Source organism: Megascapheus bottae, chromosome 10, assembly GCF_031878675.1.
Source record: "Megascapheus bottae isolate mThoBot1 chromosome 10, mThoBot2.hap1, whole genome shotgun sequence".
NCBI classification, from domain to species: Eukaryota; Metazoa; Chordata; class Mammalia; order Rodentia; family Geomyidae; genus Megascapheus; species Megascapheus bottae.
This window is the reverse complement of record NC_143518.1, coordinates 65,002,153-65,145,338: the sequence shown is the minus strand read 5'-3', so window position 1 is coordinate 65,145,338 and position 143,186 is coordinate 65,002,153. Positions and strand designations below refer to the sequence as shown.

The following is a 143,186-nucleotide window of genomic DNA, read 5'->3' as shown; positions in this document are numbered from 1 at the left end:
ACTTTCAAAACTTCTTTTTCAAAAAACTAAGAGGCAAGTATCCCTTCAAATTGGAACATTGAGAATGTCCAATTATCTTCTTCCCTTCTAACAAAATGTGCTTTGAATAATTATGTTTAAGGCAAAGATAACAATTTTGCTGTATTCCAAGGATCTAATTTGAAGCTACATACTTGCCAGTTCATTATTTGTGTATATAATTAAACATTGGTGACAGTATTTCATACTAATATGTTAGTGATATAAGGACTTGAATTATTGCATCAAGGTGGGGCTAGACTGGGGTCAAGAAGCCTATGTTGAGTACCAAAATCTTATGCTCAAAGGGATACTTAACCATCCCATCAGTAGTTGCAAGAATATCATTCTTTTTCTATTGGAATTGCTTTGCAAGCAATTGTAATTGCTTTCCACAAGTATATAGTTGTAACAAAAACTAAATGTTGTAAATGTTTCTGTCTTCAGCTATAACTAAAAGCATTCCAGTAAACCTATTTTTAACTATATAAGGGAATATGTTAGTAATTCTTTTGATATTTGGATTATGGAAATGGGACATTTAAACAGTGTGAAAATAGTATGGTATCCTAAAACTGGAGCTAATAAAATTGCTGGAAAATGTCAAAAAAAAAAAAAAACAGCCAAAAATAAGCTGGAAGTGGAGCTGTAGCTCAAATGGTAGAGCAGCATCCTTGAGCAAAAACTCCACGCAAGGGCTTAAGGTCCTGAGTTCAAGCCCCAGTACTGGCACAAAACAAATAAAAATAAAAGTAGCAAGCACGAGTGAGGCTATGAAGAAACTGGAATAACTGCGGGGCTGCTGGTGGAAAGGTGAAACGGTGCAACTATGGGAAAAGTTTAGTAGTTCCTTAAAAAAAGATAAGTGAACTTATGACCAAGCAATGACCTGTGAGCACACACTTAAGGGGTTTAGAGCAAGGGTCTGAAGAGGTTTTGAGTACATTTGTGCATGGTCCACAATAACCAAACCCAGAAGTAATGCAGTTGTCTCAGATGAACGAAAACACAAAACGAGATGTAAAAACAAGTTCTGACCCTTGCTTCCATATGAACAAACCTTGGGGACACTACACTAATGAACTAAACTTCACTTATATGAGGAACCTAGAGTAATCTAATCACAACCACAGCCCAGGCAGTAAAGTCTGTGAGACTCTATCTCCAATTAACCAGCAAAAAGCCAGAAGCGGTGGCTCGTGTGTCTGTGCCAGAAATGGAGGAGTAAAAATAATGGAGATTTCTATGAAGTAAGAAGACGTTTTTGGAGTCAGGGCTAGCTCTAACCCTGCTGCTCCCTGTAGGCCACAGACCAGGCTCCCGGCCAAGAGATGCAGACCAAGACTCGCTTCCCAGGGAAGGGAGCTAAGTTATATAAAGTGCTTCAAAGAACATCTAAACCAAACAGGGCATGCCCCAGTAACTCTTACATGTTATATTGTCCCTGCATTAAATACAAATAAATAGTACTTTGGGGACATGGACATAAAAGAAAAGCTTACCTGTTTTTGTGTTGGACCTTGTTTTGAAAAATAACCAAAGGAGAACAGCCATGGGAACTAAAAGGAAGAAAAAAGCCCTCAGTGATATTTTTAAAACTCATGAGAAATACATTTAATGAGCCAATTTCAAACAATCTTACTTTTATGAGAAGTTGCCTTCCGATGCCAAACCTCACGAAGAATAAGAAGAAAAGTCCTGCAAACATCAGCTTAATAACCGAGGTGATGCCTCCCACAGACACATAGGCAGCATACTGGACCTAGGTGAGAGCGCACAGTCAGAGCACCACACCTCCTGAGATAGACGATGTGAGATCGGTAGCTCTGCTCCACGACATTAGGTTCTGAAAGCTTCTTCAGACACTAGACACGGGGGACTGTGCTTTAAAGAAATGGTAATTTGGGGCTGGGAGTGGTTGCCTAGCATGCATGAAGCGCTGGGCTAAATTCCTTGGTAGCACATGCACAGCAAAGGCTGGAAGTAGCCCTTTAGCTCAAATGGCAGAGTGCTAGCCTTGAGCAAGAAGTGTCCAAGAACAGCACCCAGGCTCTGAGTTCAAGCCCCAAGGACTAGCGGAAAAAAAAGGTAATTAGCATCCCCTACTGGAATCACAAAGTCTATCATCCACTCTACGTCTGTATTAAGGACTTCTCCTATGATAAAAACCGCCATCTCCTTTTAATCGGACATTAGGTTCCTCTTGCCTCAGCTGTGGGAGTGACCCCTTCCCTCACAAACGAAGACCATGCTGGTACCGCAGAGGTAGCATGGGGTACCACAGTGAATAGTATAACACATACACAGACAAATGATATAGTATGTGTTATTTAATGTGGGCTCTATTCCATGTTACATGTAATACATAGAATACTGTAATCTGTTAGAGGAGGAGTGAGGGGAATCTGCAAGCAGGTCAAATGGGAATCACAGAGCATGGCTCTACCATGCACATCAAATGGAAATCTTGCCACCTTGTGACTGTTATTTTCAGAGCTAAAATAGGGTTTTAGCTCTTTTTTTGTCAGTCCTGGGGCTTGAACTCTGGGTCTGGGCGCTGTCCCTGAGCTCTTCAGCTCAAGGCTACCACCCTGCCCCTGGAGCCGCAGCCCCACTTCTGGTTTACTAGTGGTTGACTGGAGAGAAGACTCCCATGGACTTCAGTGCCGGGGCTGGCTTTGAACCGTGATCCTCAGATCTCAGCCTCCTAAGTAGCTAGGATCGCAGGCATGAGCCACCCCGCCTGGCTTAGCTCTTTTTTTCCCTTGCTTCATAAACCTGAAAACTCCACATTAGACACACAGGGAAATTAATTCACAGAACATTCTCTATTAATAAATCGTATTCTTACTGGTGGTTCCTCCAAATATTCATGCAAGTAACGCTGAGTCCGCCTCACAACAGACGCATCAGATCCCCAGAAAGGAATGGTGTAGGTGTTGAGTTCTTTACAAAATGAAATTGGCCACCTACAAAACAGACCCATGAAAATGTGGTTTTCTTCCAGTCACAGTGATCACAACTTCAACTGGTACATTCCTCTTCTCCTCCGTCCAACTTCTCTTCCTTTCACCTTCCTCTCTCCCTCTCTCTTTTTCATTGCTACATAGCAAACTCAAGATAATCCTACCCCCACCCGGAGTGCTGTGATTACAGGTGTGTGCCACTATGGACTAGTTCCGTTGGTAAATTTCTAAATTAAAAAGTCAGTGCTAGCCGGGCACAGTGGCTCACACCTGTAACCCTAGCTACTCAGGAGGCTGAGATCTGAGGATCTCACTTCAAAGCCAGCCTGGGCACCAATTATTCACTAAAAAAGGGGAAGTAGGGCTGTGTCTCCATGAGTAGGGCAGTCGCCTTGAGCAGAAGAGCTCAGGGACAGCACCCAGGCCCAGAGTTCAAGCCCCAGGACCCACCAAAAAAAAAAAAAAAGTCAGTATTGGGGACCGAGAATGTATGCCTAGTGCTCAACCAGCATGCATGAAGCTCTGGTTCAGGGCCATACTCAGAAAAAGCCAGCAGTGGCGTGTGGTTCCTAGCTATTCAGGAGGCTGAGATCTGAGGACTGCGGCTCAAGCCAGCCTGGGCACAAAAGGCCATGAGCCTCTCCAACTGGCCATGAGCCTCTCCAACTGGCCACCAGAAAACCGGAAGTGGCAGTATGGCTCAAAGTGGTAGAGGGCAGCAGGGCGGTGGCTCACGCCTCTCATCCAAACTACTCAGGAGGCTGAGATCTGAGGATCAAGGTTCAAATCCAGCCCGGGCACAAAAAAACCCTGAGACTTTTATCTCCAATTAACCCTTAGAAAAGGGGAAGTGGGGTTTGGCTCCAGGGTAGGGCGGTAGTGTTGAGGTGAAGAGCTCAGGGACAGAGCCCAGGCCAAGTTAAAGTCCCGTGACCCACAAAAAAAAAAAAAAAAAAAAAAAAGTAGCAGAGAGCTAGCCTTGAGCAAAAGAGCTCAGCAACAAAACCCAGGCCCTAAGTTAAAGCCCAATACCTAATTAAAAAGTCAGTAACTTTCTTTGGAGCAATTAGCAATGAAGATAGAAATCACACTTTTAAACTGATTTTCATAGCTCTTCCTTTGCTTTCTCAAACAACTACACCCAACCAAGTAACAAGTGGAATAATATCATATTCTTCACATCATGCTTACAGATACTATAACTCTTCCACCCCATCAACTTTCTTCAGTATTGTTTAAAAAACATGCCTTAAGCTGGGTGCTGGTGGCTCATGTCTGTAATCATAGCTACTCAAGAGGCTGGGATCATGGTTCTAATCCAGCTGGGGCAGGAAAAGTCTGAGACCAAAAAGCTGAAAGTAGAGCTGTGGCTCAAATGGTAGAACACTAGCCTTGAGTTAACAAAAAAAAAAAAAAAAAAAAAAAAAAAAAAAGCTCAGAGACATTGCCTAGGACCTGCGTTAATGCTCCAAGACAGGCACAAAAATTTAAAAAACACTCTGGAGCCTGGGGTCTGGGGACATGCTGGAGGTGGAGCTGTGGCTCAAGCAGTAGAGAACTAGTCTTGATTGAAAACACACAGATGAAAAACAGCCCCAAAGTCCCCTATTTGCCAGTTGTCATATAAGAACTACCAATGAATTTAATGCATGCTATGGTCATGGTACTTTTTGCAGCATAAAATGAAATAGACACTTAATTTTGATACAGTGAGATATCATAGGAAATTCACTGTTGAAGGCATTATAAAGTAGTTAAGCGGCTATGTCAATGACATTTTATCTTTGAAAATAATGCTGGGCTTAATACAAAGCTCCCCAGGCTTTTCTTAGTAGCACACTTGATTAATAGCCACGAAACAACAATATACAAAATGCCCTCTACCCCTTGAAATCTCAGCATGGGGGCACGCACGCTCCTTACCGCAAGGCATACACTCGTATCCCATGGGTAGCTCTGCAGCATACAACTCAACTGACATTTATTCAGTAGGCAGATTCACATACTAAAGAACAGATTTCAAATCAACACACCTTTTTTTCAACTTCTGACCAGTGACTGGGACAGGTTTCAGACATGACGCATTTCGCAGTTTTTTCAAACTGTTCTTAGTTGCAAAACCATAAATTGCTGACTTCCAAGTGCCATCATGAATACACAGCCCCTGAAAAACATGGAGCATAAAGAGGCATGTCTTAAGATGAACTAACAAGCAGCATTTTACCTGTTTGTGCAACATACAGTTCCTTATTAAATAATCTTGAGGGTATAGGGAACACACACGTGCTTGGTCATGTTATATATTTACACTGCACAAGTCCATTCTTCTTGTGAGCACTTGTGTAACATGCACAACACACCCTCCTGTCTCCCGTTCCACATGATGGCTCCCCAGTTGGCCTCACATTTTATATCCATCTTGGCCACTTTAATTTTCTTTTTTTTTAATATATATATATATATATATATTTTTTTTTTTTTTTTTTGCCAGTCCTGGCCTGGGCTCAGGGCCTGAGCACTGTCCTTGGACTTTCTCAAGGCTAGAACTCTACCACTTGAGCCTCAGCACCACTTCTGGCTTTTTTCTATGTATGTGGTACCGAGGAATCGAACCCGGGTCTTTGTGCATGCTAGACAAGCACTTTAACCACTAGGCCAATCTCCCGGCCCTTTTAATATATTTTTTATTATAATTAATAAAAGGGTTACATGATATTTGCCAGATAGAAGGTGCATTAATTCACACACATTGATACCCTTTCACATGTCTTGGTACCCATTACCCTCCTCCCACCCCCCCCACCTCCCCTACTTTAATTTTCTTAATATATATATATTTTTTTGGTCAGTCATGGAGTTTGAACTCTGGGCCTGGGCACTGTCCCTGAGCTCTTCAGATCAAGGCTCTACCAGGTTGAGTCACAGCACCACTTCCAGTTTTCTAGAGGTTAATTGGAGATAAGAGTCTCATGCTCTTTAGTGCCCAGGCTGGCTTTGAACTGTGATCCTCAGATCTCAGCCTCCTGAGTAGCTAGGATTACAGGCGTGAGTTCCTGGCACCCAACTAACAAGAAGATATTTGGTTCATTAGTGTACCTTATAATTTAACTTGTAACTGTTTTCTTAGCCACGAGGAATTGTTGGTCTCACCCATGCACCCCACACGCTGACCTTTTACCGCTTTCACAACTCTTCCTGGCTCTCAATGCCTTGATTTTCAGCCTCGCCTATGACCCCAGGGAGACATGGGCAGAAGGAGGGGCATGGAGATAGATTTCCTGAGTGTCTAGACCTACGGCAGACCTTCACTACCTATCTTCTAAGTGCCTTTTAATTTTAGGTTATATGAATCGTTTAAATACCTACCTTCTGAGTGTACATATGACAGCTTTTCTTCTATTCATTCACCTTGTTTGAATGAACACAGACATTTACAAAGCTTCAAAATTAATTTCACAGGCAGGTATAGTGGCACACGCCTGTAATCCTAGCACTGGGAGGCAGTGACAGGAGAGTCCAAACTCAAGGCCAATCTGGACTACATAGCCAAGACTGAGACCAGCCTGGCCCCACAGATTGTCTCAAACAAATAGAAACAAAAACAGGTAAACAGATACCAGTGGGGAAGACATGAAAACACATTTTACTATTAGAAAGCAGAACAAGGTGGTTAAATCCTGGAGTACCTGCCTTAGCAAGCACAAGATGCTGAGATCAGGCCCAGTACTGCTCCCACTCTTCCCCCCAAAAAGGAAAAGAAGCCAGGTATGTTGTATACACCTTTAATCCCAGCTATATCTGAGCTACATTTTTGCATCCTTAACCCTTAATTTATTTTCTCTTTTCCCTTTTTTGGGAAGTACTGGGAACTGGAGCCCAGGACCTCACAAATAAACGAGGCAAGTGCTCCAACCCCGAGCCACACTCTGAGCCGGGAGGTTCTCACACCTTAATGGTGATGACAATGAAAAGCAGACACTAAGACCAACTTTCACCATGTGCTAGACTGATTCCTTCTGCTTTATTAGAAGAGTAGCAAGGGATGGTGTGTGGTCAGCGTTAACAGGCCCTTAACTATCAAGGTCTAATTTATTCTGCTACTCAGCGTAGTCTTGTTTTGTTTTGTTTGTTTTTTGCCCGTCCTGGGCTTGAGCTCAGGGCCTGAGCACTGTCTTTGGGTTTTCTCAAGGCTAGAGCTCTACCACTTGAGCCTCAGCACCACTTCCGGCTTTTTTTCCATGTATATGGCACCAAGGAATTGAACCCGGGTCTTCGTGCACGCTAGGCAAGCACTTTACCTTTAGGCCAAACCCCCGGCCCCTCAGCGTAGCAGTTTTGGAGTGTTCACAAACATGCAGATTTGAACTACTGAGAAAACAACTTTTAGAGGTTATCTTCTGCAAGACACTGGTGGCTCACGCTGTAATCCTCGCTACTTCAGAGGCTGAGATTTGAGAATCATGTTTCTTAGCTAAGCCCAAGCAGGAAAGTCCATGAGATTCCTAATTCCAATTTATCACCAAAAGCTGGGAGTGGAGGATAAACCCAAGTGGCAAAGCACTAACTAGCCTTGAGCACATTGCTCACAGACAGTGCCAGACCCTGGGTTCAAACTCCAGAACCTAAGCACATGCACAATTGTCTCTCCCTTTACAAAGAGGAAAGGGAGACTGGTAGAGGGGGAGAGGGGGAGAGGTTGATTGGAATGTGTTATAAACACATAGAAATGTAACTAACTCTTCTAAAGTTCTTTTCAAAATTAAAAAAAAATTAGCTGTGCGCGGTGGCTCACACCTACAATCCTAGCTACTCAGGAAGCTGGGATCTGAGGCTCACGGTTCAAAGCCAGCCCTGGTACTAAAGACCATGAATATTTTATCTCCAATTAACCACCAAAAAACCAGAAGTGGTGCTGTTGCTCAAGGGATAGGGTGGGTGGAAGACTTGAGGTGAAGACTTCAGGGACAACATCCAGGCCCAGAGTTCAAGTTCCACAACTGACAAAAAAAAATTATTATAAAGATAATGTACAGAGGGGCCAGGAGTTTGGCCTAGTGGTAGAGCGCTTGCCTAGCATGCACGAAGGCCCGGGTTCAATTCCTTGGTACCACATACATAGAAAAAAGCCAAAAGTGGTGCTGAAACTCACGTGGTAGAGCTCTAGCCTTGAGAAAGTCCCTGAGCTCAAGCCTAGGACTGGCAGAAAAAAAAAGATAATGTACAGAGGGGTTATGGTTACATAAGTCAGGTAAAGACTGACTTCTCCCTTCTCTCCCTCCCTTCTCTCCCTCCCTTTTCTCCCTTCTCTCTCTCTCTCTCTCTCTCTCTCTCTCTCTCTCTCTCTCTCTCTCTCTCTCTCTCTCTCTCTCTCTCTCTCTCTCCTCCCCCACCCCCCATGGCCTGGCACTGGTGACTCACGCCTGTAATCCTAGCTACTCATGATGCTGAGATATAAGGATTGTGGTTCAAAGCCAGCCCGGGCACTAAAGTCTGTGAAACTCTTATGTCCAATTAACCACCAGAAAACTAGAAGTGGTGCTGTGGCTCACTTTAGCCTTGAGTTAAAGAGCTCAGGGATGGTGCCCTGGCCCTGAGTTCAACCCCATGACCTGCAAAAAAAAAAAAAAAAAGTCATGGATTTTCCTCCTGAGTAGCTAGCAGCTAAGATTACAGGTGTGAGCCACCAGAACCTACTGGCAGGTAGTCTTTTAACTCTGATTTTCTGCTTAGGAAGCAAGAAATATTTCTTTTTTTCCCTATTCCTTTCTACTTTACCTCTGTTATTAAAATAAATCTTTGCTGAAAGTTAAAAAATGGTTTTAAAATCTACTTAAAAACAATACATAAGAAAGAGAAAAACTAACCTCAGGTCCTGTGTTTATAGTCAGGAAACTTTCCACAGCAGTCAAAGTACCTAATAAATACAAAAGTGATACAGGATAAAATAAAATAAAACCACTTTTTTTTGACAGGACAAGTAAAACTACATTCCTATTCACTTAGAAACCATTTTTTTCTATGCCAGAAAATGAACAAATAAGTTATATTATGTTGTTACACATAGATTTACAAAAGTAAAACCAAGTGTGAGAGTTCAGCATAAGGTCTACTAATACTGACAAAATCTTTCTAGTATTTAAATTGACATACATAGACATACATGCATACATTTAAATTGACATACACAGAAAAAGTCAGAAGTTGGGCTGGGAGTTTGGCCTAGTGGTAGAGTGCTTGCCAAGCATGCATGAAGACCCAGGCTCAAATCCTCAGTACCACATACATAGAAAAGCCGGAAGTGATGTTGTAGCTCAAGTGGTAGAGCTCTAGCCTTGGGAAAGCCCAAGGACAGTGCTCAGGCCCTGAGTTCAGTCCCCAGGACTGGCAAGAAAAAAAAAAAAGTCTGTGAGACTCTTATCTCCAATTAATCACCAAAACACACTGGAAGTGGCACTGTGGCTCAAGGGGTAGGGTAGCAGTCTTGAGCTGAAGAGCTCAGGGACAGTGGCCAGGCCCAGATTTCAAGTCCCATGACCACCACCAACAACAAAAAAAGCAATAAAAAAAGAAAAAGCCAGAAGTGGTGCTGTGATTCAAGTGGAAGAGCTCTAGCTTTTGAGAAAGTCAGTGTTCAGGCCCTGAGCTCCAGCTAGGACTGGCAAAAACAAAACCCAAAACAAAACAAAAAAAAACGCTGAGCTAGTGCCTAGGCCCTGAATTCAAGCCCCAGTACCAGCGGGCACGTGCATACATACGCGCATACACACACACATACACACACACACACACACACACACACACACACTAATAATAAAATGGACTAACTCTATAAAAAAAATCACCTGGGTTATCAGTTAAATATCTTATTTATAGCTTTTAATATGAAAAGAAAATTTAACTTTAAAATTAGTATTTCTTCCTTCAGAAGAAAAACAAAAGGCCTCATTCAAAATAAAAATTGTCTGGACATGGTGGCTCACCCCTCCTCACCCCTCTAATCCCAGCTTCTTAGGAGTTATAAGCAGGATTGTGTTTCAAGTCCAGGATGGGGGAGGAGGGGAGAATGCCCCTACTTTCAATCAATAAGCCAAGCAAGGTGGCAACTGCCTGTCATCCCAGTGAAACTGAAGTCCACTGGTAGAATCCAAGTTCAAGGCAGGACTAGGAAAAAATGAGTCCCTATGTGCAAGACAACCCAAAGCACAAAGGGTTGGAGGTATGAGGCAAGTGGTAGAAAGCAAGCACTCTGAGATCAAAACCCATGTCATATTGTTTTGCCAGTTATGCGGCTTGAACTCTGGGCCTGGGTGCTCTCCCTAAGCTCTTCAGCTCAAGCGTAGGCGCTCTACCACTTGAGCCATAGCACCACTCTATATCATATTTCCTAGGAACAACCTGTAAGAAATACAGAGGGCCTGGAGTGTGGCCTAGTGGTAGAGTGCTTGCAATCATACATGAAGCCCTGGGTCTGATTCCTTGGTACTACACATACAGAAAAACCAGAAGTGGTGCCGTGGCTCATGTGGTAGAACACTAGCCTAGAGAAAGCCCAAGGATAGGCCGGGAGTTTGGCCAAGTGGTAGAGTGCTTGCCTAGCATGCACAAGACCCGGGTTCAATTCCTCTGTATCACAACATAGAAAAGCTGTGGACCAAGTGCACAAACCTTGAGAAAGCCCAAGGACAGTGCTCAGGCCCTGAGTTCAAGCCCCAGGAATGGCAAAAAAAAAAAAAAAAAAAAAAAGACAGCACTGGCAAAAAAGGAAGGAAGGAAGGAAAGATACAGAAATATCTAAGAAGAAAATATCTAAACCTTAGATTCTAATTAATTTTTTAAAGAAATGACACATAGTCTGGGCGGCAGTGGCTCACGCCTGTAATCCTAACTGCTCAGGTGCCTGAGATCTGAGGATTGCAGTTCAAAACCAGCCCAGGCAGGAAAATCCATGAGACTCTTATCTCCAATTAACCTCCAGAAAACTGGAAGGGTGCTATGGCTCAAGTGGTAGAGTACTAGCCTTGATCTGAAGAGCTCAGGGACAGCGCCCAGGCTCAGAGTTTAAGCCCCACAACTGACAAAAACAAAATATTCATATACATGTTTCACTATTAATGGTCTTTGCTGTTGCTTCAACACTTATTAGTGAGAATTCCTAAAAGTGTGAAATCAGCAAAGGTATGAATTCTAACTTTCAAATACTTTGTTTCTACTTTTCACCTCTGACTTTGACAGGATGATTGATGATGGCTGGCTTCCTTCCTTTCTCATGACATAGTCTCTTAAAACGACAATGATACTCACTTACATTTTCTGTATCATTTTGATTTTGCTTCTAATCTCTCAAGAAGACTGATTCAGCTTTGTTACACGTGTGCTAACTCCCTGGCCTCTGGCATCGCAGTTAACTATAATTGGAACACTTTTTTTTCCCACATGTAGAATATTTCTTAACGGAAACACTTTCTATAAGCTCTAAGGACAGTTTCTTTGGCACTGGAGTTGGGGCTCAGCTCTGTTTCTAAGTGGGCACTTTAAAAATATGCATGACAGGGCCAGGAGTTTGGCGTAGTGGTAGAGTGCTTGCCTAGCATGCACAAAGACTGGGGTTTGAAAATTCCTTGGTACCACGTACATAGGAAAAAGCCGGAAGTGGTGCTGAGGCTCAAGTGGTAGAGCTCTGGCCTTGAGAAAGCCCAAGGACAGTGCTTAGGCCCTGAGCTCAAGCCAGGACTGGCAAAAAAAAAAAAAAATGCATGACAGGCTGACAGTGACAGTGTAATCTAGTGGTAGTGTTCGCTTAGCATGCATGAAGCCCTGGGTTCAATTCTTTGGTACCACATAGATAGAAAAAAGCTGGAAATGGCGCTGGGGCTCAGGTGGCAGAGTGAATTCAAGCCCCAGGACTGGCAAAACTTAAAACAAAGCCAAGCTCTGGTGGCCATGAGTGTAAATCCTCAGAAGGCTGAGAACTGAGGATCACAGTTCAAAGCCAGACCGGGCAGAAAAGTCCCAATGACACTTTTATCTCCAAATAACCACCAGAAAACCAGAAAGTGGCACTGTGGCTCAAACTGGTAGAGGGCTATCCCTGAGCGAAACAAGCACAGGGACAGTGCCCAGGTCTCAAGCTTCAGGCCACATGACCAAAAAAAACCAAAAAACAACTTTGTAACACTTTTTCTTTTTTTATTGCTGAGGATGGAACTCAGAGCTTTGCACACAGTTGGCAAAGGCTCTCCAAATCAGCCCTTTCATTATAACTTGTGCTTTGTTGTCAGTCCTGGGACTTGAACTTGGTCTGGGCACTCTCCTTGGATACTTTTTGTTTAAGGCTAGTGCTCTGCCACTTGAGCCACAGCGCCTCTTCTGGCCTTTTCTGAGTGTGTGGTACCAAGGAATCCAGGGCTTCGTGCAGGCTAGTCAAGTACTCAACCACTAGGCCATGCTCCCGGTCCCAAATGATTTGTCTGACTTTTGTTTTTGTTTGTTTTTGTCATAGTTGAGGCTTGAACTCTGGGCCTGGGCACTGTCCCTAAGCTCTTCTGCTCAAGGCTAGGATTCTACCACTTGAGCCACAGTGCTGCTTTCATTATAACATATTCCTAACATGTACTTTAAAGTACGCTCATTCCTAAACAAAGTTTGCCTTTATAATAGTTTCTAAAGAGTGTTTATGGAAACATTTACAGCTGCAACTATAAATAAACTCAGACAAAGAACAATTCCTTAGTGTAGAACATTTAGGCTACTATCAATTTTATTAAATGTGTAGATATATGTGTGGGGCTTGGATTCTGGCCCTGGGCGTGTCCCTGAGCTCTTCAGCTCAAGGTTACCACCCTACCCCCTGAGCCACAGCACTTCAAGTTTTCTGGTGATTAATTAAGAGATAAGATTCTCTGGGCTTTAGTGCCGGGCTGGCTTTGAACCACATCGATCCTCAGAGCTCAGCCTCCTGAGTAGCTAGGATTAAAGGTGTGAGCCATTGCGCCCAAAGCATAGTTTTAATATTGACCATCTGTAGTTTTCTTTCTCAATTAATTTTAGTTCATCACAATTACAAACATAAGGGCATTCTGTTGTTAAATTCAAGTACTGCTTACTGAAAAATAATTACCGTTCATTTTATTTCTGGTATATATTACTCCCAGGTCTGCTGGAATGGAGTCAAAGCCAGAGCTTCCAATGATATAAACCCCTTTCTCTGCAGCTTTCTCATGATACTTCCAATACATTAGTTCCAGAAACTAAAAAATTCAGGACAAGAATCTAAATCAGAGTTTATAAAAACACCTAGATCAATGTTAAATGACTTATCTTTAAAAACAGGGCAATCAAACTGCAAGTGCTAGGACCTGCAGAGTCAAGCTGGAGGCTCTGAGTTCAATCACCAAACTGAAATCACTAACCAACATGGCTCTGCACAAAATGTTAATTTGACATATTACAATGTTTTCTTGCATATTCTTGAAGTACTAGCTGTATACAGCCACATGCCAGGTGTCATAGACCACATGCTCAGCTAACTTAACGATTTCATTAATGTTTCAGAATAAAAATACCTTAAAGGAAATAGTAAATATAGAAAACAGGGAAAACATGAAAAAAAATCACCACCCAGACTGCATTAACCCACATTAATATCACTAAGGCCACACAGACAGGATGACAGGCACAGGAATCATGCCTGTTTAAATTCTTTTTCTGTTTCTAAGATGATTTTTTCTTTTTTGGCCAATCCTGGGGCTTGAACTCAGGGCTTCGGCACTGTCCTTGAGCTTTCTCAAGGCTAGCACTCTACCACTTGAGCTATAGCACCACTTCTGGCTTTTTCTGTGTACGTGGTCCTGAGAAATCAAACCATGCTTCATGCATGCATGCTAAGCAAGCACTCTACCACTAGGCCATAATCCTGGGCCAGAAGATTGGTTTTATTTTGCAGTGCTAGGGATTGAAAGCTAGGGCCTCATGCTTGCTAGGAAAATTGTTCTACCCCTGAGCTATGTTCCCAGATAAAAGCGAATTTTTAGAACAGTTTTAGATTTACAGAAAAATGGAATGGTAAAATTACTCTGTACCTGAAATGCAGTGCTTCTGTTATTAGCATTGTTCACACGGATACATTAACGGGCTGGTACTAACACACCACTAGCAAAGCGATGTTTAGTTCAGGCTTTCTTCATTGTTAGCTAGTGTCCTGGTTCTGTTTCCAAGGTCCCATCCCACATGCCAAGTCTCATTTGGTCGCCATGACTCCTCAGGCACATCTTGGCTTTGGCACATCCTGTGCTTCCCTTTGTCTTGACCTAAATCATCTGCAGGGGCCCTGGTGAGCTATTCTGTAGAACAGACACTTACTGGAGCTTGTGTTGTATTAGGGTTCTGGGTCTCATGAGAATGATGCAGGGTGAGGGTGAGATGTCATTCTCAGCACACAGCAAGGTATAACATTGACCTTGGATACCGGACTCTGCCAGGTTTCTCCACTGTAAAGCTTTTTAGTCTTTCTCAAGACAACAGAACTACAAATCTGTCTTGTCATTACTCTGCTCATTTTTAAATTGGGTTGCATTTCCACTAATGACTTATTAAAATTCTCTATATTCTAGACCTTCATTAGGGCCTAAGGACTGTGGAATTTTGGCTTTTTTTTTCCTTGTAGGGTAGGGGAGATGGAAGCTAGGGCTTTATGTCTACCAGGCAAGTGCTTTGCCACTGAGTTACAACCTAAACATACTCAATTTTGATATTACTTTTGTGCTTGCTTATTAAGCTAATCTAGAAACTTTTTACCATTTTCTATGGTCTGGTATTTTAAGTAGTAGAGACAATTGTTTGGGTTTAAGTCACATTTTTTCCCCTCTTCTTGAGCCAGTTTTGGAAATAGATACTTTTCTGGTATATCGCAACATACATCAACACCTGATCACCGCTGCAGGGGCACTGCATTAAGTATTGATAACCATCTCAGTAGAGGCTACAGGCATAGGAACACTTTACAGGGATGGTGTAGCTTAGTATCTGCTAACACACAATTTCCTGAAGTTCAGCTATGTACTAGGTATGTGACCCTGAGCAATCTTTAATTTCCTTATATATGAAACAGAGAAGGAAGGAGAAGAAAACTACTTTTCAGTTAGAGTTTTAAATGTTAAGTAGTTAAATGCTTAGTGCAGTCTGGGGCACTTGACAGGCATGTAAATGCTCTATTACTTTTTTTTTCCTGGTTGGTTGTGGGGCTTGAACTCGGCCTGGTGCTGTCCTTAAGCAATTCAGCTCAGGGCTACCACTCTGCCCATGAAGACACAGCCCCACTTCCCTTTTCTACTGCTTAATTGGAGATTGGAGTCTCACGGTTGTTTGTTTGCCAGTCCTGGGCTTGAGCTCAGGGCCTGAGCACTGTCCTTGGACTTTCTCAAGGCTGGAGTTCTACCACTTGAGCCTCAGCACCACTTCCAGCTTTTTTTCTATGTATGTGGTACCGAGGAATGGAATCCGGGTCTTCTGCATGGTAGGCAAGCACTCAACCACTAGGCCAAATTCCCGGCCCCTCTCAGGGTCTTTAATGCCAGGCTACCGTGCCTGGCTCTTTATTACTTCATTTTATATTATTTTATTTTATTGGTGCTGGGATTGAACCCAGGGCTTTATGTATTCACAGCATACAAAGGATTCTGGACATGACCCATAGCACACTGTTTTAATTACTTCAGCTCACAGCATGCAGTAGCTATCAAACCCACATGTGCTCTTTAGAGGGAACAACTGGAGTCCAGGGGAGGAAGAAAGCAAGGCCAAGTGCTCACCCTCAGAGCAGACTAGAAACCATCTCAAGTGCTAGGCAGGAGTCTTCGATCCACTCCTAAACACTGCACTAAAAATGCCCACCTCATTAGGCAGCAATCTGCACAGGTGACTCTCTTTTTCTGCTTCACATACCTGAGGTTCCCCGGAGATGTCGATATAACTGGTTCTATTTTCAATACATGCTTTTACCACTGGTTCTCCAAAAAATCGATACTAGGGGAAACAAAACCAGCAGGTTACTCTTCCTTGAATCATCCCTTAATCTTGGAAGAATCCTCTTATCAAGAAACAGAATGTTACTAAAGTAGCCTAACAATAAGCAGGGCTGTGGCAGACATGCACGGTGCCGCCTCCTCACTGTAAATGAGTGTGCACGAGGGAATTTCAGAGGAATGCAGGCCTTCAGCTAATGGCAAACGAAACAGGAAGTTTGTACAAGTGAATCGCTTGGACTGAATTTTCAAAACTAAAGATTTTTCCAGGAAAATCAAATAAAGGGAACATCATACAACAAGGCACAGAAAAGACAAGGTGGCTGAGCAGAAATTACCAAGGAGATACGAAGGCCAGGCCCTAAAGGACCGGCCGGCCATGCTGCCACATCTGTTGACATATGCTTCAGGAGGCTGTTGGGACTTGGTTTAATAATTTAAAAGTGGGGCTGGGAGTTCGGCCCAGTGGTAGAGTGCTTGCCTAGCATGCATGAAGGCCCGGGTTCGATTCCTCGGTACCACATACATGGAAAAAAGCCGGAAGTGGTGCTGAGGCTCAAGTGGTAGAGCTCTTGCCTGGAGAAGGTCCAAGGACAGTGCTCAAGCCCCGAGCTCAATCCCAAGATTGGCCAAAAAAAAAAAAAATAATAATAATAATTTAAAAGTTGCCTTGAAGCCAGGTGCCAGTGGCAACTCAGGAGGCTGAGATCTGAGGACTGAGTTTCAAAGACCACCTGGGCAAGAAAGTCCATGAGACTCTTATCTTCACTTCACCACCAGAAAACCAAAAGTGTTGATATGGCTCAATGTGATAGAGCACTAGACTTGAAAGCTCAAGGACAGTACCCAGGCCCTGAGTTCAAACCTCAGGACTAGCAATAAATAAGTAAAAATAGCAGGTACAAAAAGGGTTGGCTCATCACCTGCCTAGCAAGTGCAAAATCTTAAGCTCAAATACTCGAATCTCCAAACAATGAAAACAAAGGCAAAACTGATCCGGTATGATGGCACATACCTGTAATGCCAGGTTCTCAGGAGGTGGAAAGAGGATCACAATTCAAATTCAAAGATAGTTTGGGCAAAAAGCAAGATATGCACTGCCCTCATCTCAATCAACAAGCCAGGTGTGGTGCTTTACATTTGTAATCTCAGCTGTGGACAGGTAGGAGTATCATAGTCTAAAGCTGACCTCAGACAAAAATATAAGAGCCTATCTCAAAAAGAAACTATGACACAAAGTGTGGGCCTGGCTCAAATGGTACCTGTTAGTAAACAGAAAGCCTTGAGTACTGCAAGTACTGCCAAAAAAAAAAAAAATGTAAAAAGCAGAAATTACATTTTCTGCTTATCAGTGCTGAACATGGAGACTAAAAGTTAGTAGTATTATTGACTTTTTTTTTTGCCAGTCCTTGGGCTTGAACTCAGGGCCTGGGCAGGTCCTTGGACACTTTTTGCTCAAGGCTAGTGCTCTGCCACAGCACCACTTCTGGCTTTTTCTGTGTACGTAGTACCGAGGAATTGAACCCAAGGCTTCACCACTAGGCCATGCTCCCAGCACCTCAGTTTTTCTTTTGCCATACCTATTTCCACTGAAAATGTTTCATGGAATCAAAAGAAAAAATTCGTGGTCTTTTTTTTTTTTTTTTTGGCCAGTCCCGGGGCTTGAACTCAGGGTTTGAGCCCTGTCCTTGAGCTTTCTCAAGGCTTGTGCTCTGCCATTTGAGCCACAACTCCACTTCTAGCTTTTTTTTTTTTGGTGGTTATTTCAAGATAATCTCACAGACTTTCTTGCCTGGGCTGGAGTCCAACAGCAATCCTCAGATCTCAGCCTCCTGAGTAATTAGGATTACAGGTATAAGCCACTGGCATCCAGTTCTCATATTTAGTGATAGAAATAGTCAAAGTGCTAGTGCCTTATGTCTGTAATCTTAGCTAGTCAAGAGGCTGAGACCTGAAGGATCACAGTTTGAAGCCAGCCAGGCAGAAAAGTCCTTGAGACTCCATCTTCAATTAACAAGAAAAACAGCAGGCTGGAGGAGTGGCTCAAGTGGTAGAGCTCCAGTCAGTAAAAAGCTGAGCAAAAGCTTGAGGCTCTGAGTTCAAGACCTGGTGCAGGCACACACACAAAAGGCATGGCTCAATGGTAAAAATAGTACCTGCCTAGTAAACATAAGGTCCTGAGTGAGGACAGGAAAACTACAAGACAGATCAATGGAGGGAAATGAGGACCTGCTGGGTACAGAGCCCCAAGATGTCAAACCTCTTATTTGAAGCAAGACCAGTCAGTAGAGGAAGCATTTCTGACCAGCTATGCCAGCTACATGAGTAGCTCATGTTCAGATGAAGAGTAGGGCTTTTGGTCTACTGAGGCACGTAGTGCCAGCCATTCACGACTGATGATATCACAGTGACTACAGCACATGACGTAAGAGATGGAACCTAAGCTGAGAATGATTAACTCTCGTTACACATTTTAAAGGCATGCTTATTAAAAAAAGCTTATACAAAAAGCTCTTCAGTTTTGAAAGCATTTAGTTTAGATGCGCAGGTAATTATTACCCGTCACAGATCAGAAGTACAGTAGTACAGGTCCTCCCTGATGTACCTGTCATAGCTGGCACGAGAGTAAAAGCTAACCTTTCAAAAACGACACTTCAACCACTTCTCTGTCACCCCCCGCCCCGCCCCGAGGAACAGCATCTTTCTATAGCTCAAGCTAATCCCTGTTTTGAGATAGGACTATCTTAGCCCCCACCTCACCCAGTTTACACTGCCACATCTTGCCACCTCTCCTGCTATTTTTGTGCTTGTTTTGCTTAGAACTTCCTGTTAGCCTTATTATCTATTCTCCTTAGAAGCCGAAGAATTTAAGATTATATCAGATCATGCCCTTGTTTTCAACTGCTCAGTGGTTCTCAATCACAATGTAAAAAAACCCAACCCTGAATATAGCCTGAAAGACTTCATACAGCCACTTCCTGGATGCCTCAATCGACCTTCTAGCTCTCTGCCCTGTTTCCAGGCCTGGCCACATGCCTTTGTTCCTCAGTCTTGCCATATCTTCCTCCCAGGACCTTTGTACTTACTCTACCAGGGACAGGTATCACCTCAGGTAATCATGGCTAGCTCTCATTCCATTCCCATCTCAGAGACTTTCTTCATTTCCAGCTAAGAGACTTATGGGCCCATCTGTCTCTCCTTGCTCTGCCTCACTTTTCCTCAAAGCACTGGTCATCTGATACTATTACAATCTTAATTTTTCACCTGCCTCCAAAAGAACATAAATCCCAACAAGATTTCCTGTTTTGCTCACCACAGTAAACACCAATTGCCTAGTATGGGTGCATTTTACACAAAGTAAGCATTCAGTAAGTATTTACTGAATATACAAAATCCTTTTTCAAGTTTCTACCTTTTGTATGTTATTTACATGTGTATGTGGGGGGAGAATGTGTGCCCTAGGTATTGTCTCTGAGCTTTTTTATACTCAAGGCTAGCACCCTACCACTGTGAGCCACAACCCCATTTCCAGCTTTCTTATGATTAACTGTAGATAGGGAGTCTCATAGACTTTCTCTACCCAGCTGTTACTTATATTTATATAATACAAGAATATAAATGGTTTACTTATATTTATATAATACAAGAATATAAATGGGCCAGACTCGGTGGCTCATGCCTCTAATCCTAGCTATTCAGGAGGCTGAGATCTGAGGATGGCCATTCAAAGCCAGCTGGTGCACAAAAGACTGTGAAACCCACATTTTCACCAGAAAATGGAAAGTGGGGTTGTGGCTCAATGGGGTAGGGTGGTAGCCTTGAGCTGAAGAGCTCAGGAACAGCACTCAGGCCGAGTTCAAACCCCATGATGTGCACATGCACACACACATGCACGTGCGCGCGCGCACACACACACACACACATACACACACACAAAAGAATATAAGCTGGGCACTGATGGCTCACGCCTGTAACCATAGCTACTCATGAAGCTGAGACCTGAGGATCAGGGTTCAAAGCCGGCCTGGGCAGAAAAGTCCCCACGAGACTCTTATCTTCAATAAACTACTCAGAAAACAGGGATAAATAAAGTGAAAATATAAGCTTTTCTTTTTACAGTCTATCTTCACAGTTCTTGATACCCTGAATGGTGGCACAGAGAGCTTGTTATTCTCTCTCAGGGAAGAACTATCCCAGATGAGATCAACCAATTCTTCTGCCCTCTGCCCTATGAGCCTTGGGAGATAAAATGTCAGCTTTGGCTATAAATGAATGGACTGCTTGTTCTAGCACAAAGAAGGGTTGATTACTTACAGGTCCTACGCAGTTGAGGACAAGTGTTGTCTGTTTAGCCATTTCATCAAGTGAGGCCGAATTATTGATGTCACAAACTATTATTCCAACTTCAGATGGTAGTGTCGGTCTTCCTAAGATAAAATACAAGTCACTTAAAGCAAACCCGAGTACAATATTACATTTTTCCAGATCTTTTTTCATATCAGTGATATCAAAATTACTGACTCTCCCATCAGCAAATAAAAATGGTACAGCTATGAGGAAAGTAGAGTTGACACTAAGGGGCACTGAAAAACAAACAAAAACAACCTTTAAAAAAAGCAAAACAGAGGGGCCAGGAGTTTTGCCTAGTGGTAGAGTGCTTGCCTAGCATACACGAAGACCCAGGTTCAATTCCTCGGTAGCACATACATAGAAAAAGCCGGAAGTGGTGCTGAGGCTCAAGTGGTAGAGCTCTGGCCTTGAGAAAACCCACGGACAGTGCTCAGGCCCTGAGTTGAAGGCCAGGACTGGCAAAAACAAAACAGAAAGCAACATAGAGGGCTAGGAATGTGGCCTAGTGGTAGAGTGCTTACCTACTATGCACAAAGCCCTGGGTTTGATATCTTGGTATCATATACACAGAAAAAGCTGGAAATGGTGCTGTGGCATTAGCCTTGAAGAAAAAGCCCAAGGAAAATGTTCAAAAGCCCCAGGACTGGCAAAAAAAAAAAAAAGCAACATAGAAATAAACCTGCCATAAGACAATCTTACAATCTAGTTTAGATATCAAGTAGGTGTTTTGTCCTTATGTCTTGTCCAATAAGAAATTTCTATTATAAAAGCAGCTTCTTACCAGCTAGTAAACAATTGCATATGGGGTGGGGTGGGAGGAAATTGTTAAATCCTTCATAAGAACACAAGAAGACTCTGAAGTGAGTCCACTTTTAAGTAGTAAGGACTTTATAAAAATCAGTCAGGCTCATAAGGAAATAACTAGAACTGGCAGTGTTCAGCAGTGAAGGTACATTTTGCACCATAATTGGGTTTGGGCAATATAAATGGCAGATAGCTGAGCCAAATCTGTATGAGCAGGAAAAGAAATGGAAACATTTTAACAATAATCTTGTCTTTTGCATAAATAAAAGCCACAGAGCTCAAGGTTTTATGCAATGGCAGAGGTAGGTAGCGCCCTTTATACTAACACAAACAAAAGACTCCACAGATCCTCTGTAAGTAGGGCCTTGTGTAGGACTTTAAACAGGAGTGTAGAATGTCCAAGATTCTAACAGAGTGATCTGTGTGTGGAGCAGGTCTATGGTGAAGTTCTAAGTTAGGTGTCTGTCCCAGCCTAGGAGGAAGGGTCTGTGTATGTCTCTTTTCCCTCCCTTTCTTTTGTCTATCCACAGCACTTAGGATGATGCTAGCATGGAAAAGACCACTGAAAGAATAAGGTCAATGTTCATGCCAAAAACATACAATGCAAAAAATTTTTTACAAGCAAAAACTAAATAAAGAGGGGCTGGGAGTTTGGCCTAGTGATAAAGTGCTTGCATAGCATGCATGAAGACCCCCCATTTGATTTCTCAGTACTACACACATAGAAAAAAGCCAGAAGTGGTGCTGTGGCTCAAGTGGTAGAGCTCTAGCCTTGAGGAATGCCCAAGGACAGTGCTCAGGCTCTGAGCCCAAGACCAGGACTGGCAAAAACAAAACAAACCCAAAGAACTTAAATAAATAAATATACAAACGAAGGATGGAATTGCGGCTAGTGGTTGTACGCTTAACCTTTGGAGGTCCAGCTGAATGGGCACCTGTAGCTTGTGCCTGCAATACTAGTTACTCACAGGAAGCTGAGATCTGAGGACTGGGTTCAAAGCTAGCCCAGGCAGGAAAGTTCATGAGACTCATATTTCCAAGTAAGCACAAAAAAAGCTGGAAGTGGAGACGTGGCTCAAGTAGTAGAGTGATAGCTTTGAGCAAAAGAGCCCTGGGTCAGTGCCCAGGCCCTGAGTTCAAGGCCTAGTACTTGTACAAAACTGAAGAAAAATATACAGACCCTGAGTTCTACCTCCAGTATCAAAATAACCAAAAATTAAGCACCTAAATCCTGTCCTTAAAGCTCTAGGGCTTTTTCTCTCTTCCTCAAACACAAGGGAAGGCAGTAAAGCACAAGTTGGGAGGATGGGGCAGGCCGTGAGGTCCCTGGAGACTAGGATGCAGGGATGAGGAAAGACCAAGTCCTGGCCTCCTTCTGGGAGGATTCTGCATTCTGAGGGGTGAAGGCATTTAAAAATGTTTTCTTTCTGAAATTTTGAGGTGGAACAAGGCCTGATGTGTGAGCTCTCATGTGAGTGTACTCTTTGGGTGCACAGGGACATGAACCTGGAGGGCTGGGGTTGGGGGTGGGGGCAGAGATCTCATGGACCAAGGCTGATGCGGGGGAGAAAGGCTAACATTGCTGAGGGGAGCAGAGCTGGGGTGCAGAACCAAGGCTGTAAGAGAGCTAGGGGCACAAAGAGTGGAGGGCTAGGGGAGCAGGGCTAAAGGTGTGTGGGGAAAAACGAAGACTGGAGGACTGAGGAGGACGGGTCTGGTGGGGTGTAGGGTCGGGGAGGACAGGGCTGGGGGAAGCAGGGCCGAGGAGGACGGGTCTGGGGGGGCGCAGGGCCGGGGAGGACAGGTCTGGGGGGGGCAGGGTCGGGGAGGACCGGTCGGGGGGCACAGGGCGGGGGGGGGGGGGAGGACGGGTCTGGGGAGCGCAGGGCTGTGGAGGACAGGTCTGGGGGGGCGCAGGGCCGTGGAGGACCGGTCGGGGGGCGCAGGGCCGGAGGGGGGGGGGAGGGGGAAGGGTCTGGGGGGGGCACAGGGCCGGGGAGGACGGGTCTGGGGGGGCGCAGGGCCGGGGAGGACGGGTCTGGGGGGGCGCAGGGTCGGGGAGGACGGGTCTGGGGGGCGCAGGGCCGGGGAGGACGGGTCTGGGGGGCGCAGGGCCGGGGAGGACGGGTCTGGGGGGCGCAGGGCCGGGGAGGACGGGTCTGGGGGGCGTAGGGCCGGGGAGGACGGGTCTGGGGGGGCGCAGGGCCGGGGAGGATGGGTCTGGGGGGGGCAGGGCCGGGGAGGACGGGTATGGGGGGGCGCAGGGCCGGGGGGGACGGGTCTGGGGGGGCGCAGGGCCGTGGAGGACGGGTCTGGTGGGGGCAGAGCTGGGGAGGACGGGTCTGGGGGGCGCAGGGCCGTGGAGGACGGGTCTGGGGGGGGCGCAGGGCCGTGGAGGACGGGTCTGGGGGGCGCAGGGCCGTGGAGGACGGGTCTGGGGCGCAGGGCCCGGGTGGCGGGGCTCGCGGGGCCGAGCGCGCCCGGGGCCGGCCGCCGCTCTGGCGGTTACCGAGCTTGAGCGCCGCCTTCTCCAGCACTCGCAGCAGCTTCTCCCGGGAGCGGCCCGCCACGGCCCAGGGCAGGCGGAAGCCCCGCTCCGGGGTCGACTGCTCCCGGGCCACCTCCTCGGTCACGAACTGGCCGGTGAAGCCAGAGGCGCCGAACACCACCAGCTGGAAAGGCCTCTTCTCCATCGCCATGACGAGTCCACAGCGAGCCGAGGCCCGGGGCGGGCTGAGTCCACCGCGCCTGCGCCTCAGGCGACCCGAGTACCGGGCGCAGCAACCGCCGCCGTCGTGGCCGCCGCCGTCGCCGCCGCCGCCGCCGTCGCCGCCGCCGCCGCCGCCGCCGCGCCCCGCTCCCCTCCCTCGGCGCGCGCCGCCGCGCAGAGGCCACGCCCACGGCCACGCCCACTCGGCCTCGCGCTCCGAACGCCGCTGCGCCTGCGCCGCCTCTGGCGCCGGCTTCGGCCCAGGTGCCCGGGACGGAGGCTCCCGCGGCCGGTCTCTCCCGAGCCCGCCGGCCGCGGCCGGCCGCCATCGCTGCGTGTGCTGAGGCGCCGGGGCGGCGCGAGGGCGGCAGCCGGTTCTTCTCGCCCCGCAGGGATTGCCAGAGATGAGCCGGAGAGGCGCCCACGCCCGCCCGGGGGCCCGGGGCCAGCGGAGGCTCGCCGGGGTGCGGCGCGTGGGCGCCCCGGCTTTGGTCCAGGCCGGGGATGAGGGAGTCCCGGGATGTCCTGGGGCCGGGGGACCCGGGAATGAGGGAGTCCGGGGTGTCCGGGGTGTCCGGGGCGTCCCGGGGATGAGGGAGTCCGGGGTGTCCGGGGCGTCCCGGGATGGCCCATGTCCCCGAGGGAAGCCCCGGGTCGCAGGGTCGCAGTGGAGCCGGGGCGCGGTGTTGAGCGCCAGCCCGGGGAAAGCTGCAGGGCCGGGCTGGAGAAGCGGGACAGCCGCAGCCTCCGCAAGAGGACGGCCTCAAGGATAAGCTGCTGCTCCGTGGCGGGATGCACGCTTACCTGGGAGTGACACCAAAGCCGGAGCACCTGTCTTTGCGTCCGTCTCTCCCCCTCTGCCTCCCGCCCCGCTCCTCTCCGCCTCCTCGCCTCCTCCTCTCTCTAGGAAAGCACCCACACAGTGGCCCCCTGCCCTTCTGTTTGGCTGTTTGTTGACTCAATAAAGCTCTGCCAGGTTTTCTTACCATTGTGACTTGTCCAGAATTTCTTATTCTGCCACTGAGGTCAAGGACCCTTATTTAAAGGGAAGCTTCACTAAACCTCACCTCTGTGTGGTGACACTGATACCACACCGTATCCTAGATACTGGACGTCCACCTACCTGGTTTACCCTGCTGGATTCCACTCTTTCTTTTGACCCATCCTCTCTTTCTGTGTCCCCCACTTGGAATGGGAACTTAGACTCTGTGCCCTCATATGTTGGAAATACGTAATTTTCTCTTTGATTTTACAGGAGCTAACAGCTTGTCTTGAATCCTAGAGAAAGTTTGAACATAACTGGCAATACAAAGACCATGGAGCTCCTTCCTGGAAGTGGCCTGAAGGCATTTTGTATTTTGAGGTGGGCACCTTTTGGACAGCAGGGGTGAAATGTAGTTTAAGTGCTGTGTCTGGGTATCAGGTTGATGAAGGCGGGCCTGTGATGACTAATGTCCTTGGCCAGCTTGATCGACTTGAGAAGCACACAGGAGGTTAGTAAAGGCCCGGCTGTGGGGAGTCGGAGCGGCCGCCACTAAACAACCTCTTAGTCTTCCTTATCTGGTATGTGAATGCAGAGCGTTTGCTCTTTCCTCTGAGTCTGCGCGTATGACGTCAGAGGCCTGACCAATCCCGAGTTTTAAAACGGCCCTGGCAATGGAGCGACCAATGGCAAAAAACCCCGGGTTCCTTGATTGTATGTAAGCAGCTGCATTTCCCTGCCCAAGCCTTTTTCGCTTCCTGCTCTCCCCTCAACCAAAAGGCTCTCCAATAAAGTATGATTTGAGAAGAATCCTCGAGTGGTGGTCGTTCTTCCTCGCTGGTCGAGGAGCTCACCGCAACTGGTGCCGGAAACCCGGGACCTTGGGAAGACAGGACAACAAGCGAGGGGCCGAGGAGGATTCAGAACTCGACATACGGAGAGGAGACGTCGGTAAGTATCAGCCTGATCAGCTGAGATCCCCAGGTATGCTGTTTTTTGGGGTACAATTCTGGGTGCTTGCTGTTGTCCTTCCTTTGTGGGTGCTGCTGGTGTGTTTTTGTTGCATTTGTCTGCGTTGCAACAAAAGGGGAGGAGAGTGCCAGTGTTTTTCTAGCCAGTTTTATGACTGCAACTCAGAGATTGTTAAGGAAGCCAGTAGGACATTGATGAAGCACCAGGATAGTCTCTCCGAGGCAGAATCAAATGGGGAGGAAAAGGGTAGGCCAAAAAGAAAAGGGAAAGAAAATAAAGAAAAGAGACGTTATGTCAAAGAACAGAGGGTGGACGCACCCTACCAAGATACCGGGCAGGAGGGTGATAAGGAGGACCAAGGCATAAGAACAATGGAGCCGCCCCCAGGGCAGTCTTACCCGGATCCAGACAGGTTTCAACATTTACAAATAAGGGAGTCTAGAGATGAGGAGCTAAACGATTCAAATGAGGAGTTAAGCAACTCAGATGAGGAAGTGACTAACAATTCAGATGAGGAACAGGACCCGAAAGAGGGAAAAGGCTTGGAGGAGGCGGCTGCTAGGTATGAGGAGGGAAGGTATGGAGTTCAGCGACCTCTTCTGGCCGGAGTGTCTAAAGGAAATGAGCAAGAGAGAGCCATGCCCTCTGCGCCCTCGCCTTATCCTGTGGCGGCGGGAAAATGTCATTTCATAAAAGAAAGCACGTGGTCCCGCCTGGCGGCTGCGTTCCCAGTTTTTGAGAACCCAGTTACCCAGGAGAGGACCTTTGAACCAGTCTCCTATAAACAGTTAAAGGATTTGATGGAGGCAGTACGTAATTATGGAGTTGCGGCCAATTATACCACTGCCTTGCTTAGAAGACTAACTGTTAATGCTATGACACCTAATGATTGGTATGAAGTCGCGCGGACATGCCTCGATTATGGACAGTTCCTTGACTTCAGGTCTATAGTTATGGACAGAGCTCAGGCTCAATATAGAGTAAATGTACAAGAAGGGCGGCCCGAGTGGACCGTGGACATGCTCCTAGGGCAAGGACAATGGGCTGCCGATCAGACAAATTTCCCCTGGGATGTTTATAAACAAATAAATGAGGTTTTTTACAAGTCCTGGAGGGCAATCCCAAACAAAGGCCAGGTCACTGGCAGCCTCACCAAAGTTACTCAAGCTGTCACGGAGCCATTCTCCGATTTTGTGGCCCGTGTGCTCGAAACGGCGGAGCGCGTTTTTGAAAATCTTGAAGCCTTTATGCCAGTTGTCCAACAAATTATTTTTGAGCAATGTACAAAGGAATGTCAGAGAGCTATTATGCCGGTCAAGGAAAAGGGCCTGGAAGCATGGATAAAAGCCGGCAGGGAAATAGGGGGGCCATTAACTAATGCAGGCCTGGCTGCAGCTGTACTGTCAGCCACCCGAGCAGCCAAGGACTCTAAAGGTAAAGGATGCTTCAAATGTGGCCAACTTGGACACTTTAAACGCCAGTGTCCCAGAACTGCTCCCCAGGGTCCTCAGGGAGTTCAAAAGATGCCAGGAACATGTCCTAGGTGCAAGAAGGGAAAACATTGGGCCAATGAATGCAGGTCAGTAAAAGATATTAATGGACAGCCCATTCCTCCTCTTAGTGCAGGCCAGGAGCCAAAAACAGGACAAGGGGCCCCCGTCCCCAGGGCCCACAAATTTATGGGGCACTTCAGACTCCGGCACCTGTTCCCAGCTTACAGCAGCCAGTCCGGCCAGAAGGGCAACCCCAGGCTCCGCAGGGCTGGACCTCTGTGCCTCCTCCGGATTGGTCTTAACTCCAGCCATGGGAGTACAAATATTGGATACTAATGTAACTGGACCATTAGAAAGAGGCACGGTGGGATTGGTGTTAGGGCGCTCCTCCTCCACCTTAAAAGGACTAATAATTTTCCCGGGCGTTATAGATTCTGACTATTCAGGAGGAATCAAGGTTTTGTGCCACTCCCCTTACGGAGTAATCTCTATAGCCCCGGGAGATAGGATTGCCCAGCTTTTAATTCTACCTTCAAAACATGAAAACCTTCCTTCACTACAAAAGGAAAGGGGAGCCACAGGCTTAGGCTCCACAGGGATTGATCTTGTGTGCCTGTCGATGGAACTGGACCAGAGACCCATGCTATCCCTACAAATAGAGGGAAAGTCCTTTCTTGGCCTGGTAGATACCGGAGCCGATCGGAGCATTATGCAATCAAAGGCCTGGCCCAAGCAGTGGCCATTACAAAAATCTTCTCAAACTTTACAAGGACTTGGATATGCTAATGCTCCCTGTGTCAGTGCTAAAGAGTTAGTGTGGAGAACTGAAGAAGGCCAACAGGGAACAATCCAACCGTTTGTAATCGACGTCCCTGTTAATCTTTGGGGACGGGATGTGCAACAACAATTAAAACTTAAACTGACTAATAATTATTCAGAAGTTAGTCAAAACATCATGAAACAGCAGGGATATGTTCCAACTCAAGGGCTTGGCAGATGTCTTCAGGGACGCCCAGAACCCGTTGAGCCTGCTCCAAAATTTAATAGGAAAGGATTGGGTTTTTCCTAGGGGCCACTGAAACAAAAGCTTCCATCAATAATGCGGTACCCATACCCTGGTTGACTCAGAAATCAGTGTGGGTCCCCCAGTGGCCCCTTTCACAAGAAAAATTGGAAGCTGCAAAAAATTTAGTTGAGGAACAGTTAAAATTGGGACACGTTGAGCCCTCTGTATCTCCCTGGAACACACCCATTTTTGTTATTAAAAAGGCTTCTGGCAACTGGAGATTGTTACATGACTTAAGGGCAGTAAACAGGCAAATGCAGGTCATGGGACCAGTCCAGAGAGGACTTCCTCTACTTTCAGCGCTGCCCCGAGATTGGCCTGTGTTGACCTTAGACATTAAAGATTGCTTCTTCTCAATACCCCTTTGCCCTGAGGATAGAGAACGTTTTGCCTTTACGTTGCCCTCTGTTAACCATGAACAGCCAGATGTCCGGTATCAGTGGAAGGTCTTGCCTCAAGGCATGGCTAATAGCCTGACTATTTGTCAACTGTTTGTGGATTCGGCCCTGCTGTCAGTTAGACAGGAGTTTCCCCTGGTAAAAATCATTCATTATATGGATGATATCCTGCTAGCTGCTTCCTCTCTTGAGGTACTTCATAGAGCCTATCAACAGGTGGTTTCCCTACTTGAACAGAGAGGGCTTATTATTGCCCCTGATAAAGTACAACAATCCAAGGCGGTAAAATTCTTAGGTGCCATTGTTACTCCTGCCTTTATTCGACCTCAAAAAATTTCTATTCGAACTGCCCACCTAAAGACACTCAATGATTTTCAACAACTGTTGGGAGACATCAACTGGATCCGGGGATATTTAAACATTCCTCGAGCAGAATTACTGCCTTTATTTTCCATTTTGGAAGGTAACCCGGATGTCACATCTACACGAAAACTTACCCCACAGGCTTTTGCGGCCCTAAAAAGGATTGAAGAGGCAATAATTAAGGCTCAAGTGTGTCGTTATAATCCAGGTCAATTACTTATGTTGTGTATTTTAAAGACAAAGAATTATCCTACAGGGGTCTTATGGCAGGACGGCCCTCTGTGGTGGCTTCATGGTAATTCTCTTGGAGCAAGAACTGTTCAATATTTTCCTGAGCTTGTTGCAACTCAAGCCCTATTGGGCCTAAAGTATTGTTTGATGCATTTTGCTAAAATACCCGATAAATTAATTATTCCCTATACCAGGAATCAGGTGGAAACTTTGGCTGCCACTGTGGATATATGGGCGATTTTATTATGTGCCTTTCCCAATATTATTGATAACCATTATCCCAAGCATCCCCTGCTTGCCTTTGTAGAGAGAAATTTGGTTTATTTTCCTATTGTTACCTCTAAGAAGCCTTTGGCTACAGCCTTGACTATTTATACTGATGGGTCAAAAACTGGCCAGGGTGCCTTTGTGGTGGAAGGTCAAAATCCAGTCGTGTTATATTTTCGACCGGATGTTCCCCAGGTCACGGAGTGCCTGGTGGTTCTAGAGGTGTTTAAAAGATTTGAAGAGCCCTTTAATCTTTTTTCTGATTCACAATATGTTGTTAATGCTGTTAATTCTCTTGAAGTCGCCGCCTCAATTAGGCAGGCCAGCACGGTTTCTAACATATTATTACAGATTCAATCCCTTATTTTGGCAAGAAAGAATCCCTTTTATATAGGGCACATGAGAGCTCATACCTTGTTGCCAGGTCCCATGGCTAAGGCTAATGCCCAGGTAGATCAGGCAACTAGGGCCATGGTTTTGACAGCTATTGATTCTGTAGAATCAGCAAAAACTTTTCATCAGTTATATCATGTACCTGCTAATACTCTTAGAATAAAATTTAATATAACCAGACATGAAGCACGAAATATTGTTAAAGCCTGTCAGTCTTGTGTGATTTTTCTCCCCTCTCCTAATGTGGGGATAAACCCTAGAGGCTTAAAACCAAATGCCCTATGGCAAATGGATGTTACTCATTTAGCGGAATTTGGAAAATTAAAATATTTACATGTCTCAGTGGATACCTATTCTGGCATAGTACATGCCACGCCCTTGGCAGGAGAAAAGGTTTCCCATGTAAAAGTACATTGTTTAGAAGCCTGGGCGGCCTGGGGAAAACCCCTTCACTTAAAAACTGATAATGGCCCTGCCTATACTTCTCATGGTTTCCGCGCCTTTTGTGCGCAAATGCAAGTAGCCCATACAACAGGGTTACCATACAATCCGCAAGGACAAGGAATTGTGGAAAGAACCAACAAAAAATTAAAAGAAATACTTCAAAAACAAAAGGGGGGAATTGCGGAAGGAGCATCTCCCAGGGAAAGACTTTCCCTTGCACTTTTTACTTTAAATTTTTTAATTTTAAATAGTGATGATAAGTCAGCAGCAGATAGACATGCTGCCCAAAACCCAAAAATTATAACTGAGATGGTTAAATGGAAGGATGTTATTACAAATAATTGGTGCAGACCGGATCCCGTAGTAAGGAGATCCAGGGGAGCTGTTTGTGTTTTTCCACAGGAGCAGGAAACACCGCTTTGGGTCCCATTGCGATTGACGCGAAAGGTGGAAGGAGAACCCGAGAAAGGCACTGACGATGAAGATTATTCTCATGTTGGTGGCAATACTAGCAGATCCAGTGATGGCCCAGGAGAGGATTTTGTGGGCGCGGATGAAGGCCTTTCCATTACCAATGCCTGTGACTAATGCTTCTAGGACAATGGACTGATCAGTTTGAAAATCTAACCACTCAATTAAGATCAGAAATTATGTTAGTTAATAGGACCAGGATCACAATAACAGCAGGACAAGTTTTAGATTGGGTAAAAAATTCCCTGTCGTTTGTTAAGGAGTGGGCTGGGCTGGGAGTGTTTGTTGCAGCCTGTTGTGGGCCCTGTATTTTTTGCCTCTGGTTGCTCTGTCGCATGAGATCTCGCAATAGAAGGGATAGAGTACTAATTGCTCATGCACTCACTGCCTTGGAGCAAGGACACTCTCCCCAAAATTTGGCTTGCAGCTTTAAAAACCAACTAAAAGTGCCCTGTACTGCCTTTGCACCCTCGAGACCTTAGTCTATTGCACGAGGAATAGGAGTACAGGCAGCCAAGAGTTGTGAAATGTTGGACAAAGTACCACTCCTGACCCTAACAGGTCAGGGAGAGCATGTGCGTCAGCATATGGGTTTGCGCCCCTAGCCCATCTCCACAAAGGGAAAAGAGGACCTGGAGGGGAGGGATCCAGGGTTGGCCGCCTGGGTCACTCCTCTAGAATGGGACCTCAAGTTTTACTTTGGAGGACAGCACCTCTACTCTCTTCACAACAGGTATGTTGACTTGCTGCAACAAAACAAGAAAGGGGGAGATGTGGGGAGCCGGAGCGGCCGCCACTAAACAACCTCTTAGTCCTCCTTATCTGGTATGTGAATGCAGAGCGTTTGCTCTTTCCTCTGAGTCTGCGCGTATGACGTCAGAGGCCTGACCAATCCCGAGTTTTAAAATGGCCCTGGCAATGGAGCGACCAATGGCAAAAAACCCCGGGTTCCTTGATTGTATGTAAGCAGCTGCATTTCCCTGCCCAAGCCTTTTTCGCTTCCTGCTCTCCCCTCAACCAAAAGGCTCTCCAATAAAGTATGATTTGAGAAGAATCCTCGAGTGGTGGTCGTTCTTCCTCGCTGGTCGAGGAGCTCACCGACCCGGCCCTGGAGCTGTGTGAGGGTACTTCCAGAGAGGACCAGCCAAGGGGAGCCCACCTTGAATGTGAGTGGACCATCCCATGGAAAAAGATGCCCTTCTTTCCTGACTCTCCCTTTCTTTTCCCAAGCCACCATGCTCAGCCCTCCATGATGGACTGGACCTCTAGTGTACCACACTGTAGTTTACTACTGGTGCACACTTATCATCCTAGTTCTTGAACCACATTCTCAGTCTTCCTGATTTCTACCTCCTCAGTAGCTGGGATTACAGGCATCTGCCACTCCACCCATTTATCCACCTTTTGTTTTTTTTCATTGCTGGGGTTTGAACTCAGGGTCTGGGCACTGTCCTTGGGCTTTCTCAAGGCTAACTCTACCACTTCCAGCTTTTTCTATATCTGTGGTACCAAGGAATGGAACCCAAGGCTTCATGCATGTAAGGCAAGCACTCTAGTGCTAAGCCACACCCCTGGCCCCTAAATATTCCTTTTGGTTGTGCAACTTTATTGCTACAATTATCTGCTGATCCCCAGCACAGAAGGCAGTAGATCATGTCAAAAATTGCATTATGCATGCACTATGGCATATCAGAACCCATCCAGCTCATTGAGAGTTGCAAAGTAGCACAACATATCACTACAGGTCTTCTTCCAACCTCTGCTCCTTACTACTAGAATCCTCAGTGGAAGAATTAAGTCCAGTTTTGGATGTGAGTTTTTTCTGTCAGTGAATCTATTGCCATCTCTCCCTTTTCTTCCAGATTCTCTTGCTCATTCTCTCTTTCCATATCTATATAATATATATCCTAGATATACATACATACATACATGCACATACATACATACAATTTGTGTGTGTGTGTGTGTGTGTGTGCGCACACGCGCATGCGTGTACCTATCCTGGGGCTTGAACTCGGGGCCTGGGTGATGTCTTTGGGTAGGCTAGCACTCATCACTTGAACCACAATTCCACTTTCAGCTTTTTTTAATTAACTGGTGGAGAGTCTTGCTTTGAACCGTGATCTTCAGCCACCTCATGGCTAGGGTTACAGGCATGAGCCACCAGTGTCTGGCTTACTGTTTGTAATTTTGGTAGAGGCCTCCAGTGGTGTAGTGGAGGCAGCTCATATTGGCTTGGCAGCAATAGTTATTACATTTTCAACAACTTGTGAGCCAGTTGAAGTCGCTTGGTAGTACATTGAGTCATGAAGAGACTATTACACTGTGGAAGCAAGCACTGCAAATGAGTTTTCTCCCAGTTTTAACGTGACACATTACTAGAGGTATATTAAAATGGGAGGATACTAGTGGCTCCTGGCTGTAATCCTAATTACTCAAATCTGTAGGACTGCAGCTTGAGGCCAACTTGAGCAGAAAAATATACACACACAAGCCTCCATCTGCAAAGAAGTCAGCAAAAAGCAAAACTGGAGCCAGGTCTCAAGTGGTAGACCTCCAGCCAAACAAGGAAACCCAACAGTTGGGGGACTCTGAATTCAAACTCTGGTACCAGCAGAGAAAGAGGAAGCCTGGGGGCGAGGGGCGGGGGTGGGGGAGGAAGAAGGAAAGAGGAAAAGCAAGAGGGAAAAGTCAAGAGTTTCACATTAAAAAAGGAGAATAAGTCCAGGAGTTTGGCCTAGTGGTAGAGTGCTTGATTAGCTTGCACAAGGACTGGGTGGGGTTCAATTCCTGGCTACCACATAATGTAGAAAAATCCAGAAGTGGTGCTATGGCTCAAGTACTAGGACTCTTGCCTTGAGAAAGCCCAAGAACAGTGCTCAGGCACTAAGTTCAAGCTCCGGAACTGCCAAAAAGAAAAAGAGTAAGCTTCTTGAAGCTCTTTAAAAGATGTGACTGAGAATGTGACTTAGTGGTAGAGCGCTTGCCTAGCATGCATGAAGCCCTGGCTTTGATTCCTCGGTACCACATAAACAAAAAGCCAGAACTGGCTCCTGTGCTATCCTTGAGCAAAAGAAGCTCAAGATTGGGGAAAAAAATTTAAGTTGGAGCTAAACATATGGTATAATTCAGTAGTAAAAGTGCTTGCCTAGTTAAAGAATTGCTCTCATAGAAAAAGCGTCTCTTCATCCTAGTGCTGTCAGACTCAGGTAGTACAGGTAAGTTAGTTAACTTGTAGTTTCTTGAGCTGGGTGTGGTGGCATGGTGGCTCACACCTGTAATCCTAGCTACTCTAGAGGCTGAGATCTTGAAGATCAAGGTTCAAATCTTCCCCAGGCACAAAAGGACCTGAGACTCTTATCTCCAGTTAGCCTCTAGAATACTGGAACTTGGGCTTGGCTCAAGGGTAGGGTGAGCTGAAGAGCTCAGGGACAGTGCCCAAGCCCCATGACCCACAAAAAAAAAAAAAAAAAAAAAAAAAAAAGGAATCCGGGTGCCCCTGGCTCACACCTGTAATCCTAGCTATTCAGGAGGCTGAGATCTGAGGATCACGGTTCAAAGCCAGCCTGGGCACAAAGTCTGTCAGACTCTTTTATCTCCAAATAACCACCAGAAAACTGGAAATGGGCTGTGGCTGAACATGTTAGAATGCTAGCCTTGAGCTGAAGAGCTCAGGGATAGTACCCAGGCCCAGAATTCAGAAGCCCCATGACCAACGGAAAAAGAAAAAGAAAAAAAGAATAGGATTCATGACAAAGCCCTATTTTATAAAACCTTAACAGAGTACACATATTCAAGCAGCAATAATATTGTGAAATTAATGTATGTCATCATACATTATGTGGTATCATTTGGTCAAGCAATGACATCCTTAAATAGTGCCCAAATAATTATCAATCATCTATGCCTATTATTTGTAAGCTTAAAAGTAAAGTTTATGGGAAGTGGCACTGTGGCTCAAGGGGTAGGGCAGTAGCCTTGAGCTGAAAAGCTCAGGGATGCCCAGGCCCAGAGTTCAAGCCCCAAGACCAAAAAAAAAAAAGTGAAGTCTATTATTTATTTTTTTGCCAGTCCTAGGGCTTAAACTCAGGGCCTGGGCACTGTCTCTGAACTTCTGAACTTTTTTTGCTCAAGACTATTACTCTATTACTTGAGCCACAAATCTACTTCTGGCTTTTTCTGATTATGTGGTACTGAGGAATCGAACCTGGGGTTTCATGTGTGCTAGGCAAGCACTCTACCACTAAGCCATATTCCCAGTCCCTCTTTTCTTTCTTTCATTTTTTGTTTTGTTTTGTTTTGGCTGATCATAGGGCTTGAACTCAGAGACTAGGCACTGTCCTTGAGCTTTTGTGCTGAAACCACAGCTCCACTTCCAGTTTTTTAGATAGTTAATTAGAAATAAGAATCTAACAGGGGCCGGGAATGTGGCTTAGAGGTAGAGTGCTTGCTTAGCATGCATGAAGCCCTGGGTTTAATTCCTCAGTAACATACAAACAGAAAAAGGCAGAAGAAGAATGACTGCTCAAGGGGTAGAGTCCTAGTGACAGTGCCCAGTTCCTTAGTTCAAGCTCCAGGATTGGCGGGGAAAAAAAAAAGAAAAAGATGTCACTGACTTTCCTTTCCTGCCAGGCTGGCTTTAAACCGCAACCCTCAAAATCTCAGCCACCTGAGTAGCTACAATTATAGGTCTCCGCCACTGGCTAATAGCTCCTAATGGAATGATCCTTCCGGAAGGTTTCACTCACTGATAGGTCGGCTGACAAGTACCCAGCTTCCCATGCTTCCCCAGTGTGTGCTGTCTGCTCCCGGCACACATAGCTCGAAGAGCCCGGCTTCACCCGGTCCCCTGGGATGTTCACTCTGCCCACAGCTGACTAGCTCTCATCCACTGGCACTGCTGTACTTTTTCTTCTTTTTTCTTTTTTCCCCCCAGTCCTGGGGCTTGAACACAGGGCCTGAACATCGCCCTTGGACACTTCTTTCTTTTTTTTTTAATTGGTCCTGAGGGTTGAACTCTGGGCCTGCACACTGTCCCTGAGCTCTTCGGCTCAAGGCTACCACCCTACCCCTTGAGTCACAGCCCCACTTCTCATTTTTTTAATGAATAATTTTGGAGATTAGAGTCCTATGTCCTTTAGTGCCCAAGCTGGCTTTGAACTGCAATCCTCAGATCTCAGCCTCCTGAGTAGCTACGATTACAGACATGAGCCACTGTGCCTGGCCTTTGACATTTTTTTCTCAAAGCTAGCACTCTGCCACTTGAGCCTCAGCATCACTTCCAGCTTTTTCTATGTATGTGGTACTGAGGAATGAAACCCTGGTCTTCATGCATGCTAGGCAAGCACTGTACCACTGGGCCATGCTCCTGGCCCTGTCTTTTGTTTGGATAGCTGTTCTTTTATTGGACGGTGGGGTGGAGTGGGGTACAGTTACATAAGGAAGGCAGTGTGGGACATTGTCACCCGCCCTCATTGTTCTTCCATTTTCCCTCCTGACTACTCTTATTTTCAGTGAGCAAGGCTTATTCCTGAATTACTGTGGTGAGATCTGAGGGTCTGCTGTGTGTTAGGAATTGGGGCTGGGGGCAGGGACAGAACAGAACTTCTTAGGCTATGATTAAAGCTTGTTTCCAGGTGACTTCGGAGCCTTGTGTTCAAAGACCACATTTTGAAATCCTTGCCTGTTAGAGAATGCTAAATCACATCCCTCTAGCAGTTTCCTGCAGAACAAGCTGGAACATGTTCATTCTGCATCTCCAATGCGCTCTCAGTCCTCGTGACTCTGAAGTGTTGGGTATAGGCCAGTCATTTTTACAGTTCTGAAAGTTCTACTTTTAATATCATGTTTAAAGGAAAGGCTAAAGTACATAAGTAACTTTTCAAACCCAAAAGCCGAAGGTTTTAAACTGAGTGAGGATGTGAAGCTTCAAAGGCTTGTTAGTTTTTACTATAGCAGTGTCTTTCTCCTAGTGGAATTTTGTTTTTCCAGTCCTGGGGCTTGAACTTGGGGCCTGAGCACTGTCCTTGGGCTTTCTCAAGGCTAGAGCTCTATCACTTGAGCCACAGAACCAGTTCTGGCTTTTTCTATGTATGTGGTACTGAGGAATCGAACCCGGGTCTTCGTGCATGCTAGGCAAGCACTGTACCTCTAGGCCACATTCTTGGCCCAGCAACAAAAATTTTGTCCCTCGGCTTTCAACCACCTCTTGGCTTTTGCTGAAAACACCGGGCACATGGGTCCCCCCTCCTTTAGGTGCAGCTGGTAAACCAACAAAAGAAGAGCTCGTTAGTGCACCCTACCATCACAGCCAGGCAGAAGGTAAGGCCCAGACTCTGAGGCAGGGGCCGTGGATGTGGTCTCTGTGGTCGGGTCATTTCTTTGCTTCCCAAGAGCCTTCACTGCATGTGTTCCTCAGAGCAGGGCTGGCTTCTGGCCAGAGCTTGTGTAAACTTCCCCTGCCCCCACCACCTGTGTCCTGGTGGGGCATACAGGAAGATGGCTCTTCTCCCCAGCCCCAGGGAATGCGGGAGAGGAGAGGAATGAGGGGGGCAGTAGGAAAGGGCAGCTGAGAGCCTTTGGCATGGATGCCCGGACCAGTGCCGAGAAGTTCTTTAGGGCAGGTGGAGCTCAGGTGAAGTCCAGCTTCCAAAGAAGCGGAGCTCTGCCCTGCCCCTCTGCCACCCAGCCAGGCTGCCTGCGGCGGCTGCTCCTCTTCAGCCCCCTCCACATCAACACAGCCTTGCCCCACCACACACGTGGCCCTAGTGCAGAATGTTTCTCAGGCCACACACTAGTTGGGGGTCCACAGCCCCTCAGCCTGGCTCTCACCATCTGCTGCAGGCCTCCTGGGCTGCCCTGGGAGCTTCTTTGTGATAGCCACACTAATGCACAGATACATTTTTTTTGGCCAGTTTGGGACTTGAACTGGGGCCTGGGCACTGTCCTTGGACACTGTTTGTTTAAGGCTAGCACTCTACCACTTGAGCCACAGTGCCACTTCCGGCTTTTGCTGTGTGTGCAGTACAGAGGAAGTGAACCCAGCGTTTCGCGCGTGCTAGGCAAGCACTCTACCGCTAGGCTACAATCCTGGCCCAAGATAGAAATTTTATCCTCTTGGGAAAAGCATTTGTTTTTCCAGAAAAGACTCCATTTCTGAAACTGGATTTCAGGTTCTGCATTCTCTGGATCCTCTGTGGAACCGTCTTTCAGGGCTAGAGTGAATCCATCCCAGGCCGGCTGGTGAGGAGACACCTCCCAGGGGCCAGTCCAGTTCCTGGCGAGGGCGGCCACAGACAGCATAGTTTGCTATGCATATTTAGCTCTTCACGAGACTTTTCTCACTATTAAACATGAGAATGGAGCTGGTGCTGTGGCTTACCCCTGGAATCCCAGCAACTCAGGAGGCAGGCACTGTGGATCCAGCGGCCATGCAGATGTTTCTGGACGAATTTTTCAGGTGAGATGAACATTCAAGTCACTGGACTGTGAGTTTCACAGAGGCTCTCCATAGCAGAAGATGGCTCCCTGGGCACAAGGCTGCAGCACCAGCTTTTTCCTGGCATTCCTTTCTGCTGGTCTGCCCTGCTGTCTCCATGTCCGTCTCTCTCCCTCTCCCTCTCCCTCTCCCTCTCTCTCTCTCTCTCTCTCTCTCTCTCTCTCTCTCTCTCTCTCTCTCTCTCTCTCTCTCTCTCTCTCTCTCCCTCCCTCCCTCTCTCTCTCTCTCTCTCTCTCTCTCTCACACACACACACACACACACACACACGCATGCACACATGTGCACACTGTTGGCTGTGTGTCTCAGTCTAATATAGCTGAAGTGCTTGAATCAAGCCAGTGAGAATTCCTAAGAGCGCCCCTGTACTTCTTAGTTCTCACCACGACTTGGTGCTGGGGTGTATAAAGTTCACTGTCTCTTAGGTCTGAGTGGTCAAAAGTCTTCTGACAGAGACGTGTGGATGGTTGAGGAAAGAGTAGCAAAGAGTTTTGCAAGAGTAAATATGACAACTGGGGATCAGCCTGCCAAATTGCCCCCTGTGTCCGTAGTTCAGGAAAGCACTCACGGGCTTAATAACTGAACAGATGCAGCCACGAAGCAATAAGCACCTTCTCAGATGTGCTTTTTATTTCTGGTTTTTCGGTTTTTGTCGGTCATGGGGCTTGAACTCTGGGCCTGGATGCTTTCCTTCAGCCGCTTGGCTCAAGACTACCACCCTACCCCTTGAGCCACAGTGCCACTTCCGGTTTTCTGGTGGGTTAACTGGAGATGTCTAAGATAGCTGAGTAGCTGCTAGCTAGTTTACAGGCATGAGCCGCCACGCCCAGCGTGTGCCAGCATCACTAGGGGGCTTTGGTGAAACACAGATGAGCCCTAGTCCCTGGATTTCTGGGTCAGTAGGGCTGGGTGGGGTCGGGGATGGGCATTTCTACCCAGGTCTGGCTAGGTCATGCTGATACTGGTCCGACATATGTCGTTTGGACACATGGTTCAGCCATAAAAGACTGCTGAAGATGGAGAGAGCATGTGCAGGGGCGATGGTCTTGCTGGAGGCTAGAGACAGCACCCGCAGACCCTCGTCTCGGTCTACGTCGTCGTCCTTGTCCTCTAGGGACCTGCGTGATGGGTGTGGACACTCCCCTGCCCCCTCTACACATCCCCCTCTGATCTCACAGAGGGCTACAAGACCACTATGGGGTGTGTCTGCCTTCATAAGCTGAGCTCTGCTATCCCCTCCTGCTTTGTGACTTAATAATAAAAGGCCCGCCCTTCCCTGTTCCTCTGTGGTGTGTCATACTTTTCTTTCTGGGCATAATCTCTCTATTTCTCCATGCCTGAGACTTGAACTCTGGACCTGGGCTCTGTCCTTGAACTCTTCAGCTCAAGGCTACCGCCCTACCCCTTGAGCCACAGCCCCACTTCGGGTTTTCTCGTGGTCAACTGGGGATAAGAGTCTCACAGGCTTTTTAGTGCCCAGGCTGGCTTTGAACCGTGTTCCTCAGATCTGAGCCTCCTGAGTAGCTAGGGTTACAGGGTGCGCCACCGCACCCGGTTTAGACGCCCGAGACTTTTGACTTCTCAGTTTAACCTAAACTTCTAGAGCCAGGATCCCGGAATGCCTGGCCTCAGAAGCACCACAATGCAGACCCTTTTTCCACGCACCCCTTTTCAGTATCCTGAAGATTCCATGAGGAAATCATGGCCTGGCAGGCTTTGAATCTTGGTCCTCAGATCTCAGCCTCCTGAGTAGCTAGGATTACAGGGGTGAGCCACCCCCTGCTGTCTATGAGATTCTTATCTCCAATTAACTACCAAAAAAGCCGGAAGTGGAGCTGTGGCTCAAGTGGTGGAGTGCTAGCAAGGGCACAAACAAAAGCCTGGAGACAGAGCCCGGGCACTCAGTTCAAGCCCTGGGACAGGCACAAAAAACCTTTTACAAATCAAAATTAGGACTATTCCAAACACTTTCAACGTGTCAATTGGGTGGATTCCTTGTTCTGAAATGCAGGAATGGCTGCCAGGCAGGGGCCTGGAGGATGAGGCTCCCTTCCCCGCATGGGATTGGCCTATGCCTCACCCCCCGACCTTGCCTGCTGCACACCTCACCTGTCCCCACACCTTACCTGCCACACACCTTACCTGTCCCCACACCTCACCTGCCACACACCTCACCTGCCACACACCCCACCTGCCACACACCTCTCCTGTCCCCACACCTCACCTGTCCCCACACCTCACCTGCCACACACCCCACCTGTCCCCACACCTCACCTGCCACACACCTCACCTGTCCCCACACCTCACCTGCTACACACCTCTCCTGTCCCCACACCTCCCCTGTCCCCACACCTCACCTGTCCCCACACCTCACCTGTCCCCACACCTCACCTGTCACACACCTCACCTGCCACACACCCCACCTGTCCCCACACCTCACCTGCCACACACCTCACCTGCCACACACCTCACCTGTCCCCACACCTCACCTGCTACACACCTCTCCTGTCCCCACACCTCACCTGTCACACACCTCACCTGCCACACACCTCACCTGCCACACACCTCACCTGCCACACACCCCACCTGCCACACACCTCTCCTGTCCCCACACCTCACCTGTCCCCACACCTCACCTGCCACACACCCCACCTGTCCCCACACCTCACCTGCCACACACCTCACCTGCCCCCACACCTCACCTGCCACGCACCTCACCTGTCACACACCTCACCTGTCCCCACACCTCACCTGCCACACACCTCACCTGTCCCCACACCTCTCCTGTCCCCACACCTCACCTGTCCCCACACCTCAACTGCCACACACCCCACCTGTCCCCACACCTCACCTGCCACACACCTCACCTGCCACACACCTCACCTGTCCCCACACCTCACCTGTCACACACCTCACCTGTCCCCACACCTCATCTGCCACACACCCCACCTGTCCCCACACCTCACCTGCCACACACCTCACCTGCCACACACCTCACCTGTCCCCACACCTCACCTGCCACACACCTCACCTGTCCCCACACCTCATCTGCCACACACCCCACCTGTCCCCACACCTCACCTGCCACACACCTCACCTGTCACACACCTCACCTGCCACACACCTCACCTGTCCCCACACCTCACCTGCCACACACCCCACCTGTCCCCACACCTCACCTGCCAAACACCTCACCTGTCACACACCTCACCTGCCACACACCTCACCTGTCCCCACACCTCATCTGCCACACACCCCACCTGTCCCCACACCTCACCTGCCACACACCTCACCTGTCACACACCTCACCTGCCACACACCTCACCTGTCCCCACACCTCACCTGCCACACACCCCACCTGTCCCCACACCTCACCTGCCAAACACCTCACCTGCCACACACCTCACCTGCCACGCACCTCACCTGCCACACACCTCACCTGCCACGCACCTCACCTGCCACACACCTCACCTGCCACACACCTCACCTGTCCCCACACCTCACCTGCCACACACCTCACCTGACACACACCTCACCTGACACACACCCCACCTGACACACACCCCACCTGTCCCCACAGCTCACCTGACACACACCTCACCTGCCACACACCTCACCTGCCACACACCTCACCTGTCCCCACACCTCACCTCTCCCCACACCTCACCTGTCCCCACACCTCACCTGCCACACACCTCACCTGCCACACACCCCACCTGTCCCCACACCTCACCTGACACACACCCCACCTGTCCCCACACCTCACCTGTCCCCACACCTCTCCTGTCCCCACACCTCACCTGCCACACACCTCACCTGCCACACACCTCACCTCTCCCCACACCTCACCTGTCCCCACACCTCACCTGCCACACACCTCACCTGTCCCCACACCTCACCTGCCACACACCTCACCTGTCACACACCTCACCTGCCACACACCTCACCTGTCCCCACACCTCACCTGCCACACACCTCACCTGTCACACACCTCACCTGCCACACACCTCACCTGTCCCCACACCTCACCTGTCCCCACACCTCACCTGCCACACACCCCACCTGTCCCCACACCTCACCTGCCACACACCTCACCTGTCCCCACACCTCACCTGTCCCCACACCTCACCTGCCACACACCTCACCTGTCCCCACACCTCACCTGTCCCCACACCTCACCTGCCACACACCCCACCTGTCACACACCTCACCTGTCCCCACACCTCACCTGCCACACACCTTACCTGTCCCCACACCTCACCGGCCACACACCCCACCTGTCCCCACACCTCACCTGCCACACACCTCACCTGCCACACACCTCACCTGTCCCCACACCTCACCTGCCACACACCTCACCTGTCCCCATACCCTCCAGGTTTGGGTTTGAGTTCAGCTTCATCCACTTAACAGTATTTAGGAAGGAAGCCACGCGTGTCATGGCCTGCTGTGGGGATAAACAACTTAGAGACCCTGTCTCATGCCAGGCTGGTGTTGCATTTCTTACTTTGGCTCACAGCCGACCACCAGGAACAGCCAGTGGCTTCTCCAAAGCAAGGCCTTGGTCTGTGCTGCCTGGGTGCTGCACCCAGCACCCAGTTAGCAGAGGGAGAAAACCTCTCTCACTCCCAGTCCCGTCTGTTTCAGGGTAGAGCTGAAGATGAAGCGCTGTCTGAGCCACGAGAAACCTTTCTCGTCACCGCTCTCTCCAGCTGGCATCTATAGGCAGGCGCCTGAGCCTGTGGTGGAATGCCTGGAGCTTCTGCCTTGGGTCTGAACACTGGCTTCATCCACGTAGGTGAGCAGACGGCCAGAAAACCTGTCTAGCCCTGAGGAAAGCCCCTGACGGGGGTTTTGCAGCTGCTGGAGGAGGACGTGGCAGTGAGCAGGATGAGTCCTCAGGGCTCCTGCCCCGGGGAGGAAGCAAGGATGCAGGAGAATGATGGGTGTGGGGACTGACTTGGTGTTCTTGAGAGACGCGAGGCCCCTGTCTCTCCCTCAGCCCAGAAGCCCGGCAGGAACAGGCTCTCCATCACTGCCTGGTCTTTGGAATCACCTGCCTGGGAGACATAATAAGCACAGGGCTATTTGGAGCCATTATCGTCAGGATTCCTTGAAGCCCCACTCTGTAACTGGAACTAGGTCACCAAGTCATCGCTTCTGAGTAAGAAGACATGCTTCTAGGAAGGATGCGATAGAGCCTTTTCCTCTTTATCCACCTCACACTAGGGAGACCCGAGACATAGACAGGTGAGTTACGCAGGCTACACCTTCTTTTAAAAAAATGGTGGTTATTATCTGGCTATTCACACAAGAAAAGGTAGAATTGTAATTTTTCTTTTTCTCGCTTTGGCATTAGCATAGATGCTGATGGTAGGCATGAAACCAGCAGAGGCGTGAAATTCAGTCAGAGGAGCCCCTGGACTTAATCTTTTTTTTTGGCCAGTCCCGAGCTTGGGCTCAGGGCCTGAGCACTGTCCTTGGGTTTTCTCAAGGCTAGAGCTCTACCACTTGAACCAGAGCACCATTTCTGGCTTTTTCTATGTATGTGGTACTGAGGAATCGAACCCGGGTATTTGTGCATGGTAGGCCAGCACTCTTAACAATAGGCCACACTCCCGGCCAACCCCTGGATTTATTTTTATCTTGGCCTTCTTAAAATGGAACTTGTATTAAACCTGGATAAACAGGCACTGGAGTTCTTCCTCAAACTTTTGCCTTGCTTCAGTTTTTCTTTTCTGCATCTTTATTCTGTTTATAATGAATCTCGTAATGCATCAAAACCTGTTCTGGTGGCATCCATAAAAAATCCCAACCCTAGCCAGGAGCCAGGGATTCATGACTGCAATCCTAACTACTCAGGAGGCTGAGATCTGATTATTGTGGTTTGAAGTCAGACAGAGAAGGAAAGTCTGTGAGACTCTTAGCTCAAATAAAACTATTCAGGGGGCCAGGTTCGATTCCTCAGTACCACATATGTAGAAAAAGGCAGAAATGGTACTGTGACTCAAGTGGTAGAGCTCTAGTCTTGGAAAGCCCAAGGGTAGTGCCTAGGCTCATGAGTTCAAGCCTGGGACTGGCAAAAAATAAAACTAAAACTACTCAGAAAAAGCCACAAGTGGCACTGTGGCTCAAGTGTTAGCCTTGGGCAAAAGAAGCTCAGGGACAGAGCCCAGGCCCCAGGGTTCAAGCCCCAAGCCAAATGGAAAAAAAAAAAAAAATCCTGATCCTAGGGCTCTGTGTCTCTGCTGGAGGCAGAAATCCAAATCACCCCAGAGAAAGGGGAAAAGCTCCCCAAACCAGAAAAGCAACCAGGAGAGAGATCTCCCAGCTTATACAGGTAGAAAGGACGACCTGCCCAGACAGGCCCATGTGGAGCTGGCTCTGACTTTGGAGAGAGGGTAGAGGTTTTAAGAGATGGGGCCTAGAGGGGGGCAAAGGTCCCTTGAAGGGAACCCCATTCCCTCTACTTCTCTCTGTGGCTCATGTCCAAGGCACCATAGTAAATGGGTCATGAATGGAAACCCCAAACCTCAGAATTGTGAGGCAATGGAGTCCTTCTCTCAAGTTGGCTTTCCTCAGGCATCTTACAGTAGCAGCCAGACACAGGGCTTGGCGGGCTATGACTACAGTGTTAGGACTGTCTGGAAGAAATGACTTCTTCCCTTGGCTCTCGTGCTCGCTGAACTCCATCTTGGGAGCAGGAGGCTGCTCTCTCCTCACATAATAAACCCTCTTCTCCTGAACTGCATGGAGTTTCCTTTTGGCAGGCCTTACACACAGGTGTCCTACCACTTCTTGTCCTGCTGTCCAGCCTTTCAAGGGTCGAGGTGGGTTCTGACTGTGTCAGCTCAGAGGCTTTGCCCATCCCTGGCCCAAGCAGCACAAGGAGTGTGTGAGGCTGGCTAGGGACAGAGGTGAGATGGCTGGAGCAGCCATCACATGGGCCGAGTGGCAAGGACCACACCTGGCACACATAGGCTGGCCACTGTATTCTGTCTGCTATCAGGTGGCCAGGAGGTGGAAGGACCAAAAGCTGGGGTGTACACAGAAGGCAGCTCAACCCCACCCGCTCTCCCCAGGAGGGGCGTACCTGTATTGAGAAAGAAGTCATGTAGGAATCAAATGCAATGCATTAGGATTAATTTTCAGGGGGGTTGCCTCAGCCTTTCCACCCCCTAAAAGCCCTTCGTGCAAGGCAAGACCTGTGGTCTCTAAAGACAGGGCCCAAAGTTGGGGTTCTCTTGTCCTGAGGTGGTCTTGGGCTTCCCTGGTTGCCTTGCAGGGTTATAAAAGCAGCCTCGTGAGGCTGATCTAATTCCCTGCCCTCTGGAGTTTTTCTTCTGTCACTCCTCCCATGGCTCCTATTTAAATGACTGAGCCTTTCAATGTTCCCGCCTAATGACTAGCAAGAAGAATCACATACAGACACTTAGCCCCATGTGTGACGTCCAGGATTCTGTTCTTTTTCCTCTGCTAAATCCAAGAATCACTGTGCACATACATGCGGTCATGACACGGATGGTGCCCTACATTAGAACTGCCTTTCTTCCTAGACAGGGCACTCCCAGGTCACATGAGCTCATCTGTCCTGTATCATGTCTCATGCTGTGTCATGACCCAGGGGCCAGCTCCTGGCTCTCCTGCTGTCTTGTCAATTATCACTGGGCTGAAGCAAAGACAGCAGCTAATGCACTTGTTTACAAGGAATGAGACTTTCTGCTGAAGAGACCAGGTCGAGAAAGCCAAGCTTCCCTCCCCTGCCCTGTAAAAAATGGTCAGAGGACTCTTGTTGCGGACAGGTGAGGCCTGAGTGACAAAGGTGATAGATTTGCTTGGATTTCACAGGCCACATCTCACATTTGTTTCTGGCTCACGGTAGCTGACCTGAGTGCAAAACCCAAAACCTGTGGATTTGGACCAGCAAAGCAATCCTGTAGGAGACACAAAGCTATGTTTCGGAGACATTTTATTTCAGGTAGCTCTCACTTTTGTTTATGAATAGAAATAACTGAAATTCTACAGACTTGAGGGTTTTTTTTTTTTCTTCTCAGTAATGGGTTTTAACTCAAGGCCTGTACTAGTAAAGGCCTTGAGAAGGTTCAAGGACAGTGCTCAGGCCCTGAGTTCAAGCTCAGGACTGGCAAAAAAAAAAAAAAAGTCTCATGAACATTTATGCCTGGGGTAGCTATGAATCATTAGCCTCAGATCTCAGCCTCCTGAGGTGCGAGCATAAAGGACGGAGCCACCTAACTCACTCTGATCACTCTTTAAAGATGAAAATAACGTGACAGAATATAAAATGGACCTTGAAGTTATAAAAACTGGGCTCAAGAGAAATGTGTGTACCAATCCAAGCATTAAAGGAATGTTAAATGCTACAAATATTACATATACCAGTACACAAATACAAGTTAATATCAAATCAGCCCAAAGAACTAGAGAGTTACATAGGCCAGGTAGGCAGTAAGATAAAAATTCAGCCTGTCTTCGTAGTGGGCATACAGATCCTAAGCTTGGCATCAGAAAAGCAGGCTAAGAGCTGATTTCTTGCCTTTCTTCTCTGTTCTCCCTCCCCTCCCCGTCAGCCCCATTTTCAGCTCTGCTGCTCTCACCCAGGCTTCTGCCTCTCTAGGAAGAGCTAGCATCCATCCCTCCTTGCAGGCGGATGCCTCCCTTCCCGGTCCCATGTTCCTGCATGCAGTCCCAACTCCTCCCAGCTCTACAAAGTCAGCTTGCCAGGGGAAGGATGAGTTTGTCGAGTAGATTTCTGCTCGATGGCAGGTGTGAGTAGGGAGGTATTTTTGAAGTGAAGGAGGCTTTACTTAGGGACCTATGAAGATTTCCTCCAACAGACAGCTCCGGCTGAGGGCCCAGACCACTACTGAAATCGTTCTGCTTTTTCTCTAACACTGAGGGTTCAAATAAAGTCACTGAGACATTTGGTTGGTGTACATTTTAAATCACAAGCTTGATTTGATGTCCTGCAATACAGTTTTTAAGGAAGATTAGGTAAAAACAGTTGACAATGCTTCAAAGAAATTACATTTTGGTAAACTGATGTTCTTTACGTGTTGCTCTCACTACCAAGCGGATTGCTCCAATTCATGCAATAAAAGAGAATTACAGTTCTAAGAGTTGCTGTCATTGTCTTCTAGGTGAGATTTCACACCTACTTTGATGGAGAAGCCAATGTGCTCCCAGGCTCCTTTGCTGTATCTGGAGGGGGGAACCCTGCTGTACCAGGACATGTCCTGTGAGGGGCCAGGAGAGTGGCCCACGTAGCCTAGAGGCCATATCACAATGGTGACTACTGGGGACTTTGACCTTGACCCAGAGAGATGAGGAGGAAGACAACCTTAACTTCTGTCCTCAAGAGAAGGATTGCTCAGGAGAAGGACTGTCAAATTCCTGCGACTGGAAATGACAAGGGTGGAAGCAGAAGAGGCTTGTCTGTGACATGAAGACCCCTAGAGAAACTTGCAAGTGGTGTTTATAGAACTACTTTGGATAGTACCATGGACATGTTTCTATTTTACATACAATTTGAATACAAATTCTTAAAATTTATAAGACATTAAAATAATCTTCAGTATAAGGAATCTAAATTTCTTATCCTGTACACTTCTAAATAAATAACTTTGATCTATAACCATTGAAAATATTACAGTTCATGATAGACAAGTCAAACAGTATCATAAGTGAAAAAACTTAAGAATCAGCCTAAAAACACAATGAAATTATAGAAAAATCAAACCTCTAAGTACATAATTGAATGTATGGCATTGTGAAAACTGAATGCATGCTCAGCAACATACATTCAGCTTCTACAAAAAGCCCTTTAAAATTCCTTGGCCTAAATAAATAAGCAGAAGCATGATGGGAGGTACTGAGCCAGCCAGTAGCCATGTCAAGTCCATTTTCCCTCTCCTTCCCCACAATGCCAACAGAAAAACAGGGTAAAATGATCACTTGCTAAAAAACTATAGTTCATGGTTTTGTTTTTTTTTTTAAGTGCTGTCTAAGATATAAAAAGTCAAAGCAAGGCTTCCTAGATGTTAGCCACTGTACCTTACATAAGGAAAGGCCACCTAATGAGAAATTTAAAGAAAACCTGACACTGGTCTATGTAAGGTATGATTGAATTTCCACTTAATGACCTTAATGGTCTAAATCAAACCATGATAGATTGCACATCAAACAGATTCAAACCTGAATTACACATGGTGGTTTCATTTCACTCACGGAAGCACTGGCTTCTGTCATGTGAACAGCCACAGTGGGCATTGTATTCCAGTCCTCAGATTCTGAGAGCACTCTAGGTGCTCCGTGAGTGGCTTGCCGGGTGGAACTGGGTTCATCACTCAGGGTTTTAGGTTGAGTCTATGGGAAACTCTTGCCTGAGAGAAAGGGAACCTCTTAATTTTTTGCCTTCAGGCCTATGGTTAATTCTTGGCACATCAATCAAGTGAAGTGCCACAGCTCTGTCAGCTCTTCATGCTGGGGCCGTATTTCATCTAGTCCACAGCTAAGCCTTCTTCAAGTATTGTGCCTGCACATCATAGTCAAGTTAAAAGAATAAAGATACTCTTTCTTACTCTGGGCTCAAGAGTTGCTTATAGAAACTGAAGCCCACACACGTGTACATACCAACACCCACACCCATATACACACCATTTTACAAATGGAGAACCATGTCTGGAAACAATGCAAAAGCCAACATTACACAGCTTCCAAGGCTAACTAAAAGATGACACTGAAACTATACAGTATTTTTTTGGTGACAAACAAGCTTATTGCGTGAGAAAGTGGAAGTGATGCTACAACCAGCAAATGAGCAGAAGGTCCCGTACAGTCAGGTGACCCGGAGGCCTCTCGTCACTTCCCCCAGAGCCACCAAGCTGGGCAGGGTGGTACTCCTGTCCTCACGTGGCCTTCTAGGCTCCTTCCACTCGTCCGTCGGGAAGGGGAGTACTTCAGAACTGAGATAAAAGCCGTTCAGAAAGGTTTGTATTTCCTTCTCACGGCCAGCAGGCCTGTCCCTGTGGATTGGTCCTAGGAGAGGTAGATCCAGTGCTTGACTTCCGCCATTCCCTGAAGGAACTTAGTGTAATAGAAGTCCATGTTGTCTGCAAAGTCCATACAGACAGGCGACTCCAGGTCCCCGAACGTGCAGTAGAGCGCCGTGCAGCCCACGCTCAGCAGCACGGTGGCCACACACAGCAGGAGCAGCAGGATGCAGGAGCCGCCTCCAGCTTCATCTGCGAACGAGAGGAGGGAGGAGGCCTGGTCACAACACTGCGGACTGTGTGCGCGCGCGTGTGTGTGCGTGTGCCCATGGGCACCCCTCGGCAATCGTGATAAAGGGCTGACACACAGACTCTAGAGGGAGGCCTATCCACGCCTACAGAGTCACATTTGAGCCACTCCTTAGTGCTGACATTAATAGCGGCTCGGTTCTACCAGGAGCATCAGAGCTCCATGAAGGAGACAATGGGCCAGGTCCTCCGCGGTACGGGATTTCACTACGCCTCGTTCCTACGCAGGAGCTCACAACGGGGCACCACCGCAAGGAAAGGTCAATTCTGTAATGAGCCACAGAGCACCTCTGGAGGGCAGTGAGTTACACTTGGGAAATGGATGCTAACGGAGCAGTGACGTTTCAGTCTGTGAATGGATTTGCTATTTTGCTTAACTTGGGTTGGATTTTTGTTATTGTTGTTGTTGTTTTTGTAGGTCATGGGGCTTGAACTCTGGGCCTGAGCTCTTCAGGGCCACTTCCATTTTTCTAGCAGTTAACTGGAGAGTCTCACAGACTATCAGAGCCTGGCTGGCTTTGAACCGCGATCCTCAGATCTCAGCCTCCTGAGTGGGATTACCGGCGTGAGCCACCACATACCAAGCTGGATGTTTTTAATAACAATATTGCATCCATTTTTCTGAATTGAGCAAAGGAGGTACTTTTTATTGAAAGATGTTAATGATAATTTCTAATTAAAGAGACAAATATTTTGGAAAAATCAAGCATTTTTATGAGCAGCAGCACTTGTAAGTTAAAATTAATTTTCCACCTCAGAAGGTGGAAGATGTGCAAGACTCATGATTGAATTTTAAGCAGTTTTCTAACGTGTAAGAACTCTGAAGTGCTGGAAGAACTAGCCCTTTAAGAGGAGGCTCAGTTCTTGGCATTGCGCAAGGCTATCGGCTCACGCGTCTGTGAAGGTCCTGTCAATGACCTGCCTCCATCACCTGACATGCTTGTCAGCCCCACAGGCTCCTTTCTTCTCAAGGCTAGAGCTCTACCACTTGAGACCCAGCACCACCTCTGTCTGTTTTCTATGTATGTGGTACTGAGGAATCGAAACTGGGTCTTCGTGCATGCTAGGCAAGCACTCTACCACTAGGCCAAACTCCCCGCCCCATGGCTCTCCTCTTTTTTTTTTTTGCCAGTCCTGGGGATTGAAATCAGGGCCTGAGCACTGTCCTTGGGCTGATTTTTTTCCCCTCAGGGATAGTGCTCTACCATTTGAGCCACACCACCACTTCCGGCTTTTCTATGTAGGCGGTTCTGAGGAATCAAACCTGGGTCTCTGTGCACGCTAGGCAAGCACTCTAACCAAAAGGCCAAACTCCCAGCCCTCTCCTCTTTTAACAGTGCGTGTCCCTGCTGTGGCACAGACCCCTTGTGAGTGTGTTCTCACAGAGCACAAAGAACACACTCGCAAGAGCTTCCCATGTGAAGGAGAAGTTTTTATCTGGTCACTATAAAGACAAAAAAGAGCTCATATAAAACAAGAGAAGCAGAAAAGAAAGAGACTGAAATGAGTTCTCAATACTGAAAATTATCTATGAGCTGAGGAGTTGAATTTGGTTTACTTAGTGCAAAAATGCTTCAAAATAATTTAAGACTGTTTTCTTCTTTAAATGTGTCTCCCCAAGAAGGTAAGCAACTAAGCTTATAGATTCTTTACAAATCTTGTAGGCAAAATCCTACGATGCAGCTGTGATAACCAGAGGAGCTGTGAAGTCCCGCCCTGCGTGCATGCTGCTGCTGGGGGCAGGGCCGAGCATAGCCAAAATGAAGATCAAGAGGACTGCAACTTTCAGCCAATCTAGGCTGTGCTATCTTCATCTGTGTTAAGGTGTTTTCACCTCAATAGCACTGCCAGGCAGAATGAGAACCAGAAGGGCAGGAAGTCCCACCCTGAGTGGATGTCACTGCTGGGCATCTGACACATAGGGCTGGGGGGTCCAGAGCGGGATGGATGTACCCAGGCCTGCAGAGAGGTGAGAAGCCTGCTGACAGGCCTGCAGAGAGGCAAGAGGCCTATGGAAAGGAGAGGAGAGGAGCTAGTCCAGGACAAGGCAGTTGCAGACTAACTAATAAAACTCCCTTTTCCCCTTTAACCATGCATCTATGGACTTTCTTGCTCTCAGGCCATCACACAGTAATGTGTTCTTTCAACAGACACTGACGGCTGGCACCTCTAGACCCGGGCTGATGGCTTACCTGGATCCAGGTGGTCGCCCTCTTCCTGGAACCTCACTCTTCGCCTGGAGGGTCTCTGCTGCATTTGGGCAGGACGCTCGCCTACTGAGTCATTCTTCTTTTTCAGTATAGAGACCAGCCCTTCTGCTGGAACAACCTGCCAGGGATCAGAAGCACCAGCAGGGGAACATAGCAACAATATTCCTCATGTAACCACAACAGGCTAAACTGATGCAACACTCAGGAGATGCATCTAATTTCTATTTTTTAAAAAAAAGTACAGTTCCCTGAATCTAACAGGGTAAAATCTTTACTCTTGTGCAGGCAAGATACCCACGCATAAAACCTTGAATTCTCCTGGGCCTGCCCTGACCCTGGGACCCCAGGGGAGCACTGTGTCCAGCACACTCGGGTGCAGCTGTTGAGGGCAGGAGGCCAGACTCCTCTGGGAGCCCTTTCTGAGAGAAGCATTTCCTGCCCTGGGCTTGTCATGAGGCTGGGTCTCACCTAAAATGCGGCAGAGCTCAACCAGCATTTCCCATTCATCGGGAGTTTTTAAGATCTAAATATATGAAACCTTAGTTATATTTAATTCCAAACTTATGCATGCCTGGAATCCCACATCAGGAGGATCATAAAAAGTTAGCAAGACTCAACCTCAACAAATCAGCCAGGTGTAGTGTGATTTCATCTACACGGGAAGTCCTAGATAGCAGAATGCAGTCTAGGCTGGCTAAGGTGGAAGCACACGACCCTATCCAAAAAAGCAACCAAAAGAAAAAGAGCGGCAGGGCTCCTGTCTCACAAAAATAAGGCCTCGAGTTCAAACCTCAGTACTGGCCATGTCATGCATATATGTACACACATAACCAACTTCTAACACCAAAAGACTGTTGCCCGAGGGTCCTATAAGAAATTAACCAAGAATTTGCTAAATATGCTCGATACTCAAAAGGCCTTGAGGGCTCTTCTTTTAGAATTTCTCCAAGAGCTGGTTTACTATAGAGACATTACCTCTATGCTATGCTTGGCAAACCATAGCCCATAGGGCAGAGACCTGGTTTTTTGTTTTTGTTTTTGTTTTTTTTTGAGACAGAGTCTTGCAACAGAAGCCCAGAATGTCCTCAGATTCTCCATTCTCCTTCTTCAGTCTCTCCAGTGTTGGGATTACATACACACACACGCTACCTTACATGGTCTAATGGTCTAGTTGCCTTTTTTTTTTTTTTTTTGGTGGGTCATGGGGCTTGAACTTGGTCTGGGCACTGTCCCTGAGCTTTTCAGCTCAAGGCTATCCACCCTACTGCTTTAGCCACAGCTCCACTTCTGGTTTTCTAATGGTTAACTGGAGATAAGAGTCTCATAGTCTTTAGTGCTTAGGTTGGCTTTGAACCTTGATCCTCATCTCAGCCTCCCGAGTAGCTAGGATTACAGGTGTGAGCAACTAGGCACCATATATATACAAGCGCTTTGCCACTGAGCTACATCCCAGCCCTAGTTGCCCATTTTTGTAAGTAAAATTGAATTAGAAACCAGTCAAGCCTAAAGCCTAAAATATTTACAATTTGATCCTACATAGAAAAAGCAAACTAATACCTCTTTACCCCTTACCCCTAATGCTATCTCCCTCTCTCTTTGTTGGCCATGGGACTTGAACTCTGGGCCTGGGGATTGTCTCTGAGTTCCCCCTTGAATTATTGCACCACTTCCACTTCTAGTTTTCTAGTGATTAACTGGAGATAAGAGTCTCACAGTCTTTAGTGCCTGGGCTGGCTTTGAACCTTGATCCTCAGATCTCCGTCTCCCCAGTAGCTAGGATTACAGGTGTGAGTCACTGTGCCTGACGCCCAGTCCTGGGCATGGACTCAGGGCCTGAGCACTGTCCTTGGGTTCTTTTTCTCAAGGCTAGAGCTCTACCACTTGAGCCTCGGCACCATTTCTGGCTTTCTTCTATGTATGTAGTACTGAGGAATCAAACCCGGGTCTTCGTGCATGCTAGGCAAGCACTCTACCACTAGGCCAAACTCCCAGTCCTGCTATCTCTCCCCCCACCCCTCTCTCTCTTTTTGCCAGTCCTGGGCCTTGAACTCGGGGCTGAGCACTGTCCTTGGGCTTTCTCAAAGCTAGAGCTCTACCACTTGAGCCACAGCACCATTTCTGGCTTTTTCTATGTATATGTGGTGCCAAGGAATCAAACCTGGGTCTTTGTGCATGCTAGGCAAGTATTCTACCACTAGGCCAAATTCCTGGCCACTGATATCTCTTTTTATACTGCGTTTTAGTTTTCATTGGGGCCACTTCTCTCCTGCCTACATCCTACCTCTTTAAAAGCAAAGCTGAAACTAGGGAAGAGGTGATATTTTGTACTCATTATCTGACATATACCCCACTGTATATCACATTTATAATGAAGATAAAGTAAAAAAGAGAAAAAGCAAAACCTCTAGCTCATCACTGTAGTCCTAGCACTCTGTGGGAAATGGTAATCGGAGTTTGAGTTCTAGGTCAGCTTGGGCTACAGCGTGAGACCCTGTCTCAAAAACCCAAAAATCAAACATAATTTAGGAGCTGCAAGAGAAGAAGCCAGGCAGACGCCAGGATGGGAGTCCTGGGCCTGGGCACTATCTCTGAGCTTCCTTTTGCTAAAGGCTAGCAGTCTACCACATGAGCCACAGCACCACTTTGGCTTTCTCTCCCTCCCTCCCTCCCTCTGTCTCTGTCTCTGTCTCTCTGTCTCTCTCCCTCCCTCTGTGTGTGTGTGTGTGTGTGGTACCAAGGAATTGAACCTAGGGCTTCATGCATGCTAGGCATACCCTTTTCCACTAAGCCACACTCCCAGCCCAGAAATCTTGAGTTTCTAAGGAGCAAAGGATTAAAAATGGACATTAAAGAATGTATTTCCACCAAGTTATTATCGCTATCCATCTTCCATACAAGACACATGTATTCACCAATAGTGAATTCGTCTATGACGAGTGGGTGCTGCTGGACTCAGGTCCTGAGCACTGTCCCTGAGCTTTTTTGCTCAAGGCTAGTGCTCTACCACTTGAGCCACAACACCATTCTGGCATTTTTTTATGTCGTACTGAGGAGTCGAATCCAGGGCTTCCTGCATGCTAGGCACGCAATCTACCACTAAGCCATACTCCCAGCCCAAGAGGATGGTATTTTCTGTTTGATTAGTTTCAAAATGTGGTGTTGCTCTTTGCCTAAGTTGACTTAGAATTCCTGGGCTCAAATGATCTTCCATCTCCTAATTATCTGGGATGACATACATATCCTACAACCACTAGACAGTGTGGGAAGTTTAGGGGTTTTAGTGTTACTGGTACAGAAGTTGGAGAGCTGTTTTCACTTAGAAAAATGATCCTATTTAAACTAGTTCCAAGGGCTACAATGGTGTGCACATATAATCCAGCTACTTGGTTAGCACAGATTGGGAGGATCCTGGTCCAAGGTCAGGCAAACTTTTTTTAAGGCAGAAAGTAAAGAAAGGTAGCTGCGTTCATGTAACTCAACTACTGGGGCAGGGACACAGACTAGAGGATCACAGTTTGAGGCTGGATCCTCAAGCAAAAACGCAAGACTCTGAAAAACTACCAAGGAGCTGATCGTATGGTTCAAGTGGCAGAATGCTTGCCTAATAAGTGCACAAACTTGGCTTCAAACCCCAGTATACTATAAGGAAGAAAACACAAAAACAGGATGAGCCCTAGCGTGGCACTGTATAGAGTATACTATATATGTATATATGTAGAGTGTATATATTATCATTGTCCATATTAAGCGATAAGGAATTTAATTTTTTATGTATGTTATTTGTGGTGCTAGAATCAAACCCAGGGCCCAGTCCATGCTCAGAAAGATAAAAAATCTTTTTATTTTATTTTATTTTTTATAGGTCATGGGGCTTGAACTCTTGTTCTAGGTGCTGTCCCTAGAAGTTCTCCAGCTCAAGGCTACCGCCCTATCCTTTGAGCCACAGCCCCACTTCCCCTTTTCTAGTGATTAATTGGAGATAAGAGTCACTGAGTTTAGTGCTGGAGTTGGCTTTGAATCTCGATCCTCAAATTTCAGCCCTCTGAGTAGCTAGGATTACAGGCTTAAGCCACCTCTACCACTACCCTTCCACTGAAACCTCCACGGGCATCTTATGTAGAACTTACAACATAAACTGGTTATAAAAAAATAACTTTAGGGCTGGGAGTTTGGCCTAGTGGTTAAAAGTGCTTGCCTAGCATGCACAAAGACCCGGGTTCGATTCCTCGGTACCACATACATACAAAAAAGCCGGAAGTGGTGCTGAGGCTCAAGTGGTAGAGCTCTAGCCTTGAGAAAGTCCAAGGACAGTGCTCAGGCCCTGAGCTCAAGCCCAGGACTGGCAAAAAAAAAAAATAATAACTTTAGTTCTGTGGGTGTGCATACTCTGTCCTGACAAGCCACGTCCCAGTCAGTGTTTTTAACACTTGCCCAGGCACCATCAGTCCCACTTTATGAAGAAGCCACCTCAAGAGCTCGAACAACTGCCTGAGGATGTTACATCAGTAACGAGCGGAGTCTGTACCCAAACTCAGGACAGCCTTCTTGCTACTTCCATAGTGGGGAAAGATCTTTTTTTCTCTATAACTATTAAGTTCCCTTTGTTGCCTTTGTTTTTTTTTTTTTTTGGCCAGTCCTGGGGGGCTTGAACTCAGGGCCTGACACTGTCCTTGGGCATTCCTAAAGGCTAGAGCTCTACCACTTGAGCCTCAGCACCACTTCTGGCTTTTCTATGTATGTGGTACCGGGTCTTTAAGCATGATAGGCAAACACTACAACCTAGGCCAAACTTCTGCCTTATTATTATTATTTTTTTGCCAGACCTGGACTTAAGCCCAGGGCCTGAGCACTGTCCTTGGACTTTCTCAAGGCTAGAGCTCTACCACTTGAGCCTCAGCACCACTTCTGGCTTTTTTCTATGTATAAGGAACCGAGGAATTGAACCCGGGTCTTTATGCATGCTAGGCAAGCACTCTACCACTAGGCCAAACTCCTGGCCCTCCTGCCTTATCTTTATTACAACTAAAGTGAAATGGACAAAAATTTCAAATAGGACTAATGGATTTTGTTTTGTTTTGTCTGTCTGAAGTAGTTTATGCAGCTTCCAGAAACAGATCTTACCTATCTCCCCAGGTAAGAGATACTTAAACGAATGACCAGATTTGCTAGGTAAAGACTTGATGGAGGGGAAAGCTGATGAAAAGAAGTGGATTAATATCCATGACTCCCAGCAAAGCAAACTGCTGAACGAATCACAGCTGGAGTCGAGAAGGAGAGTTGTTGCCAGAAAGAACCTGGTGGCCCAGGACAGACCCACAGTGCTAACTCATAACGCTGCAATGAGGACAGCCAAGGAAGGAAAAACAAAGCATACTGATGATGAAATTTAACAGATTGATTTAAGAAAAAAATGTATATATGTATTATACACATGTGTGTGTGTATATATATATTTTTTTTTTTTTCTTTTTTGACGGTTGTGGGGCTTGAACTCTGGGCCTGGGCACTGTCCCTGAGCTCTTAAACTCAAGGCTACCACCCTACCCCTTGAGCACAGCCCCACTTTGGGTTTTCTAGTAGTTAATTGGAGATAAAGACTAACAGTCTTTAGTGCCTGGGCTGGCTTTGAACTACGATTCTTAGATCTCAACCTCCTGAGTAGCTAGGATTATAGTGTAATGTGGAAAATGTGGAAAATATATTGTTATGGAATTGTAGAGATTAGGTTTAGAGCCCTCTCCTTCCCCATGCTTCCCTCTGTCACTGTTTATCTGAACTTATCACAATCTTTTACCTAGACTAAGGTATCTTGAGACATCCTGGCACCCACAACCAGATGCATCTTGACTACAGATAAAGGAAGAGGAGGAGGTTTATGGTGTAAACCCCCAGCATGTTTGCTGGCCTTCTTGAAAAACTACCTCCTTTTACAGATGGGGCTGCATTCTGAGATCCTGACCTTGGGGCATTGTCCTAGTCTGCTCCTTCCCGGCTCAATAAACTTAACATCTCAATCGTGTTCTGAGTGGTCTCACAGATTGTCCACCTCTGGACACAACTACAACAGGGGTGAGCCACCATGCCTGGCAAGAAAAAGAATATTTTAACAAATAAAACCAGGAGCTTCCTAGTGTCTACAAAGACTAAGGACTACCTCAATGTTTTGTACAAGAGACAAGGCAGTAATACCCTCAGGAGAAAAACAGTGAGAAGGCCAGGCACTACTGCACTTCTCACCCTGCAGGAAATCTTTTTTTTTTATTGTAATTAGTAAAAGGGTTACATGATATTTGCCAGATAGAAGGTGCATTAATTCACATACATTGATACCCTTTCACATGTCTTGGTACCCGTATCCCTCCCCCCCCTGCAGGAAATCTTAAACAGTTGCATCCCTTCTGTAGCCCTTATAAGTTTAGAAGCATACTGAGGAATTTACAGAGATAGCATCTAGCTCATTTGATTAATGTTGTCTTTTTCTTAAAAACCAAAATATGCTTGTAAAATGTATGTATTACAAAGGTGAACAAATGAAGCAGTGGCACTCACTAGACACTGCTAAAAACGAACTATCTAACTTGTGGGTAGAGATGGGAAGGAAAAGCGAGGAGAAAGGGAGGGAAGGGGTGACACGGTACTCATCACCTGGCTATGTACCTATAACCCTCCATATATCACCTTTAGACTACATGTACCTGTCATTCTAAGTGAACCGGGGTGAAAAGGTCTTGCTGAATTCAGACAGTGGCCATTACACTGCATGCAGCCATGCTTGGCCAGATCCTCCCCCCAGGCGCCTGCACTGCAGTCCAGGAGACAGCATGGTACAGGCAGTCAGACGGTGCAGGACCAGGACTCAGGAAACAATGCTCAACTCGCCTCCTCTCATCAGTACTCAGAGGTGACAAGTGTGGAGGGAATAGACATTATGTGTTTCAGTGACTAAGGACATTCATGATAGAAAACTGGCCATGAGCCAGGCACTGTGCCTGCCACCTTGCATGAGGAAAAGGCCTGACCTAGATGTTGAGGCTTGGGAAGAAAGAGATATGGAGACAGGTTCGTCACTTCAGGGCACTGCTGACCTAACCCAGAAGAAGAAAGCACAGGTGACCGTCTATGTGCGAGGTAAATCTGGGAGGCAGCAAGGGGCCTGGCTGACTGCTGGAACAGAAGACAGTTCAGGCGGTGTGCCAAGAGCCCTGTGTCTTGCACATCCAGCCTAGCAGTACAGGGAGTGTGGAGGACTCCTATGTGAGATGCTTACACGAACAGACTATCTGTCACCTAGGGACCCATGGACATGCTTGGTTTAATCACTGGATTTGTGTATGTGTGTGTGCTAGTCCTGGGCTTGAGCTCAGGGCTTTGATGTTGCCCGTGAGTTGTTTTTGCTCATTGTTAGTGCTGCACCATTTGAGCCATAGCTTCAGTTCTAGCCTTTTGATAGTGTAGATAAGAGTCTCATGGATGGGGCTGCGAGCACAGCCTACAGGTAGAGTGCTTGTCTAACACGCACTAAGCCCTAGTTTCCATTCTTTGGCACTACATATACAGAAAAAGTCAGAAGAGGTGCTGTGGCTCAAGTGGTAGAGTGCTAGCCTTAAGAAATCTCAAGGACAGAGGCTGAGAGTTTGGCCTAGTGGTAGAGTGCTTGCTTAGCATGAATGAAGACCCGGGGTTTGAATCTGTACCACATACATAAAAAAAAAAGCTGAAAGTGGTGCTGAGGCTCAAGTGGTAGAGCTCTAGCCTTGAGAAAGTCCAAGGACAGTGCTTAGGGCCTGAGATCAAGCCCAGGACTGGCAAAAAAAAAAAAAAATCTCAAGGACAGGGGCCAGCAATGCTGGCTTACACATGTAATCCTAGATATTCAGGAGGCTGATATCTGAGGGTCATGGTTCAAAGCCAGCCAGGGCACTAAAGTCCCTAAGACTCTGATCTACAACTAATCACTAGAAAAAGGGAAGTGGTGTTGTGACTCCAGGGTAGGGCAATAGCCTTGAGCTGAAGAGCTCTGGGACACCTCCCAGGCCCAGGGGTAGGGCAGTAGCCTTGAGCTAAAGAGCTCAGGGACAGGGCCGGGAGTTTGGCCTAGTGGTAGAGTGTTTGCCTAGCATGCACGAAGACCTGAGTTCAATTCCTTGGTACCACATACATAGAAAAAAGCTGGAAGTGGTGCTGAGGCTCAAGTGGTAGAGCTCTAGCCTTGAGAAAAAGAACCCAAGGACAGTGCTCAGGCCCAGTTCAAGCCCCGTGATACACACACACATACACACACACACATACACACACACACAATCAGACAGTGCTGGCAAAAAAAAAAAAGAGTCTAATAGATTTTCATGCCTGTGTTGGCTTCAAAATGTAATCCTCAAATCTGAGCCTCCTGGGGTGGCTATGGTTACAGGTGTGTGCCACAGTGCCCAGCTTAAAGCTATCATCTTTTTTTTTTTTTTTTGGTGGATCCTGGGGTTTAAACTCAAGGCCTGAGCTTTTCAGCTCGAGGCTACCACCTTACCCCCAGGAGCCACTGCCCCACTTCTCATTTTCTAGTGATTAATTGGAGATAAGAGTCTCTGGGTCTTTAGTGCCCGGGCTGGCTTTGGCTTTGAACTTCCATCCTCAGATCTCAGCCCCCTGAGTAGCTAAGATTACAGGTGTGAGCCATCGTAATCATAGTTTTAAGAAAATGTACCCTCCTAGAGAAGGCTTGGAAAGCTCCCTGTACTCTACACTGATTATTTCATCTCCTATGACCTTTCGGCCTCTGGGTAACTGTTTTCGAGCAATGGCTATACAGTGCTAACACTAATGAAAGGCCATGGGAGGAGAGGCTGATAAAGAATGGGACTTCATAAATGGCAATTGCAAATGTAAAGGAAGAGGCAGTAAAGCTGTGAACTTAAGTAATTAAACTGGAAAAGAAAAGGAGCTCCATGCAGAAAATGCAAGGATCACAAAGCACAGACTATAAGTAGAACATTTAAAAATAAGCTGACAAGAAAAAGCAGAGACTCTATCCTGTACAAATCACCAATAAGCTATGTTTTTCCCTGGGGCCTTGTTAGATGGCTACATAATTTGCATCTTAACCATTTCCCCTAAATCCTTTTCTACACTCTTGTCAGGAGAATCTATTTCCCCTGTGGCTGGGACGAGCAGAGCTACCACGCCAGCTGCCATGCCACCCCTGACTTCACAGAGCGGCCACTCACCAGACCTGGAATAGATCCTAAGCAGCAAACTGGGCCAGGAGACACTTTCCTCAGCAGGAGGCAGCAGCGCTGGAGACTGCAGCAGAGGCCACTGGAAGTCAAAGACGGACTCTCTGCAAACAGACCTAACTGCAAGTGGGGGCTGTCATTTTTCTCCCTGCCACACAGCCAGAGCTGTGAGGCTCACTTCACATGGGAAAAGTAGGCAAAGTAGTTAACTTTGCTCATGAGACCAAAAGGAAGGAACAGAAGTTGACTTGTCCCAGATGAAAAGCTTTCAAAAACCCCAACAGCAAAGTCTCCACCAGCTTTTAGAAATAGTGAGGTTTTCCCGTTGCTGTAGGTTGGCTTGGGCGTGGTAATGAAACAGGCATGGCTTATCACAGTTAGTGGCCTCTGCTCCACAGGGGCTGTCTCCGGACTACAGCCTATGACTTTTTCATGTTTGTTTATGTGTCTGGTTGGTTGGTTGGTTGCTGAGATGGGGTCTTATTACAGAGGGCCAGTTATTTTGGGAGGCTGAGTTTGAGATCAGCCTCAACAGTACAGTGAGACTCCCATTTCAAAAAGAACTTATCAGGGGCACCTGTGGCTCATGGCTGTGATCCTCACTACTCAAGAGCTTGAGATTTGAGGATCGTGAATCAAAGCCAGCCCAGGAACGAAAGTCCACGAAACCGTGAGACTCTTATCTCCAACTAACTAGCAGAAACCCAGGAATGGTGCTGTGGCTCAACATGACGGAACACGAGCCTTGAGCTGAAGAGCTCACCGACAGCAGGCCCAGCGTTTAAGTCCCACAGCTGACCTAAATAAATAAATAAATAAATAAAAAGCGTTTACTCAATTTTTAATGTGTGTTTATCACTGCACATCATAATGTACATAAACGTAAGGAAAGCCCCACAACTGGGACACAGCACTCCCCCTGAATCTTCCTGGATGGAACATGGACTGTCCTGAGGTTTGAACTCTGGGCCTACTAAGTAGTAGGTTACTGATCACACCCTCAACCTCTTTTGGTTTAGTTATTTTTCAAATAGAGCTTTTGCTTTGGGCTAGGGCTATACTTGAGTGGATTGCAATCATTCTCCTGAGAGCTGAGTCTGCCACTAAGTTCTGCCTTGATTCCTATTTTCAAACAATGGATACTATACTCTTGATGATCATCTGTCACTTTATCAAGAAATAATGGCAATGATTTAGATATTAAGCTATTGCTTAGTGAAATTATTCCTCTGTTTGAAAAACGTTTACCAAATTAAAAAAGGTTTGTGAACACTTTTTTGGGGGGTGCCAGTTCTGGGCTTAAACTCAGGGCCTGAGCACTCTACCACTAGGCCAAACTCCCGGCCCACATACACTTTTTTTTAATTGGTCCTGGGACTTGAACTCAGGGCCTGGGCACTGCCTTTGGGCTTTCTCAAGGCAAGCACTCTGCCAGTTGAGCCACAGCACCACTTGAGGCTTCCTCGGTATATGTGGTACTGAGGAGTCAAACCCAGGACTTAGTGCATGCTAGGCAAGCACTCTACCACGAGGCCATGCTCCAGGTCCTGTGAACACATACTTTTTACACTAGTGAATTAAAGTAGTGGATCTGTTTTTGGTTCTCCTGAAATGAGATGAGTCTAGTAAAATTAGTGCTTCTATAGCCTATGGTTATCAGAAACCCTGGAGCCAAAGCTAAACAATGAGGGAGTGCTGGTGCAAAGAAAGCAGTGGCTAGGTGCTGGCAGTTTGGCCTAGTGTTAAGAGTGCTTGCCTAGCATGCATGAAGCCCTAGGTTTGATTCCTTGGTACCACATACATGGGAAAAGCTAGAAGTGGTGTTGTGGCTCAAGTGTTAGAGCTCTAAACTTGCGAAAGATCAAGAACAGTGCTCAGGCCCTGAGTTCAAGTCCCAGGACTGGCCAAAAAAAAAATCAGAAATGAAGGAGAAAGCTGGGCAAGGTGGCTCATGCCTGTAAGCCTAGCTACTCAGGAGGCTGAGATCTGAGGCCAGCAGTTCAAAGCCAGACCAGGCACAACAAAACCCATGAGACGCTTATCTCCAATTAACCACTAGAAAACTGGAAGTGGCCCTGTGGTTCCAGGGGAAGGATGGTGGCTTTGAGCAGAAGATCTCAGCAATAGCACCCAGGCCCAGAATTTAAGCCCCATGACCACTCTCCCCACCAAAAAAAGAAATGTTGGGAGTGTAGTTCAGTGATAAAGTGCATGCCTAGCAAGTACAAGGCAGTGGACTCTATTCCCAGTACTTACCTTCTCTCCTAACCACCAACTTACCCTACCTACCTACCTACCTACCTATATAAACACACACACACACACACACACACACACTGCATGCCTAGCAAGTACAAGGCAGTGTACTCAATTCCCAGTACTTACCTTCTCTCCTAACCACAACCTACCCTACTTACCTACCTACCTATATAAACACACACACACACACACACACACACACATATACACGCATGCATACAATGCATGCCTAGCAAGTACAAGGCACTGGCTCAGTCTCTTAGTATTTATAGTCATACACACATACGTGTATGTACACATGTACAGATATACACTAATCTACCTACCTATCTACATACATACAAGTTTGTACTTGTAAATGAAAGCACTATTGCCGGGATATTTTACTTAGCTCAAAAATCTCTCTTTCATTTTTTAAAGCATATCTGTTAGGACAGAGAAGTAAATATTCAGAAAGTAGAGCAGTCCTGTTGTTGGGACTTGGGCTTGCTAGGCAGATGCTCTACCCCTGAGCCATACTCCCAGACCAGAAAATAAACTTTTACCCACCATTACTTTAACAGAGAAGACAACGGAAACTAAAAGTATACATAATTCCTATTGTTGGCCATTATGTAATGGGAAAATGGGTATTAGATGTGAATTTGAGAAATGACAATTTCTTTTGGTTCTGACATCACTAATTTCATAGTTGAGTAACACCTTGTACTCGCAATTAGCTCTAGTAGCTTTTTTTTTTTAAAACAAAAACTATACCTTAAGTTACACTAAAATCTATGTAACATAAATTTGCCATTTTAATCTGCTGTAAATTCAAAGGTAATTCAAAGCACCAAATTCCAAATGCTGTGCTCTGTGCCCATCACTTTTGCACACCTGCACACCCTCCACTTCCAGAACTTGTCATCTCCAGACAGACTCTGCTCTCAGCAAGCAATGGTGAACCATCTTAGGAGAAAGAAGCAAACTCACAGTGTTGTATGGGCTGGCTGTACAGGACAATCAAATAATCTGGTTAAAATATGCAGAAGGGCTACTGGGCCAATTGCTTGGACACTTTATAAAGTAACTAACAAAGGAAAAAAGCAGAGTAACACTTTTTTTTTTTTTTTTTTTTGCCAGTCCTGGGCTTAAGCTCAGGGCCTGAGCACTGTCCTTGGACTTTTCTCAAGGCTAGAACTCTACCACTTGAGCCTCAGCACCACTTCTGGCTTTTTTTAAGGATGTGGTACCAAGGAATTGAACCCGGGTCTTCATGCATGCTAGGCAAGCACTTTAACCACTAGGCCAAACTCCTGGCCCCAGCAGAGTAACACTTATTGTACAAGGCTTTTCTCAAGTCTACTTTTATATATATTCATATAACAATATTGTTATCTATTTTGCTGTTTCTTTTGCATTGCTTTCCTGAAGTTGACAGAAAACAAAGAGTGTGACTGGGACTCAAAGGCCAACATGAAAAACAAGATTAGAGTGGAGAATAGACAGATGGCTCAGTAATTTTCATGAGGCAAGCAAGCTCAGAGAGCAGGAACACAGAGCCCAGGGCACGGAGCGCAGAACTCCTTCCCAAGCCTGTGGAACATATGGGAGCTGCCCCCAGCCCTCCGCAACAGTCTGCCTGCTCTTCTCGTCTGGCCAGGCCACTTTAGTGTCAGCATGCCTTTCATATTTTCTCTTTCACACTATTTCTAAAAATTGGATTATTAAACAAAGAAAAATGGCCATCTTTCCTTGACTTTTTTTTTTTTTTGGCAACTTAATAGTTTAAATGATCTAGATAAGTAGGGTACTTATGCTTTAAAATGTTTTCCCTGGCTGGGTGTGGTGGATCACATCTGCAATCCTACTCAGGAGACTAAAGTCTGAGGATGGAGGTTCAAAGATACCCAGGCACTAAAGACCCCGAGACTCTTATCTCCAATTAACCTTTAGAAAACTGTAAGCAGGGACATGGCTCAACGGTGGTGGTAGCTTTGAGCTGAAGAGCTCAGGGACAACACCCAGGTCCAGAGTTCTTGACCCACAAAAAAAAAGAAAAAAAAGAAAAACGTTTCCTTGTTTTGCTACATTGTTTCAGAGAATTAATGGGAGGAAACAGTGATACTGGTTACACTTTATTCTCTAGATATATGAGAAGAAAAATAGATTTCTCATTGTGATATGCTTACTGTTTTCCCATAACTCCTAGAATGATACGTAAAAACATAGAGTCCTGCGCTGCATCTGGAAGCATGAGATTTAAGTTTTTCAACTGTGAACATTATAGTGATTATGTCATTTTACTAAACACATACAAATAAATATCACTAGCAATGGTTACAAATATATTAATAAGGGGCCGGGAGTTTGGCCTAGTGGTTAAAGTGCTTGCCTAGCATGCACGAAGACCTGGGTTTGATTTCTTGGTACCACATATATAGAAAAAGCCGGAAGTGGTGCTGAGGCTCAAGTGGTAGAGTTCCAGCCTTGAGAAAGTCCAAGGACAGTGCTCGGGCCCTGAGCCCAAGCCCAGGACTGGCAAAAAAAAAACCAAAAAAAAAAACAACAACCCCAAAACCCCCCCCAAATATATTAATAAAAACATTTTCCTCATGTTTGCAACAAAAGAAAGCTAGCATTGTTTTGTACATCTCTTAGTTTTGGAATCTCATTTTACTTTGGATTCTGCTTCATCTCTAACTTACCTCTGCGATCTCTATCCTTTTGGCAAGATCATCCAGCGAGAGTGAGCTGTCGTCGGTAGGCAGACCCTCCGGGAGCGTGTAGGAGGCCTCTTCAGGAGAAAGGTCTTGAAGCAGCTCAGAGCTGTCGTCCTTGTCGTCGTCGTCCTGGTTATCCGTATAAGAAACAGAATCCTCAGTATCTTTTAAGCACCCCAAGAGGCTGTTCAAATAGTCTTCTGTTTCCTTATTCACTTGATCATCCTCATCTCCCCTGTCCTCTGGGGCCATGCACACTTCTGGAGTCTGTGTGGTTAAGTCAGATATTTTCTTATTTTGACAAGGTGCATTCTCAGAGCCAGTCTCTGAGTCACTCTGACTCTGTGGTGATTTTCCATCACTGTCTGCACGATCAGATTCCCGGAGTTCATTTAATGCATTGTTCTCCAGTGCAGCCCTGGACAGTGCCTCAGAAGCATCCTCAAGTGGCAGGTGGAGCCCTTGTCTCCGAGTCTGTGAACATTTGTCCTCAGAAATCAAGCTATGAGGGGCAGGGTCGCAGTCTGGGAAGACCAGTGGCTTTATCAACGTCTCACTAGGTGGCTCCTCCTCAGGGCCAGTAGCAATGGCCTCCCCTCTGGCCACTTCTGGGGGGCCCTCTGTGTGAGCTGCCTGCAAGGAGCCGTCATCTGCACCAGCCTTCCTGGGAGAGTCTGGTCCAAACCTGCTCCCTGCTGTCTCCAGGGACTGGGTGTGGCGCTCTGGCATGGCTTCCTGCCTGCACAGCGGCTCCTCCATGTGGTCCTTTTCTGTAGTCACCAGGAGGCCCCGGGCATCTGCCTGGGTGTCCAGCCGACTCCAGCCAGGACTGCTCTCCTGGGGTGCCTTCTTATGCTGTTTTTCTTGACTTGGTTCCAGGCCAGAACATGTTTCACTCTCTAAAGATGATGAAAATGATTCGTTTAAAAATGCCAAGGGGTGCTTTGTAGAGAAGAGAAGGCGCATACTAATAACAGGCATAACACAGGGATACTCCAACTTCTCTTGAGAAATTTTCTCCTAGTGCCTGGGCTTTCCCCGCTGTGCCACACTACCAGAGACAGGGCTGGGCGGGAACCGGTGATCTGCCTCAAGGTCAGGCCAAGAGCCTATGACAACATTCACCCCAGCCTGTGCCTCATGGAGACACAGCCACATCCAAGCTAACTAAGTAGCTCTTCTGGGATTCATGCTCCTGCTTTGGCTGTTACACACCTGACTTTACTCTGGTTTTTGGTTGATCTGAGGCAACATCCCTAACTTGCTTCAAGGGAAGCAGAGCTACACGTTTGAAAACATGAAAAGGTGGCTTAGGGCCAACTGCTAGTAGTCCTACCACCTAGAACAGCAGCCGCTCACCACACACCTGCTGCTTCCTTCTTTAATGCTAGGCGCTAGGACCTAGAGAAAGCTCAAGAAACACTGGAGAAAAATAAATCACCCTAAAAGATTTGTTCATCTCAATTTTCCACTGTATTTATAATAACATATGTTTAGAAATGAGTTTCTAAGTCTTTTGACAGAAGGTACAAAGTAGAATAAAACATATACATACTTTACACTTACATACAGATTAATGGAAAGAAGTAAGCTGCTGTAGATAATTACCAAGAGAGAACTTTTGGCTATCTAGATTTATAGGATTTCTTTCTTTCTTTCTGTTTTTTTTTTTTTTTTTTAGTTGGTTGTAGTGCTTGAACTCTGTGCCTGGGCACTGTCCCTTGAGCTCTTCAGCTCAAGGCTACAACCCTACCTAGTGGTTAATTGGAGATAAGAGTCTCACAGACTTTAGTGCCTGGGCTGGCTCTGAACTGCGATCCTCAGATCTCAGCTTCGTGAGTAGCCAGGATTTATAGGCGTGAGCCCCTGTGCCCAGCAAACACTGATGTCTCTTATTCAAAGGTCATCTGTGTGCTTGGGCCCAGGGAGCTAGCTGGATTGGTTCTTGGGGATGCCTTGCATCCAGGGCTTCCTGCATGCTAGGTAAGCACTCTTACCACTAGGCCACACTCCCAGACACAGAATGATTTTCTTTTTTACTTTTTTCTTTTGCCTGTCCTGGGGCTTGAACTCAAGGCTTAGGGCCTGGCACTGTCCTTGGGCTTTCTCAAGGAGGACATGGCTCTATCACTTGAGCCATAGCACCACTTCTGGCTTTTTATACGTATGTGGTACCAAGAAATCAAACCTGGGTCTTTGTGCATGCTAGGGAAGCACTCTACTGCTAGGCCAAACTCCCTGTCCCCCTAGAATAGATTTCTTATAATTACCCCAGACAGATTTCATATGAAGTCCATTCAGGGCCTGGAGTTGGCTTAGTGATACAGTGCTTGCCTAGCATATATGAAGACCTGGGTTGAATTCCTCAGTACCACACACATAGAAAAAAAAAGCCAGAAGTGGTGCTGTGGTTCAAGTGGTAGAGCTCTAGCCTTATGAAAGCCCAAGGACTCAAGCCCAGGACTGGCCACCCCCCTCCCAAAAAAAAAAAAGTTCACTGAACAATTATTTTTGTGGTTAATACTGTTGTGCGTGCGTGTGTGTGTGCCAGTCCTGGGACCAGGGCATTGTCCTTGGGCTTTCTCAAGACTAGAGCTCTACCGCTTGAGCCAGAGCACAACTTCCAGCTTTTCTATTTATGTGGTACAGAGGAACTGAACCTGGGTCTTCGTGCATACTAGGCAAGTATTCTACCACTAGGTCAAACTCCTGGCCCACGTTTGTTTGGTTTTTGACACAGATCTTGCTATGCTGCCAAAACTCATAATCTCCTTTCCTCAGCTGGGATTACAGGTATTGAAACCACAACAAGCTCTAGTAATTGTTATTCATTTTTTTGGTCATGGGGGTTGAACTCTGGGTCTGGGTGCCGCCCCCGAGCTTCTCAGATCAAGGCTATCATCGCTCTACCACACTGAGCCACAGTACCACTTCCAGTTTTCTGGTGGTTAGTCGGAGATAAGAGTCTCATGGACTTTAGTGCCCAGGCTGGCTTTGAACCACAATCCTCAGATCTCAGCCTCCTGAGTAGCCAGGATTACAGGTGTGAGCCATCAGTGCACAGTGACAAGTGTTTTGTTGTTGTTGTTGTTGTTTTAAGTAGGTAAGACTGTTTCTGAACATCTAATCTTAATCATATATACAGAAAAAAGATGGAAATGGTGTTGTGGTTCAAGTGGTAGAGTGTTAGTCTTGAGCTAAAGCTCAGGGACAGTGCCTAGACTCTGAGTTCTAGCCTCACAACTGGCCAAAACAAACAACAACAAAACAAACAAAAAAGAAGTGTATGTACAAAAAGTAAGTACAGAAGCAGTTCTCCATACCTGACTCTCTGGCTGTGGCTCCACTTTCCTTTGTATCTTCAGACACTGTCAGCTGTGTGGACCATTTCCTTCCCAGGTACTTCTCTATAGCTGATATCTAAAATGTTTCAAAACATATTTTTTTGGGGGGGGGAACAGTTATCTTATGTTTGAAAACTAAAAATTATCTTGAGAAATATCTTTAAAAAAAAAAAAGCCCAGGCAACTGACATGTGACACTAATATCTTCCCCCATATTTTAAAAAGAAAGAATGTTTTACCTTATGTTTTGGTAAATGAGGGCTGGAAAGAAAAAAATAAGAAAGAAAAAATTAAAAGAGTACAGCATGCTTCCAAACAAATATCACTGAACTGGCTATAAAACCAATACAGCTTCTCTAGATCTAATATTGGCCCAGAACATTTCCATTGCTGAAATACTACCACTAGCTTACACAGCTCAGAGGGCAGTTAGCTATAGCATGAGTTATTCTTCATTACATAGCCAACAACCCAGTGAAGCTCCAAACTCTGAATTCCAGAAGTAAAAAAAAAGGCTAACATTTTGCTAATAAGATATTTAAAGACCATTTCACAGACATTCATGTTTTTAAATTCAAGCTTATCTCACACTCTCAACAGATTATGGCAGGAGAAAACTGTATAGGAATTAACCACAGAAACAGATGACCAGAAAAGTAACTTTTAATTATTAAATTTTAAGGAATACCCAACACAGCAAAGGTGTGACCAAAAATATTTGTACATTAAGGAATAAGGAAAAATCCAGGGGCAGGGAGTTTGGCCTAGTGGTAGAGTGCTTGCCTTGCATGCACGAAGACCCGGTTTCGATTCCTCGGTACCCCACATACATAGCAAAAAGCTGCAAGTGGTGCTGAGGCTCAAGTGGTAGAGTGCTGGCCTTGAGAAAGTTCAAGGACAGGGCTCAGGCCCTGAGCTCAAGCCCAGGACTGGCAAAAAAAAAAAAAAAAAAAATGGAAAAATCCAAACATTTACAGAAATCTCTGTGCATGTGTATCAAGAATCTGCAGAGCAATGAAACAGAGCAAAGCACAGGACGTGACACTCAGCATCAAATACATCCTTATAAATACTCCATTCATATAAAGCCATAGCCTGGGCAAATGGGAGCTCTATAATGTGGGGGTAAGAATTCTACATCTTACATCCTATCTGGAGCACTAATCGGACAGACCATTTGTATATGGAAAAAAAATGAAGAAGCTCTTACATTTACCTGTATCTATAACTAAAAAAAAAAAAAAAAACCCAAAAAACAAACAACGTTTTGTTCCAGTCCTAGGGCTTGACCTCAGGGCTTGGTCACTGTTTGCTCTATTTCTGGCTTTTTTGGTAGTTACTGGAGATGAATCTCCGGGGGACTTTCCTACCCAGCCTGGCTTCAAACCACAATCCTCAGATCTCAGCTTTCTGAGTAGCTAGGATGACAGGCATGAGCCACCCGCATCCAACTGAAAAATATTTTAAATACTAAAAAAAGTATGAGTAAGGCCAGGTGTGGTAGCTCACGCCTGTCATCCTAGCTATACAAGAAGATGAGATCCTAGGATCAAGGTTCAAAGCCAGACCAGGCACAAAAGTACCTGAGACTCTTATCTCCAATTAAGCTCTAGAAAACAGGAAGCGGGGCTTGGCTCAAGGGTAGGGTGGTAGCCTTGAGTTGAAATGCTTAGGGACAATGCCCAGGCCAAGGAGTAGGGTGGTAACCTTGAGCTGAAGAACTCAGGGACATCGCCGAGGTCAGAGTTCAAGCCACATGACATGCCCCCTCTTCCCCCCCCCAAAAAGTATATGTAATAATTTGTGGGCAATTATCTAAAGATACAATGCTCACACTTATGTATAAGTAAATATCTATTAAGTGCTAAAAATATTTGTAATATGTTAAAAAAATTATTAGTTCCATAAGAAAGATTAAGGGAAATACATGTATCAAGTATTTTGAAAATAAGAGGAAAATACATTGAAAGTCAATTTCTTTAACTTACAAAAAAAAGGCTTTAGCTGGGTATCATTGGCTCATGCCTATAATCCTAGCTACTCAGGAAACTGAGATCTGAGGACCACATAAAAGTCTGTTTCAAAGGTCCAAAGTGAGCCTAGTAATTTCCCCATACCCATTTTAATTTCTTGATTTGAAAAAATAACAGAAAAATGGATTATATATTTCACGATCACCTAATCTACTAGAATTTAATTATGACATACTTACTCTTGATGAGTTGTACAAAACTTAGCAAGCTGTTCAAAATCTTCTCCATTAAGTCCTTTTTCTGAATTCCTTAGAGGTGTAACTGTATGTGACTGTACACTTTTCCATTTGGTTTCTAAATTTAAAATTTTAAATATTTGTTAGTCACTGGCTCTTATAAAACAGGAGGGAAAAACAGTTTGCTTGCACTACCAATAAAAATTAATAAGCAAAGTTACCTTCTCTCAAATAATTCAAGAGTTAACACAGTTAGAGCTACAAGATTACTCAAGGTTACAAGGTTACTTTACAGTATAAGGAAATATCATCCCAGAGACTAAATTAGCTAGTAGTGCATACAAGATAATCAGAAAAAATACAAATAGCTGCACAGTTCTTATCTAGGCACCTATCAAGAGCACAATTCAAGGAAAATGATTTTCTCACAAGTGAAAAGCTGTGACCAAATGGCTAACACTCTTTGAAACATCTTCCTTTTCCTCTTCTATTTTATGGTGTTAGGGATGAGCTCAAGGGTCTTGTACAGGATAGGGAAGGGCTTCATACCAAGCTACCTAGTAGGCCCTGTGCTTTACAATAGAAACTTGACTGTGGAACTTCTACTTTCTGGTTGTTAATTATTGATAATTCTACTCTATTTTTGTGTACTCACCCCATTGCTCTTGTATAGCAGAAAGATTTGCAAGCAGTTGCTCATGATACAACCGTTCTAGCTGAATGAATTTTACTGCTTTCTCATCTGAATAGGAAAGCTGAGGAAAATAGAAATCAAGGCTATTTACATTAAACCCCTTTGGAAAAGAATGTGCTGTCTTAAGTGAGAAATTTGCGTATGATCCCAAAAGCAGAGAGGACTCTAAATATAAACATATCTAATGTAAGGTTTCCTGGCTTGGAAGTAGGAATATTTTATTGTAGATTAAGTGGTAGCTACTTGGTTCTGTATGATCAGCAAATAAAAGACATTAAAAGGTTTTAGGGGGCGGGGAGTTTGGTCCAGTAGTAGACTGCTTGCCTAGCATGCAGGAAGATCTGGGTTTGATTCCACGGTATCACATATATAGAAAAAAGCTGGAAATAGTGCTGTGGCTGCAGTGGTAGAACTCTACACTTGGGAAAGCCCAAGGACAGTGCTCAGGCCCCGAGTTCAAGGTCTACAACTGCCCCCCCCCAAATTTCTTTTTAATTAAAAAAAAAGGGGGGGGGGCGGGAGTTTGGCCTAGTGGTAGAGTGCTTGCCTAGCATGCACGAAGGCCCGGGTTCGATTCCTCGGTACCACATGCATAAAAAAAAAGCTGAAAGTGGTGCTGAGGCTCAAGTGGCAGAGCCCTAGCCTTGAGAAAGTCCAAGGATAGGGCTCAGGCCCTGAGCTCAAGCCTAGGACTGGCAAAAAAAAAAAAAAAAAAAAGGTTTTAGCTTATATATAATTGCTGAATGTATTTCTGGCAGAGACAAAAGTTATTTAACTAGAAACAACCTACATGGAATATTTTGTCTATGTTTTTCATTTTAAAATTCTCTCTTTAAATAATTTTCTGCCAGGCAATGATATGATTGTTTCTGGTTTAAACCCACCCTGACCCCTTACTGCATTCTCCATTGAAGGCTTTTCTCAAGACCAAATGATCACACCCTCAATGACAGGCCAAAATTACCACCAGGGTCTTTTTCCTTTCCCACCTGTACCACATACATCTCCATCTTATGAGATTAATTTGCTACCTTCCTCTGGGCAATGTTCTAAATGCTGACCCAGAAGACCAGGAGAGAAACTCCTACCTTAGCCTTTTATCCTTCCCTCGAACATATGGGGGAAAAAAAGGAAAGAAAGAAAAAGAAAAAAGAAAACTATACACTAATACAGAAAATCAAATGCTTTAGATACATTCTGTTTTTATTGTCAGTCCTGGGGCATGAACTCAGGGCCTGAGCACTGTCCCTGGGCTTCTTCCTCATGGTTAGCACTCTGCTACATCTATCCTGCTTATTCCTAGGGAATACACTCATGACCCACATAAGGAGACATTTCAGTCAGTGATGAACCAGATATAACCATGGGTCCATAAAATTATAAGCACTATCCACTAACTAACAGTGGATAGCCGTCTTGGCACCAAAATCACCTACTGATGCACTTTTCAGAACTTGTCCTTACAGCTCATGACTGTAGCTGTAATAAGACAGTCACAGGATTACTGTATGTAACATCCTCCTATACTATACTCTATAAATACTATTTGACTTGCATGAGGACAGGAACAAAATCCAATAGATTTTTGAATTTTATTTTTCAGCAATTATATGTGCTTTTTTCTTCTGCACATAAGTAAATATTTAATTTTGATAAAATTAAGGCTTATTTATGGAAGGTCAAATTAAGGTGTGTTTATAGAGAATTTTCAAGAGTGAATGACGTGTTTCCTACACCTTTATGTCAGGTCACTGTCAAGACTCCATGAAAACCATGTGATCTGTGCATTGATTGCATACTCTCCAATATTAAACATGGATGGTTGTCTAAAAGTCCTATGGCTCCAATCTTATAATAAAGAAAAGGATACAGTCTTCTTCCTGGAAATATGACTCTGCTACCTGTTAAAAATATAACAAAACAAAAAAAATCAGAATTATGTTAATATTTAGATTTACAGGAACATTTAGACATAATACAGATGTGGAAACAGAACATTTTGATATGAAACTAAAAAAACTTATTTAGTCTTGTCTACCAGTTTGAAGAATGTTGTAGGCACAGGATAGCCTCTGCAGTCCTGTTCATTTCAAGCAAAGCAAGCAGCAATATGTTTTTGTCTTCACAAAAGCCCGTCTTTTCCACTGTATTCAAAGACATTACAAACCTCCCTCATTGCTCAGAATTTAAAAGAACACTAAGAATGAGGAAATGGCACATAGGTTTATGATGGATTGAATGGATTAAAAAGCAGAATTATAACATTTCATGTGAGACCCTATCATCTCATTCATCTCATTTGCATTTCATAAATTCCACCTGAAATCCCCAAAGGACATGGACTTTCAGTTGTTTCAATAGGTTTAAAAAAGGCCAAGAAATGGAGCTGTGGCTCAAGTACAAGCATGCTAGCCTTGACTAAAAAAGCACAGGGAGAGTGCCCAGTGCCCAGGCACTGTGGTTCATGGGACTTGAACTTGGCCTGGGCGCTGTTCCTGAGCTCTATAGCTCAAGGCTACTCCCCTACCTCTTAAGCTACAGGACCACTTCCCCTTTTTTTTAGTGATTAGTCTTTAGTGCCTGGTCTAGCTTTGAATCTTTTTTTTTTTGTTTTTTTTTTTTTCAGTATATAAACTATTTATTAACAGAAAAGGCCTACAGACTCATTTCTTCTTGGACACACCCACAGTGCGACCACGGCGTCCAGTGGTCTTGGTGTGCTGGCCTCTGACTCGTAGGCCCCAGAAGTGGCGCAGCCCTCTATGGGCTCGGATCTTCTTCAGCCGCTCCAGGTCTTCACGGAGCTTATTATCCAGACCGTTGGCCAGAACGTGGCTGTACTTTCCATCCTTTACATCCTTCTGCCTGTTTTGGAACCAGTCTGGAATTTTGTACTGATGTGGATTCTGCATGATGGTGATCACACGTTCTACCTCATCCTCTGTGAGTTCTCCAGCCCTCTTCGTGAGGTCGATGTCTGCTTTCCTCAACACTACATGAGAGTATCTTCGCCCCACACCCTTAATGGCAGTGATGGCAAAGGCTATTTTCCGCCGCCCATTGATGTTAGTGTTGAGTACTCGCAAAATGTGCTGGAACTTCTCAGGAATCACTAGAGACATGGCGGCAGCACCATGTAGGCCTCCTGTGGAAGAGCTAGCTTTGAATCTTGATCCTCAGATCTCAGCTTCCTGAGTAGCTAGGATTATAGGCATGAGCCACTGCACGTAGCTAAATAAAAGCTGCTATATTTTAGAATGACATCAGGCCCTGACTTTAAGCCCTAGGACCAGCACCAAAAAAAAAAGCCAAAAGTGGGGGTGTGGCTCAAAAAGAACTTTAGCCTTGAGTGAAAAATTCAGGAACATTGCCCAGGGCCTGAGTTCAAGCCCCAGGACCAGCAAACACACATACATGCATATGTGTATGCACGCATGCAATTTCTACTCGTTCTTATGAGGTCTTCATTCACAAAGACATTGCATTTCTAAATCATGATGCCTGGGTGTGGGGGGGGGGGGAGGAAATGGGTACCAAGACATGTGAAAGGGTATCGATGTATGTGAATTAATGCACCTTCTATCTGGCAAATATATCATGTGACCCTTTTACTAATTACAATAAAAAAATGTACACAGAAAAAAAATAAATAAATCATGATGCCTATTTTCTAGGAAAGTGCCAATATAAAGAATAATAGACTTGTCAAACTTATAAGCCAGCAAAAAAAGGGAAATTTTCCCCCAAAATATTCTGGTGGAAACAATATATGCTTGGAAGGGAACCAACCTGCCTACTTTAAATCTACTTTTAATTCTTTAAAACTTTCCCTATGAGCAATGAAGATAATTAGAGCCAACCAATCACTGTAGGTAAAGTTTTAGTCTAAACATAAAGGAGATTTCAGATTTTATATTGAAGACTCTGCAAGTTGACTTTTAAGATTCTAAATGTGTGTGTGTGTTTTAAATCAATTTCTGATTCTAGTATGTTATAGAAATATTAGCTAGAACTAACTGGCACATAGAGCTTACATGTTTCTGTGCTGCCCGTGAACCCACTGTGCCTGCTTTGGTACTGTCTATGACTGTATCACAGAGCAACAAGTCACCAGTTAGTCCTGCAGGCTTGGCATTCAGAGTTACACCTAACCGAAATCTGGGCTAACTTCCACCCCAAACTTCCAGTGTCCTCCTACTAAGCACGTCATGAGACACAGTTTCAAGTGGCCTTCAAACATCTTTCTCTTCAAAGCCACATTTCCCCGACCTTAGCAGTTCTGTATCACTGGCTCATGCAGAAAGAGCTGTCATGAGAAAATTTGATGATGTCCGTATCTACTATGAAACTAGATTGTGGCATTGAAATTTTTACTTTTTAATTAGCCTTCAGGTTTAATCCATCAGCGTGAAGAGAGAGGGTAACTAATCTCTATGTCACAGAACTAGAAGGCGTATCTGAGCTACTCAAGAGGCTGGGTTCTGAAACAGTACCGAGCCTGGGCTTAGTAGGCAGATGTTGCTTTATTCTGTGAGCCACATCTCTGGTCCTTTTCACTTATTTTAAAGGTAAGGGTCTTGCAGTTTTGCTCTGAATGGCTCTGTCTGAGATTCTCTGACTGTGGTTTCCTGAGTAGTGGGGGAGGCAGGTGTAAAGACCATACCCATTTTGTTTTGTTGACATGGTATCTCACTTTCTTTCCAAGCTGGCCTCAAACTGCTATCTTCCAGATCTCTGCCCCCAAAGTAGCTGGTATTACAGGTCTAGGACTCTAGACCTGAACTAATAAAAACATAAATCTCTTACCCAGCCTTTTGAATCATATAGTATAGAGTATATCTAAGCATTGGGTTTACAATACTGTTGGCAGCGATCCTACGGGTTGGCATAGTAGTACTCTGCCCTCACCTCCACCCTAACCCCCAGAGAATCCTAGCTATTTAGGAGGCAGAGACAGGAAAAGAAGAGGTATGAGGCCAGCTTGGGCAAAAGTTATCAAGATTCTACCTCAAAAACAGTAAAAGCAAAAGTGACTCGGACAAGTGGTAGACTCCCTGACTTGCAAGTGTGAGGCCTTGAGTTCAAAGCCTACTACTGGAAAAATAATAGTACTGTTAGTAATAACAAAGAAATTATGGGGCTGGGAGTTTGGCCTAGTGGTAGAGTGCTTGCCTAGCATGCACAAAGGCCCAGGTTTGATTCCTCAGTACCATATACATAAAAAAAAGCTGGGAGTGATGCTGTGGCAAGTGGCAGAGCTCTGGCCTTGAGAAAGTCCAAGGACAGTGCTCAGGCCCTGAGTTCAAGTCCTATGACTGGTGAAAAAAAATGTAAAAAAAAAAAAAAAGAAATTACTGTATTCTATCTAATGACTTGGGACTGATAATGGCCTTGTAGGTTATATAGGAGTATCCTTTTCCTGGGGAGTATTCTACAATCAAGTGACAAAATGTTTACACATTACTTTCCAATGTCTCAGTGGAGAACGGGAGGGTGAGCAACTGCCAGAGATAGAAAACATTAAAGTTTGACAGCATGTCAACAACCAGCGAATCTGGGTGAAAGGCACAGAGTGCTGACCTGGGAATTCCTGAAAGGAACACCATGTACCTCCCTACTCTCAGCTTGGGAGTCCCTTAGGAGGTGACAGGATGTTTTGTGTTTCTGCGCTGAGGATGCAGACACTAGCTGATTCCTGTTGGCCTGGGTATCAGTGTACTGAAGTTCTTTAGCGCTGCTGTTTCCCAGCCCTTACCTCTGCAAACAATCTTTGAGTGGCTGACAGTGAGAGTAGAATTGTTCAGTTTTTAGCATTTATTTGGATTCTCTGTGCGCCAAACACCACATTGTTTGCTTTTGTGTGCAGTAACTCATTTTATACTTCTCTACTTTCCAGAAGAACCTCCAAACTACCTGGATTACCAGTGGTAGAGCCAAGCCTGTATGTTCCAGGAGAAAATGCATTGCTGACAGGAAGCACAACATACAGGACTCAGTAATCTGGGTTATTTCTGGGAGACGTGGAAGAATTTTGAGACATAAAAAAGAAAATAATGTTCAGGCTTGAGCCAGATCATTATCAACTTTCTGTCTGTAAATCTATATCCCATGTAAATTAGATCTACTTCGGAGAGAGAATTACCTGGCAGTTGAAAATATCATTCTATGCTGCCATCACAAAGGACAACATTGCCTCATATGTAAGGAAATGGGAAGACTTGGAAAAAAATCATGTTACGTGAAATAGGCCAGACCCAAAGGAACACAGGCCCCATGGTTCAGTAAGTGTATAGGGTTTTCCTAGCAGAGGAGCACAACAGCTCAAAAGCTATGTACACACTGGCCATACAGGATGAGGCCAAGTGAGATGAACTTCAGGCGAGGGAAACGAGAGATTTATCCTTGAGGTTGCTGCTTGTAATGAACTATGTGAAGTTAATTCTTTACTCTCTTGCTTTCTTTCTGTTAATTCCCCTTTACGGTTTATCCCCTGTGTTTCTATTTCTGACTTTGATACCTGATGTACTGTATATATATTTATTTGAATAAGGAAAAGGAAGGGGAAAAACAAGATGATGAGACAAAGGACAAAGTACAAAGCAGTGTAACAGTGATATTCACAGGACAACATGTTGGAAATGAACTCTACAACTTGTGAAAAGGTGGGGGGAGGAAAAGTGGGAGAAAAACATGAGAAGGGGTAACAATGTTCAAGAAGTAATGCACTCACTACCTTATGATGTAACTGCAATCTCTCTATACATCACCCTGACAATTAAATAACCTTAAAAATAAAATTAAAAAAAATTATGTCCCGGGCCGGGAGTTTGGCCTAGTGGTAGAGTGCTTGCCTAGCACGCACGAAGACCCGGGTTCCATTTCTTGGTACCACATATATAGAAAAAGCTGAAAGTGGTTCTGAGGCTCAAGTGGTAGAGCTCTAGCCTTGAGAAAGTCCAAGGACAGTGCTTAGGCCCTGAGCTCAAGCCCAGGACTGGAAAAAAAAAAATTATGTCCCCAAAATAAATATTTTCAGCCAGGTGCAGAAATAAGCCCTAGGACCAGCACCAAAAAAAAAGGCGAAGCTGGGCGCTGTGGCTTATGCCTATAATCCTAGCTACTCAGGAGGCTGAGATCTGAGGATTGAGGTTCAAAGCCAGCCGGGCACTAAAGGCCGCGAGTCTCTTTATCTCCAATAAATCACCAGAAAACCAGAAGTGGTGCTGTGGCATAAGGGGTAGGCAGTAACCTTGCGCTGAAGAGCTCAGAGACAGCACCAAGGCGTAGAGTTCAAGTCCCATGACCAATAAAAAAAAGAAAACTGGAAGTGGCATTGTGGTTCAAGTGGTAGAACACTAGCCTTGACCTGACAAGCTCAGGGATAGTGCCCAGGCCCAGAGGTCAAGCCCCATGACTGAAAGAAAAAGAAAAGTAAAAGAAAATACCATTCTTACCTCCAATAAAACAATAGGATAATCTAATCATTTCCCTCTTTGTTCTAAAGGTATTTTTCCTCATTCCAAAGAATAGAGAAATTGAGGACCAAATTAGCCATTTGGCAATGACTGACATTTTGCTAAATTTGCTTTCTTCTTCTTTTTTTTTTTTCAAGCTGTGGGGCTTGAACTCTGGGCTTGGGTGCTGTCCCTGAGCTCTTCAGCTCAAGGCTAACGCTCCTACCACTTTGACTATAGAGCCACTTCAATACCAGCCAGGCAAAAAAAAAAAAAAAGTCAGTGAGACCCTTATTTCCAATTAACCATCAGAAAACTAGAAGTGGTGTTGAGCAAAAGAAGCTCAGGCCCTATGGCCAAAAAAGAAAAAAAGAAAACACAGAAGTAAATTAAATAAAAAAGTAGAGCCTTTCTATTCTATATACCAATGCTACTATTGTTATTATGTGAAAATAAAATGTAACTCAAGTATTTAAAGTTTTTCTGAATGGGATCTTATGGAACAAGTCTTCCTACCTGCCGTGCTAAAGGCCTCCTGTTCTCAGACTCTCCCCTTCCAGTTTCCTCTGCAGTCACTGAAGAGCATGTTTCTAAATTACACATTGGTTTCTGGGGGTTGGCGTATATGTGGCCCAATGGTAGAGTGACTGCCTAGCACGTACAAGGCTCTGGTTTTGATCCCCAGCAACGCTGGGGGTGGGGGCGGGGATGGAAGGGGGAAGGAAGAGCAAACTTCCTTCTAACAGTATTGTTAAAAGTTCCCAGGCCCTACTGTCACCATCTACTGAATGACACCACTGTCTCTTTCTATCTTAGTCTTGGGGCAAGGTCTCAGTCATGCCTTTCTCGCTTCTGGGACAGCTTACCTAATGAGCACCTGTCACCCTGGACAACCTGGCTGAGCTGCCTGACTTTCCTTAATGCCACTTGTCAAATTAGTTCCCATTTCATACTGCTAGACCTTGCACATGTTCATTCTGGAGAATTCTATATTTTGGCATCTGTATAACTCTTCCATAGTGCTGTCTTAAGGTGCTCTGTATTACAAGTCTGTTGTTCAGTGATCAGCTTGGCTTTTGGTGCTGGGTTGGGGCTCAGCAAGCTCTCTGGCGCTGCCTCTCAGTTGTACCCAGCAGAATTCCGGAATAAAAAATAGCTGGCCATAGGCTCGGAATTTGGCCTAGTAGTAGAGTGCTTGCCTAGCATGCATGAAGACTCGGGTTCTATTCCTTGGTACCACATACATAGAAAAAAAGGTAGAAATGGTGCTGTGGCTCAAGTGGTAGAGCTCTAGCCTTGAGAAAAAGAACCCAAGGACAGTGCTCAGGCCCTGCGTTCAAGGCCCAAGACCAGCAAAAAAAACCCCCCAAACTCAAACAAACAACCCCCCCAAATCAACTACAACAACAACAAAAAACAGCTGGCCACTATACAAGCTGCAGATTATCCAGGGCAAGGCTCCTGTGTGACTCAGCGAGTAACAGGCCAGGGCTTTCGGAGGCACAGACCCATTGTCGTGTTACTCAGCACAGACAGATGATGGATTTGGTTCTGGAGAACTGAAGCTGAGTTTTAGTAAGACTAAAAGTGAAGGGTTAGGATGGTACCTGATGGAGCCAGAGGGGAAGAGCTCTGGAGTCCACCTGCTCATTTCTGCCATGTATAAGCAAGAGCAGAGGCTGCAGGCCTGGCTTTGAGGTGCCTGGCCAGCCATGGGCATTCCCTTCGGCAGTGGCCTCCTCAGCAGCAGCAGGCGTGTCTGCACTCGCTGTCTCCTCCTGTGTTGGAAAGGTGGCATCTTCTGCAGAAAGGAAAGGAAACACACACCTATGTCAACAGAACATCCACTACAGCGGAGCACAGCAAAACCCAACAGATACATGGCCTAGTAGTAGAGTGCTTGTCTTGCCTAGCATGCATGAAGACCCAAGTTCAATTCCTCAGTACCACATACATAGAAAAAGCTGGGAGTGGTGCTGTGGCTCACGTGGTAGAGCTCTAGCCTTAAGGAAATCCGGAGGACAGTGCCCAGCACCTGAGTTCAGGCCCAACACTGGCGTAAAAACAAAACAAAACAACACAACGACAACAACAAACATTCTGACTTTGGCTGAGAATTTGGTCTAGTGGTAGAGTGCTTGCCTAGCATGCATGAAGGCCCGGGTTCAATTCTTTGGTACCACATACATAGAAAAAAGCTGGAAGTGGTGCTGTGGCTCAAGTGGTAGAGTACGTTAGTCTTGAGAAAGCCCAAGGACAGTGCCCAGGCACTGAGTGCAAGCTAAGGACTGGAAAAAAAAATTGTTGTTTAAAAAAAAAAAAGATTGTGATGGGGCCGGGAGTTTGGCCTGGTGGTAGAGTGCTTGCCTAGCATGCACGAAGGCCCGGGTTCAATTCCTTGGCACCACATACATAGAAAAAAGCTGGAGATGGTGCTATGGCTCAAGTGGTAGAGCTCTTAGCTTTGAGAAAAGTCCAAGGTCAGTGCTCAAGCATTGAGTTCAAGCCCCATGGCTGGCAAATAAAAAAAATAGATTGTGGCATCTTACTATAATTAACATACATGTAAAACCACTTATGCAAAATTACAATTAAGAATATTAATAAGGGGCCGGGAGTTTGACCTAGTGGTAGAGTGTTTGCCTAGCATGCACGAAGACCTGGCTTCGATTCCTAGGTACCACATACACAGAAAAAGCCAGAAGTGGTGCTGTGGCTCAAGTGGTAGAGTGGTAGAGAAAGTTCAAGGATAGTAACCCAGGCCCTGCATTCTAGTCCAGGACTGGCAGGGGTGGGGAGGGAGTATGAGGCTAAAAGCTGATTAAAAGCTGGGTGTGGACCAGGTGCTGGCGGCTCATGCCTATAATCTTAGCTAGTCAGGTAGGTGAGATATGAGGATGGAAGTTCAAATCCATCCTAGGCTGGAAAATTCTTCAAACTCCATTTAATCACCAATAAGTTGGCTCAAGTGGTAGCACACTAGCCTTGAGCAAAGAAGCTCAGGGGAAGTATGCAGGGTCTGAGTTCAAGCCCCAGGACTCACATTTGTGTACCTGATCACATGTATACACATGATAGGAGGATCATGAGTTATAACCAAGATGTTAAAAAGATGTTCCCAGCTGGGGCTGGGAAGGTGGCTGAGTGGTAAAGTGCTCACATCACATGCATGAAGCCCTGAGTGTGATTCCCTAGTATCACATACACAGAAAAGACCAGAAGGGGCACGGTGGGTCAAATGATAGAGCACTAGCCTTGAGCACACAGGCTCAGGAACAATGCCCAGGCCCTGAGTTCAAGTCCCAGGATTGGCAAAAAATAAAAAACAAAACCAAAAATTGATCAAGCTGGACATGGTGGTCACGCCTGTCATCCTAGCTACCCAGGAGGCTGGGATCTGAGGATCATGGTTCAAAGCCAGCACTAAAGTCCATGAGACTTTTTTTTTTTCTTTGCCAGTCCTGGGCCGTAAATCAGGGCCTGAGCACTATCTCAAGGCTAGAGCTCTACCACTTGCGCCACAGTCCCACTTCTGGCTTTTTTCTATGTATGTGGTACAGAGGAATTGAACCTGGGTCTTTGTGCATGCTAGGCAAGCACTCTACCACTAGGCCAAACTCCCGGTCCTCCATGAGACTCTTATCTCCCATTAACCACCAGAAAACCAGAAGTGGTGCTGTAGCTCAGAGTGGCAGAGTGCTAGCCTTGAACTGAAGAGCTTAGGGTCAGTGCCCAAGCCCAGAATTCAAGTCCCACAACCAACAAAAATAAAAAAATAAAAAGAATTCTTCCAGATTCCAGTTTGGAAAAGAGAGCTTTCAGAAGCCAGAGTTTATATTCAGTGAAATGTGTTTTCACTAGAAAACAAGTAATTCAATCTCCTGAAAAAAAGTCACTGATAAACGATTATTGGTCATCAACTACTAAACTATGCCACATTCGAAGTCTCTACTCATCCTACATGAGAACCTTCAGGTGGTGTGTCTCAGAACACAGGATATGCACAGTGGTTCAGGCTGTCCTCCGGCCAGTGTGCTCAGGGCCCCGGCTTTCTTTGCCCTGCCTTCCAAACAAACTCACTTTTCTGTTCTGGCCAAACTGGTCTTTTCTTTATCCCTCTAGTAAAACACTCTGTATTACAAAAAATTTTTCTCTCTCTCTCAATATATTTTTTTACATTGTAAACTTCAATGGGTTGTACAAAGGAATTGAAATTTAACATGTCCATCTATGTGTCTGATGTTTCTTGATCAGAACTCCCTTTTCAGCACTCCTCCCTATCTCATCTGCTTTTTTCATCAGATTCATTTCATATTCTCCCTCCCCCCTCCCCCGTTCTCTGTCTGACTGTCTGTCTGTCTGTCTGTCTTTGAGCTTTCTCAAGACTAGCACTCTACCACTTGAAACACAGCACAGTTCTGTTTTTTTTTTTCTTGTGTATATGGAAATGAACCTGGGGGTTCATGCATGCTAGGCAAGCACTCTACTACTAGGTCACATTCCTGGCCACTGTATACACACACACACACACACACACACACACACACACACACACACACACACACACACACACACACACACACACCAGCTTCTCATACGCTGTTCACCTCAATTTAACTCTTCTTACGTAGTTATTCATATATTACATCATACTTGTCTGTAAAGCAAAACAACAAAAGCTGAAACTTTAGAACTTTCATTTTCATTACAAGACAGGTAAACAACTTGACGATGGTTGCCGCAAAGGCAACCCCCATCTCCCCACCGAAGGTAAGGACAAAGGACAAAATTGGAGAGATATTTCCTGAAAAACGTTAAAAAGGGTCCTAAAAGACGGTACTATGGTTCTCTCATTTATTATACCCAACACCACAGTGAATATAAGCAATTATAAGAACCATGATACAGGCAGATGCTGGTGATTCATGCCTATAACCCTACAAGACTAAGTTTTGAAGCCACTTTGGACAGAAAAGTCATAAGACCCACCTTTAACCAGCAAAAAGCAGAATGAGAGGCATGGCTCAAATTCCATGAGCCAAGAGAGTACAAGGCCCTGATTTCTTTCAATATTTTTTTTTTTTTTTGCCAGCCCTGGGGCTTAAACTCAGGGCCTAAGCATTGTCCTTGGGCTTTCTTAAGGGTAAAGCTCTACCACTTGAGCTACAGCATCACTTCCGGCCCCACAAACTCCAGTACAAAGAGGAGGTATTAAAATTGTTACTCACCAATACATTGTGCATGACTCAACTTGTTTTGTTTCTGTCTTGCCAGCAGTAACACACTATGCAATCTTTTCAGGCTTCTTTTACTTAGCAATGGGCATTTCAGTGTCCTTCACATCTTTTAATGACTGACTGATTCCTTTTTTTCAAAGCACTGAATATTTCATGGAATTGTTTTTTGGTAGTAACTAGGGTTCAAACTGAGAGTTTTGGGCTGACCAAGCAGGCATTTCTATCACTTGAATCTTACGCCTACACCTTTTTCAAATAGGTGTATTCTAGTTTTCAAATATGCCCAGCTCTATGGACTTGATTTTCACAAGGCCAGTAGAAAACAAACACTAGCATAATTCTAGTAAGTACTTAGACTGATAGATTGTGAACTGAAACCTTTACATAATGTTCTAAAATACTTTAAAATAATAGTAATAAAGCATCCGCACAAAAGCCTTAAAAAATAAATGCAATGGGGGCACCAGTAACTCATGTCTGTAACCCTAGCTACCCAGGAAGCTGAGATGTGAGGATCCCAACCTGAAGCCAGCCAGGGCAGGAAAGTTCATGAGACTCTTACCTCCAGTTAACCACTGAAAAGCTGGAAGCAGAGCTGTAGCCCAAGTGTTAGAGCACTTACCCTGAATATAAAAGCTTAGAGAGAGTTCTCAGGGGTCTGTATTTAAGCTGGATTCAGCAGTAGATAAAATAAAATAAAATAAGTCTCAGGCCTATAATCCTAGCTATTTAGGAGGCTGAACTCTGAGGATTAAGGTTCAAAGCTAGCCTGTACAGAAAAGTTCATGAGATTTTTTTTTTTACCTCAGTTAACTACCAAAAAAGGCTGGAAGTAGAACTGTCATCTCAAGTGGTAGAACACCAGCTCTGAGCTAAAATGTTGTGTAAGTGTCCTAGCTTTGTGTTCAAACTCAGGGCTAACAAATTTTATTTTCATACTAAAATCCCTTGCACTATGAACCATTTGGTTTGACATAGAAGGAAATAGAACATTTCGTTTCCATCCGGTGGTATGATATGGCAACATAAAACTGTTCCATTTAGAGAAGGCAAATTAATAGTAAAGGGAAAATTACATGTAGCAGCTCACATTTTCATTTTTTTCTTCCTTAACTATTAATATATCTTTAAGAGAAAAGCTTTACATAGTGCAAGGGATTTTAGTATGAAAATAAAATTTGTTAGCCCTGAGTTTGAACACAAAGCTAGGACACTTACACAACATTTTAGCTCAGAGCTGGTGTTCTACCACTTGAGATGACAGTTCTACTTCCAGCCTTTTTTGGTAGTTAACTGAGGTAAAAAAAAAAATCTCATGAACTTTTCTGTACAGGCTAGCTTTGAACCTTAATCCTCAGAGTTCAGCCTCCTAAATAGCTAGGATTATAGGCCTGAGACTTATTTTATTTTATTTTATCTACTGCTGAATCCAGCTTAAATACAGACCCCTGAGAACTCTCTCTAAGCTTTTATATTCAAGGACAGTGCTCAGGCCCTGAGCTCAAGCCCAGGACTGGCAAAACAAACAAACAAACAAACAAAAAAACATTAGGAGTAAGGTCCTGTCATACATCTCATGATCTAGCATGGTCTGCACCTAAGAACAGGTAAGAGATACACCACTTCCTGTTGTGCTAGGGGAGAAAGATGGGATTTGAAGTAAAAGCAGAATCATACAGTTATACCTTAGGCAAGATGTGATCAAGAGAATGTACACTTGCCACAAAGTGGGGAAGATGTACCTAGAAGACAGCAAGGCTATCAGATGACAAGCTAAGGTCATAAGGTCATGGGAAGGGGGCCTGGAATGGAGAAGGCCCCACAGAATCTGATGCATTTCAAGATGTATACTATCCAATAGATTCTAGACCCTTTTGTTCATGCTGTCCCCTCGGCCTGGAGGGGCAGCTCGTGTGAGTCATCACTGCAACTCCATGGCTTAACAGTGCCTGACACTTAGCACAGAAAGACTTTCTGGAGAAACAAGCTGTCGGTATATATCATAGAATATAGCAAGCCCACATACACAAAACAGGATGAAACAAATCTCAAAAAGCAAGATGAAATAACTGAAATTCCCCAAATCTGTGAGAGTGTGGCCTCTGAAGTCTGGCTGCCTGGACCTGAATTCCACATCTATTGCTTTCCAGCTCTGTGATGTGGGGCAAACTAGATTTTAACAATATGGGCAAGTTAAGGGTTAGTTTAAAATGGTAAGTTGCTCTATTACCCTGTGGATCTTGCTAAGAAAGTACATATAAATAAATATAAGTAAAAAGTTCTACCTATTCATAGTTCTGTTACTTTGCAATACAAGCTTAAGTTTTGTGAAGGTTATTGAGAAACAACTAGATTTGATGCTTTTGTAAAAATACTTTCTTTAACGGAAGTATTGATGGGAGTGGAGAGATGCTTTCACTGAATTGAGGCTTGATTTATAAGAAATTTGAGTCTCATTATCATTCAGAGACAACTGTGGAAATTTCCCAACCCCACTACCTCCCTTGGGTGTGACTGACCCACCTCTTCTGGGATCATGTTTTGTCTTGCTGAAACTAAGGCATGGACTGCTGGCAGAAATGCAGCTACCTACTTACTCATCGGTAAAGTATGTTTAGAATGATCCTGAGGCAAATTCTGGCAAGCCAATATAAAACATACTTTAAAATTCAGCCAAGGTGAGACAGTGTGGTGTAACAATTAGAGAGAGACAAGCTAGCTTGCTTCCTGGGATCAAATCCTGAGGCAGTCACTTATTAGCAACGTGACACTGATCCTTCCGTGCTTCAGCTTCTTTTTCCAGAAATTGGGGTTATTGCTGAAATGCTTTTAAGAATTACAGGAATTAGGAGCTGGGAGTTTGGCCTAGTGGTTAAAGTGCTTGCCTAGCATGCATGAAGACCCAGGTTCGATTCCTCGGTATCATATACATAGAAAAAGTCAGAAGTGGTGCTGTGGCTTAAGTGGTAGAGCTCTAGCCTTGAGAAAGCCCAAGGACAGTGCCTAGGCTCTGAGCTCAAGCTCAGGACTTGCAAAAGAAAAAGAAAAAAAAAAGAATTACAGGAAATAAGCCATATAGGCATATAAGCATAGCTGGGCTAGTTTGCATTGTAAGTATTCAGCAGTATGTACAGCATACATCAGCAAATAACTGTATGGCTGGCATATGTCATTTTCAAGAAATGTTTAAGAACTTGGGTAGAGGTCTGTCAAACTCAACACTCAGTTCCTATTTGTCCCTAACACCGAGAAGGTAATGCATTTTTATGATTATAAAACACAACCTAACATTTAACATATTAACCATTTTGAATTCTGTAAAGTAGTGGAATTAAGCACATTCAAATGATATGGGGCCATTAGCAATATCCTTCCTCAGAACATTTCATTGTACCAAGCAGAGATCCTGTCCCATTATACAGTGCCATCCTTTCCTTAGCCAGTCCTGGTACTGTCTATTTTACTTGCCGTCACCATGAATTTGCCCGATCTAAGAATCTCACATGCATGGAATGACTTAGTATTTGTTTTTTGGTGTGCGGCATGTGATTTATTCACACTGCAGTATATACATTAGTGTCTCATTCTCTCTAAAGCAGATCATATTTAGAACATGTGCATACCACATGTTGTCTGTCCATTCTTCCATCAGTGATGTCTAGATGGTGTGTCTGCTTTTGGCTGCCACAATTATGAAACAGAGTGCACAAGATCTAAGTCCTCACTTTCAGTTCATTCCAGTGTAGATCCAGAAGTTGATTAGAGAACACTAATCCTATGGTTAACTTTGCAGGAACTGAACAATGTTTGCTTGGATACATATGACTGAAAATTTCTCAAGCATTGTCTTAAACTTTAATATTTGGGTTTTCTCTACCTCTATACTGGGGCTAGGAGCATAGCCTAGTGGAAGAGTGCTCGCCTAGCAAGCATGAAGCCCTGGGTTTGATTCCTTGGTATAATATGCACAGAAAAAGCCGGAAGTAGCACTATGGCTCAAGTGGTAGAGCGATAGCCTTGAGCAAAAAGTGTCCAAGGACAGTGCTGAGGCCCTGAGTTCAAGCCCCAGCACGGGCAAAATAAATAAATAAAATAAAACAGATATACTACTACTATTTTCCCCAGATTACTGTTTCTACATCAGTGGCATTCTTATATGAAAAATGCTACTGTACAAAAACAAGCAAACAAACAATATTGTTTCCACGTAATAGCAGGCCTACAGGCAAAGTCCTCACTACTGGAGCCTTATTCAAAGGTCATGGTGATACAGGCCAAATGGCAGCTCCAACTCCCCGTATCAGAGAGACACCGAGCAATCACCAGGACAGTCAGAACTTGGGTAATGAAAGAAGAAAAAAAAGGTACTGTTAAGTTAGGAAAAAAGAGTTCAAAAATGGTCAGAGGCTGGGCGTGGTGGCTCACACCTATAATCCTAGTGACTCAGGAGGCTGAGATCTGAGGAACTCTTTTTTTTTTTTCCTTTTTTGTTCATTGTGGGGCTTGAACTCTGACCGTGGGTACTGTCCCTGAGCTCTTCAGCTCAAGGGTAACACTCTACTACGTTGAGCCACAGCACCACTTCTGGTTTTCAGGTGTTAATTCGAGATCAGTCTCATCGGCTTTCATGCCTGCGCCGGCATGAACCATAATCCTCAGATCTCAGCCTCCTGAATAGCTAGGATTACAGGTGTGAGCCACCAGCGCCTGGCTGAGGAACTCAGTTCTAGGGCAAACCTGGCAACAAATCTGAGAGACTTTTATCTCCAATTAGCCAGTAAAAAAAAAAGTCTGGAAGTAGAGATGTGGTTCAATTAGCAGAGCACAAGTCTTCAGTGATAAAGCCAAGCAAGAGGGCAAGGCCCTGATTTCAAGCCTCAGTACTGGAACTCCTGCCCTCTGCCCACGGAAAGAACTATTAAATATACTCAAAAGCTCTTCCACGAGAAAAGAACTACAGGATACTCAGAGAATAATAATGAATAAAATGGGAATATTAATAAAACAGAAATTATAACAAGGAATGTTTAGTATGTGCAAAGACCATCTTTGGGTTGATAAAAGTGTTGACACCTTCAGAGCATTATTAATGTAAATAATGTCACTAAAGTATGTGCTGAAATAGGAAGCATGTTACACTGGGAAGAAAATAAAGAAAAGCAAGGTCTTCAGATCTGTGGCTTTATGTTCTACACCAAATGTTTGCATACATGAGTTCTTCAAACTGTCCTGGCCAGGAATGCTGTAGAAGCCAATGAAGTGCCACATGAGTATACGGTCTACATGTTCTCATAGCTGGGGTCTGTGCCCTGCTTCTCTTCCCCGTATTTCCTTACTCTCAAGTTATTCTTGTGTGTGTATGTAACATCCTGAGACTTGTGCACAGGGCCTGAGCACTGTTCCTGGGCTTTTATGCTCGAGGCTAGCACTCTCCATTTAAGCCACAGCTCCATTTCCAGCTTTTGGGGGAGGGGGTTAATTGGACTTTCCTGTCTGGGCTGTCTGAAAACTATGACCCTCAGACTCAGCCTCCTGAATAGTGCCTGTTTGTGGTTTGTTCTTAATTGTGGAAAACAGGAGAGTGTTTATGGTTAAATTATCTTTATCCACTGTCTAAACACATTTAAGTGGCATAGAAAAAAATGTCCCTTCCGTCTCCTTAATTGCAGACATTAGTATTACAAGTATAAGTCAAAAAAAAAAGAAAGAAAGAAAGAAAGAGAAAGAAAGAAAGAGAAGCAAGTCCCTCTGACCTAACCCGGGTCAAAGGATACATTATGTAATTGCCAGTTAATCACCAGCTCCACGTGGCACAGCTCCTCCTGTGCCCTCAGGCAGTAGCCTCTGAATCCCAGGGAGGCTCTGTGGTTAGGCAAATATTGCCTATGAACTCTGGGTCACAGACCCAACTCAGCCTACCCTATAATCCAGACAAAGGATAAAGAAGTGAAATACAATTCTTTGGGATCTTGGTTCCCACTCCTCCCTACACAAGCACAAGGTGGGAACACAACAGCTACTGGGGTTAATATACTGTAGATGCATCTTAAAAGTAATCTGGCGTTACTTTAGGTGATATATTGAACCTGACCAGGAATACTGTTTTGAGTGAGGCTAAAAGACACCCATATAACATACTAGCTATGATCTTATGAACAGACTGCACAGCAACAGGCACACTTCTTTCTAAGGACACTCCTATTTTCCTCTATGGCAGGTGTCACAAAAGGCATTTTTTCTTGGGCAGAAGCAAATCCTCCTGACTGTTCACTTTGCTGAGCTCTTAAAGAGGCAAGGCTCTGTTAAACTGCACAAGAAACTTCAACAAATCACTAAATCACAGCTTAGACCTATGAGCCCCTCTTAGAATTTAATTTCAGTATTCATGCCTCTGGCCAGACTAGCTTTAATCCTAAAATACTATGCATTTTCTACTTGTGGATACAAGGAGAAAATGCATAGTATTTTAGGATTAAAGCTAGTATCAGTATTAAGGTTTTAAAATCAGCATTCATATTTACAAACTGCACTTGAAAAAGTATTTCACAAGATGCCATTCATGAAACTCCAATAGAATCTAGCAAAGGCACTGTAATGGGATCGTAGTAAGAGTCCCACAGTCCAGACAGGCCTAGGTAGGCCTCTGCCCCAGTTACCTGTGGCCAGTCACACCCTTCTCATCATGGCCTATCAACCATTCCTCCAGTTTTGTGACTCTGTGACTGGAGCTTGCTCCAGCCTGTTCTCATTTCATATTCAAGGCACACCAGTCCATATAAATAGTGCTGTGATTTAGACTCTAAATTAGCACTGATGCTTGGAATCCCCAATTTTTCTCTTAGGAATTTGATTAGACGCTTTTACATTTTAACACAGTTCCTTTAAAACTAAAGAAAAAGGGCTGGGTGTTTGGCCTAGTGGTAGAGTGCTTGTCTAGCATGCACGAAGTCAGCAGGCTGTGGTGATCGCCTGGCCCCAGAGTTCAAGGCTGGCCTGGAGGACAGAGCAAGAATGCACAGCCAAAAACTACAAATGAAAAATGCTTGAACTTAAGATTTTACATTCCTAAGTTAGTTTTCTTACTCTCTTAAACGTACTTTACATAAGATACATAGCAATTTTAAAACAAGCTATACAAAAAATGTCCCTAAAGCCAGGCGCAGTGGCTCACACCTGTCATCCTAGCTACTCAGGAGGGTGAGATCTGAGGATCAAGGTTCAAATTCAGGCTGGGCACTAAAGACTGTGCGACTCTTGTTTCCAATTAATCATTAAAAAATAGGGAAGTGGGGCTGTAGCTCCAGGGGTAGGGTGATATCCTTGAGTTGAAGAGCTCAGAGACTGAGCCCAGGCCCAGAATTCAAGTCCCACAAAAACAAAAACAAACAAACAAACAAACAAAAGAACTATCCCTAAGCTTTGTTTAGTGGATGAAGGGAACTTATTTTTATAGGCCTCTACTACTGAGATAAATATAAAGTAACTTTGCACATGACTAATTTGTGTATGTGTATATATATATATATATATATATATATATATATTTTTTTTTTTTTTTTTAAATTTTTTCCCCCTAGTCCTGAGGGCTGAACTCTGGGCCTGAGCACTGCCCTTGGGCTTTCCTCAAGGCTAGTGTTCTATCACTTGAGCCACAGGGCCACTTTTGGCTTTTCCACGTATGTGGTGCTGAGGAATCGATCCTGGGTATTTGTGCATGCTAGGCAAGCATTCTACCACTAGGCCAAACTCCCAGCCCCTAATTTGTATATATCTTAAAGATATATACATAAAAATAATAAAATTAGACTTAGTCATGTGCCTTGAATGTCGGAATGATACAATTTTTGTAACACACAGCACTGTATTTTTACTTTAGATCTTTATAAAATGTATCTATACCCCTTGTTGAGATTATATATTTTAGAAGCTGATGTCAGTGTACCTGTTCTCTTATAAGTGGCAGCTAGATCTAAAATACACCAGGACATGATGAATTACACAGGTCTCTAGGCACTTGCACACTGTGAACCCAAAGGAGAATATTCTTAGGGGAGGGTCACAAAGGTGCAATGCCTCTGATCATACAAAATGATATTTAAAAATGACTTCCAGAAAATACAAACAAGAGGTTTTATTTTCTCTTTACAAATAAGAATTTACAAATAAGAATTTGTTCATTTACTTGTCTTTGGGGAGGGGAGAAAGAGGGACCCAGAAATGGAGGGACAAAGGCTGAACAAACGCAGCACTGGTACTCAGGAGATACTACGTGGAAAATGAAATGCACTCATTGCCAGACTTCTGTGCATCATCTTTCTAATAATAAAGAGTTAAAGCCTAGTGATAGAGGGCTTGCCTAGCATGCATGAAGACCTGGGTTCAATTCCTTGGAACCACATATATAGAAAAAGCCAGAAATGGTGTGGTGGGCTCAAGTGGTAGAGCTCTAGCCTTGAGAAAGCCCAAGGACTGCGCTCAGGCCCTGAGTTTAAGCCCAGGACTGGCCAAAAAAAAAAAAAAAAAAAGGAAGTGGAGATAAGCTTCAAGTAAGCAGAGTACAAGGCCCCATTTCAAGCCCCAGAACTGAATATAATAACCAAACAAATAAAAAACCAGGATAAGAAAGGACCGCATTTCTAATCAGCTAAAAAACTACGAAAGAGCAGAAGGCAAGAGGAGCTGCCTTGGATGCTCGGTGGAGTGCTGTGCAGGTGCTGTGGCAGGAGCAGCAGGCCACAGCCAGGAATCCCACCCAGACACACCACAAGTCTCCCGGCGCGCACATTTCTGACCAAGAGTAACCGGAAGTCACCTCTTCCCACAGGTGCCAGTAATGGAGGTATAAAAGTCTATAGCTATAAACTTTAACTGCCAAACTATATACCCAGTGAGCCAACTCTGAATGACTCTTTGTAACCATAGGAATACAGATCACTGAAACCAGATGTCCTAAAGGAAAGTGACAGCAGCGGTGAGACTGCTTGGAATATGTGGGTATATGTGCATGGAAACAATACATCAACCTCCTCTCTCTTGTACAGCTAGTATATGCTAATAAGAAATAAGCAAAAATTACAAATAAAAGAGAACCTTCCTCCACAGTGGCATAAGAAGAATGATATCTCATGTCCACGCCCATAATTGACCTACAGAGTGTAATGGGAAGATCCTGGTGATAGCAAAAAATGTCTTATTAAATTTACGGAGGAGGGAGCGTGTATGTGTCTCAAGTACCTAGTGTAAAAACACAATGAATGTCGTTTTGGCAGAATCCACTACAGTGAAGAACAGGGAACAACGTGAAGGAAGGAAAGAAGTGTGATATACCTATACAGGGCCACTCGGGGACGAGTCACATGCATGGATACCACACAGCTAGATCTGCACATCTGCGATGAACAGATGGGGGCACAAAGTAAGATGTGAGATAGTAATATACCATAGCATGAGGTAGCGTGGTTCTGATTAAAGAACAGAAATGAGGCACCAGGAATTTGGCCCAGTGGTAGAGTGCTTGCCTAGCATGCACAAAGACCTGGGTTTGATTCCTTGGTACCATATACACAGAAAAAGCCAGAAATGGTGCTGTGGCTCAAGTGGTAGAGAATGCCCAAGGACAGCATTCAGGCCCTGAGTTCAAGTCCTGGGGCTGGCAAAAAAAAAAAAAGAATAGAAATGAGAATATTACACAGGTACCTGGTGGCATCTTTTTGGCAGTGCCTTTTTTGGATTGTACACTTCTTTTCCCAGGTACTTTTTTGTCCTCTTCCAGGAAGGCCTGTCCATCTTTAGGGCCGTCACCAGTGGTGTTTTCCCAGTTTTCGCTTGCAGATAGCTCCAAGCTGGCAAGGCAGCTCTCGTTGTTGTTGAGACTGTCCTGTTGAAGCCCTTCAGTCTTTCCCATTGCTCTGTCTCTGGTGGTCAGATGCTCAGGCCCATCCTCACCCAGCTGGTTTTCGTTTTCGTCGGATGCAGAAGACAAATGTGTTATTCTTCCTTCCACACTGTCGTCAAGGTAACATCCATCTTGAGGTCCTAGCTGCAGATTATAGGAAGGAGTATCACTGTCATCCATTAGCGCATCCTTTGTTGCACTGCTTAAAGCTTCATTAATGTCCTTCCATGTCTAAAAAGAACAAGAAGAAAATTCATTTTCTAATCTCTGGGATTCTCCTATTTTCCTCTTTTATTTGATCATTTCCCTGAAATTGAGGAAGGAAAGAAATGCCTGAAGTTCATTCGTACTCCACTTTCTCCTTCTTTGCACAACTCTAAAGCTCACTGAGAGCCTGGCATGGTGGCTCATGCCTGGAATCTTAGCTACTCAGGAGGCTGAGATCTGAGGATCAGAGTTCAAAGACAGCCCAGGCACCAACTCTTATCTCCAATTAACCACTAGAAAACTGGAAGTGTTGCTGTGGCTCAAGGGGTAGGGCGGAACCTGAAGAGCTCAGGGATAACACCCAGCCCAGAGTTCAAGTCCCAGGACTGGGGGTGGGGGAGATGAGATGAAGAAGGAATTATAAAACCCACCTCAAAGGGGTATAGTTCTGTTTCAAGCACAAATCCTCATTCATGTCAAGCAAGCAGTCTACCATAGAACTAAACCACCAGAAATACCATTTTGAGCTAGCTCAAGCTAGCTCTGAACCTTCACATTTCCTGCCTCAACTGGGTATATAGGCATACCCCATGTCCATCAAAGGGTGACTGGAGATGTTTAGACACCCTGCAGACAGAGAACTGGCTTACCACAGTCACTGCTTAGGGAGAGTAATTCCTTCCCACAAAACCACAGGTTACATTAGGTACTGGTAGTTCATCAGATGATTCTAGCCTTACTGTAGGTTCAGAAACAGTATTCTAAACATCCTGTAGATGGGCAGGCTTTGAATTGCAGACATACTAACCAGCTTCATTTGAGAATGCCGAAGAAACTTACAATGGCTATCCGCTTCAGTTTGTCTGGAGAACCTGGTCTCTCAAATTAGCAGAAATTAGCAGTACAGGTAACATGCTCACAGCCTGGCTGAGTGCCAAGTTCCAGTCTTGACCTCACAGCTGCCCCAGCAGGTAGAACTTCCAATCTCATTACACTGACTGCTATCTTGTCACATTTACAAATGGAGTGGGGACTGGCTATGGTCCTGAGGCCTCTTTCAATTTCAGTCATGTCCACATGCCTGGGGACGGAACAACTGAAACACTTCACTCCAGCAGTGGCATGGCCCAGCCAAACAGCTACCCTGAAAGAGAAGACACTACTAATGACCAAGAAGTTCAATTTCCCTGATGGGCTCTTTCCCTGGAAGAGTAGAGATACACACAGAAGTTACTTCTATGCAGTGCCCACTCCTCGTTGACAACACTAAAGCCAGAAATACTAGTCAATGGAAGTACCTATCTCCACCCCAGTAGGGGTAAAGAGGGAGGAGGGGGCAGAGGCTCTTCCTCTGGGTCCTCAAGGCATTCTGACTCTTCCACTGTAGCAACCACAGTCATTCCGCATTGCTCTGCACTATGTCTGCACATGTGTCACTAGCTTTAATCCACTTGATCACATCAGTTCACAGATTCTGTTCCTTATAATGTCCGGCCCTCGCCCTTGTATTTATTGGGTACACAAAGAAGGGAACAGTATTTCACTCAGTCCCCCTGAAAAAGAGAAAGTAAGACACATTCATTTCCATATATATTTGGTCCTTTTTTTATTCCTTCTATTTTTGCCAGTCCTAGGGCTTGAATTGGGGTCCCGGGCACTGTCCTTGGACACATTTTGTTCAAGGCTAGTGCTCTACCACTTGAGCCACAGCACTACTTCCAGCTTTTTCTCTGTATGTGGTACTGGGGAATCAAACCCAGAGATTTGTACATTTGAGGCAAGCATTCTACCACTAGGCCACGTTCCTGAACCCTTGTTTTTTTTTTTCTTTTTACCAGTCCTGGCACTTGAATTCAGGGCCTGGGCCCTGTTGCAGGACTGACCAAAAAAAGAATGTTTTTAAGTAGCCAAGTCTAAACAATGATAGTATTAATCTAAGAAAACTATAGGTTTAGTAATCAGTAGTATTGGAGCATACCTCATGAACAAAGGGTTAAAATAAATGTTAAATGATATGTAACTACCACAAGAGAAAGAATTAATACAAGGGTGTATTGGCATCCTTCCTCACCAACCAGTTAAAATTTATAGCAAATTAAATCAAATGTATGGGTTTAAGATTATGCTTTCAGCCCTGCCAGTGGCTCACACCTATAATCCTAGCTACTCAGGAGACAGATCTGTAGATCCAGGCTCAAAGCCAGCCCTGGCACTAAAGTTCGTGAGACTTTTATCTCCAATTAGCCACTAGAAAACTGGAAGTGTGCTGTGGCTCTAGGGGTAAGGCAGTAGCCTTGAGCTGGAGAGCTGAGGGACAACGCCCAGGCCCAGAATTCACGCTCCACAACCCACAAAAAAGGAAGGAGGAGGAGGAGAAGGAAGAGAAGATTATTATTATGCTTTCAATACAATGTAAAACTGTGTTAGTCAGTTAATTTGATAGATCTTCCTCCAAGTTCTTTGGGCTTTCGTGAGTGTAAGCTTTACATGAACACGATTGCTTGACATGCTTTACTTGAATGCGATTGCTTGAGATTCTTGAGCTGTAGAGTGGACTTGTCAGATGGTTATTATGCAGTGTACATATTTGGAATGCTATTTTACCACTCGCATCTGGAAACTTGGGTAGCACTCATAGTCATGCTTTTAAAAAGGCAAAGTATGTTACACTCAGCACGGTAGTAATGACTGCCCTGTTTTGTTTTGCTTTTGTAAGAATAGTGTAAACAGAATGGGAGTCCTTATCAGAAGAGCTCCAGTAAATAACTAGCTTCAAGTGTACTAATAACTTGCAGATCCATTCAGTATTAGTGTTTTGAACTAGTTAACTGGACCTCCAAGGACAGTGCTCAGGCCCTGAGTTCAAACCCCAGGACTGCCAAAAAAAATATCTCTGGAATGTCACAAAAGTTGAGTAGTAATTACAATGAGCAAGACAGAATTTCATGGTCCCCTTTCTAAATACTTTAATTTCTACTTAATAGTACATTACAAAAGTAAAGTAGATGGGGCTGGGGCAGGGAAGTTCAGTAGTAAAACATTTGCTTAGCATATGGGAGACCCTTCAATGAGAAGAACCTCAAAAGGAAATAAAAATGAATCAGTTTGTGTTAATATTCCTTCAATAGAGAAGTCAGAAGAAAAACCATTCAGTAATAGAAGAAAGTAGATAAAATAGGATAAAATATACAACAAAACTAAACAAAAAATTAAATGTGAAGCAACTGATTGCAAGCAAGAAATAATCAAATCCAGGTTTTATTACACAGATAATGTACCTCAAAAAACCCAAACAAATTATAACTGAAGCTATGTAACTCGTGTCCCATGTACCTTTGAGGCAGATAAATGAATAGAAGCAATAACTTCTTCATTTCCTCAGTCCTGCCTTTAGTCATGGAGCTCTGTGCATTCATGATAATGTACATATGCAGGGCCTACTTTTACAATACATTAGATACATGAAAATGATTGCTCTAAGCCAATTTAGGAGTAACATCTGAGCAGTGTGAAGATACAGCAATCTGTCTAATCTTTTTTCTCTTAAGTATAGACATATGCAACATTTTATTTAAAGAAAGGAAATAGGGGCCAACAAGGATGAAAAAGACGATAAATATGCTGAAAGTGGATTTGTTTACGCTATGGAAATGCAATGAAATCTACTGAGATGGTTTTGCTAAGGGAGGAGGTCAAGGAGAGCTATAAAGGGGTGAGATTGATTGGAATAGATTGTAAACGTGTGGAAAATAACAATGAAATACATTCCTCCATATATAAGCTTAAAAAAACAAAAACAAAAACAGGGGCCAGAAGTGTGGCATAGTGGTAGAGTGCTCCCACGAAGACCTGGGTTCAGCTCCTTAGTACCACACAAGTGGAAAAAACTGAAGTGGTGCTGTGGCTCAAGTGGTAGCGCTCTTCCCTTGAGAAAGCCCAAAGACAGGGCTCAAGCCCCAGGACTGACAAATAGAATCCAATTTTTAAAATAAAATGTGTTCAAGGACATCTTTAGGCTTCCAGAAACATGCATTCTTGGCAATCTGGGTATTGTTTTATTTGGAGTACTGGGGATTAGATCAAGGCAAAAATATATGCTAAACAGATGTTCTACCACTTACTTGAGCTATGCCTCCAGCAATACCTTCTTTCTTTCCTTTTTTTTTTTTGGTGAGTCATGGGGCTTGAACTTGGCCTGTACCCTGTCCCTAAGCTCTTCAGGTCAAGGCTGCAGCCTTACCCTAGAGCAAAGTCCTACTTCCCATTTTCTAGAGGTTAATTGGAGTTAAGAGTCTCAGGTCCTTTTGTGCCTGCACTGGCTTTGAACCTTGATCCTCAGATCTCAGCCTCCTGAGTAGCTAGGATTACAGGCACAGGCTACCATGCTGGCTCTCCAGCAATAATTTTTAACTATTTTTATTTAGTTAACAAATAACACTAATAGAAATTTTGTCGACTTAACAACACTAATAGAAATTTTGTCTACTAATTAGAAATTTTGTCTATTTCAGGAGGAGTGGATTTATGCTTTAGATTGTTTTTAGAAATTTACAATTTCAAAGTTTCTACTTCTTGTGAAGATAAAAGATTAGAAAACTGTTTCAAAAGATTGGAAAATCGTTACATTTGAAACCATCAGTAGCCATACAATCATTTTATTTAGTCTCACAGAATTAATAACATGCACAGAGAAAAAAAATCAGTTCATTCAGCAAAGAAATAGTTTCCCTAGGCCAAACATGTTCTGTTTGTCAGGATTCAGATGCCCCTCTTTCCCCCTCGGATACTCCTGTCCTTGGGTCTTCCTCAAGGCTAGTGTTCTACCAGCTGAGCCACAGTACCACTTCCAGCTTTTCTATGTATGTGTTACCGAGGAATGGAACTGGGGGGTCTTTGTGCATGCTAGGCAAGCACTCTACCACTAGGCCAAACTACTGGCCTTTCCTGAAATAATTTTTAAGCCACATCAACAGAATCTAAAGCCTGAAATGACCTTTAGTTTCACCTCTTTTAAATAACCATTAAGCTTATTGATAATATACTTATCTATTATCATCCTTCTGTCCTCCCTACCCAGTGCCTTGGACATTTTAAGCAAGTGTGTCTAATAGTGAGATATAGGGAAGAGGTATATAGTAATTACTCTATGAACTTAGGGCCTGTCCTTGAGTTTTCTCAAGGCTAACACTCTACCACTTGAGCCACAGCACCACTTCAGGCTTTTTCTGTGAATGTGGTATTGGGGAAATCAAATCTGGGGCTTTGTGCATGCTAGGCAAGTACACTACTACTAGGCTACACTCTGGGCCCCAAACTACAGGGATGTGTTGTTGTTGTGGGTCATGGGGCTTGAACCCTAGGCCTGCGCTCTTCAACTCAAGGCTACTACTCTACCCTTTGAGCCACAGCCTCACTTCTGATTTTCTAGTGGTTAATTGGAGATAAGAGTCTCAGGGTCTTTAGTGTCCAGGCTGGCTTTGAACCTTGATCCTCAGATCTCAGCCTTCTCAGTAGCTAGGATTACAGGTGTGAGCCACGGAGCCTGGCTCTAAAATGTTAATCCTTGAAAATATATTGGTAGAACAATAATGTATTCAGTTTTAAGATAAATGATCCATTAGGTCCCTTAATTTAAAACATATAAATAGGGCCAGGAGTTTGGCCTAGTGGTAGAGTGCCTGCCTAGCATGCACGAAGACCCAGATTCAATTCCTTGGTACCACATACCTAGAAAAAGCCAGAAGTGGTGCAGTGGCTCAGGGTAGAATTCTAGCCTTGAGGAAAGCCCAAGGATAGTGCTCAGGACCTGAGCTCAAGCCCAGTACTGGCAAAAAAACAAACAACAAAAAAATATATAAACAAATATGCACAATAAGAGTTCATATTCTGAGATAATGATGACATTCTGATTATGTCCAACACCTTAAACATTATGAGAGGAAGGAAGAGAGGTGTGAAAATGAGTGTGTTTTTGAGAAATGAGTAACCCCCAAAAGCATATTTGGAGAAGGTTTTGTTTTTACAAGTGTTAAGAAAAGGGAAAACCAGGCTGGGAGTTTGGCCTGGTGGTAGAGTACTTGCCTAGCATGCAGGGAGACCCGAATTGGATTCCTTGGTACCACATACATAGAAAAGCCAGAAGTGGTGCTGTGGCTCAAGTGGTAGAGCTCTAGCCTTTAGGAAAGCCCAAGGACAGTGCAAAGGCCCTGAGTTCAAGCCCCAATACCGGCAAGGAAAAAAAGGAAAACCAGTAGCACAATTTTATACTGGAGTGGAGTGCTTTCCAGTACTTTGCTCAGGGCAATGGGGCATCAGTACATTGGAGGGTCCCCCTTTCCAAAGCCACATTTTCCTTAAAATACCATGATCCACCCAGTTTCTCCAGGAAGGAAGAAGAGGCAAACCCTAAAGGTGGGAGAAGGCCAGCTGGTCTATTCATGCACACTAAAGAGCAGAGAAATTGGAGGCTTTGGCGTGAAGGCATGTACTGCAAGTTGTACACAGACATTCTAGAGGCAGCACACAAGAGTTCCTGGAGTACAATGTTTGCTCACCAGTGTTTGAAGCATGTGGGTCAGGTGAGTCACGCTGGGGCTCAGTAGTGGCCATAGGTGTGCCTAGATACACAGCCACCAGCCTTGAGACATCCGCGTGAACACAACTGCAATGGGAAGGGAAGTAACCAGGGAGTTTTTACACTGGAGTGTGAGTGCAACACTAGGAAGAAAAACATCTTCTCCAAGTTACACAGCATTTCTTATATGACGAAAACAGGGAAGACACACGGCATTACTTCTAATTCTGGCTTCCTATGGTGCTTACTCATGGTTAACTGGCATGGCAAAGAAAGAACTCTACAACAAATCTCCACAACAAATCTAAAAATAACTGGAGCAAAAAGAATCTAGAGGTGCTGGTGGCTCACGCCTGTAACCCAAGCTACTCAGGAGGCTGAGACCTGAGGATCATGATTTGGAGCCAGTCTGTGAGACTCTTATCTCCAATAAATTATTAAAAAAAAAAAAAAAGAAAAAAAAAAGAAGTAGAGCTGTGGCTCAAAGTGGTAGAGTGAAAAAACTCAAGGATAGTGCCATGGCCCTGAGTTCATGTCCCATGACTGATTGAAAAAAAGCGGCTAAGCCTGGCCCTGGTGGCTCACGTTTATAATCTAAGCTACTCAGCAGGCTGAGCTTTGAGGATTGTAGTTCAAAGACAGTCTGGGAACAAAAGTCTGTAAGACTATTATTTCCAATTAACCACCAGAAAACCAGAAGTGGTGCTGTAGCTGAAAGTAGTAGAGTGCTAGCTAGCCTTGAGCTGAAGAGCTCAGGAACAGCACCCAGGTCCAGAGTTTAAGCCCTACAACTGAACAAAACAAAACAAAAACAAAGACAATAACAACAACCAAGAGTCTAAAGATCTAGAGATAAATGTAGCTCAGTGATAAGAACTGTTGCTCGGAGGGCCAGGAGTTTGGCTTAGTGGTAGAGTGCTTGCCTAGCATGCACAAAGACCCAGGTTCCATTTCTTGGTACCACATACATAGAAAAAAAGCAGAAGTGGTGATGTGGCTCAAATGGTAGACCTGTAGTCTTGAGAAATCCCAAGGACAATGCTCAGACTCTGAGTCCAAGCCCAGGACTGGCCAGAAAAAAAAAGGAAAAAGAAAAAAAGAATTGTTGCTCAGCTTGCACAAATTCCTGAGTTCAAGTCCTACCACAACAAGAGAGACAAAATACCAAAACTGAAAAGTGACTTGGTAAATTGCTGAAAATGAAAGTTGACAGCTGAGTTTGGAGTACGATGTCGTAAGTATGCACACATTGTCTTTTTTGTTGCTATTGGTCATGGGACTTGAACTCTGGGCCTTGGCACTGTCCCTGATCTCCTCAGCTCAAGGCTAGTGCTCTACCACTTGAGCCATACTGCCACTTCTAGTTTTCCGGTGCTTAGTCGGAGATAAGAGTCTCAGGGCCTTTGGTGCCAATGCTGGCTTTGAACCTCAATCCTCAGAACTCAGCCTCCTAAGCATTGAGCCTCCAGTATCTGGCCACATTAAGTCTTGTACAGAAAAATAAAATCTGTAATTTTCTAGCCAACAATTTCTACAAACTTCTGCTTCTCTTTATATGAGCTGAATCTGAAAAAGGAAATAATATACTTTATATGAATCCTTAAAATTTACCTAAGATTATTTTAAATAAGCCTTTCCTACAAATGAAAGAAATGCAAAATAACGTTTTAGCATCAGAAAGCAAAACTAAATAATTCCATTAGACTTTAACAAACAAAACACATTCTCATAGCAGTAAGTTCTCACTGAAAAGTATTGAATAATGCAAAAATTATATTGAAGATTAGTTCCTATGGTAAGAAGTAAATTTAGCCTTCAATCAATACTCTCAAATATCAGGAACAACAGCATTCTGTCTCACTGTAATTGTCTTATGTATTTTAGAGAAGTTGTTTACTTCAAAATCTGTAAGGTGATTCTGTGATCCACATTTCTAAAACTTGGGATGTTGAGGAGAGGGGCCTCAAGTTCTAGGGTCACTTGGGTCACACAGTGAGATCCCTGTCTCAAAAAGAGCTGGACACCAGTGGCTCATGCCTGACTTCTAGCCTAGCTATGCAGGAGGCTGAGATCTGAGGATCACGTTTTGAAGACAGCCCAGGCAGAAAAGTCTGTGAGACCCCTCTATCACCAATAAACTACTAAAAAAGCAGGGAGTGGAGGTGTGGCTCAGATGCAGAATGGGAGACATTTATCTCCACTTAACTACCAAAAAAGCCAGTAGAGTGGTGGCTTAAGTGGTGTTAGCTCTGAGCAGAAAAAAGGCTCAGGGACAGCACCCAGATGCTGAGTTCAATCCCTAGAATGACACACACATAAAAAAAACTGGCACTGGTGGCTCGCATTTCTAATTTTAGCTACAGGGTCTAAAGTTAGCATAGATAAACAAATCTGAGAGACTCCTATCTCTAGCAAACAATCAAATGCATAGGTAGAGCACTAGTTGTGAGGAAAAAACCAAGTGAGGCCCCGAGTTCAAGGCTCAATATTTTCCAGGAAAAACACAGAGTAACAATTATAAGAAAATTTGCTGTAACAATTACAGTACAATGTTAATTCATGCAATCACTAGATAATGTCCATTAAAATATTAAAAGCCCCGTGGTTAATAATGTTCAGTGGTCAATAAAAGTTTCTAAACTTGCCACCTACTGTTTTTAGAATTCTTTCGACAATCATATAAGACATATCTCCACTCAGCAGTATTTTGACAGGCACTCAGTGTCTATCTTTCCTTCCAGGAGGCTAATGATGAGGAAAACAGGAAGTCCAAAGAGAAACAGTGTGGAGCTCTGTGATGGCAAACCGTTCCTCTCTTACACTATGCTAAAAAAGTAAATAAATAAAAGTAGTCTCAAGACTAAAGAGTTTAAGAAATCTCACGCTACCCTAAAATTTCAGGTTGTTTTTTTTTTTTTTTTTTTTGCCAGTCCTGGGCTTGGGCTCAGGGCCTGAGCACTGTCCTTGGGCTTTATCCTCAAGGTTAGCACTCTGCTACTTGAGCCACAGCACCATTTCTGTGGTACTGAGGAATCGAGCCTGGGTTTTTATGCATGCTAGGGAAGCACTCTACCACTAGGTCAAACTCCCAGCCCTAAATTTCAGTTTTTAAAATAATATATTTCTTTAAAGAATATTATATATGAATCATTTATCTGAAAAAAAAATCCACTAAAGTATTCCCTCAGGGAAAGTAAGTATTCCTATGGGTACAACTGCTAAAACAAGCAAAACCTGTATTCATGTGACCTTTTTTTTATTGCAAAGATGATGTACAGAGGTGTGACAGTTATGTAAGTAAGGAAATTAGTATAATTCTTTTTTAAAAAATATTTGAGGGCTGGGAACGTGGCCTAATGGTAGAGTGCTCACCTAGCATGCATGAAGCCCTGGGTTCGATTTCCTGGAACCACATACACAGAAAAAGCGAGAACTGGTGCTGTGGCCCAGGGTCAGAGTGCTAGCCTTGAGTAAAAAGTGTTCAAGGATAGTGCCCAGGACCTGAGTGCAAGCCTCAGGACTGGCAAAAAAAAAAAAAAAAAAAGATTTTGGTGTCAACTCTTTTTTTTGAGGGGGCTAATCCTGGGGCTTATGCTCAAGGCTTGGACACTGTCCTTGGGCTTTCTCAAGGCTAGAGCTTTACCATTTGAGCCTCAGCACCACTTCTGCCTTTTTTCTATATATGTGGTACCGAGGAATCGAACCCGGGTCTTTGTGCACGCTAGGCAAGCAGTCTACCACTAGGCTAAACTCCCGGCTCTCTCTGGCTTTTTATGTGTACATGGTAACCAAGGAATTGAACCCAGGGTTTCATGGATGCTAGGCAAACATTCTACCACTAGGCCAAACTCCTGGCCCCAGAAGTTAGAATTTCTTAGTAAGAATAGAACCCTTAGCCTGGTTCTGTGGTTCATATCTGTAATCCTAGTTATTCAAGAGACTGAAATTTGAGGGTCCCATTTCAAAATCAGTCCAGTCCAGGCAAGAAAGTCCATGACATTCTTTTTTTTTTTTTTTTTTTGGTCTCTGAGCTTTTATCACTTGAGCCACAGTGCCACTTCCGGTTTTCTGGTGGTTTAATTGGAAATAAGAGTCTCACTGACTTTCATGCTTCAGCTTGCTTTGAACTGTGATCCTCATATCTCAACGTTCCGAGTAGCTAAGATTACAGGCATGAGCCACCAATGCCCATGACATTCTTATCTCCAATTAACCACCAAAAGGCTAGAAGGGTTGTGCCTCAAATGTGAGGGTGAGGCCCAGAATCAGCAAAAACCAAAACCAAACAAATCCCGAGAATTTTTTGGATGCTCTTTAAACCTTGGAACAATTCTCTTTAAAGACTGTGAATTGCACAACTTTTTTTCTGAAACAAATTAAATTAATCTCCTAATTGGGAATAATTAAAATGTTAATGATCAATTTGTTGTCCTAGGCTCAAGCGATTTGAAGTAGTTTGGACAACAAATGTGTACTACTGTAGTCAACGTTCCCCCATGTCCTTATACAGTCCAGGCTGACTGATAACTTACCATCCTTGTGCCTCTGCATCCCAATTGCTCATTTAAAAGAGAGAAAATTTCACACTGGGCACCGGTGGCACATGCCTGTAATCCTAGCTACTGAACAGGCTGAGATCTGAGGATCAAAGTCAGCCTTGTCAGGAACGTGTATGAGAGACTCTTACCTCCACTTAACCACCAGAAAACTGGAAATGTAGCTGTGGCTCAAAGTGGTAGGGTACAAGCTTGAGCACAAAACCTTACGGATATCACTCAGGCTCTGAGTTCAAGCCCAGTAGTGGCAAAAAAATAAAATGAAATAAAATAACACATATTTTATCTTTCCAATATGCTGCTATGTGTACACTACATATTTATATATATGTGTATATATATATATATAGATAGATAGATATTTACTCCAGTGCAATATATCAATATATGCATCATTTCACACTGTTACCCATCCCAGTGTGGCAGGGGCAGCTGTAATTTCTGTGATTAACTATAGCCCTCCCACTACTGCTATGTATCTTTCCAGATGAGCAGAGTTGTCTTTTTTTGTGGGTAATGGGGCTTGAACCCTGGGCCTGACCTCTTCAGCTTAAGGCTACCACCGGACCCTTGGAGCCACAGAGCCACTTCCCCTTTTCTAGTGATTAACTAACACCACAGTACAGAGATGCACATTTCTCTAATGAGGTATGATTGAAACTGGTTCCAAAAAGAAGCACACCAGGTGCTCCACCTGTTTCACAAAGATCCAGTGTTGTGTATGTCTTCAAGTTCTCCTTACATAATGCCAATGGGTTTAGCAAACAAAGACTCACACAGCGTGGTTGTTGACATACAGATATAAAGAACTGTAACAATGACACTTCAGGAAATGCCCAAGTCTCTACTCATCTTTTGAGCCTCACTACACAGATACCAGGCACTAGTGCTCATTAGAGAAACAGGAGAGGAAGAAAAAGAGACAGAGAGGGGAGGGGTGGGGGAAGGGAAGAGAAGGGGAAAAAATTTAAATTCACTTCCCCAGTCCCAGCCAGAAAAAAAGAAGGTATTCTGAGCATCAAATGGCAATCCTATACACGGAGGCTACTCAGCCAGGTCAGGTTAGGCCACTTGTAGCTAGTGAACATCTATCTGCAATGTGACCAATTTGAGTTTGCAGATTTAATGTTTTAACTCTTTTTTTTTTTTCTTTGTTCATGGGGCTTCCACTCTGGGCCTGAGATATGTCTCGGAGCTCTTCATCTCAAGGCTACCACCCTACTCTTTGAACCAGAGCCACTTTCAGTTTTCTGGTGGTTAACTAGAGATAAGAGCCTCAGGTTCTTTTGGACCTGGGCTGGCTTTGAACCTGGATCCTCAGATCTCAGCCTCCTGAGTAGCTAGGATTACAGGTGTGAGCCATCATGCCCCTCAAACTCCTCATTTTAACTTTTAATCAATGACATGTTAAAGTGATACACACAGGCTCAAATATGTAGTAACATTAGTAAAAATTAATTTTATTGGGCCAAGAGTTTGGCCTAGTGGTAGAGTGCTTGCCTAGCATGCAGGAGGCCTTGGGATTGATTCCTCAGCACCACCTAGCATACATGAAGCCTTGGGTTCCATTACTTAGCATCATAAATATAGAAAAAGCCAGAAGTGGTGCAGTGGATCAAGTGATAGAGCTCTAGCCTTGAGAAAGCCCAAGGACAGTGCTCAGGCTCTTAGTTCAAGCCTGGGGACTGGCAAAAAAAAAAATTTTTTTTTTAAACTTTATATGTTTCTTTTTACTTGGTGATGTGACTCCTAGAAAAATTTTAATTACTGTGGTGGTTTGAGTTTCTTCATTTTGAATGGTGCTGATAAACCTACAGTAAACAGCCCGTGACAGCAAACTAGCACTGTCGGTTGGTGTTTCTCAAGTAAAGTTATCATTTTAAACCTAAAAGAAAAGGTGGTGTTTTCCCTCTTCAGTCAACTTAGCAGAGAGCTAAAACCGCTAAGAAAAATAGTTTTGTTTTGTTTTTCCCCTGCCAGTTGTGGGGCTTGAACTTAGGGTCGGAGCACTGTCCTTGGGCTTTTCTCAAGGCTACAGCTCTACCAATTGATCCACAGTACCAGTTCCAGCTTTTTTTACCCATGTGGTCCCGAGGAATCGAACATGGGTCTTCATGCATACTAGGCAAGCACTCTACTATTAGACCAAACTTCTGGCCTCAAGAAAGAAAAATAATTTTAAACAACCATAAGCAGATAACTTTGTCCTGTCAGTATATGAAACATTACTTCAAAAAGAACACAGGATGCAAAACCACAGCCTTTAAGAAAATTAGATGGAAAGTACAATAGCCAAGTGTTTCGTTTTTAATGAAGGTCTCAGTGCTGATTTCTAAAAATCCATCTTTCAAGCGAAGTGGACATTTATTTATAGTACCTGGAGCTTCAATGAAAAAAATTATTGAATTTTTTCCCTTGCATTATTCAAGCAACTGCAATCATGATCAAATGAACTATTAACCTATTGGACATGGTGACATCCATTTGTAATCCAAATACTGGGGTGGCTGAGGGTAGGATTATTAGGAACTCAAGGCTGGCCTGGGTTATACTTGGGAGACCCCATCTCAAGAAGCGAAGGGTTAGGGAGCTAACTCAATGGCACAGCAGTTTGTGGAAGGCCCTGGATTCCATTACCAGCAGTAAAGCAGGATAGGGGATAATCATAATTCTCTTTCTCTTTAAAACACAGGGAAAATAACTCAGAAGCAAAATATTAAAAATTTTGTTTTCCTATGACTTAGTGGGCATATGAAAGTAAGAAATTCTCAAAATCAGTATTCCCCTCCACCAATGTTACTTAAGTATATGTGTGTGTGTGTGTGTGTGTGTGTGTGTGTGTAGATAGTACTAAGAGTCTGACAAATAATTTACTACTGTGTTATACATCCTGCTCTAAGTTTTTGCTACTGCTTCTGTCAAGTTACTGGGGTTTGAACTCAGGGCCTGAAGTTTGCTAGGTAGATGCTTCATCATTTGAGTATGTCTCTAGTACAACCAATCTATATTAAAAGTGAGAGATTCAACAATACATTTTCCTGGGTAAATTATGTCCTTCCTCTTCCATTAGACAATCTTCTGTTTTGATTTAAAAATTTTTAGATCTCCAGAGTTCTTGGGAGTAAAAGTATAATATATTTCTGGATTTATGATCAAAAAAATAAATGAAGGGCTGAAACCTAAAAATGCTCTCAGGTGCTTGCAAGACTCAAAGTCACCTGGACTTGAACTCAGGGCCTCGGGGCCTGGGCGCTGTGCCAGAGCTCTTCAGCTCGGGACGACCGCCCTGCGCTTCAGCCAAGCCCCACTTCCCATTTTCTAGAGGTTAATTGGAGGTAACGCCTCAGGTCCTTTTGTGCCCGAGCAGGCTTTGAAGCCTGATCCTCAGACCTCAGCCTCTGGGGTAGGTAGGATGACGGGCTAACAAGTTTATTTTTTAAGGGCCATGTTCAGCTGTCAGTTCTCTGAGTGTCTGGATTTTGCCAATTGAGGATACTCTTTGCACCATCTGCAAGGTGATCCATCCCTCAGAAATCTCTTCCTTGTGTGTTTACGTACCAGGCTCATGACGCTGCCAGCGCATTTATTTTGAACCAGGCAGTGGACTGGCCTCGGCCCCCTCCCTACCTTGACGGGAAGGACCCCGACCGCGGCCCGGGGGCTGCCGGAGTTCCACGGCCGCATCCTCATTTCAGAACTGAGTTTACCGAGGGCTAAAACACGCATCCCGAGACGCGGATCCTCGTGTCCGCACGCCAAAGCGGGTCTGAGGTCTTCGACCTCCAGGGAGGACTTCCAGAGCGGCCAGGGGCCGGGCGCGGCGCGGAGGGGGACGGCCGTCCCCGGGAGAGCGCGGCGCGGGGCCTGGGGGCCGAGCCCCGCGGGGGCCGGGGCGCCGCCGGCCGGGAGAGCCCCGCTTTCCCCTCCTCACCTGGGGCTCCGACGCAGCAGGGGGGCTACGGCCGGGCGCCGGGTCCGATCCCAGCCGCTGTGGCTGACATGGCGGCCGACGGGCTGTCAGCGAGCTCGCTCGGGTCTCCCGCGGCTCCCGGGAAGGGACGCCTCCCGCCCGTCCGCCCCGCCTCCCTCCGCGCACCCCTCCCGGCGGCGGGCGGGCCGGCGGCCCGAGACCGCGGAGCATAGAGCGCGGGCGGCTAGAGAGGCAGTTGCCGAGGGCGGGCTACCATAGAGTGCGCGTCCGGACGCGCCGGGGAGGCTCGTCCTTCCCTGTCAGTCCCCGCAGGAGCCTCCGGCGGCGGAGAGGCGGGCGGGGGGGCGGAGCCGGGCGGGGAGCGGAAGCGGAAGTGGCGGGGAAAACGCCGGCGGCCGGGTGTGCGCGTGCGCAGTCCGCAGGGTTTCCTTCCGCCCGCTCGTGAAGTCCTCGGCCGCCGGTGCCCCTGAGGAGCGGCCCTTGGCGGTGGCCGGGCCCGAGCTCGGGGACGAAGATGTGGGGCCCGGCCTCGAGGTTGTGTCCGCGGCGGGTGCTGTCGGCCCTGGCGGGCGCCGGGCGCCCCGGCCCTTGGCGGCCCAGCGCGGCGGCGCGGAGGCTCTGCCCGGCGTGGAGCCTCCGCGGCTTCTCCGACTCCTTCCTGCAGCCCTTGCCGGACCTGGACTTCGAGGAGTGCTTCGCCGGCGAGGCCTTCCCCGGCGAGGCCCGGCTCGTCCCCCCGGAGACCAAGCGCTACGTCTCCAGCCGCCAGCTGGCGCTCACCCTGGCGCGGCTCCTGTCGGGGCGGAAGAGCAAGCGCGGCCCGCTCCTCCTGGAGTGCAACCCCGGTGAGTCGGCCGCGCCGCCAGCGCCCCGCCGGCTCCCTCGGGCCCTTCCGACGAGGCTGAGGTGTGCCGTTGTTTGGTATTGGGATGGGACCCCTGGCTGGCCGGCTCCCGAGGAGCAGGGATGCGGGTGCATTGCCCGGCTCCTGGCGGGGAGAGCGAGTCGAGGGTAGGCTACCGGCCGCCTTCTGTGATTTGATTCGAGTCTGGGACGGAGTGCGCGAGCGAGCGGTGCGGGGGGCCAGACTGGGTTCGAGGCCACGCATTCTACTAACCAGTTAGGCTGCTGTAAAGTCAAGTGGCTAAGCCTTATAGATAAAAAAGAAAACGTAGTGTCTTCGTTGCAGCTAAGAAGAGATTGTGCTTTATCTTTTGCAAATTGGCTTTCTATTTTGCTAATACACTAGGTCCTGGCATTTTGACTGAACTGTTACTTGAGTCTGGTGTCCGAGTTGTTGCCCTTGAAAGTGAAAAAGCTTTTATCCCACATTTGGAGGTACGCTTTTAGTTTCTTTCTAAAAAAAAGAGTGTTTAGTCAGTCGAGCTTCCTAAGAAAGTGAAATTACCCCTACAACCCCCCCCCCCCCAGGCTTGAAGTCTGCCTGGGTGGGGCACTGTCCTTGAGCTCTTCAGCCTCAAGCCAAGCCCCACTTCCCATTTCCTAGAGGTTCTTTTGTGCCCAGGCTGTCTTTGAACCTTGATTCTCAGATCTCAGCCTCCTGAGTAGCTAGGATTACAAGGGTGAGCCACTGTGCCCCGCTTATCTATGCAACTCCTGAGAACTGTCATGTTTAAAATTTTTATTTTTCATCTGTAGTTAACAAAGGAGTTGCATTTAACAAAGTGGCACTCCTTTCATCTTTCTCTTGCATCCCTCCCAATACCATCCCTTCCCTCAATTGTTCTTAGTTTTGCCAGTTATGCACTGATGGCCCAGACCTGTAATCCTAGTCACTGGAGTCTGGGAGATTAGGGGCTTCAACAAAACAATTAGAAGAGCTCATCTCAACAAACAAGCTGGGTGTGACCATTGGTGTCTGAAACCTCAGCTATTCTGGGAAAAACTTGAACTCTATCCTTAGGCTTTTTCCTCAAGGCTAGTTCTCTATGATTCCAGCCGCAGCAGCACCATTTCCGGCTTTTTTTATGTATATGGTACAGAGAACTCGAACTTGAGTCTTCTGTGCATGCTAGGCAAGCCCTCTACCACTAGGCTTAACTACCCCCATACTATTTTGTGGGAGGGGACAGTATCAAGGATTTACCTTAAGGCATCATTGCACTGTGAAGCAGATGCTCAACTTTTTGAGCCCACCTATAGTCTCCATTTTCCTTATATATTCATGGAGATGGTAATATTCTCATTACAAAGGTCTTTGCATTGTGTTTAATTTTTTGCTTGCTGTTTTTGCTTGCAGGGATCTTAACTAGGGCCTTATACATGGCGGGAAGGGCTCTACTGCTGAACTGCAGCCTCAGGCAGTAGGCCTTAGTTTGTTGCATGGTGTCTTTCTTTATCTGCCAGGCTATCCTAGAACTTAGCTGAATACTGCCACATACTCCTATACCTGGCTGTTATTTAACTAGATGTTTGAATTGTGGCAAAGTCTATGTGATGCTAAAATGCCCTAACATGTTGTCTGTGTGTTTAGTCCTTAGGGAATGATATGAACAGAAATTTACAGGTGGTCTACTGTGACTTCTTTAAACTGGATCCCAAGGTGTGTGATACAGTAAAGCCACCCATCATGGTTTCACGAACACTTTTTAAGAGTTTGGGGATAAAGCCACGTCCGTGGTCAGAAGGTAATTTTGTGAATTTCTAAAGCAATGACCTTACAGTTTGCCAGCTTCTTTTGCATTGAACCTTTTTTTCCACTTCTGGCTGGTGATTAAGGTAAGAATTTCAAGGACTTTCCAGCCCTGGCTGCCTTCAAATAAAAATTCTCAGATGTTAGCTTTCTAAGTAGATAGGATTATGGCATGAGCCACTGGAGCCTGGCTTGTCTTGCTTATTGAGTAGATTGTTTATAGTTTACTTGTGTGCAGATCGGAACCATTCAATACCATTCCCACTGTTCTAGTTGAATGTAGTATTCTCTTTCCCTGGATGCAGAGAACCATTTTCTTTTCTCAAAGGCCAAGTTCCATTATCAAGGAAAGAAAATGAGCCTTGAATTTCATTGAGATAGTTAACTTTGTTGCCAGGTGTGATGGTGTCACTTGCAATCCCATTACTCCCCTGGCTGAAGCTTGAGCTTGAGGTCAATGCCATCCTGAGCTACCTAGTAAGACTTCATCTGTAAATAGATTATAAAGTTAACATTATTGACTTAATTAAAACAGGAAAAATATTAAAATGTCATCAAAATCTCTTTGGCTTGTTTTTCTAACAGGTGTCCCTTTTAAGATATTTGCAGTCTTACCTATCAGGCATGAAAGAAAGGCAATTTGGAAACTAATGTATCATCTGTATGCCTGTAATTCTATATTTAAATATGGGCGAGTAGAACTGTACTTCTTCATTGGCGAAAAAGAGTACCAAGTAAGTTATGGTTGTTTTTCAGAGAATTCTTTAATTTTCTCTGAGTAGTCTTCATCTGTGCAGTTTTCATTTAGGATTATGATATCTGAGAGTATAAGATTGTAATCTTGGGGCCAGGAGTTTAGCCTAGTGCTTAAAGTGCTTGCCTAGCATGCATAAAGACCCAGGTTCGATTCCTCGGTACCACATACATACATAGACAAAAGCCGGAAGTGGTGCTGAGACTCAAGTGGTACAGCTCTAGCCTTGAGAAAGTCCAAGGACAGTGCTTAGGCCCTGAGCTCAAGCCCAGGACTGGCAAAAAAAAAAAAAAAAAAAAAAAAAAAAAAAAAGATTGTAATCTTACACTCTCAGATATGTTAGGTTTTTAATTTTTTCTTTGTCAGTTATGGAGCTTGAATTCAGGGCCTGGGTGCTGTCTCTGGGTCTTCAGCTCAAGGCTAGTACTCTACCATTTTGAGCCACAGATCCACTTCGAGTTTTCTGATGGTTATTAATTGGTGATTAGTCTGGTGGATTTTTTGTGCCGAGTTGGCTTACAGCAGAGTCTCAGATCTCAGCCTCCTGAGTAGCTAGGATTACAGTGTGAGCCACTGGCTAGCATACATGTTAAGTGGGTTTTTTGTGTATGTGTTGTTTGTTTTTATTTTTTGTCAGTTCTGTGGCTTTAACTCAGGGACTGAGCACTGTCCATGGGATTTCCTCAAGGCTAGCGCTCTACCATTTAAGCCACAGCACCAATTCTAGCTCTTTGTGTATTATGGAGGAATTGAACCCAGTGCTTCATGCATGCTAGGCAAGCACTCTACCACTAGGCTACACTCCCAGGCCAGATGTTAGGGTTTTTTTGTTGTTATTGTTGTTGGTTATAAGGCTTGAACTCAGAACCTGGGTGCTATCCCTGAGCTCTTCAAGGGTAATGTTCTACCACTTTGAGCCACAGTACCACTTCCAGTTTTCTAGTGGTTAACTGGAGATGAGAGTGTCATGGACTTTTCTTTCTGGACTGGCTTTGAACTGTGATCCTCCTGAGTAGCAAGGATTACAGGTATGAGCCACCAGTGCCAAGTTAAAAAAGGTTTTAAAAATCATGGTAAAGGGCTGGGAGTTTAGCCTAGTGGTAGAGTGCTTGCCTAGCATGCACGAAGACCCAGGTTCAATTCCTTGGTACCACATACAGAGAAAAAAAAAAGCCAAAAATGGTGATGTGGCTCAAGTGGTAGAGCTCTAGCCTTGAGAAAGCCCAAGGACAGTGCCCAGGCCCTGAGTTCAAGGCCCAGGACTGCCAAAAAAATCCTGGTAAAATATGATGTAAAGTTTGCCACGTTAAATTATTTTTATATATACAGTTAGTAGCAATAACTGTATCTTACACAACTATGGTGCCTACTTCCAAACCTTCCTCCTTGTTGCACTGAAGATTAACTCCTGTCCTCCTGTAGGACCTAGAAACTGCTGTGTGTTTAGGCTGAGTAATGTTCCCTGTTATCAAGGGTGCATGTCTGCTCAGCTCCTGACACTGGGCTCTGCCACCAAATGTCTCAGGAGCAAGGCAGTGTATATAGGGCTTTATTGTGGAGGCAAAGCTATATATTCATGGCTTTTCCGTGGTGGGGAGGCTGCTGTGAGTGTACTCCTTTCCACATGTTGCACATGTATTTTGGAGGGTTAGGAGGGTTCCTGGAGTTTGAACTTAGGGATTGGGTGCTGTCCCCGAGGTTTTTTTTTTTTTTTTTTTTTGGCTAGTTCTGCTACCTGATCCACAGCAACACTTCAAGCTTTTTGGTAGTGAGGCATGAGACTTTCACGACTTTCTGTGTGGGTTGGCTTCTAATCTCAGTCCTCAGATCTCAGCCTCCTGAGTAGCAGGATTACAGGAGCGAGCTACCTGTGCTTGGTTTACAAACACTATTGTACTTTCCTTCCAGCAGTGTACATGTGTTCCCATTTTCCCTCTTCCTGTTTTACTATTCTAATCCTGATTTCTGGTAACAGATGAGCACTTCGTTGCTGCATGGTGCTGTGGGACTTCTGGCTGTTGGGTGCTTAGTGCAAAAGAGTGGTCTCTCCTTTTTCTGCTTTTCATTTTCTGTGATAGGAAGCCTCCTGGAATCATGGGTGGTGCTGTAGGAGGAATGTTTTTGGCCCAGCATGCCTCCTGTTACTAATCTATTATTCTGGTGTATCAAGAAACCCTCCGTTGTACATAGGAAAGCTTTGGGTGAGAGTAGTGGAGGAAAGAGGTGAAATTGACTCACCAGAGAGTAAAAAGCAATTACCTAGTGGTAGAAGGAGGGCTGAATGGGCAGACTCTTCTACCTTGCCCAAAAAATACAGAAACATTATCTTGCCCCTGAGAAAATGTTCCACTGGCTCATGTTTTCTTCTACCATGGGCTTTCTTTTCTCTTGTGCCTTTTATTTCAAGTCAGGTGATACCTCATCTGACAAGTGTCAGCTTTTAGCCAATTTTTTTTTTGGGGGGGTGGTAGTAGGCTTTGAACTTAACACCTTATACTTGTTAGGCAGGTACTCTACCACTTGAGCCATCCCTCCCTCCCTGCCTCCCTCCCTCCCTCCCCCTTCCCTCCCCCCCCCCCCTCTCTCTCTCTCTCTCTCCAATAGGACTGGGATTATGGCCTGGAGGTAAAGTGCTCCACTAGCATGCAGAAAGCCCTAGGTTCAATTCCTCGCTACCAAGTACACAGAAAAAGCCGCAAGTGGTGCTATAGCTCAAGTAGTAGAGCTCTATCCTTGAGTAAAAAGTGTCCAAGGACAGTGCCCAGGCCCTGAATTCAAGGCCCAGGTCTGGCGAAAAAACAAATAATCATTAAGTAGTTGTACAAGAGATTTCAGTCCCTCTGGTCATATTATGAGTATAATGAGATTTCAGTTTTTACTTGGTGGGCCTGTACCGCGGCCCTCCTCACAATTCTTGAAAAAAGATCCAATAGAATATTAGATCCCTTCTACAGGGCTCAAGTTATGGTTCATGTCATTAGCCACCATTTTTTCTTCTGCCACGTTGTAGGGTCCAGATGAAGGGATTGCCTTTGTTTTCATCATGTTGATTGCTAAGTGATTAGCTTTCAATTTTTTTTATTTTTATTTTTTTTTTTACCAGTCCTGGGCTTGGGCTCAGGGTCAGAGCACTGTCCCTGGATTTTCTCAAAGCTAGGGCTCTACCACTTGAGCCACAGCACTACTTCTGGCTTTTTGCTAGGTATGTGGTACCGAGGAATCGAACCCGGGTCTTCGTGCATGCTAGGCAAGCACTCTACCACTAGCCCAAACTCTCGGCCCTAGCTTTCAATCTTGTTTCCATTTTCTTCAGTGAGATTTTTATACTGGTCCATCATATGATTATAACAGGGTCTCGTATGCATCGATTCTAAGTGTATTCTAATTCTTTTTTTTCATATATTTTTTATTGTAATTAATAGAAGGGTTACATGATATGTGCCAGATAGATGGTGCATTAATTCTCATACATTGATGCCCTTTCACATGTCTTGGTCCCCATTTCCTTCCCCCCCACCCCCATGTATTCTAATTCTTATTTTCCTTCCACTAGAAACTAATGGCCACTCCTAAAACTCCAGACATTTATCAAGTGCTGAGTGTGGTTTGTCAGGTGGCCTGTGACATCAAGCTTCTTCACAAGGTGAGTAAAATCTTTCTGCAGGAATAAATGTGTTCATTTCAAGAGGCTTCGGAGTGGAGATCAGGTACTAAGCATGAAGTTGAAAGAATCAAATTACTGAAGTGTAGCTCACATTATTTGCGCGTGTATAACAGAGTGGACCATCCCTTAACTCTGCTTCCCTTTTCAAATGGACTCGTATTTTGGCTTGGATCATCATACTTCCCATGTAGCTGTTTGCCATTTTAACTGGGTGAGATGTGGGCCTCATTAGCTTCATTCCCCCCCCCCCCCAGACTGCTCTTTACCTAGATCCTTCTGATCTTACTCTCCCAAGTAGCTGGGATTACAGGTTATTGGGTATATCTCAGCTCGCTTGCTTTTAAAGTGTGTGTGTGTGTGTGTGTGTGCGCGCGCTCGCGCGTGTGTGTGCTTGTGTGCATGTATGCCCATGTGCACGCGTGTGTGCTGGACCTGGAGCTTAAACTCAGCCTAGGTTTAGTCCTTGGGCTTTTTTCATCAAGGTTACTGCTGTATCATTTTGAGCTACAGCTCCACTTGCCGTTTTTGGTCATTAGTTGAAGACAGCAATCTCATGGACTTTGCTGCCCAGCCGGCCGGCTTTAAACCATAATCCTCCCAGTCTCAGCCTCCTGGATAGCTAGGAATAGGCAGGAGTCACCTGTGCTCAGCTGCTTTTAAGATTTTTGTTGTTGTTGTTGTTTGATAAGTTTTTAATGACCACATAGTTGTTCATTATAGAACATTATTCTCTATTTCCTTATAACAGTTCAGAATTCAATAGTTGTATATTACTTTACTTTTTTTTTTGCCTGTTCTAGGCCTTTAACACATGGCCCAGTTGCTGTCCCCTAGCTTTTTTGCTAAAGGCTAGCGCCCGACCACTTGAGTCCAAATTTTCCTTCCAGCTTTTTGGTGGTTAATTGGACTTTCCTGCCTGGGTTGGCTTTGAGTCTTCAGATCCTAGATTCTTGAGTAGGATTACATGGTTCACCACATTTTTTTTTTGCCAGTCCTGGCTTGAACTCAGGGCCTGAGCACTGTCCTTGGGCTTTCTCAAGGCTAGAGCTCTACCACTTGAGCCTCAGCACCACTTCCTGCTTTTTTCTATGTATGTGGTACTGAGGAATTGAACCTGGGTCTTTGTGCATGCTAGGCAAGCACTCTACCAGTAGGCCAGACTCCTGGCCCGGTATTTTTTATTAGGAAAAGTATTTATTTCCTACATGTTTGGCCCATTATCTCTCTTTTTATTTTTTCCTCCCGGTTGTGAGGCTTGAACTCTGGGCCTGGGTGCTGTCCCTGAGCTCTTAAGCTCAGGGTTACGACCTTAACCCTTGAGCCACAGTGCCACTTCAGTTCTTTAGTGGTTAATTAAAGATAAGAGTTTCCCATTGGTTGGCTTTGAACTGCGATCCTCAGATCTCAGCCTCCTGAGTTGCTAGGATTACAGCCATGAGCCACCACCATATCTTTACCTCCCTGGCCCTACCTTCTTTCTTAGGTAACCTCAGCACTCTTGTTTGTTGGCTTAGATAGGTCTTCACCTGCTCATCCTGTTGGCTTTTCATCTCAGCCTCTTGGCGTGCCCCCATAGCTCTTGGCTATAAGTCTTTCTGCACCTACCATTTTCAGCACTTGCTTCGTTGTGGAACTGTAGCTACAAAGCAGCTGTCAGATTCACTTCCCAGGATCTCAGAGGTTTCCTGTCCTGTACTTTGTGGGCACAGTAAGGGTCCTATGTCCCCACAGCCATGGCCTACTGTGACCACCCAAGCATGTGGTGCTGTCCGTTTTGATTTTTTTCCCCTTAAGTAACAATCCTGGGACCTTTACAATGCAGCCTATTAACAATGAAGTTAGTAACACATTGCCCTTCTGACACCAGCATATACCTTGTTGTTTGTTTGTTTGTGTGGTTTTTGTTTTGTTTTTCAATCAGTCATGGAGCTTGAACTCTGGGCCTGGACATTGAGCTATTCAGCTCAAGGCTAGTGCTCTACCACTTTGAGCCACAGTGCCACTTCCAGTTTTCTAGTTTATTGGAGATCAGAGTTCCACTGACTGATTTTGAACCTCTGCCCTCAGATCTCAGCCTCTTGAGTTGCTAGGATCACAGGATTACAGGTGTGAGCCATTGGCACCCAGCTTCTACCTCATTTTTTTTTTTTTGTTTTTGTTTTTGTGCCATTCCTGGGGCTTGAACTCAAGGACTGAGCACAGTCCTTGGGCTTTTTCCTCAAAGCTAGCACTCTGCCATTTGAGCCATAGCACCACTTCTGTCCTTTTCTGTGTATGTCGTACGGAGGAATCAAAACCTAGTCTTCATGTGTGCTAGGCAAGCACTCTACCACTAGGCCAAACTCCTAGCCCTTCTACCTCATATTTTAATGCACCTTCCTTCCTTCCTTTTTTATGCCAGTCCTAGGCTTGAGCTGAGGGTCTGAGCACTATCCTTGGACTTTTTCCTCAAGGCTAGCTCTCTACCACTTGAACAACATCACTATTTATGGCTTTTTTTCTATGTATGTGGTACTGAGGAGTTAAACCTGGGTCTTTGTGCATGCTAGGCAAGCACTCTACTAGTAGGCCGAACTTTCAGCCTTGAACTCTGCCTGGGCACTGTCTCTGAGCACTTCAGCTCAAGGCTACCACTCTATCCCTTGAGTCACAGTGCCATTTCCAGTTTTCTGGTGTTTAATTGTAGATAAGTGTCTCAGGGAGCCTGCTGCTATGGCTCACGCCTGTAATCCTAGCTACTCAGGAGGCTGAGATCTGAGGATCAAGGTTCAAAGCCAGCTATGGCCAAAAGGACCTGAGACTCTTATCTCCAATTAACCTCTAGAAAATGGGAAGTGGGGCTTGGCTCCAGGGTAGGGTAGTAGTAGCCTTGAGCTGAAGAGCTCAGGAATAGCCCCCAGGCCTAGTTACTCACAGGTGTGGGCAACTGTGCCCAGCTAAATGAAAGTTTTGTTTTTCTTCCCTCTAGGAGCCTTGGTCATCATTTGATATATATAGCCAAAATAGAAAGCTAGAAAAGCCAAAGAGTAAGGTAAGAGTAAATTAATTTACCTTTAAAATACCCCACCCCCTCCAATGGGGCATGTTATTTATTTACAGTCCTGGGGCTTGAACTTAGGGCCTGGGGAATGTCCTTGGGCACTTTTTGTTCAAGGCTAGCACTCTGCCAGTTGAGCCACAGCTCCACTTCTGGGGAATCGAACCCAGGGCCTCATGCATGCTAGGCAAGCACAATACCACTAGGCCATAGTCCTGGCCCAACATCTTTGTTTTCTTAAGACTATCTGGTTCTGTTAATATTGTTGTTCTTGATTTCCTCTCCCTCCCCCCATTCCTGGTGCTTCAATTAAGTGCCCGGGCACTGTCTTTGAGCTTCTTTTTTCTCAAGGCTAGCACCATACCACATTGAGCCACAGTGTTACCTCTTGCTTTTTCTATTTATGTAGTGTCTGAATTGAATGCAGGGCTTCATGCTTGCTAAGCGAGTGGTCTACCATTAAGCCACGTTTCCAGCCCTATCTGGTAACCTGCATTTACCTAAAATTTTAATTTTAGAATAACTAAAAATGTTATATAGGCACTGGCTGCTATGTTTAATAGATTTAAGTTAATTTGGAGAGTTGTATTAGCTGTTCTGTATAGGAATGATCTTAAACAGAATAGAATTTCCTTTATTGAAATGAAAAGCATCTCAATTTTGGAAATTATGGTATTGTAATATCCATGTAATTTTGGCAAATCTTTATGTAACTTCAGAACATCTTTTTTTTTTCTTAATCAGTCCTAGGGCTTGATCTTAGGACCTGGGCGCTCTCCTGAGCTCTTCAGCTCAAGGATATGGGTTTACTGCTTGAGCCACAGAACCACTTTGAGTTTCTGGTGGTTAATTGAAGATAATAGTCTCACAGATGTTTTCTCAGCTTCCCGAATAGCTAGGATTACAGGCATGAGCTGCTGGCACCCAGCTAAAATTTTATATCTTACTACCCAGCATAAATTTCTAGTACTATTCCTTAGTTCAATTCAGTAGTAAGTGCATTTTGGTTATAACCAGAAATCAGAGCTTCAGATTTTGTTTTGTTTTGTTTTTCTCTTAACTGAGACAGGATTTTGCTGTGTTGCTCAGGCTGGCCTCAAGCTCCTAGTTTAAGTGATCTTCCAATTTTAGCTTCTCAAGTAGCTGTGACTTCACATATGCACCGCCTTACCTGCCTTCTGTACCTCCCGCCCCCCATTCTAAAAAGAACTGATGATCTTTTAAAGAGTTTTATTTACTTTTATCTCAGAGCTACTTGTGAACTTATGGTGAATTACCTGAAGTGGTAAGAGATGATTTTGGACTTCATTAGAAATTCTAGCTAGAGCTAGTAGCAATGGCTCATGCCTGTAATCCTAGCTACTCAGGAAGCTGAGGTCTGAGAATCACTGTTCAAAGCCAAAACTGGGCAATAAAGACTTAGAGACTTCTTTTTTCTCCCATATATATTTTTTATTGTAATTAATAGAACAGTTACATTATATTCACCAGATAGAAGGTATATTACTTCACAAACATTGATACCCTTTCTCATGTCATGGCCCCATTTCCCTCCCCCCCCAAAAAAGTTCTTTTTTTTTTTTTTTTTTTTGCCAGTCCTGTGGCTCGAACTCAGGGCTGAGCACTGTCCTTGGGCTTTCTCAAGGCTAGAGCTCTACCACTTGAGGCACAGCACCACTTCTGGCTTTTTTCTACGTATGAGGCACCAAGGAATTGAACCTGGATCTTTGTGCATGCTAGGCAAGCACTCTACCACTAGGCTAAACTCCTGGCCCAAGACTTAGAGACTCTTATCTCCAATTAGCCACTAGAAAACGGAAAGTGGAGCTATGGCTCTAGGGATAGGCTAGTAACGAAGCTGAAGAGCTCAGTGACAGAGCAAGCCCCTTGACTTACCTGAAAAAAAAATTCTACTTAGATGCTAATAATGGCCTAATCACAGCATATAAGCTCAATCTGAAGATCCTATTTTTTTTTTCCCTCTCACTATTATCAATGAGGCAAACATGAAATTATCAATTTAGAAACGGTCTGATTTTAGCCCGCTGTCAGTGTTTTGTTCTGGTAGTATTTTATGACTGATAGAATTGTTTTCCTTTGTTCTCCAGGAAATATCAGAACTGGTGGAGCAAGAAATGTGTTTTATTCAATTGAGTCCTCGTAAACGTTTATTTACAGGGAACTTAACTCCGGTTAACTTTGATGTATTTTTTCATATGGTACGGCACTGTTTTGGGAAGCCCAGTGCTAGTCTTCTACATCATTTACGGTAAGTAAACAAAAGAAAGTATAAAATAACAGTTAAATGGGACAGCCTTTTCTATTAGAAGTGTGTTTCTCTATCTTGTTTCAATAAGTGCCCTCAGGGCCGGGATTTTGACCTAGTGGTAGAGTGCTTGCCTAGCCAGCATGAAGACCTGGGTTGGATTCCTCAGTACCACATACATAGAAACAGTCAGAAGTGGTGCTGTGGCTCAGATGGCAGAGTGCTAGCTTTGAGGAAAAAGCCCAAGGACAGTGCTCAGACCCTGAGTTCAAGCCCCAGGCCCTGCGAGCATACACGCACACAATTGTGGTGGCCTCATGCCTCACCTATTTTTGGCAGCAGTTCCTTCTTCCTGGTGCACATCGTCTTCCCACCTATCCTTCTACTGTGCTTCGCTTCTTTCCCTTTGGAACAGCAACCAGAGATGTCTGCACCATCATTTGTTTGTGGTCCTGGGGTTTAAACCCATGGCTGAGGTGCTGTTACGGAGTTGTTTTACTCAAGGCTCATGCTCTACCACTTTGAGCCTGAGCTCCACTTCTAATTTTCAACATTAATTAGACATAAGAATCTCACAGATCTCATCCTCTTGAGTATCTAGGATTATGGGTGTGAGCCAGCATTTCCCCACTCTACCATTGGTTTTAATCTACTGGCAAATATAGGTTCAGTTGTAATGTTCTAATGTTTGGCAGCAAGTAGTTGCCTGCCCCCTCTTGGGAGGGAGAAAGTGAGATCTAGCATGATGTGTGCACTGTCTGTGTTAGTCCCTGCCTTTTTTTCCCCGTCCCTATTGGTCCTGTTTTCTAACAAGGGTAGGGGCATCAGTTAACAATGCTTTCATTACCCTGGACCTCATTTTATGCTTTCTTGGAATAGTACTTGGTATTATGGTCTCTGTGTCTAGGTAAATATAATTTGTATGTAGAGGTGATGTGTAAAGTGATGTGCTGCATCTTGAATCAGCAGCCGTTAATGCATTAATACGTAGCTATGTCGATAGACCAGCATGTCATGGTAGATCCTTTGCATGTAAAAATTAAGAAAGAAAAAATAAGAAAATAGAAAAATAAGGAGCATGGTAAATAATGGTGCAAAATATCAAAAGTTCCTTGGACCATCTCTTATTCACAATCAGAAGTATTAGAAACAAATATTCCACAAAAATATTTTATTACGATTATTTGAGGTTTTGATTACAATTGTCAGAGGTTTATTGGTGGTTTCTTATTGAGCTAATATGTAGGAAAGTTTTCTCACTCATAGCTTATTTGCCCATGATTGCTATATAAAAATGTGAGAAATGATTTCATCCTTAAAAATTGCCAAAGAAGCCGGTGGTGGCTCGTGCCTATAATCCTAGCTACTCAGGAGGCTGAGATCTGAGGATCAAGATTCAAAGCCAGCCCAGGCACACAAGGACCTGAGACTCCTATCTCTAGTTAACCTCTAGTAAATGAGAAGTGGGGCTTAGCTCTAGGGTTGGGTGGTAACCTTTAGTTTAACAGCTCAGGCCTAGTTCAAGCCCCATGGCCCCTCCTGCCCCCCCCAAAAAAATTACAAATTGTAGAAGTTGGCTCTTTGGCAATTTTTTTTTTTTTTTTTTTAAGATTGTGGGACTTGAACTTTGGGCTTGGGCACTGTCATTGAGCTCTTCAGCTCAAGACTACCCCTTGAGTGACAGTGCTCCTTTCAGTTTTCTGGTGGTTAATTGGAGATAAGAGTCTCATGGACTTTAGTGCCTGGGCTGGCTTTGAACTGAGACCTCAGATCTCAGCCTCTTGAGAAGCTAGTATGACAGACGTGAGCCACCGTCCCCAGCTTACAATTTGTATTTGCTTAATTTTTATATGAGTCACAGTGGAGTTAAGCACTGAGATGAGCATTCGTGCTCATGGTTGTTATCTCAGCTATTTAGGAGTCTAAGAACCTGAGATAACAACTCAAGGAAATTCCAAGATGGCCATTTGAGGACATCCCCAGCAGAAAACTTCACCAAATCCCATTTCCAAAATAGATTGCAAAAAGTCAGGCTAGAAGCATGGTTCTAGTAGAGCACCAGTCAAGCAAGCTCCAGGCCTTGAGTGCAAACCCCTATTCTACCAAAAGGAATAAAAGAGGTAGGTATGGTGGTATATACCTATAATCCCTCTTTGGGGAGGTTAGGGCAGGAGAATTGAGTTTGAGGCTGGCCTAGGTTGAATAGGTAGACCATGTCTCAAAAAACAAAAAAAAAATAACAGATTTTTGTAGGGCTTGGAGTGTAGCTCAGTGGTGGAGTATCTGCTTATTAACATTAATGAGACCCTGACTAGAGCCCCGGCACCCAGAATCATTTTGTTATTTACCTTCTTTTGCAGAGATTAAAATGATGACATAGGCAAAAATTTTATTTATGATTTAGTAGTGCTAGAAAGAAATGAAGTCTATGGCCTCTCCTATGGTACAAGAACTCTGCCACTGAGCTTCATCCTCAGCCCCCGAAGACATTGTGAAAGGGTCAGGGTTACATTAGAGTGTTGTGCAAGAATGGAGTAGTTTGTTAAAAATCTAAAAATGGGGACTAGGAGTTTGGCCTAGTGGTAGAGTGCTTGCCCAGCATGCACGAAGACCCGGGATTCAATTCCTCAGTACTCCATATATAGAAAAAGCTGGAAATGGTGCTGGGGCCCAAGTGGTAGAGTGCTAGCCTTGAGAAAGCCCAAGGACAGTGCTCAGGCCCTAAGTTCAAGCTCCAAGACTGCCCCCCCCCCCCAAAAAAAAAATCAAAATGTTCTATTTCATTACAAATTGGCAGTGAAACATTAGGAATAAACATAAATGAACATTTATGCAATCTGTTGTACTAAATTAGTTTTATTATGTGTCAGTCATTTTCAATTGAGCTTCAAGGCCAACTGTTGAATTGACAGCTTTGTAAAATTCAGTGCATTCACTTATATTTTCTTTTCAGTTCTCTAAGTCCAGTTGATTCAATGGAAATATTGAAGGAAATGAAGTTTTCTAAAACAACGAAGGCAAATAAAATGTTCCCTCATGACTTTAAGCAGCTTTTTGAAACAATAGAGAATATGGAATATGATGATGGCTGCAGGTGGTTGTATGATGACAGCATGGATGACACGATGCTGTAGGGAGGTACTCTCTTGGGCTGGATGGCACTGAACACAAGTGAAAAAGCACCAAATTGAAAATTCAAGACTCTTCAGCACTGGGACTAAATAAAGTATTGCTTCTGAGGTTGATACTGTTGCTGTGTTGGATGCACTGATTTTACTCTCAGCTGAGTAAAACTGAAAAGTTGAATTGAGTGTGGATTTGATCGGGTTGAGACTGTGTTCCTTTATTTTCCTATCTGCTGTAGAACTTGGGGTGTAGGTCATTTGTGGAACACAAACTTCGTGTGCGGTTCCTTAGATTTAGTCCCCAGCACAACAGATAAGTAAATCAGTGCTCATCTTCTGTCATGTACTTGTAGATGATTGCCAGTTAGAAATTCTTTTAGCCATACAGCTTCATCTTTGTATTAATTTAAATATTCATCTTATGTCATAGTTTATCTTTTGTAACCTACGGGCCATAGAATTGTATGTTACTAAGCTTATAAAGTAAGTCATACTGACAGGTGGCTTGTAATGTGCTTTCAGATTCTGTACAATGAAATCATTTCAATTTTAAATAATTGCTTCACAGTAACTTTTTTGTCTCAGTATTTAAGTGAATATTAAATTGAGTTCCATTCACCTCAAGTTCTATCATGCACAGTCAGAGTGTTTTCAGTGAACAATCTGCTCTGTGTAAGGCTTTTGGAGCTGGGCACTTGGGTGGCTGTGGTCTCAGCTAATGGAGAGTGTGAGGTGGGGTGATCTCTTGTGCCCAGGAGTCCAAGGTTTGCCTGGGAAAGAGCCAAAGTCTTGTCTCAAAATAACTGTTCTTGCATTTTTGTTCCATCAAGGAAGTTCAGGTGCAATTATATCTTGACAAGAACCTAAGTTCAATCAGGATATTTGATTAAATCATTGATATACATCAAATCTGAGATTTGTGTGCTTGGCAATCCTTCATCTATCGTGTGGGTAGATGGTCTTCATCAGGTCAAAGTGGTCTGTTGTTCCTCCTCAGCTTGTGCCTCAGGCCTCCAATCCTGCTCAACTATCTTCACCTGGATCTTACCACTGCCATATTGTGTTTCCAGAACTCCTGTTATACTCTACTTCATTTTCTGCTTCATGCTTTGAGGATGTATTAGCCACTGAGTTCTTTGTTAGAATGGAATATTGAGCCACATTCTAAACCTTGTTACTAAACTGCTCGCCCTGACCTTGAGTAAAACCACGGTCAGCTAGGCTGTACCAGTTAGACTGAGGTTCAGGGGCCTTATTTATTTATGCTGGCCCTGGGTTTGAATACATTTTCCTGTGTGGGAGCTGACCCCATGACCCCAACTTCCTTGGAGCCTTGGTTTTTAAATGGGCCATAAAAGATACCTTTATCATAGAGCTGCTGTCATTGGGAATGAAAGAATTAACAAAGGCTTAGAAATAGGAGCTGTAAATGTTGGGACTTCCATGTATTTTCTTCCCTACTTTCTGTGTAGGTATCCAGAGATGATATCTGCTGTCTTCATTTTGCATCAAGCATGTAGCTCAGTGGTAGAGCACAAGCATGGCATGTGTGAGGTCCTGAGCTCCATCTTCACCATCGTAGGAAAGGGAAGTACACAGGCTCAGTTCTGAGGATCAAGGTTTAGAGTTAGTCTGGGTAGACAAATTCTCCACAGTTAACCAGCCAAAATCCAAACTAGAGGTGAGGCTCAATTACTACACCAGTTGGGGGGCGAGTAACGCCATGTCTAATAACTTTCTGCTGAGGCTTGTAGTAGGGATAAAACACGTGGATCTCTTTGTCCTGTCCATCTTGTATACTGATAGGCTCCCTCACCCAATATAAGGAGGAGGGAGTTGGGGAATAAGGAGAGAGATCTTCCTGCCTTGATGAAGCTGCGTGGCGTCTCTGTTCCTGCTCTGGGGTAAGAAGGCTGAGTGCGGGAGGACAGTGGGCCCTTTCCTCGTGTGTTTTGGACTGGTCGGGGTGTTTTTCCCCATCCCTCCTACTAATCGAGAGGGACCGGGGAAGAAGGACCCCGACAAGTTTTCAGTGGTAAAGATTAGAGGGCAATGAAGGGACCCCTTTCTTGACTTCCCCCCAAAATCCATCCCCTATAGGCATTTCCCATTCATGACAGGAGGACTTGACCTAAGGCTGGGCTGCAGAATCCCTGATAACAGCTCAGATTACAAGAGCAGTTAAGCCAGGTGGAGTTACCAGAATTCCTTCCCACCCCACCCCCCTTGGCCTGCCCGGGAATTCCCTCCCCAGAAGCCCACCAAGATGATAGGTCAATTCAAACAGCAAAGGTGTCAGTGGTTGCCCCAGCCATCAATCAACCATGCTGAATTCCATTGGCCACCTGTGTATGGCCAGCCCAGCCACATGGCTGGGGCCTATAAAAGTAGCCTATAAGATCAGGCGGGGTCGCGCTCTCACTCACATCTTAGAGGCGGACCTGACGGGTCACTATGATTCTCGATGCTAGGCACGGAGTAAAACTGTTCAACTTAACTTCCAAATTCCGCTTTTGTGTCAGACTCGTTCCTTTGATCATGGACCCTAACAGGCAAGACCTTGAACTCAAGTCCTAGTATTTGAACTCAAAGTCCTAGTATTATTAAAAAAAAAAAATAAAAGAAGGTGTGGAGGAGAGAGGGAACTTAAAAACTACATTCAAGCCAGCTGTGGTGGCTCACCCCTGTAATCCTAGCTATTCAGAAGGCTGAGATCTGAGTATCGTGGTTCAAAGCCAGCCTGGGCATGAAAGACCACCAGAAAATCGGAAGTGGGGCTGTGGCTCAAGGGGTAGGGTGGTAGCCTTGGGCTGAAAAGCTCTGGGACCTCATCCAGGCCCATAGCCCAAGCCCCAGGACTGACAGAAAAAAAAACAAAACAAAAACTACTTTTACCAGTGCTCGAGCATGGCCTAGTGGAGTAGAGAAAAAGCCAGAAGTGGTGCTGTGGCTCAAGTGGTAGAGTTCTAGCCTTGAGAAAGCACAAGGACAGCACCAAGCCCTGAGTTCAAGCTTCAGGACTAGGGACTGGGGAGGAGCTTCATTCACCAACTATTCAAACAATCATGATATTTAAGTGGCTAAACCTATTAAGTGTGCCCAAGAATTTGAAGATGAACTTCCTTGCCACCCATTAAAGCTCAGGAAATCAAGAAGGTCCAAAGTGCTGGGGAGGTTAAGTTAATTTAGGCTTAGTTTCCATGAATTGCGTAAGGTAGGGACCATGAAAAAATGCCTTGCTCATGTGTGGAGGAGGCAGTAAAGCAGGCCAGCTCAACTCATGAGAAGGCATCTACTAAGTGTATCTCCTTTTATTACATCTGAGCCTGCAGTTAGGGAGGAGCCTCTCTTTAGCGAATCTCCGGATATGGGTATGCCATCACAAACATCCAGATGTGTCTGGTTATTGGGACTGAGGCTCCTTTTTCTCCTGGCCACCATCAGTGATATTTCTCTGCTAAGAACCTCCACCATGATGTGCTGCCTTGGCTGTGCTGGGAATGTGGTTTAGTGGCAGAATGCTTGCCTAGCATGGGTTCAGTTCCTCAGGACAACATACACAGAAGTGGCTGGAAGTGGCCCTGTGGCTCAAGTGGTAGAGCACTAGCCTTGAGAAAGTCCAAGGACAGTGCCCAGGCCCTGAGTTTAAAAAAAAAAATCAAGTATTATAATCCAGTAATTTTTGGTTAAATAAATCTTCACTCAGTTTATTACTTCTCAGTAATTCTATATTAAGTAGTTGTACTTTACATCTTGCTAATAAAATAGCATGTTAGCTTCCAATCAGGGTTTATGAGGAATTAAGAAATCATTCTTGGGTGTTGATTTTCAATTGCTCATTAAAAGGGAGGATGTGCTAAGCATGGGTGGCTCATGCCTATAACCCTAGCTACTTAGAAGGCTGAGACCTGATGATTCAGGTTCAAAGCTAGACAGGACAGAAGAGTCTGCAGGACTCTACTCTCCAGTTTCATGATCTCTCTTCCCATTAAAAAACCTTTTGCTGGGGCTGGGAGTTTGGCCTAGTGGTAGAGTGCTTGCCTAGCATGCACAAAGACCCGGGTTCGAGTCCTCGGTACCATATACATAGCAAAAAGCCGGAAGTGGTGCTGAGGCTCAAGTGGTAAAGTGCTATCCTTGAGAAAGTCCAAGGACAGTGCTCAGGCCCTGAGCCCAAGCCCAGGACTGGCAAAACAAACAAACAAACAAAAAAAAACCCAAAAAACAAAAAAAAAACCTTTTGCTGCTAAAACCTCTTTTGACAGATTTGGCTGGCTTTTTGACAGTTGGCTTAAAATAAACCTGTCTACTGGGGTTTGGTTGTGGCACAGGGAAAGGCAGCCAGTCCAGGATGTCACAATGTAATTTATTGACAGAAAAGCAAATTCATTCCTTTAAATATAGGCCAGAAGTTACACAGCAGCATCCTATGGAAACTGTGTTTTTAGTTTATCCTCTTCAGCAATGGTGCTGGTTTCTTCTGAGGCTTTTCCTTGGCTTGTAGATGGTATATGTCCAGCTTCCTTCTTCACATGGGCTTTTTTTTTTGCTACTAAGGTTTCATTCATATGGATCATGTCAGATCTTCTAGATTCTAGACTGTGGGCCTAGTCTGAGGTATACAGGAAATATAAGGCATAGAGCAACAAGTGACTCCATTAAAAGAAAGCAAAATATAGACCATGAGATGTTTTATGAAATACTTCGCAGGCCGTGAAGCTTTAAGGGGTTGGTTGTACAAAAGTCAGACTTAGGGCAAAAATAGTTTCCACTGTGCAGGTGCTTCAGTTTGGTTAGAATTGGACTGATTTTCTACTGTTAGGGAGTTCACTAATTAATTACTCTGAAGAAAGAGGAGGTACTAGAAAGGGGACTAGAGCTCATGGGTGGTGTTCTAGGATGGGGGGGAGTTCCAGCATTCTTTCTCTTTAGCTAATCTTTCTCACTTTGATTGGATTCTGGTAAAGAGTCAAGCAAACAACCTCCCCAAACTCACAAAACACATTCAAGTGACTGAATTTCCCTTTTCTTTTTTGCCAGTCGTGGTGCTTGAACTCAGGACCTGAGCCCTGTCCCTGGGTTTTGTCAAGGCCAGAGCTCTGCCTCTTGAGCCTCAGCACCACTTCCAGCTTTCTTCTGCATATGTGGTCCTGAGGAATCGCACCCGGGTCTTCCAAGCACGCTCCCACTAGGCCAAACTCCCGGGCCCTGGATTTTGCTTTTCCAATACTGTGTACTCTTCAGCGTGGCGCAGATACCCTGTAGTTGTACAGGAAGCGCGCACTGTAAAATAAGGATGGAATGTTGCGATCGAAGGTTAGTCGGGAGCATCCTCACCTTTTACCAGTTTACCAACAATACAGGCTCGCACGCCACCCGCACGGGCGGGGCTGGGCAGTGCGAGCGGGGGTGACAAGGCACTAGGGGCCGTCCGATCCGGGCGGAGGGGATGCAGGTGTCCGGCGCCCGTTCATCTTCAGCTTCTTGGTAACCACTGGAATGGTAATAAAATCATGCAGGGCCAAAGCCGCGGACCGCTGGCTCAGGGGCGGTCTGCGCCTGCTCAGAAGCTGCGGCCCGCCCCGCCCCGCGCCGCGCCGCTCCGCGAGGCCCCGCCCCGTGCCACCCGCCCCGCCCCTCGGGTGTGCGCAGGCGCAGTGCGCAGGCGCGCGGCCCCGGCAGCCTCGGGACGCGGGACGCCCGCCGCGGACTCGGTGGACGTCTGAGGGACCCGGCAGCGCGAGGATGGAGCCGCTCAAGGTGGAGAAGTTTGCCACCGCGGGCCGAGGGAACGGGCTGCGCGCCCTGGTGGCGCTGCGTCCCGGCGAGCTGCTGTTCCGCTCGGACCCGCTGGCGTACACGGTGTGCAAGGGGAGTCGCGGCGTCGTCTGCGACCGCTGCCTGCTCGGGTAGGTCCGGGACGGAGCGGGGACCCCGTGGCTGAGGAGCGGGGGCGCCCCCATCTCCCGCCGCGCGCAGCGGGACCGCGCGCCCCGAAGGGCAGCTGGAGCCGCGGGGCCGGAGCGCGCAGCCCAGGGGATGGGGCGCCGAGCGTCTCCTCTGTGTGGTCGGCGAGTGGGGGGGCGGCGGGGAGCGGAGCGGGGTCCGGGACGGGCGGGTGCGGGGCCGGGGTCGGCGGGGAGCGGCGGGGGGAGCGGAGCGGGGTCCCGGACGGGCGGGTGAGGGGCCGGGGTCGGCGGAGAGCGGCGGGGGGAGCGGAGCGGGGTCCGGCGCGGGCGGCTGTCCGGTTCCGCTGAGGCCAGGCGCAGAGCTGGGGGAGGCGAAGCAGGCGACTTCGGCTCTGGGGAGGCGCCTGCGGCGCCGTCGGGAGTGGCACGGACAGCCGCGGGGCGCGGGTAGCCCCTGTGGCGGGGTTCTGGGCGTGGGGCGTGGGCAGCGGGTAGCCCCCGTGGCGGGGGCGTGGGGCGTGGGCAGCGGGCAGCGCCTGTGGCCGGGGCGTGGGGCGCGGGCAGCGGGCAGCGCCCGTGGCGGGGGCGTGGGGCGCGGGGCGGGGGGTCGCGGGCAGCGCCCGTGGTGGCGTTCTGGGCGCGAGGCGCGGGCAGCGCCTGTGGCGGGGTTCTGGGCGCGGGGTCGTGGGCAGCGCCCGTGGCGGGGTTCTGGGCGCGGGTCGCGGGGTCGCGGGCAGCGCCTGTGGCGGGGTTCTGGGCGCGGGGCGCGGGGTCGCGGGCAGCGCCCGTGGTGGGGTTCTGGGCGCGGGCAGCGGGCAGCGCCCGTGGCGGGGTTCTGGGCGCGGGCAGCGGGCAGCGCCCGTGGCGGGGTTCTGGGTGCGCTTTGCCCCGGGAGGCGCCGGGAAGGCGGGCTGTAACCGCAGCCTTCGCTGGAGAATCCGCGGGGAATGGTGTCCTGGAGGTCTGGAGGCGCCGTCACGCTGAAGTCCGGTGAGCCGGGTCCCTTTGCACCCTGTGCTCGGACGGACGCTTGTGCACAAGCAGACACCGGTGGGCCGGTTCTGGGCCCCACTGCCCTCCCAGGCTTAGCGGCGTGGGATTGGCCCCGGGGAGGGCGAGGAGTTCGTCTTGGCTTGTCTTGTCCTCTCCATGCACCCCTGACTCACCAGGAGGGCATTCAGGGCCGGAGGTGCGGTTCAGGTGGTAGAGCACCAGCTGCGAGCGGGAAAGCGGAGCTAGAGCAACCAGCAAATAAACAACTCGGGCTTGTATTTGGTGTGCAGGTTGCAGTATCAGATAATAACTATCTCTTTTCTTTCTGAGGCAATGATAAAGACAAGTTTCCTTGCCGGGAAATCAGAATTCCGTGTTCATTTAGTACTTGAAATAGAAAAGTTTGGTTCGTCCTAAGCAGTGGCAGATTAGTAATTAAATTGTTGGAACTGAATTGGCCTCACAAACACATAAAATTGTTTATTTTTCAAAAGAAAAGAAAAGTACACGAAAAAAAGAAGTACACATCTTTTGAGTAGCAGTGCCTCTTGAATAGTCACCATACTATCTCATTACTTCTATCATTTTTGCAAGTACTCTGGTGACTTAAGCAAAAAGGGAATTTTCTTTTTGACAAGCTGTACCACTGCCTTTGTTTATATATATTTTTAAACTGTGATTGTTCCCCACTGCCACATTAACAGTTGCATTTTTGAGTATCCCAAATTTTTATTTTAGAAGTAATGAAAAAAATATATTTTGAAAAGTTTGATAAAATTATGCATACACAATACACTCTTATTCAGCCATTAAAAAAAAGCATAGAAGGCTGTCATGTATGCCAACATAGATGAAAGTGGAAGACATTGTTAAGTGAAATAAGCCAGATACAGAAACGCAAATATCTGACATTCTCACAAATGTGGAAGGAAGCTCAAAAGTGATGTCAAACAAGTATAGAACCAGATGTGGTGCCTGTAACCTGTAATCCCAGATTAATGCCACCACATACACAGGTGACCAAAGCAGGTGAATAGAGTTTGAGACCAGCCTGTCTTATACATCCTTTCTCAAAAAGCCAAGGGAAGGAGAAGCAAGAATGATGGTTCTCAGAGTATGGGAAGGATGTGGGGAAGGGAGGAATGGAGAGGAGATAGGTGCCAGAGTGCTGTGGGATAGAAGGTAGGAGTCCTCAAGTTCTGTGTTGCACAGAAAGGGAAGTGTGGTTAACAATTAAATGAATATTTCAAAATAGCTAGTAGAGAGAATTTTTAATGTTCCCAGTGCAAAGTAATGATGGACGTCTAGATTGCTCTGGTTAGATGATTACACATACAAGTGTATGCTAAAGTGCCACCCTGAACTTAATATATCTATATATACCTATATACTCACTATATTGCAATTAAAATTTGAGGGTTTTAAAAAAGTTTGGGAGCCATATAATTAAAAAGAAGGATGCTAGCCGGGCATAGTGGCTCACGCTTGTAATCCTAGCAACTCAGGAGGCTGAGATTTGAGGATCGAGGTTCAAAGCCAGCCCAGGCACAAAAGGACCTGAGACTTATCTCCAATTAACCTCTAGAAAACGGGAAGTGGGGCTTGACTCAAGGGTAGGTGTCGGGGTCTTTCGTCCCCGGTCCCTCTCTACTAGTAGGGGGGGGGTGGGGAAAAACATACCCCGACCAGGCCAAGCCGCAAGAGGAAGGGGCCCACTGTCCTCCCGCACTCAGCCTTCTTACCCCAGAGCAGGAACAGAGACACCACGCAGCTTCATCAAGGCAGGAAGATCTCTCTCCTTATTCCCCAAATCCCTGCTCCTTATATTGGGTGAGGGAGCCTATCAGTATACAAGATGGACAGGACAAAGAGATCCACGTGTTTTATCCCTACTACAAGCCTCAGCAGAAAGTTATTAGACATGGCGTTACTTGGCCCCCAACATCTCTCCCGTTTTTTATCTTAAAAAAGACAAAACTTAGGATATGTGGGACTACCACCATATTAGATCGGCTGTGCCTGCCTTAGGTGTCTCCAAGCTCATTAGTCTTCTTACCCATCATGGGATCACCAAGTCCTTTTTACTTGGCTCCTGTCTTAGGTTGATAGGCTAGGGGCTGTGACTTTCTGTCTTTGACTGCCAGCCGTCTATTTAAGTAAACCAGACTTGAGGGGATGCACCTATTTCCATGGGAGCAAATGCCTGTTGCATTAGTATTCACTTTCTGCGTTGACTTTGTATTATTTTAGCCAAGCAATACAGACATATTATGTATTATTTTAGCCAAGCAATACAGACATATTACAATTATAGCACACAAAAACAAATCCAAACTGATCAATCCTGCCCATCTTTGATCAAGTCCAAAAATAGTCTCTAGTAAAGATAACCAATCACTTAAAATTCAACATGTGTCTGATTAACAATAATTTGTGTACATGGAGAAGTCGTCAAGTTATCAAACTAAACAGATTAATCGCTCAACTGAAAATGTTATATGGCAGTTCCATCAAGCAAAATCTGGAACAAGCAGCTACACAAAAGGTGCTCATCACCTGCTCCAGAATATTCAGTTGTTCTCGCAATAAATCAATTCATTGATCAAGCATAACAATTCCAGTCCTCACATGCTGATCAGTGGCTTCTGGGATCTACAACGCAGTATTCAAAGCATTCTCTGTAGGAACTGCAGTAGCAAGGGCAATACTCGCAGCAGTTACGGCAGCTACAGATGTGGCAATGGCCACCACCACGGTCAGGAAAATACCAAAGTCTCTTTTACTGATGAGCGGGAAAGCATTCTCCTTCGCCTATACAGGCACTGGTATAAACTGAGGGGCTCTGACTACAACAGCCAGAGAAAACAGGGAAACATTCCAACATTAACTAGAACATTATTAATAATTAGAGATTGAAACCAATAGAAAAAGACTATCACACAAGCAAACTATCATAGCAAAGCACTGGAAGAACTGGAAATACTGAAGAAGTATTGGTGAGAGGAAGTGGCCAAGACTGTTCAGGTCCCAGCAGCGTGATCGTGATCCTCAGCGACGTTGATAGGGTCGTCATTGCCCCATGGATTCATTCAGGGAACCGCACTCGTAGAATAGCCTTCATCTTGACCAACATGCTTCCGAGGAGTCTCCACCGTCTGATGTATCAGTCTCTCCGGCACCCAAATGGGACTGTCAGCATCCTGTGGAAAAACACAAACTCTTCCTCGCCCCCACATGAGGAGAGGGTCTGGTCCTTTCCAGTTTCCAGAGAGTATCTTTCCACAATACTAAAGATTTATGACTTCTAGGAGGATTAAAATGTCTATCTCCTGCAGAACATCCTTCAGCATCAAGAGTTAGAAAATTTAAAGTAAAAAGAGCTATAGCAAGTCTATCCTTGGGAGTCTTCCAGTCTCCCCCTTTTTGTTTTAAACTACTGTTCAAAAATGACTCTGGTCCCTTCATTTAAAGGGGGTTATGGGCGAAGATCCATTTTCTGTAACTTCTTCAAGCTGACTCAGGGGCGTTGTCTCTATATTTTGCCAGGGACCCTAAAAAGCTTTATCCTGTTTTCAACTATTCTGCATCTGAGCACAGGCTTTCTAAATCACTACCACTTAATTCTTTCTCCTCCTGCTTACTCGATTCTCAGATATTTCTCCAAGCGTCTCTGCGCTTCTTTTCACCTGTTCTTTAACTGTTTCTTTGGTTGAAAGTAAGCATTTCCGAATAAGTTGCCACATAGGAAATGTTCCTCGGGGGAGGTCTCCCTGTTTCAGCGCTTTCTCCAAATCTAATTTATGTAAATCCCATTGTGGCACATTAAGAAGTCCTTCCTTTAAAAACCAAGGACTTACGTTTGCTATCATATCCACATTAGTCTCAACCGTGGCTTCTTTTACTGCAGTACCATTAGCTTTAAGTAAATCTTTTATAACTAACCATTATCCTGACTTTTTTTTTTAATATCAAAACTTTTCACACCCACACATTCACAGTCGTTCTGGTCTGAACCCATTCGGTTCTATTCTAAAATCCCTTTCACACACACATTCGTGGTCGTTCCTGTCTGAACCCATTCCGGTTCTATTCTAAAATATCCTCGCCCTTATACTGCTCTGGCCAGAGACTCCCGCGAGGTTCCTCCCTACCATGCTCCAAGTGACCTGGAGGTGATCTGGGAATGATTATTGCCTCGCCCTCCACAAGTTTCCTCCCTACCATGCCCGAAGTGATCTGCGCTTCAGAGGTGATCTGGGAATAATCTGTTAAAATCTTTTAGTATTAAAATACCTAGCTGCTTCTGCTGTGCTTGCCTCCCCGCTTTGACACAGCTGCAACTTCTTTTTGGTTGCCTTTATGTTTTTTTTCAGGTTTCTCTGGTTTTTCAGTCTTTTTTTTTTTTTTTTCACTCTGGTGCCCCTTTCATGCCCCACGTTGGACGCCAGTATGTCAGGGTCCTTCGTCCTCGGTTCCTCTACTCGTAGGGGGAATGGGGAAAAACACCTCGACGAGGCCAACCCTCGAGAGGAAGGGGCCCACTGTCCTCCCGCACTCAGCCTTCTCACCCCGGAGCACGAACAAAGACGCTTCATCAAGGCAGGAAGATCTCTCTCCTTATTCCCCAAATCCCTGCTCCTTATATTGGGTGAGGGAGCCTATCAGTATACAAGATGGACAGGACAAAGAGATCCACGTGTTTTATCCCTACTACAAGCCTCAGCAGAAAGTTGTTAGACACGGTGTTACTCGCCCCCCAACAGGTAGGGACAGTGCCCAGGACAAGTTTAAGCCCCATGACCCACAAAAAGAAAAAAGGAGGATGCTGAATGTCATGTGCCATATTCCTTCAAATTCTTCCTCCTCCTCTGGCCCTGTCTTCCCCCATAATCTTCCCCATGTTGCCTACGTGTTCCCATCTCCACATGGATTTCTTGAAAGGGTGGGGGGGGGGCGTGTGTTCTCAGCTTGCCTTTTTTGATGGGGGGTCGGTGACATGGCTTGAACTCTAGGCATTGTCCCTGAGCTCTTCAGCTCAAGGATACCACTTGAGCCACAATGCCACTTCCGGTTTTCTGGTATTTAATTGGAGATTGGGGTCTCATAGACTTTTGTGCCCAGTCTGACTTTGAACTGTTATCCGCAGATCTCAGGCTCCTGAGTAGCTAGGATTACAGGTATCAGCCACCGGTGCCTGGCCTCAGCTTGCTTTAAGGACTGGAGAAACCTGGCTCTGAAAATGGACAGGAGCTAAGTTAGAACTGTATACTATCCAGGGAGAGTACAGGCAGGATCTGGGGAATACCAGGGCTTTCAACGGCTTACGATGAATTCTGCATCATGTACCACCAGAACTTATACTGTGGGCTCTACACTCCTCTGTCGCTGCGCTTTTGTAAACTATGGACTCCTGGGGATTCAGGCCCTTGAGGACCTATTGTTCCTCATACTAACTACTCCTCACAGTCCTTGGAGGTGTCAGGGATTAGTTGGGCTTAGGCCACAGCCTATTCTACAGCTGCAAGGGAAACTGAGAATTTTCTTTTTTTCTTTTTTCGCCAGTCCTGGTGCTTGGACTCAGTCCTGAGCTTGCTAGACAAGCACTCTACTACTCGGCCTCATTCCCAGCCAGTATTTGGTCTTTTTGTCTTGAAGTGGAAGACGGGCCCTTTCCATAAATAATCACCTAATGGGAAAATCAGTACATTTGTATGTGTATGAGGAAAAAGGTATAAGCAAATGTTAAGAGTTCAAACAATACCAGCTGAACAAATGTGTTCGCGCACATACTTGCTTATTTCATCACACAGAAAATGTATGACTGGGCATGGTTGCTCACATCAGTAATCTCAGCTACTTGTAGGTAAAGATTGGGAGGTTTGAGGTTCAAGGCTGCCTGGGCAATAAAGGTAATAAGACACCTCATTCAATAAACTGAGTATAGTGATATGTACCTGCAGTCCCACCACTTGGGAGACATAGGTAGGGCTGTGTAGCTGAGCTCTGAGCCTGGGGCTTGTTCAGAGGCACAAGAACAGAAAATGACATGAAAGAGGGATAAAGGATGTACCTGAAACTCTGCAGGACAGACGTCCTCTCACCACAATCCAAGGCTCTTTTTGGCACCAAGTGCCCAGTTTGCTCCTAGTAGGAACCCCATGAGTTTCCCAAATGGCAAAGCATGCAGGGCCAGCCAGCTACCTGCAGGCAGGTGTTCATTCTATACCCTATGTGGTGAAGATTCTTGTTGGAATATCCCCTTCTTCCTGAACTTGGACTTGTCTTCACTGCTTATACTGTCCTTTCTGAGACCCCCTGAATATCCTCTGTAGCACTCTACCATTTGAGCCACAGCACCACTTCCAGACTTCCAGCTTTTCTATGTATGTGGTTCTGAGGAATTGAATCCTAGTTTTTGTGCATGCTAGGCAAGCACTCTATCACTAGGCCAAACTCTCGACCCCATGCCTAGGTTTTGACTCTCTTCAAGCACACTGTTATTTGAGGTAGTTTCTTCACCATTGTGAAAATTATTGAAACAGATTTGATAGCAGGAATGAAAAGACAGTGAAGTGGGTTTGTTTGTGTGGATCAAATCTATTGATACTTATAGTTTCTATTGACACAGATAAGACATTTTCAGGGTGATGTAGCTGTAGACTGTTGATGTTTATATAATAAAAGATTAGAACCAAGGTATTTTGAAATGCTTACTTAAGCATATGCATACTCCACTTTAGCAATTTTTTTGTCCTTTTTTGGCCAGTCCTGGGGCTCTGCCATTTGAGCCACATTAGCCTGAGCTCTTCAGCTCAAGGCTACCACCCTACCCTCGAGCCACAGTGCTACTTCTGGATTTCTACTGGTTAATTGGAGATAAGAGTCTCATGGACTTTAGTGCCCAGGCTGGCTTTGAACCTTGATCCTCAGGTCTCATCCTTCCTCTCCCCCCTCCCTTCCTCTCTCTATCCCCCTTCCCTTCCTCCCTTCCTCTTTCTTTTTTGGTGTTGTATTAGGGTTTGAACTTAGAGCTTTGGGGTCTTGCCAACTTTTTCCCTGGTTTAGTCTATTCTATACCTTCCTTTACTATCTAGTCTCCTGAGTAGCTATGGTCATAGACACAAAACACCTTGATCAACCTTCTTTATTTTTTTTGGATACAGTTCCTCTATATGATTTAAACTGCCTTGAACTCACTGTATCACCCAGGCCAGTATCAAACTGTTTAGGCTGCTGCTTAGCCTCAGTTCTGGGATAACAGGTGTGCAGCACTGTGTCTGGTCTCACTGTTGTTTTCTCTTGTTACCATAAAGGCATCGATTGAATATTGTGATTTAATAGCTAAGAAAAAGCCAAATACAATTTTAAGTGCTTTAGTTTGTATATGGTTTTACTTAGTTCTCACAGAAGAAAAAGTGCCCGAAAAAGTGCCCTAAGTGGTAGCATTGAGCCTGAAGAGCTCAAGGACAGCGCCTAAGCCGAGTTCAAGCTCCATGACCCACACACACACAAAAAAGTGCACTACATTTTCCCTAAAAGAAAAGTAAGCCACGTGCTATTTTAGACGTTAATTGAAGATAAGAGTCTTTTCCTGCCAGATGCTGGTGGCTCACACCTGTAATGCATTTCACAGCCCCAGGCACTTAAAGTGCATGAGACTCTTACCTCAATTAATCATTAGAAAATCTGAATTGGCTCTGTGGCTCAGGGGTGGGGTGGTAGCCTTGAGCTGAAGAGCTCAGGGACAACTCTGAGCCCAGGCCCAGAGTTCAAGCCCCATGACCAACCAAAAAATACTACTAATAAAAAAAAGTAAAAAAGAAATGATGAATAGGGAGATATGTGGGGGTGTACATTTGTTTCATCAGAGTGGCATTTGGCATTAATCATTAAAACTGAAGACTGTTTTCTTAACCTTATATGCTGACAAATTGAGGACAAATTCAGCAGCGATATTTAGCATGACATTTTAGCAGTTAAAAATATTTTTATGGAGGTGTGAGTGGTTCATGCCTGCAAAAACCTACTATTCAGGCTGAGATCTGAGGATTATGGTTTAAATCTAGCCTGAGCAGGAAAGTCCATGAGACTCTTATCTTCAATTAGCCAAAAGATGGAAGTAGAGCTGTGACTTTAATGGTAAAGTGATAGCCTTGACAGAGCCTGGACAGTGCCAAGGCACTGAGCTCAAGCCCTGGAACTGGCTCACACACACACACAAAAGAATTTCATTGACCAGTTTTAGAACATTGGTTAAATTATGAACTGGCCATATTATGGAATGTTGTTTGCTGTTAAGATTGAGCTGAATTTTTTTGTACAGATGTATGTGATACCATGGTAGAGCCTGAAGGTGTAGGGCAATGTATGTATTTTAAATAAAATTGTGTGCTCCCTGGTAGAGTATGTGCTAGTGAACACAATGCCCTGGGTTCAGTCCCCAGCATCAGATAGCAAATAAGTGATAAAAGAACAAAAATGAGGTATTATAAAATATGTATATATAGATAGATGTATAGAAATATGTAGAACAGATAGATAATTATTTATTTAAAAAAGGAGTGGAGGAACACAACAGTTACAGTATAATTTATTTGTACTGTTTATTTGTAAACATTTCAGATTTTCTTCCCAGTAAGACATGTATCTTTTTTTTTTTTGGTGCCACTAGTAGTGCTTGAACTCAGGGTCTGGATGCTGTCTCTGAGTTTTTTTTTGCACAAGACTAGTGATCTATCACCAGTGCAGGGACAGTGCTCAGTCCCAAGTTCAAGCCCAGTGACTGAGGGGTGAGGTGGGAGGAGTTGGCATGCTGTAGTTGCCCTTCTTCCTGTCTTCTGTAATCACCTCAGGTCACTGCATAGTGATCTCTCATGTTCTTTGCTGTACAGTGCTCATCTTGCATATGTACCAGTTCTTATTCATAGATATTTAGGCAATTTCCCGTGTTTGCTTTTGTGTATATTGCTATGACGACTAACCCTCTGCTATGTGTTCCTGTACTGTTGGATAAGTGGATTTGTGAGTCAGTGTGGGGCACCATGTGGATACCATTTTATATTCGCACCAGTAATGTATGGAAGCGGTTTGTTTCCCTTAGTGTCATCCTCCCTGCTGTACCCCAGTCATGGGGCTTGAGCTCTGGGCCTGGGCGTACCGCTGGCAGTTAATTGGAGATAAGAGTCATGCCTGGGCTGGCTTTGAACCTCGATCCTCAGAGCTCAGCTGACTGAGTAGCTAGGGTTACAGGTGTGAGCCATTAGTGCCTGACCTTTTCCCCTTAGTTTTGCAGCTTGAGTGGACATATTGTCAAGGTTTAGAATATTTGCTTATCTAATGGGTGAGAAGTGGAATTTTGGTGTGGTTTTAATTTGCATTTAATTCTTTATTTTTATTTTTGTCGGTTGTGGGACTTGAATTCTGGGCCTGACCTCTTCAGCTCAAGGCGACTGCCCTATCCCTGGAGCCACAGTGCCACTTCTGGTTTTCAGGTGATTAATTGGAGATAAGAGTCTCATGGAGGGGCCGGGAGTTTGGCCTAGTGGTTAAAGTGCTTGCCTAGCATGCATGGAGACCCGGGTTCGATTCCTCGGAACCACATACATAGAAAAAAGCCGGAAGTGGTGCTGAGGCTCAAGTGGTAGAGCTCTAGCCTTGAGAAAGAGTCCAAGGACAGTGCTCAGGCCCTGAGCTCAAGCCCAGGACTGGCAAAAAAAAAAAAGAGTCTCATGGACTTTAGTGCCTAGGCTGGCTTTGAACCTTGATCCTCAGATCTCATCCTCCTGAGTACCTAGAATTACATGTGTGAGCCACTGCTCTGGGCTTCTTTATTTTTTTTTTTAATATTTTTTTGCCAGTCCTAGGGCTTGAACTCAGGGCCTGAGCACTGTCCCTGGGCTTTCTCAAGGCTAGAGCTCTGCATTTCTCCTTCCACCTTGCCTCCTCTGAATTTAAACTTATTTTGCATAGCATTTTATCTTTGATAAATGATACAATATTAATTTAATTATTTATTTAATTAATTAGGCAGTTCTGGGTTTGAGCTCAGGTCCTGAGCACTGTCCTTGGGTTTTTTCAAGGCTAGAGCTCTACCACTTGAGCTACAGCACCACTTCGGCTTTTTTTTTCCCCCCTATGTATGTGGTACTGAGGAATCAAACCCTGGTCTTTATGTATGCTAGGCAAGTACTCTACCAGTAGGCCAAACTCCCAGCCCAAGATTATTACTTTTGTGTGTGTGATAGGGCTTGAACTCAGGGCTTGGGCACTGTTGGTGAGCTTTTGTGCTTAAGGCTGACACTCTGCCACTTGAACCATAGTTCCATTTCTGGCTTTTGGGTGGTTAGCTGGCCTTTAGATCTCAGCCTCCTGTGTAGCTAGTATCATAGTTTGACCCACTGGTGCCTGGCATAAGTTTTTAAAATTTGGTGCTGTGCCATGAATGTAGCCTAGTGGTAGAGTGCTTGGCTAGCACGCACAAAGTCCTGGGTTCAAATTTCTCAGTACCACATACTAAGAAAAAGCC

General features: G+C 45.2%; 3 protein-coding genes and 2 pseudogenes across 4 annotated transcripts in view; 2 read left to right on the top strand and 3 right to left on the bottom strand.

The window, feature by feature from the left end:
* LOC150058629 (vesicle-associated membrane protein 4 pseudogene) overlaps nt 1-615 on the top strand; it is a 1,254-nt pseudogene extending 639 nt beyond the window's left edge.
* The window catches only part of Sccpdh (saccharopine dehydrogenase (putative)), a 30,581-nt gene extending 6,641 nt beyond the window's left edge, over nt 1-23,940 (bottom strand). The window contains exons 1-9 of the mRNA XM_090341533.1: nt 23,667-23,940; nt 20,318-20,430; nt 15,924-16,004; nt 13,102-13,231; nt 8,849-8,898; nt 5,018-5,148; nt 2,870-2,987; nt 1,661-1,780; nt 1,521-1,577 (exon numbers count right to left, since the gene is read on the bottom strand). Coding sequence (XP_090197659.1) covers nt 1,521-1,577; nt 1,661-1,780; nt 2,870-2,987; nt 5,018-5,148; nt 8,849-8,898; nt 13,102-13,231; nt 15,924-16,004; nt 20,318-20,430; nt 23,667-23,856 — 990 coding nt within the window. The 5' untranslated portion in view covers nt 23,857-23,940. The remainder of the gene's footprint in view (nt 1-1,520; nt 1,578-1,660; nt 1,781-2,869; nt 2,988-5,017; nt 5,149-8,848; nt 8,899-13,101; nt 13,232-15,923; nt 16,005-20,317; nt 20,431-23,666) is intronic.
* Nucleotides 23,941-48,055: 24,115 nt separating this feature from the next.
* On the bottom strand, nt 48,056-110,377 carry Cnst (consortin, connexin sorting protein). The gene is made up of 12 exons (XM_090341531.1): nt 110,261-110,377; nt 94,794-95,223; nt 93,890-93,909; nt 81,468-81,635; nt 74,277-74,307; nt 72,368-72,454; nt 71,716-71,830; nt 69,743-69,764; nt 69,483-69,579; nt 66,145-67,058; nt 51,954-52,089; nt 48,056-49,704 (listed from the first exon to the last, which is right to left on the bottom strand). The coding sequence occupies exons 2-12, from the start codon at nt 95,170-95,172 to the stop codon at nt 49,499-49,501; spliced, it is 2,175 nt and encodes a 724-aa protein (XP_090197657.1). The 5' UTR covers nt 95,173-95,223; nt 110,261-110,377; the 3' UTR covers nt 48,056-49,498.
* On the bottom strand, nt 74,710-75,535 carry LOC150058627 (small ribosomal subunit protein uS13 pseudogene; annotated as a pseudogene).
* A 312-nt stretch (nt 110,378-110,689) lies between the features above and the next one.
* On the top strand, nt 110,690-126,673 carry Tfb2m (transcription factor B2, mitochondrial). Of its 2 annotated transcripts, XM_090341529.1 has the most exons (8): nt 110,690-111,105; nt 111,510-111,598; nt 112,755-112,908; nt 113,499-113,647; nt 117,221-117,310; nt 120,300-120,362; nt 122,477-122,637; nt 125,588-126,673. In XM_090341529.1, the coding sequence occupies exons 1-8, from the start codon at nt 110,775-110,777 to the stop codon at nt 125,766-125,768; spliced, it is 1,218 nt and encodes a 405-aa protein (XP_090197655.1). In that variant the 5' UTR covers nt 110,690-110,774; the 3' UTR covers nt 125,769-126,673. The 2 variants fall into 2 exon arrangements, with proteins under 2 accessions (XP_090197655.1, XP_090197656.1); XM_090341530.1 differs by lacking the exon at nt 120,300-120,362.
* The last annotated feature ends 16,513 nt before the right edge of the window (nt 126,674-143,186 follow it).

Coding starts and splice junctions, on each gene's coding strand:
- Cnst (XM_090341531.1), bottom strand. CDS start 95,172: ATGGATGACAGTGATACTCCTTCCTATAATCTGCAGCTAGGACCTCAA. Junction 81,636..93,889: donor GTGACTTCCGGTTACTCTTG/GTCAGAAATGTG, acceptor CCAACACAGGAG/GAGACAGCGAGTGCAGACAC. Junction 71,831..72,367: donor TGCTATACAAGAGCAATGGG/GTGAGTACACAA, acceptor TTTTAAATTTAG/AAACCAAATGGAAAAGTGTA.
- Tfb2m (XM_090341529.1), top strand. CDS start 110,775: ATGTGGGGCCCGGCCTCGAGGTTGTGTCCGCGGCGGGTGCTGTCGGCC. Junction 117,311..120,299: donor ACATCAAGCTTCTTCACAAG/GTGAGTAAAATC, acceptor TCTTCCCTCTAG/GAGCCTTGGTCATCATTTGA. Junction 122,638..125,587: donor AGTCTTCTACATCATTTACG/GTAAGTAAACAA, acceptor TTTTCTTTTCAG/TTCTCTAAGTCCAGTTGATT.